Consider the following 144,179-nt stretch of genomic DNA (forward strand, 5'->3'; position numbering starts at 1 on the left):
TGAGCACCTGGAAGATGGGAATTAAAATGGCATTTGTTGAGATATGGAAAGACTGACCAATGCAAAGTGCTCCAACCACCTGCAGAACATCGCAGGTGCTCTTCTCTGGGCTGATGTGTGGGCTTGTGGGCTTTCCTTCTTTCTTTGCACATTCAGATAATTCAGTTACAGTGATTTAAACCGGATTTTGCTTCCCCTAGTCAGAAAGAAAGTACAAAAGTTTCATGTTGCTTGATGGAGGCTTTACAGAGTTGTGATTAAAAGGGAGGACGGGGGGGGGGCACCTGGGTGGCACCTGGGTGGCTCAGTGGGTTAAGCCTCTGCCTTCGGCTCAGGTCATGATCCCAGGGTTCTGGGATTGAGCCCCACATCAGGCTCTCTGCTCAGCAGGGAGCCTGCTTCCCCTCTCTCTGCCTACTTGTGATCTCTCTATCTCTCTCTCTGTCAAATAAGTAAAAAAATAAAAGGGAGGACATTCCCCGGGTTTGAATCTGATCTCCATCTCTCACTAGATGTGTGAATGCCCCAATTTACTCATCTCAGATATGGAAGATAGTAATAGCATCCTCTATTGTGAAGATTCGATGAAGAAAGAGCTCAGTAAAAGCAACTTTCAATTTATTAGCTTTTCCCTACTTGCTATTTATCCTTTAGCAGTTTTTGTGTCAGTTGGCTTCCACTAATTTGTGGATTTCTTTAGTCAAGGGCCAGGTACCTTGTTTTTTTTTTTTTTTTTCTTTTTTTAAGATTTTATTTATTTATTTGACAGAGAGCACAAGTAGGCAGAGCAGTAGAGGGAGAGGGAGAAGCAGGCTCCCTGCTGAGCAGGGCGCCTGATGGGGGACTGGATCCCAGGACCCTGGGATCATGACCCGAGTTGAAGGCAGATGCCAGATATGCACCTGGTATCTTGTCTTTTGATCCACGTCTTTCCCACACCACCCTACTGTCTGGCATGCATAAATAATAGCATAAAGTGGAAGCTCAACACATTTGAATTAAATTACTTCTTCCCTTAGGGATAAAAGGCCCAAGAATCTTAAGATCTCAGCTCTGGTATACACTGCCAGCCCCTATCCTCCGAGGCTCAGAAAGAGACCAAGCCGGCCACCAGCTCATTTTCCATCGCCAACCCACCCTTCCACTCATGCCCCTTACAATCGAAGGGGATCGTAGAGGGGGCCCCCAAAGAACCCCTGGGAGCCCGAAGATGGAGCTTGAAGCCAGAGACTAACAGTGGCAGCTCGTGGGAGGGATCTGGTAGTTCGGAAAAGGGGGCACCAAACCAAGAATGGGGGTGAGGGTGGCGGGGGGCGGGAGCTGGTTCGGGCTGGACCAGAAATGAGAAGCTGCGAGAAGGAGCCAGAAAAGGACCCCGTAGTGGGCTGGCGGGATGGGGGCTCAAAGGTCGCAGAGAGGGGTGAGCGACGAACGCCGCGGCGCGGAGGGCGAGTGCGAAGGGACCGGGCGAGCGAGGGGACACTGGGCAGCCGGCCGCGGGGGCCGCGAGCGCGGAACTGCGCGAGGGAGAGAAGTCGGAGCGCACGCCCCCTACGGCGCCCGCAGCTCCCGACCCAGGCCGCGCTGACGTGTCGCGGAGTACGCCGCGGCCTCCGGCGCCGCCCCGCCCCGCCGCGCGCCCCGCCCGCCGCGCTCCGCCCTCCGCCCCGCCCGCCGGCGCCCGCCCGGCCTCGCCACCGCCTCCGCGCCGCCGGCTCCCCCGCGGTGACCACAACATGGCTGCGGCGCCGGGGCTGCTCTTCTGGCTGCTCCTGCTCGGGCAGCCCTGGCGGGTGCCGGGCCAACCGCACGCGGACACGAGCCGGCGCTTCGCGGAGCACAAACTGTGCGCGGACGAGGAGTGCAGCAGTGAGTGGCAAGAGGGCGGCGGCGGCGGGGCCGCGCGGGGGCGGGAGCAGGGCAGCCCCACGAGCCGGCTGGGGGCGCAGGCCGGGCGGGCGCGGCGCCGGGGTGGGCGAGTGCCGGTGCCCCGCGCCGTCCCCTCGGCTCTCGGCTCCCGCGGGCCCTGGCCAGGGGGCTGCGCCTCCCACTTGTTGCCGGCGTTTCCTTTCCTCCGCTGATCTGGCGGGGTTTGGGGTGGCGGTGGCCCCCGGTTCCCCCAGGGACGGCTCGCGGCGTCCGCTCCCCGCCCGGCCCCGAGGGGAGACGGAGCAGTTGGGGTGCGCGCCGCGCGCCCTGGGCTCTCCGCGCTGCAGCGAGCGCTCTCCTGCCCCCGCCGCGGGGACCTGGGTGGGTGCAGTCGGGGCGCAGACTCGCGGAGGGCTCGGCGGGTGCTTTCCCGGCCGCAGGCTGATGGTGGGGACGGGGAGGGCGCTGGCGCTGCCCCTTCGCCCTACTCCTTCTCTCGGATTTGGGGCTCGTGCCACCTTTTGACAGGGATTGGAGTTCGGGTTTGGGACGAGCCCGGAGCCCAGGCGTGCAGGGTATTCCAAGGTCTCCGCCTCGGCTCTGCCTCAGTCCTGTCATTTCTGTGCTTGGAAGTCTCCTTGCAAACAGCCAGGCGGGGAGGGCACCTAAGGAAGGCCAGCATCTTGCTGTCGAAAGAGGCCAAGAATCTGCATCGGCCACCTGGGACCGGCAGCCTCCTCTTTGCGCAGGAAGCGGAATTGTGCCCCAGTCCTGGACTGGGGGCGGGGGATGGACTCTGGGCGGTGAGGAGGACAGAGATCTCCGGAGTCAGATGAAGAGGATTCTTAAAGAAATCATAATAAATATTTATTTATTTTCATAAACACGACCAGCCTTAGCCTGAGTCACTTGTGTTGTTGGAGTCTCTTCCCAAGTGTTTGTGGGACCGGGATCATTCTTGGGCCTCCCGGAGGGTCTTGAATAACCTTGTAACTTAGTGATCACCGCGTTCGGAAACGGTTGTTCAGAAATTGTAGACAACACGTATAGAAAAATGTTCATTCTGGAAAGGCCGTACGCCTGCGGTTTAGCTATTTATATTCAAATCGGTGCTATTCAAAATCAAATTTCATAGTTGGGAGAGTTTGAATCTCTGCAAGGCTGTGAACAGGAAGCCGGGAGGCATCGTTGTGTTAAGCCATTCCTAGAGGTAACCCGGGGCTGAAACACGTCAGCCAACACCACGAAAGCGGGGCCACTTCCACACTTCTCCCCTTCAGTTTTATCCGAGCAAACCCAGGTGATTAGCAGGCAGGGTTGGCTAAGACCAAACGTTTGCCCCTCTTCGCTTCCAAGCACCCCCCCCACTAGGATTCCTCAGAACCGGTTACCTAGGGAGTCACATCGCTGATGCTTCCCCAGTACAGAGACGGGGGTTGGAAGTGCCCTTACTTGTCGCAGAATTTGAGAAATGGCATGTGTCCAGACAGAACCAAAACACAAGGGGCAGCAGCCCCGCGTGTCACATAAAGTATCTAGTAAGGTGTGTGTGTGTGTGTGTGTGTGTGTGAGAGAGAGAGAAAGAGAGAGAGAGAGAGAAAGAGAGAGAGAGAGATCACACTGTTCTCCTGTGTTTTTCAGAAAGTTGTTCCACAGTGTGTGGTAATGTTGTCATCTAATTTATTGTTACAACTTTTTAGTGATCTCTTCTAAGTGGGAAACAAACATTGCCATTTCCAGTTGCAGTAGAATCCCCGATCTTTAAATTGTCCATCACCTTCAGTCTGGTCTTTCCCCCAGTTATATCTGAATTATGTTGCTGACAAGTGTGGATTTCAGCTTCAAAATCCACATCACTGCCCTCCTATCTATCTGTTCGTCCCTCAGATATGTATTTAAAGATGCGTTTTATTTTTATTTATTTATTTTTTAAAAAGATTTTATTTATTTATTTGACATTCAGAGATCACAAGTAGGCACAGAGAGGCAGGCAAAGAGAGAGGGAAGCAGGCTCCCTGCAGAGCAGAGAGCCTGATGCAGGGCTCAATCCCAGGACCCTGGGATCATGACCTGAGCCAAAAGCAGAGGCTTTAACCCACTCAGCCACTCAGGCACCTCTAAAGATACATTTTAATGTATTTGTGGCTCACTGGCTTTAAGAAAGTGTGTTCTTTCCATGTCACCATTTTTTGGTTTGTTTGGGGTTTTTTGCTATTTAATTGTATCTAGTATCCATTTCATCTTGTATCAGATTTGGCCAACAAAAAGAAAAAAATGCTGCTTCTACTATTTTCTAGACCAAGTGTGATTTAAGTCCTGCATTTTAAGACTGAAGGTACCTACTGCACATTTCTCAGAGTTTTGCTTGTCCAGCAACATGTGATGCCCACTTGTGATTTTGTCTATAGCCATAAATATAGAAGGTTATCTTCCTCTTGTGATGAAACCTTTGTAATGGTGGGTACAGTGAACATTACTTTCATAATAATTTGACGTCACCACTTCATGTGATTGGACTGGTAATAGGATGTGATGTCCTTTCCCATTTACTTATGCAGATACCGTAAGGGGAGAACAGCGTGATGAAGTCAACAGTGTTTACTACTGCATGGGCGTACTTACAGTCCCTTAATGACAGTGACTTTTAGTGTTAGTTCAAGTTAATTGACCCCTTGGGGGTTCCTGGGTGCTCTCCCCCACCCCCTGTTACCTCTCTGTGTAGCCATACTTAAGCCAGCCAGCATCAGCCCTTGAATTCATCCAATTGTGCCATGAATCTTTTTATGGCGGAAGAGCAGAGATTGAGGACAAGAAGGTTAGAGAGGGGACCAAGAGTTTCTTTTGACACCAGCTATGTGTGGCGGTGGACTCATTGCTTTTTGTTTATCCATAGGGAAAAACAGGGAAAGTGGCCGTCTCTCTGCTTGTAGGGGGATGATAAATAACAATAAAGCTCTAAAGATTTTAGATACTCAGAGCCTATGGATTGAGAGCGATTGATTCCAGAGAGCTCTGGAGAAACTTGGCTGTCGTTTACAGAATAGAGGACACCCTCCTATTGCCTGATAAATCAGAACGGACTGTGAAAGTTGAATCCTGATACCTGTTCTTCTCTCTTTTTTTTCCCCCCTGTCTGTGCATACAGTGTTAATGTACCGGGGGGAGGCTCTAGAAGATTTTACAGGTCCGGATTGTCGTTTCGTGAGTTTTAAAAAAGGGGACCCAGTATATGTGTACTATAAGCTGGCAGGGAGACCACCTGAAGTTTGGGCCGGAAGTGTAAGTACAAATTTGACACACTTTATCTTCTTACTTTTTATTGGCTTGTTTAGCACTGTAGAAGGAAATAACTCTTTTCCTGGGGTCTTTGATGGAGTTCAGTGGTCCTCTCTGCTGGACTGGGAAAGCAGAAGGTGGCTGTGTGTCCCCGGCAGGCGTCAGGCCTGGCCCCGAGAAGGGGCTTTGCTCTTATCCTTTAACAGAACCAAACTGCTTCTGGTTGCTGCTTCTCAGCAGTAAGTCCCAGGCCTTATTGACTGTGAATGCTGCATCCATAGGAAAGGGTGTAGGGGCGAAACCTGAAAATTCTGAACTTCGCGCTTCACGACAGAAGGGTGCATGAAGCATTAGACTTAATCCTGCAAACCTTGTGCAGAACAGTGTTTCACGTGTTCACATTTGAAGTTCACTGTATGTGTATTTTTTTCTAAGTTATTAATATTTGTGAAAGATTGGCAGTTCTGGGACCAGTTACCTAACCATCCGTACTGTTACGAGTCTGTTAAAAAATCAAGATGTCCTTTTCATTGTGTGTGTTTTGGTTCCTTGTTTTGTTCGCAACTTCTGGGTCGTCCTTTTCCTGCTCTTCGGACACCTGTTCCTGGACACCTGTTCCCCCACCTGCTGTCTTCCCAGTGGGTTTTAGGGGGCCCTGAGGGCAGACATGGAAACCGATGACTCTATCGTGCTCTGATTTTTGTAAAAAATTTTTTTTTGTTCAAGTATAATTAACTTAGAGTGTTCTGTTAGTTTCAGGTGTGCAGTAGAGGAACTCCACAATTCTGTGTGTTCCTCGGTGCTCATCACCATAACTGGACTCTTAATCCCCTTCGCCTGTTTCACTCCTTCCTCCACCCACCTCCCCTGTGGCACCCACCAGTTTGTTCTCTGTATTCGAGTGTCTGGTTTTGTCTCCTTTTTCCTTTGTTTTGTCTCTTAAATTTCACATACGAGTGAGATCATATGGCATTTATCTTTCTCTGACCGACTTATTTTTCTTAGCATTATACCCTCTAGGTCCATCCATGTGGGTGCAAATGGCAAGATTTAGTTCTTTTTTATGGCTGAGTAATAGTCCGCTCTGTGTGTGTGTGTGTGTGTACCACATCTTTATCCACTCATCAGTTGGTGGACACTTGGGTTGCTTCCGCCTTTTGGCTATTGTAAGATTTTATTTACTTATTTAGATAACGAGAGAATGCACTTGCAGGAGCAGGGCGGAGGGGGAGGGAAAGGGACAAGCAGACTCTGCTGAGAATGGAGCCCTACGGGGCACTTGATCCCATGACCCAGGGCTCAATCCCACGACCCAGAGATCATGACCTCAGCCAAAGTCAAGATCGGATGCTCAACCGACTGAGCCACCCAGGCGCGCCATTGGCTACTGTAAATAATGCTCATGCTTTTGATGTTTTTAATGAGGAGATTCCCTAGGAGGAACCTAATTGAGAGGCTGATAGTTCTTTTCCTTTCCTCTCTAAAAAGTGTGATGTGTGGACTGTTTATTTACTGAAAGTTGTAAGAGTCGTTGATGTCCTTAGGATTGTTCAAACTTTTAGGAATACCCAGTCCCCACTGTCAAAACTTTCCCTCTCAGTAAAATACCACACCACAGAAAATAGGTCTTGAGAAACCTACACAAGGAAAAATAGATTAATTTTGTTGGTGTTCCAGGTTCCTAGGGGGGACTCTTGAACGACCAACTAATGGGTCAGGTTCAGCCCTTGTCATTTGGGCAGAATCCTGATCGAATCCCTAGATACAAAGAAGGATATGTTCTATCTCCTTCAACTCAACTACATGAGATTTCTTGATAGTCTTTACTCTTGGAACGTTTTTTCTGTGTACCTAGGCTGCATGTTTTTTGTACAGTGAGGTGGTTAAGTTGGAGCATTTGGTACGTGAGCTTGACTTGCATTTTCCTGTGGCCGAGGTCACTGCTCCTGCTGCCTCCTTAGGGAAGCACTGCTCTCAGCACCCAGCCGGAGGGCTCTGTGCTGTTTGATGATCACTCTGGTGGCACCTTGTTTGCACTGCTCACGTGGCATCCCTTTTACTGCTTTGTATTACAGTTGGTTTGTGTACCGTCTTTGCTCCTATAAAGTCATAAACCCCGTAAGGGAAGGGCCCGTGTCTTACCCACCTTCCTTTTGAATATTCCCTTTCTGGGCAGAGGCACTTAATTTATATTTGTCCTGATAGTAGCCTATGCAGAATTTATTCTCTTGAACAAATGTTCTGATTCTCCCCAGTCAAATCAGCAGTTCCTTGGAGGGATGATATACGGAAACAAAATTAGAAATAAAGCTGACTTCCAGTCCTGAGGGTCCATGATTCTGAACCTCCTTTTGTCAGATCCCAAGACACAATACCCACCCCCCACAGTGTAAAAATATGGATTTTTTTCTTAAGATTTTATTATTTTTAAGAATCTCTATACCCAACATGTGACTTGAACCCACAACCCTCAGATCAAGAGTTACATGCTCTACCGACTGAGCCAGCCAGACACCACCAAAATATGGAGTTTTATATGACCTGTGGTGTCAATGGACAGAGACTACACAAAGACAAATGTATTTCCTTTATCCATGTATTTCTGATTTCTCTCCCTTTTCCAGATTTTCTTTTCTTTTTTTTTTCTTTTTCTTTCTTTCTTTTTTCTTTTTATTTGACACAGAGAGAAAGAGACAGAGTACAAGCAGAGGGAGCAGCTGGCAGAGGGAGAAGGAGACTCCCCAGTGAGCGGGAAGCCCGATTCGGGGACTCGATCCCAGGACTCTGGGATCATGACCTGAACTGAAGGCAGCCGCTTAACTGACTGAGCCACCCAGGTGCCCCCCCATATTTTCTCCTAATAAAATTTTCCTGAAAAGGAAAAAAAGTATATTTTCTCTCAGTCTCTCCTCTTATTTCATGAAACTTACGCTTTAAGAAATTAAAAATTATCTTCCCTTAGCTTTCAAAATCATTCTTGTTTCTGTTTTTTAGTTTTGTATTGGAGTCCTTTTTGGTTTTGTAGAGTTTTTGATTTTAGCTGCCAGTGTAGTAGTTTTTAATTGCCCTGTCTTATCTAATCTTCAGGACCGTATTCTAGTACAGAGACTGGCTTTCACGTATTTGCCAGGTATAACAGCAGCACTCCTAATGAGGATATTTTAGGAGTTGGTGATAAGATAGCCTTTTTCTTCTTTGGTGTGTTGGGTCAGCCTCCTTGGAAGAGATCTGCTTTCAATTTCAGATGCAGCCAGTAGAAGACAGTATATGCGTCTCAAGAAGACATACTTTATGTATTTTAGCCATTAGTGCTGTAGGTAAATAGTGTTATTTTCTCTAGAGGTTTATTTTGCATGAAACTACAGCTTGATATATACATTAGTATGAATTTTATTTTCTTCCCCCAATACTGGAAAATCTAGTTTTTGAAAAAGCTACTATAGCCCATTCTATCAATAAATATTTGCTTTTTATTATATTAATCACATATTTTTAGGAATTTTATATTCTTTTTACTTAATTTTCATGGCTGTTTACTGGTTTAAAAAAGACTTCTGAGTACCAGTTGATGAGCCAAAGCTGTGACATGTGCTGGTAAATTATTGCTAGAGGTTATTTGCAATTGTGTTTCTAACCAGCTTTCATTTTTTTTTTTTTTTAAGATTTTATTTTTAAGTGATCTCTATACCCAACATGGGGCTCAAACTCACAACCCCGAGATCAAGAGTCACTCACTCTTCTGACTGAGCCAGCCAGGTGCCCCTGATTTGCATAGTAACAAAATATACAATAACTTTCTTTTATGTAGGTCTTTTATCTACTTGAGAAATCTAACTTTATGTACTCTATGGTTAGAATTAAGTGGTATGTTGGGAGCGCCTGGGTAGCTCAGTTGTTAAGCGTCTGCCTTTGGCTCAGGTCATGATCCCAGGGTCCTGGGATCGAGTCCTGCATCCGGCTCCCTGTTCGGCGGGGAGCCTGCTTCTCCCTCTCCCACCCCCCTGCTTGTGTTCCCCCTCTTTCTGTCTCTCTCTCTCTATCAAATAAATAAATAAAATCTTAAAAAAAATAGAATTAAGTTGCATGTTGAAGGGAAACTTGAGTGGTTTTAGAAAAGTTACATCTTTAAGATAGTCCGTACTTAATTTTCATTGGAATAATAATTTGTGTAATCTTAAGGGCAACTATCTATCTCTTGTGGTTATGCCTCCCTACCTATCTGTGTATTTCCTCTCACTGCTAAGAAGTCTGCCCCTTGTATTTCTCACACAGAATATTGATTGGTGTTTTTCTTTTGCCCATTCCTTCATATAGGTGGGGCGTATTTTTGGATATTTTCCAAGGGATTTAATCCAAGTAGTCTATGAATATACTAAGGAGGAGCTACGGGTTCCAGCAGATGTAAGTTATGGACTTTTTTTTGGTTCTCAATTATAAGTTACCTTTGAAATTCATCAGTGACAGTCAGTTAATGATTTTTGAAAGTCTTTGTGTTTTGGCCAGGAAAAAAACCAAGTTCACATGTGTGTACCAAGTTTTAATTTAGAATCAGATTACCTTTAAAAATAGAAAAAAGAAGAAAGAAGAGTCTGAAAAGAATTTATAGGAGACTCTCATTATTTGCTAGCTGTCTAATATGTGTACATGTATAGATAGGGTTTTTCTTTGCTGCCTTATATGAGAAAAAAATTAAGAATTCAGGATCTTCTTATTTAGTTACTTTCATTTTTTAAAAAATGTATTTATTTATTTTAGAGAGCAAGCAAGCGTGAGCAGGGGGAGGGGCAGAGGGAGAAGGAGAGAAACTGAAGTAGACTTCACGCTGAGCGCGGAGCCTAACACAGGGCTCGATTTCATGACCCTCAGATCATGACCTGAGCCAAAATCAAGAGTCAGAGACTTAACCGACTGAGCCACCCAGACACCCCAAGAGGTAAATCTTTTTAGAAACAAAAGAAGAAGGTATCTCAATTAGGAAGCCACTCACTGAATAGCTCTTAGACATTTAAGTATAAAGACATCAGGGAAAATTGAACCCTACATTATGTACTAGGCCACAAATGCCAATTTACGTTGGTTTTCTTATTACTGAGTCTTTAGTGATTTCGGGGGTGTAGTTATGGTATAGGTTTGGAACAGGGAATTTGAGAGACTCGGAGGAGGTCTGGTCTCAGATCTGCACAGTACTGACTGCGTACCCTGCACAGAATTCACTGAGTGCACTGACCCGTGGCTCTGTGCTGGTGAGGATCCTCAGTCCTGCTAACTATTTTCTGGAGTTTTAAAATTTATAGTAATTGACACTCACTTTCATTCAAGAATCCTTGAGCAGTTCTTTGCAGGGCTGTAGAACATGGGTGCTCCTGGCCTCAGGCCATTCTTAGATGAGACGGACAGAATATGTGGTGTTAGAGCCGGTGCTGTCCTTCACGTTTCTCGATAATCTCAAGGGTCATAAAATCAGCCCAGAATGAGTCTGGCCTCATTCCTAATAAAGACACCCTGCCCCAGGATCGAGGTGTGAGACAGCCGTGCCATCGGCCCCGGTGACCTCGCTAGTTTAGGAACCTGCCTTCTTACTGTATCTCCCACTGCACGCTTCACTCAGTATTAAGAAAATAGCCTGGGTGGCTCAGTGGGTTAAGCCTCTCCCTTCGGCTCAGGTCATGATCCCAGGGTCCTGGGATCCAGCCCACATCGGGCTCTCTGCTCAGCAGGGAGCCTGCTTCCCTTCCTCTCTCTCTGCCTGCCTCTCTGCCTACTTGTGATCTCTCTGTGTCAAATAAATAAATAAAATCTTAAAAAAAAAAAGAAATGAAAATAGCTTGGAAACACAAGTGATGAAAAGAAGAAATCATCCATCCCTACTGCACTGGTCAGGGGCTCCTCAGACTTTTGTGAAAGTTAAGTTAGGAGAAGAGAATTATCTTTGTTGGCTTTCTAACTTTCCCTCTGTGTATGGCCCATTTTATGTCAATTTTGCTTATTATTGGAAGAAAGGAAGAATATAGATTTATAAATAGTTCTGAGAGCAGATCTTTTTTTTTTAATTATATTTTTTATAAACATATAATATATTTTTATCCCAGGGATACAGGTCTGTGAATCGCCAGGTTTACACACTTCACAGCACTCACCATAGCACATACCCTCCCCAATGTCCATAACCCCACGCCCCTCTCCCAAACCCTCTCCCCCCATCAACCCTCAGTTTGTTTTGTGAGATTAAGAGTCACTTATGGTTTGTCTCCCTCCCAATCCCATCTTGTTTCATTTACTCTTCTCCTACCTCCTTAACCCCCCATGTTGCATCTCCTCTCCCTCATATCAGGCTGAGAACAGATCTTAATGACACCTAGAACCCTGATTTAGAGTTAGAGTATACTCCTTCCTGAATCTTGTTTTCATGGTGTATTTGAGATAAGAATTAAGTGGGGAGCCCCCTGGACACCCTTCTTTGGGCCATTATATGTTTAGTTCCCATGCCTCTGTGTTTTAATAAGATACTTCCTAAGCTGATCAGTCTTTTCCGTATAAAGAAAATATGAGCCAAAAAAATCTGTGTAGACTTAGATCCTGACAGCAAGGAGATTCTGCCTGTCTCTAGCGGGGTAAACAGAAGTATAGCCCAGAGGGCACAGTGATAGGGAAGCTGGGTGGCCTTCCAGCTTCTTCTGCACAAACTGTTATGAGATGAATTTCCAGAACATCAGGCATAGATATTGGGAGTTGGGGGAAACCCAACAAATGACACCCTGCTTTTTCTCCACTTGTGCTCAAATTGAGAGACCCAGGAATCAGGCACATGGAGACCAAATTGTCACTATTATTTATTGATAAAGCCTTTCAGTGAACATGGCTCAGGTTGCAGAAATAGTGGGCTTTCTAACTTTGTAGTCAAGAATAAGACAGACTGCCTGGCCACAGACAGAGCTGCCTAATGGGGGGCCACCCCCAGGGGACTGTCCCTGTAAAACTGACAGTGAGTGGGGTGGTGTTGGGGGGCGGGGGGTAGGAGGATATGTGTTCCCTCCAGCGGGTCCCTAACAGAAAATAGGGATGGTGCAGGGCAAACACACCAGCCACATGAATCATGTTTCCTCTGGGGGAGGAGACAGGGAAGGGTGGTCAGGAGTAGTAATTAGGAAGGAGTCCTTCTGCATGGAAGCAGGGAACCAGGGAAAAGTGGATTCAACTTCTGTATCCCTTCACTACCCAAGAAGAGTTGTTGCCCAAGGTGGGCACAGAAGCCACTCCAGAGCCAATATGAGATTCCTTCTGTTAGCATGGGTAAGAGTTTGCTCTTATGATACTTAGTAACATGCTAACTTTTTTTTTTTCCTCTTGTAGGAGACAGATTTTGTTTGTTTTGATGGGGGAAGAGATGATTTTGATAATTACAACATAGAAGAACTTTTAGGATTTTTGGAATTATACAGTTCTGTAACTGGAGATTCTGAGAAAGGTATAGAAAAACCTCAGCATGGGGACACCCCTCCTGAAGCATTTGAGGAAAGTGACATTGAACCAGAACCAGAAGAAGTTAACTCAGAGGAGAGTGAAAGCGTCTTCTCAGAAAACGCTAAGGAACTCAAGGAAAGATCTGGGGCTCAGAAGAACCACCCCCATGTAAACAGTCAAGCAGGTCACGCTCAGGGAGACCCAACTTCATTTGAACCTTTTGAGGAGATGCTACAGGATAAACTAAAAGTGCCAGAAAGTGAAAACAACAAAACCAGCAATGGTTCTCAGGTCTCGAGTGAACAGGAGAAGATCGATGCTTATAAACTTTTAAAAAAAGAAATGACTCTGGACTTGAAAACCAAATTTGGCTCCACTGCCGATGCACTTGTATCTGATGATGAGACAACCAGACTCGTTACTTCCTTAGAAGATGATTTGGATGAGGAATTGGACACTGAGTATTACACAGTGGCCAAGGAGGAAGAGGAGAATGAAGAGAACTTTGATGAGCTGCTGTTACTGACCTTCACACATGGCGAAGAAGATGAAGATGTGAGACCTCCAGCGATGTCTGCAGTTGAGAACAATTCAGTGGATAGAGAGCAGAGTTCAGACGAAGAGGACAAGGTGGAGGCTGCTCAGCCCCCTGGCATCAAAAACTATGAGGAAAATGTAGTAACAAACTGGGAGGATATTATCCTCCCCTTCACAGACGGTGGCAGACAAACAGGTGTGGACTTAGGGAGCTCTGATTCAGAGGAGGGTGATGATGCATTTGTCCCAGGTAGCGAATTGGGGAAATCACAATCAGCCACGGATTCTATTGACCCTAAAAAAGCAGAAGATAGTCTTTTGACCGTGGATGTCCCTAAAACAAATAATGACAAAGACCCGGAAATTCACATTACAGAAAAAGGGAGGAACGTTGAGGAATCCAAGAGAGGCCTGGCACAGGCTGAGGAGGGGCTGGAGGGGCAAAAGCAGGAAGGCATGACTTCTCACAGTTCTCCTCAGAGCAGCGACCCTGGCTCTTTGCCAGCTGCTGGAAGGGGTAGAGAAGTGTTGGCATCAGCCTTTGACAACAAAGAAAATGACCTAAAAGGAGCAGCTGTTCACATTTCAAAAGGAATGCTCCGTGAAGAAAAGCCTGGAGAGCAGATTTTGGGAGGGGGCTCAGGACGTGAACCAAAACCTGAAGCTTCAGAGAGTCAAGTGAACGAGGAAAAGCCTGGACAGGCGGCTCTGGGTGTTGCACCACGGTTGGGAGGTCACCAGCGTAACACGTCCAGAGATAAGGTGGAGGAAGTACCTGTTCTAGCAGGGGGACCTCAGCTGCACACGCTGTCAGTGGAACGTCCAAGTGAGGAATTTAAAGAGGAACGGCGTCCTCAAACTCAGGATCAGCCTAGACCCTCCCCTCTGGATGAAGTCGGGTTGCCAAGAGAACTGGAAGAAGAGGGTCCCCTTGGGCGAAGAAATCTTTCCCGGCCACAAGGAAAAGAGGTGGCCGCACACAAGCAGACAGGTGAGGAGAGGAGACTCTTGGGGGACAAGGCCCAGGAGGGCTCCTCTGGTGAAGAGGTTACTCCTTACAAGCCCGAAGCGGGCTCACAGGAAGTGGAGGCAACAGGCCAGACAGAGAGCCCGCAGGGACCTGGTGTCCATACTGAGAGACCAGAGGCAGAGGGCGATGACAGCCCCGAAGAGCTCCTGGAGGATGAAAATGCTCTAAGTGCAGAACAGTCTAAAGAAAAAAGCCCTGAGATCCAGGGCGGGTGGTTAGACGTTAATCCGCCGGCCCCCCCAGGGGCTGTTGTAGGCGCCATTAATCCTGATGCAGAAAGGGAAGGAAGCAAAGAAGAAACTGGTAATATTTTGGAAATTGACAGACAAAGTGAAACTCTGGGCAGTAGGGCAGACCCAGGGGGCGGGGCGGCGGAAACAGAAAGCCCTCCTGGAGCTCAGAAAGCACAGAGGGCCTCTGAGGGCAGGGACTCTCCTGACAAGAAAAATCAGACTCTAGAGTTGGGTGAAATGTTTCAGAATCAAGGTACTGATGATTTTAAGGAAGACCGCGCTGACGAATCCACGCGGAAGCCGGGGGTAGGAGAGCTCTCGGAGGAGGACCAGGAGGACTTTGAGGGGCTCGCGGACACACAGAGCCAGGGGACCGGCGCCGAGGAGCACGAAGGTGACCGGCCACCCCGGGCGCTGGGTGCACACACCCCGGCCCGCAGCGACGACGTGGAGGACCTGCCTGTCGTCGGCAGCTTCTTTAAAGACCAGCAGTCTCTACAGAGGCTCCGGAAGTACTTTGATGTCCATGAGCTGGAAGCCATGTTCCACGAAATGGCGTCAAGGCTGAAGTCCGCGCAGCAGGAGAGCCTGCCCTATAACGTGGAAAAGGTCCTGGATAAGGTCTTCCGAGCCTCCGAGTCCCACATTCTGAGCACCGCGGAGAAAATGCTGGACGCCCGTGTGACTGAGAGCAGAGATCTGGGAATGAAGGACAATGACGTATTTGAGGAGGCGGCGGTGCTGGACGATATTCAAGACCTGATCTATTTCGTCAGGTACAAACACTCGGCGCTGGAGGAGAAGGAACCCCCGACCACAGCCCAGCGCCCGCCCGAAGGCTGGGGCGGCTCCATGGAAGGTAAAGTGCCCGCCTGTGGCCTCGTGGGGGTGCGCTTGAGAAGCGGGGGGGGGGCGGTACATGGCTGCTGGAGGGCTTGCTGCCTTATTTCTGAAGCTCTGACCAGTTTACAGTGTGCCTGAAGGTAAGGGACAATAGCCCTGTGACGTCGGCATGTCCCTTCCTGCCTTCTTCCAGGCCAGAGCGTGGGTAAGGATTTCTCACTGTTTTTCCCTTCGGACAGTTGGGACTGGTAGCATTTTCGAAAGGAGACTTGACAAGCAGAGAACGAGAAAGCTATAGACAAGAAAATGATACACCAAGTAAACCTGTTAACAAAATACATCATATAAAATTATGAAAGGTAACTTTTTTTTAACTTAGTAAAAAAACCTTTTTTTTTTTTTTAAAGTAAGCTCTATACCCAACATGAGGCTTGAACTCATGACGCTAAGGTTAGGTGTTGCATGTTCTATTGTTTGAGCCAGTCAGGCACCCCAAGTAAATTCTTTTTTTAATTGAAGTCTGGTTGAGACACAGGGTTACATTAGTTTCAAGGTGTGCAGCATAATGACTCTGCAAGTCTATGCAGTCCTCTGGGCTCACTGCAAGTGTAGCTCCCATCTGTCTCCCTACAACACTATTACCCCACCACTGACTGGATTCCCTGTGCTGTGCCTTTTATCCCTGGGCCTCTGAAAGGGCTCTTTGGAACACAGTTTCTTAAGCACAAACTAAGTGCTCTCTGACCAAGGATTAGTTGGCATAATGTTTATTTTTTATTTATTTTTAAACAGGTTTTATTTGTTTTAGAGAGAGAGTGAGCAGGGGGAGGGATAGAGGGAGAGAATCTCAAGCCGACTCCACGCTGAGCTCAGAGCCTGATGTGGGGGTTGATTTCCTAACCCTGGCGTCGTGACCTGAGCTGAACCCAAGAGTCAGATGCTTAACTGACTGAGCCACCCAGGCCCCCAGGAATAACGTTTAAATTGATACCTTGCCTGAGGTCTTCATCTAGTCCCCCCCCCCCCCCCCCGCCCCGTTTTCATCTTTTGTGGTTTTCATGTTCTTTCTTGCCTCTTTGGAGCCGTCACTTACATTAAATTCTGCTGGGCCCTAGGATTCTTGCATTCAGATTAATCAGTGACTGAACTGGGGACGCAGAGCTCTCTGATGCAGCACTCGCCAGATAGAAGCCTTTTTGTAAATAGTGATTGAATAGACCCTGATCCAGGATCCTGATATAACTTTATTCCTCGTTCCGTGCCCTGTTCTGTGTCCCCGTGCTTTCCAGACTGAGGTATTTGAATTGAGACGTATGATAGAGTACCAGGGAGACATAAAGTCACAAGAATAAATGTGTCTTCTCAGAGGACCAATGTTTCCGGAGAATTTGGGGATGGGAACATTTTTGTGTATAATCAAAGCAGATCTGTTTTGCATTAGAATGCAAGCATTCTAATGAATTTTCAGGGTAAACTATGAGGCTTTAAAGTAATTCATCTTTGCCGTGGGTTGCATTGGGCATGGCCTGAGCCTCTTGGGGAAAGAAGTGGGTTCCCTCTCTTTGACGATTAGACATGCTCTGGAAATATTTGAGAGGTACTTCAGACTGCCTTTGTATGTAATGGGCTTCTCTGTGCCAGCTCTGGGAAATAAGCATGCTCATGCATGAAGGAGTTCATGGTCTTCCTGCGCGGGGTAGATGTTCATGTTTCTGCACTTGACTGGATTCTCTTCTGTACCTTTATCTGTGTGATGATGTGTTGATTTGTCAAGGAAAGTTAGGTTATTGATGACCCTACCATAAATGTGTTTGTTTATAAAATACTTGGAAGAAGGGTTGCCTTATAAATTTTAGCTGTCTGTGAAGTGAGACTAAAGCAGCTGAAACCTTACTTCCCTGCTCATTTGTGCTCCCTGGGATACCGGGATGTGGAGGGCAGTAGTGGAGCGTGGGGGGGGGGGGGGTGGATGGTGAGGCAGAGCTGCCCAGTGGGAAAGGCAGAGTGGGGAGTGTCAGCAGGCTTTGCCAGCCCAATGCATTCTTCTTCCCTGTAGGGAGGCAGCCACACCTTGAAGATAATTTCCCACAAGATAACCCAGAAGACAGTTTCCCGCAAGATAACCCAGAAGACAATTTCCCACAAGATAACTCAGAAGACAATTTCCCACAAGATAATGCAGAGGACCTTAAAGTACAGATTCTCAAAGAGCCCAGCCAGTTGGATCAACCTGTGACTGGTGACAAGGGTGGCCCAGACGTGTCACAGGAGCCAAATACTGAGAAAGACATAGACCCAGGTAAAGCTTGCAGATTTTTCTCTATGAAGTAGAGGTATGTCATAAAGAAGAGCTTCTGTGCTCTTTTTTATTTGTTCTTTCTCCCCCCCCCTTTTTATATTTATTTATTTAAGTAATCTTTGCACCCAGTGTGGGGCTCAAACTCATGACCCCAAGATCAGGAGTCAAATGCTCTACCAACTGAGCCAGCCAGGCACCCCTGGACATTTGTTCTTAAAGGTAGGAAATCAGAAGGGAGAATAAAAGAGGCTCAATGAGTGAGTTTAAGAAATAAGAAACCCCAGAAGGGAAAGAAAAGCAGGAGTCAAGGCGGGTGGAGATCAGCAGTACGAAAAAGACCAGAGACTGTAACCAAAAACCAATGTTTGGCTGTCATTACTTATGTGAATAATTTTAATCTAAAATATTATTCTAAAAAGCCTTATGTTCTAACATAGTAGAATATAAACAGTTTTTAGCCAGACCAGAGGCATCAGAAACTCTGGGGGAAGAGACCAGCAAGCTGTGTTTCACAGGCCCTCCAGGAAATTCTGATCCCTTGAAAGTTTGAGAACCACTGTGCTGAAACTCACAAATTCCATGTTTTCTCCCCACTCCTTAGTCCCCTCCACCCCGCCCTGCCCCCAGTAGATTACACTGTGGCTTAGCTCTTTTGTTCATTTGCTGCCTAGACTCAGCAAGAACCTTTTTAAAAACAGCGGAGGGGACATTTACGCCTGGTATCTCTCCATAGGGAACAGTGCAGGACTTGGCAGTGTGTGGTGGTCCCGAGTGGCCGGTCCATATAACTGCATCACAGAGCACAGCAGTCAGTCAGTCGAGAGCAGCTCATTTCCCTTGAATTGAGGAAAATGTTTAAAACAATAATTCAGCCCCGGTAATGGTATCACGGTTTCTAATGAAGAAGAGTTGGTCGTGCTGTTTTGCGTGTCCGCTGTGGTGGCGTGATTTCATTACCGTGTTTGTGTTCTTAGAGGTTGTGGTCTCTAACTGTAGCATTTCCCTGTGATACTCTAGCCCTGGCTGGACCCTCCCCCTCTCTTCAGAGTACCAGAGAAGCCAGCGTGGGGAGGAATTCTGCAAATTCTAGAAGAAATGTCATATCAGACGTCTCCCGTGTTCCAGGGGAACATTCATGCGTCGTCCTCTCTGGTTCTAAACTTTCAGTCAGAAGGGTTTTCCTTACTGAAAATGAGTCATACACCATGAAGTCTTGTTATTCTCTTGCTCAAAAACTGTCTGGGCTAGGAAAAGTTCTGCTTGCAGAATTAAAAACAGATTTTTTGCCCTGTCCTTTAAGGTCTGTCACAAAATAATATCGACTGCCTTTATAGGCTCATCTTCGCAAATATCCCTTCTTGCGTCTCTGGCGTGGAGATGCTCGCCTGACACAGAACACTTCAGAGGTCAGGTTCCCAGATCAATAGTGAATGGAGTCTCCTGGTTGGAGGAGACGCAGGAGGCCCCTGCCCCACCCATCACTAATTGCTGCTTGAGCTTCTAGTGGTTTCCTAAGACGTGTCCCAGACTCAAGTAATTCAAACTGAAATCCCTCCCCATCACCTCTGCGGGTGAAACCCTTTCAGGCAATGCTGAAATCCTACCTCTTAGGCAGATCCCCCCCACGCTGTCAGCAGTTCCCATTAGCGTCTCTGGGCATTTGCCATATTCGCTTTTGTGGAACTGTCATTCGTCTGTTCGGTCAGCAGCCACTGAGTGCCCGCCAGGTGCCAGGCGCCGGGCTAAGCGTTGGACTGTTCCACCTGCAGGTCTGCACGCTGACACTCACTCATGGTTTGCCTGACGTCTCTAACACAGTGCTTCACCTGCACTAAATGTTTGCTAAAGGCAACTGTGTCTGTGTGGGAAAAACATAAAATAATTCCGCCTTTCTCAGTTCCCACGACTAACTGCTGCTCAGAGAGCAGTTGCCTTGCCAGGGAGGGACATGATGGAGGCGTTTGGTGTGGGGTAGATTTTGTTGGAGGTGCGCTCATTTCATAGCGGAAGGGTATGATGGCTCTAATGGGCATTCTGAATTTTGTTCTCTTTATAATTTTTATTTATTTTTATTTTATTTGAGAGCGAGAGAGTACGAGCAGGGGGGGAGGAGCAGAGGGAGAGGGAGAAGCAGACTCCTCGCTGAGCAGGGAACTGGATGCGGGGCTCAGTCTCAGGACCCTGGGATCATAACCTGAGCTGAAGGCAGACTCTTAACCGACTGAGCCACCCAGGTGCCCCTTCTTTTTATAATTCTTTAAAGAGAAAAATTATGTAAGTTATATAAGTCTTTATATAAGACATATAAAAGCTATATGTGTATATATATATATATATTTTTTTTTTAAGTAAATATTTTATTATTTTAAGTAATCTCTATCCCCAGCATGGGGTTCGAACTCATGACTCTGAGATCAAGAGTCCCATGCTCTACCTACTGAGCCAGCGAGGTGCCATTAAACCATATAAGTCTTTAAGAGAAGCCACTGACTAATATTCAGTGGGCACTCAATAGATATTTTAAATGGAGAGAAACAAGTCTTACTCTAAAGACTAAAATAAAATATTAATTTTTACCCTCAATTTTAGGGATAATTACAACAGAAAGCAGTCCTGTTGATGCTGTTGATGCAAAAAAGCAACTAGAAACAAATGCTGAAGAGCCAGCAAGTGTCACACCTTTGGAAAATGCAATTCTTTTAATATATTCATTCATATTTTATTTAACTAAGACGGTAAGTTCGACATACATAGTTTCTTTAGATTGAATGTTGATTGATTACAGTTTTTGAGTTGATCTTGAGCATGAGGTAAAGAGCTTAAAATGTCTTTATGAAAATTTGTGCCGATCCTTTATGTTCGCCTCTGAAGCAAACCACAAGTGTATAATTTGATGAGTTCTTAGCGCAGTTCCACCCTTGGAGGGGATATGCGCTGTGTCAGTGCTGGGTGTAAAACATGGCTCTTCTCCTCCAAGACCTCTTAGTCTTCCAGGGAGATAAGGACTTCCACGGGAGGCATGGTATGGGCAGAAAGTATTTACCTGGTGGTAGAGTGAGGTGTTGGATAAGTTGATTCATCATGGTGGGAGGATGGGCAGAGAAGGTCAGAAATTAGCTCAGACGTGTTTTGGCGGGAGTTGAAGGACAAATGGGAGGTTGATGTAGGCTATTGCTAAATGGAAGGGATGGGAGGAGAGATGGGGGTGGCATGCAGTCAGGACGAAGAAGTAACATGGAAGCTATTACAAAGAAAAGGCCTTTTGGGGAAGCGGAGGAAGCCTTGCTGGTGTAGATAGAGCAGTCGGGGCGGGGGGCGGGGAGGGGCGTGGTCTTTGGAGGAAAGCTGGCCAACCGTAAAGGAAGTTGTGTATCATGACAGGTAGTGTTACATTGTTTGGGATGGGGATACTTGGAAGGTTTTAAGCAGGAAAAGGATGTGGTTAGATTTGTTTCTTAGAAAGAGCCACTTATGACACAGTATCTATTCAGATTTATCTTTCTTAAAGGAGTCATGATCCAGATGAGACATTTAATCTATCTGGAAGTAGATCTAAGCTTTTTAGGACTTAGCTCCCCCTTGTGGTATTTGTTGAAATTGGACATTTTTCTTGGTAAATTGTGGGAATGAGCAAGCTTTCAGAAGTTGGAGGCCAGGTTGTCCTTGGACCTGTAGAGAAAGTAACCTCCCGCACACGAAAATATTTTTCCATTAGGTTCTGTTATTTCAAGACTTGCGTAGGAAAGAGGTTTTTTGTTTTTTGTTTTTTTCTTTTTTCTTTTCTGTTCCATAAAAATGCATGAGTTTTGAGGCAGGATGATCTTGTTTCAAATCCCCAATTCATCCTTTAGAAGCTTGGGCAAATTACTAAACTTTGTGTAGCTGTCATACATCTTCCAAATGCAGATGATGCCTACTCTAGTTGTTGGAAGAATTAAATGACTCGATGATAAAGTGTCTAGTGCCATACCTGGCATTTTGTAGGATCTCACCCTCTGTGCACTTCTCATTTGGGTGGTCAGAGGGCAGTGTAAAGACATTAAATACCTGGGGAATTCAGGAGAAAGGCCACCAGGATGGGAAAGATTTTTCAGTTTTCTCTATGGCTGTGGTGGTTTGCAACCACCCAGGTAAATGTAGGTATGACCTGTGCAGTTAGAATAATGAAATTTTCAGTGATTAAGGCAATCTCCAAATTCAGATTTGATCATCAGGATGAATCCTTGTCACTTCAGAACTTTAACAGACTCCAGATGTGGGAGGAATTCTTTATTTTCTTTGTGGCTATGCCCAGAACCCTCTTCTAGGTCTGGGTTGGGGGACACAGAGGTTATATAGGACAGGGTCTCCACTTGTGGGATGGTAGGAGAAGACACAGGAACGGTGAGGGGAAAGGGCACAATGTTACAAAGCAACATTGACCTGAAAGGTGTTGTCAAGAAGGCATTTTGATGGCCCAGTATGTACAGAGTATTGTGTTAGGAGTACAAAATTCTAAGAGGTAAAAGACATGATTCTGATTTTGAAAGGGTTTAAGAAAATGGCATTTCAGATATATATGAACATGGGGGAAAATGGAAAACATTTGAAATCGTTTCCGTGAAGTATCAAACAGTATAGATAATTATTTGGTAGGGCTGGGGAGAAATGGGGTGCTGGCTTGTTCTGGAAAACTGAACCAGGAGGCAGATGCAGGGATCCCCAGGTAATAGAGTCTTAGAGCAGGAAGGGACCTTCGAGGGCAGCGTGGTTAGCTTCACAAATTGTAGTAGTTTCCTCTCCTGCACCCTGGCAGGTGGTTACGGGATCTGGGCATCAGCAGTTCCTAGCATGAGTGTCCTAACCTTACAAGGCCACTCACTGATTGCTCTCTTGGCATGTTCATTCTCTTATTGAATCCAGATTTTCTTCCACATGACTCCTAGAATTGAATTCTTTTTCTACATAATAACCCTTTAAACATTTGAAGTTATGCTTTACTTTTTTAAAGTGTTTTGTTGTGGAAAATTTCAAACATACAAAAGCAGAGACAATTGTAAAATGAGCCCATGAGCCCATTACCCGGCTTAACAGTAATTCCTTAGTATCACCCAAGGTTGGACACATTCGAAATCCCCTCCCCTGCTTTTTAAAAATTGCTCTTATTCAAATCAGGATCTTCTTGAGGTCCAGATGTTGTAGTGGGTTGCTATATATCTTAAAATCAACTTAAAATCAGATATAAATTATAGACAGTAAAGAGTACCCATTTTAATAATACAGCTCAGTGAGTTTTAACAAATGTATTCACTCATGTAAAAACAGTCATAACCAAGACATGGAACATTTCCTTCATTCACACAAGCTTCTCATGTACCTCCCCAGTTTATCTCCCTTACCACCTGCTCCTGGCAACACTTTTTTTCACTACAGATTAGGTTTTCCTGTTGTACAATTATAATTATAAAATGGGAGTGATACCTAGGAGTAAAACTGCCCAGCCAAATGGTCAGTTTGCTTTATCTTAAAAGAAGCTGCCAGACAATTCTCAGAAGTGTCCCAATGTCTTCTTCCGCTGGCAATTTATGACCCTTCCAGTTGGTCCCATATTTGCGAACACTTGGTATTACCAGTCCTAAATTGTAGCCATTCCAGTAGGCATGTCTTTGTGGTTTTAGTCGTATTTTGTGATGATTTATGATGCTGAGCAGTTTTCAGGTGGTCATATATTTTGTGTGTTCTTCCATGAAACAGCTTTTCAAATCTTTTGCCCTTTTTAAATTTATTTATGTATTTATTTTCATTTGCCCTTTTTAAAAAAAGTTTATTTATTTAAGCAGTTTCTATACCCAATGTGGGACTTGAACTTATTACCCCAAAATCAAGAATTGTGTGCTCTTTTGACTGAGCCAGTCGGGTGCCCCTCTTTTGCCTTTTTTTTTTTTTTTTTTTAAAGCTTTTATTTATTTGAGAGAGAGAGTGAGCTTGGGGGAGGCAGAGGGAGAGGGAGAAACAGACTTCCTGGTGAGTAGGCAGCCTGACTTGGGGCTTAGTCCCGGGACCTTAAGATCACAACTGAGCCAAAGGCAGACACTTAACCAACTAAGCCACAAGGCGCCCCTTGCCCTTTCTTAAACTGGGTTCTTTTCCTTCTAAATACTAAGGTCTAAGAGTTCTTCATATATTTTGGATACAACTTCTTTGTCAGATGTGTATTATGAATAATTTCTTCTGGTTTATTTCCTGGCTATTCAGTTTTTTGACACTGTTTTTGAAGAGCAAATTTGTAATTTTTTAAAAAAGTTTCTTTTTTAAGATTTTATTTATTTATTTGACAGACACAGATCACATGTAGGCAGAGAGGCAGGTGGCGGGGGGGGCGGGGACAGACTCCATGCTGAGCAGAGAGCCCAATCTGGGGCTTGATCCCAGGACTCTGGGACCATGATCTGAGCCAAAGGCAGAGGCTTTAACCCACTGAGCCACCAGGCGCCCCGCAAATTTGTAATTTTTTTTTTTTTAAGATTTTATTTATTTATCAGAGAGAGAGAGGGAGAGCGAGCACAGGCAGACAGAATGGCAGGCAGAGGCAGAGGGAGAAGCAGGCTCCCTGCAGAGCAAGGAGCCCGATGTGGGACTCGATCCCAGGACGCTGGGATCATGACCTGAGCCGAAGGCAGCTGCTTAACCAACTGAGCCACCCAGGCGTCCCTGTAATTTTGATAGAATACCATTTTGTTAATTTTTACTTTCATGGTTAGTGCCTTTTGTTTCCTGCCCAAGGAATCATAGGCCATTCCGAAGACGCAAATATTTTCTCATGTTTTCTTCCAGAAGTTTTATAGTTAATACTTTTCATGCTTAGATCTTTGCTCCATGTTGAGTTGATTTTTGTGAATGGTGTCACATTTTATTTTTTTCCTCCTATGGATATCCAGTTGCTCCTGTAGCATTCTTTTCCCTTGAGATTACCTTGGTACCTTGAGTTGAAATCAGCTGACCATATTTGTGGGTCCCTCTGGACTCAAATCTGTTCCATTGATTTATGTTTCTATTCTAAGATAATAACACACTTTTCTGATTAGTATAGCTTTATAGTGGGTCTTAGAATCGGGTAGTCCTTTGGCAAAATTGTTTTGGCTATCTTGGTTTCTTTGCATTTCCCTAGAAATTTTAGAACCAACAGTAATTTTTATAAAAAAAACTTGGTGAGATTTTGTTACTGTGTTGAATCTATAGATGAGTTTAAGAAGAATTGATATCAACAAATATTAAGGCTTCTAATCTAAGAACTAAGTTCATCTACACAGATCTAAAGAAGGTCTGTAAGAGACCTACAGGACACTGCTGAGAAACTTCCTTAGTCTCTGTGTACTGGTTTCATGCATATTGTTTACATAAGCTTGTGTTTTTTGTGACTTCTGATGTTGTAAATGGTGTCTTTCTTACATCTCATTTATAGTTGTTTTGTGTTTATAGAAATACAGTTGGTGTTTGTATATTGACCTTGTATCTTAATACGATTAAATTTATTAGTTGTAGGATTTTTTTTTGCACATTTCATAGGCTTCTCTGGGCAGATAGATGGTCATGTCATCTGTGAATAAACACACCTTTTTAAAAAGTCAGGTTAATTGAACCATGATTACTTTTAGTAAAAGTCACTCTTACTGTATACGGTTTGATGAGTTTTCACATTATTTCTTTAGATTTTTTTGTATCCCTCCTCTCTTGCCTTTCCTTCTTGGACTCTAATTACATGTATGTTAAGACCACTATACTGTTCCATAGGTCACTGAGGCCCTGTTCTTTTGTTGATTTTCGGTCTCTTACGTCTTTGCTTCTGTTTAGATATTCCCATTACTGTCTTCACATTCATTGACCTTTTGTGAAATTTTCATTTCTGATATTTTATTTTTCAGCTCTTAAAGGTGCACTTAATTCTATTTTGTATCTTCTATCTTTTGTCAATATGGTCATGGCTTTCTTTTAATTCTTAATATACTTCAAAATAATTCTTTAAAGTTCTTTTAAGCAAATTAATTCTGTCATCTCCGTTGCAACTTCTTGGTCTATTTTTAGAGATTGGTTTATCTCCTCCTCATGGGACATATTTTCCTGCTTTTTTACATGTCTGGTGATTTGTTGCTGGATGCTAGGCGCGGTGAATGTTACACTGTTGAGTACCTGCTTTATAGTGGCTTCCTTTAAAAAGTGTTGGAGTTTGCTTTGCCTGGACTGTTGTTACCTGGGGATCAGCTTGATCCTTTCTAGTCTTGTTTTTAAGATTTGTTAGGGATGTGTACGCAGTAGTCTTTATTCGAGAGTTAGAATAGCCCTGCTCCTAAGGCGTGATTCTCCTGGAGTCTGCTGAATGCCTTGAGCGTTCAGCAGGGTCAGGTTGCTCTAACTGGCTGGAACATGATTCGCCTCCCAGGCCCTTGTTCACTCTGGGAACTCTTCAGCTTCCAGGGTCCTGGAAGCCGTGCTTTTTGCCCATCCTCAGATCTTCCATTAAACATCTTACTTTATATAGGTGCTGCCTCAGATTCAGCGAAGATGGAAGGAAACCCCCTTGCAGATTTCTAGAACTCTTTTTTTGTAGTTCTCCTCTTTCTGGTGCTTTTCCTGGCCCGGTTCCCATACCTCAGTCTCCCTGAACTCTGTTCTCCGCCTCCTTGGCGAGATTGGGGGACTCACAGGGTTTCTCCCTCCCTGTACTGAGGCCTAGAAAGTGCCTCCTGGTAGAAAGCTGGGTGATCTCCAGGCTCACCTCATCTGTTTCTCTTCCCTCAGGGGTCACAGCTGCTTGCTGCCTGTTGCTCTCTACCTGATTTTCTGATTATTTCAGTGGGAAGTTACGGATATCATTTCCTCTGTAGATTTCTCCTTTTGTTTGTTTAGTGCTGTTGGAATGTATTTACTGCGGAAATAGGCTCGTTTAGCTTCTAGGGGTTATCAGGGTCTGTATCTTGCTAACCACAGCCTCCAATAAGACTGAACAGGTTTCCCTGGTTCTTTGTATTTACTGGGAATCAGTAGTCAGATTCAGGCTCGATATGATTGGCAAAGATACTTAGTAGGAGATGTGTACTTTCAGCAGGAGGTGTCTAATGACTAGATGCTCCTCTTTTTTTTTTTTTTTTTTTAAAGATTTTATATATTTAGAAAGAGAGAAAAAGAGAAAGAATGTGCACAGAAGCGGGGGAAGGGCAGAGGGAGAAGGAGAGAGAGAATCTCGGGCAGATTCTGCACTGAGTACAGAAAACAACGCAGAGCTCGATCTCATGACCTCTAGATCACGACCTGAGCTGAAATCAAGAGTCAGATCATGACTGAGCCACCCAGGCAGCCCTCTCCTTCCATTTTTGATGTCACTAGTCATTGGTGACATTGACTAAATCTGTCAATATATTATAGGCGGCAAAATGCTGATACGCTGATCATGTTGTTCCTGCTTCATTTAAAGGGTGGGATATTTCTCCAAAAAGAAGTTTATAATCAAGTATTCTTTACACTGAAATTTGGTTTGCATAGTTCAGGCAGTATAAATATTTGGTTCTATTTAAATAGTTCCCAGAATAATGAGTTGTCTTTGTGGCTTTATAAAAAGATGCCAAAGGGATTTTTTGGTGTGTTTCTTCTAACTCTTTCTGATCATTATGATGTCATGAATTTAAAAATATTTGGGGTGTTTTAATTAGCTGTAATTCTTATTCTTCTCAGTGTTCAGTTTCTCTGAGTTTGGAACCTCTTCACCTTGGCTTCTGGGCCTTTCTGACACCACCCAGTGGTCACTGATCCCTTCCTTGCTTTCTAGTGTGGTAAGATAGTCTAAGCTCATCTACATTTCATGCCCAGATCGTGAAAAAGTCCTTTCTCCAGGGAGGCCCTGATTCCTTTTGATGGGAAATGGTATTTAAAGACCACAGTCTCGGTACTTAGATTGTTTATTGCTTTTGAGTTGGCCAACATTTCTAGGCCTTTTCAGAGGACAAAGCTAGGACAGACATAGTTTTTGTGTGTGTGAACAGTCATCTTAGTGCCGTACGGATACTCCTAAAAGAAATTCAGGATGCTAGAGGGATTTTACTTAACCTCATCTATCTTACACATGTACTTTCTTTCTCCGGTGTTGAAAATCTCAGGTTTCCATGATGTCAACACATTTATTTTTTATTGTACAATATTCAAACAACTTTAAAAATACCTATATCAACACTATATGTTCAGTAACATGTTTGTTACTGAAAATGTTTTCAGGATGTTTTGCAGTTATTTTTGTTTTTAAGGTATATCCCTCTAGTACATGCTTAAAAATGATTCCTTTCTGTTCTCCTGCCATCAGTTTGATTCACAGTTAGCAACTGTTTCATTTTTGCTTGCACTTTTTAAGGGTTACTTTAAAATATTTTTTGTTTTGCTTTGTCTTGTTTGATAAGTATCTAACATATTTACAAGATCCAATGCCAGTTTATAAAACAATTTGTGAAACTTCAGAGAAGTCTAGGCTTTGTCTCAGTTCCATTGAACCTGTTATTACCCTCCTCTGTGAGTAATTTTAAAAATTAATTTCATTATCTTATTTAAAAATAAGCAAATGATTCTTGCATTTAGCCAAGATTCTGGCTTTATCTACCTTCCTTACTGAAACAACTGAAAAGGAAAAAAAAACCTAGACAAAATAAATGAAACTGTTTTCAAGACACCGGACATCAGGTAACAAAGGAGAGTAATTTCTGAAAGATAGCGAACTAGTGCTGTGAGCCCTGCAGTTATGGCTGCATACTGCACTGGAAGAGTTCCCTGGTTGTAACATAGACGTGAAGAACCCTGAATTGAGGAGATGGAGCTGAGAGTCCAGGGAAAGCGAGGCAGCTAGAGTTCATAGGGCTGAGTACCAAGGGGAGAACGCAGCACGGAGAGCGAACTGTGGGATCTGTGAAAGGTCCCCTTTGAGTATTCATCAGCATATGAGTTTGACATTATTCAATGTCAGAGAAACCGTCCAAGTGATTAGAGGGAGTAGTTCCTGACACAAGGCCAAGAATATACCTTATAATTCCAGGAGAATTGCATAAAGTACTCAGAAGGGTGTCACCTCAGACTAAATCTGCTCATCTTGCCTAACAAACCTTAAAAGCAAGATCCAAAAGAATCAAAGTATCTGAGCAAACAGAACAATGCTCAAGAATGTTTGTTATTATTAGTCAAGGTTCTCTAGAGAAACAAAACAAATATGGGACCCCCATACGCCGATGGATAAGTAGAAGAGGTTTTTTTTTATAAGGAATTGACATACACACAATTGGAGGCTGAGAAATTCCACAGTCTGCTGTCTGTAAGCTGGAGACCCAGGAAGGCATTGGCCTAATTCAGGCTGAGTCCAAAGGGGAGCTGATGGTCTGAAGGCCTGAGAACCAGAAGTACCAAGGGTGGAAGAAAAATGATGTCCCAGCTCAAGGAATCAGGCAGGAAGGGGTGAATTCCTTTCGCAGTTTGTTCTGTTCAGGCCCTCAATGGATTGGATGTTGCCTACCTATAGCGGGAAGGGCAACCTCCTTTACAGAGGACATCGTTTCAAGTGCTAATTTCACATGGAAACACTTTCACAGACACACCCAAAAATAAGGTTTAATTTGGTTACTCCATAACTAGAGGAGTTGACACAAAATTAACCATCACATTTGTTCATAATACATGACATCCAGTCAGAGGTTACCAGGCATGCAAAGAGGCAAGAAAATATAAACATGAAGAGGAGAAAAATCAACCCTCCAAAACCAACCAAGAACTACCAGAGATGTTAGAATTAGGCAAGGGTATTAAAATAGTTATTATTACTGTATTTCGGATGTTAGGAGTTAAGTGGAGACATGAAAGATTAAAAAAAAAAAAAAAGACCCAAATCAATCTTACAGGTTGACAACTGCAGTGGCACCCTGGTTGGGATGAATGCCAGACTAGACATCGTAGATGAAAAGGTTAGTGAACTTGAAGGCATAACTATAGAAGCTATCCAAAATGAAATACATAAGGAAAAACGACTCAAGAAAAATGATGAGGTCACCTGTGAGCTGTGAGACACTTTCAAGCAGCCTAATAAATGTAACTGGAATCACTAGAGGACAGGATAGAAGAGGTGTTCAGAAAAATATTTAAAGACATAATGACTAAAAATATCTAAAATTTATGAAAACTGTAGATCATATACTCAGGAAGTTCAATGAAACCCAAACATACGAAGCATGAAGAAAACTACATTGAGGTAATAATTAAATTGCCCATAATATGTGATAAAGAGCAATCTTAAAAGCAGAGAGGAAAAAAGGCATTTTACATAGAGGGGATTAAGATAAGGCTAACATCATGATTTCTTGTCAGAAGGCAAGGGAGAATACAGTAGAATAATATCTTTTAACATACTTGAACAATATTGTTGACCTATAATATCACAGCAAAATAATTTTGTAAAACAAAGATTGAAGATTTTTTCCCAATGTACAAGAGCTGAATGAATTCACCAGCACATCTGTGCCATAAGAGATGTTAAAGGAAGACCTTTAGGCATAAAGAAAATGACAGATGAAAATAGTCAAGCCATAGAAAGGGGGTGAAGAATGCCAGGAATGGTAACTGTGTAAGTAGTTATATAAAACCATTATTTTACTATTTAAATATCTTCAAAATTCAACTTTTTGTAGCATGGGTTTAAAAATATATAAAAGTAAAAATATGACAACAATAATATGAAGGTGAGGAGAGGAAGAAATGGTAATAACTCTTATAAAGTTCTTATGCACATGAAGTAATACAAGATCATGGGAAGGTAGACTATGGTAACGAAGAGCAGAATATATATGCTTTTTGAGTGCACATGGGGCATCTACCAAGACAAGTCATATTCTGGACCGTAAAGCAAGTGTTCAAAATACAGAGAGATTCAAATCAGACAAAGTATATTCTCTGGCCATAGTAAAACTAAATTAGAAATCAGTAATGGAAAGATCTCTTGAAAGTCCCCAAATATTTGGAAACCAACTGACATACTTCTGAATAACTTATGGGCCAAAGATATCTAAAGGGAAATCAGTATTTTGAGCTGAATGAAAATGAAAACACATATCAAGTTTGTGTAGTAACAGTAAAGCACTACTTGGAAATTTATAGCACTATTTATATTAGAAAAGAAAGGTCCCAGACTAGTGACCTCCATTTCTACTATTAGAGACTAGGATAAAGAGCAGATTGATCCCCTAGAAGCAGAGGAAAAGAAATAAAGAGCATAAATTAATAAAATAGAAAACAAAAGGAAAACCAATGGAAATAAAAGCTGGTTCTTTGAGATTAATAAAATTGATTAACCTGTAGCCAGAGTGATCAGGGAAATAAAGGAGGAGACACATTACCAATGTCTGTGATCATATGGGGACATCACTACAGGTTCTACAGAAATTAAAACAATAAAAAGGGAATATTATGAAAATTTATGTCACTTAATTTGACAGTGTGGCTGAGATGAAGAAATAGCATCTAAGACACAAATTGGAAAAGCTTCCTCCACAGACAAATGACCTAAATAACCTATGGCTATTAAAGAAATTGAGTTTATTAAAAATCTTTCTACAAAGAGAACTCCAGGCCCAGATGGCTTCACTGGTGAATTCAATGAAACTTGTTAGGAAGAAAAAAACTTATATAAACTCACTCTTAGAGAATTGAAGATGGGAAGATACTTCCCAATTCAAACCAGACAGAGATATAACAAGAAAAGAAAACCCCAGACCAGTATCCGCCATGAATGTAGGCACAAAAACTCTAAAATTTTTAGCAAATCAAACCCAACAACATATAAAAAGTATAATACATAATGACCTAGCATGGTTTATCCTAAGAATGCAAGATTCATTTAGCATTAGAAAATCAGTCAGTGTAAATAACATATTAACAAATTTAAAAAATAAAATCCAAATATTCAGCTCGAGTGAAAGCATTTGAAAAAAAATCAAATGTTGATTACTGATGCTAAAAACAATAGCAGCAAACTAGGAATAGAAGGGGGCTTAAAATAGCCTCTATGAAAAACTTAACTAACATCGTACTTAGTGGTGGATAATTGTCCCCCTAAGATCAGAAATAAGGATGTCCACGCTCACCACATCTATTCAGCACTGAAGTGGGGCACAGTGAGACAATGGCCAGTGTACTAAGGCAAGAAAAAGAAAGAAAGAGCATACAGATTGGGAAGGAAGGAGTAAAACTGTCTTTATCTGCAGACATTGAACATCTATGAAAAAAATCTGGTGGAATCTACAAAAAAGCTACAGTTTAGTAAGGTTGCCCGATAAAGATTAACATCTAAAAGCATCTGTATTTCTATGTACTAGCAATGAAGAGTTGGAAATTAAAACTAAAGTCTTCTGTGTACAATAGCATCAAAATATATGAAGTACTTAAGGATATATCTGGCAATACCGTGAGACTTATAACTGAAAACTATAAAATATTGCTGATAGAAAATTGAAGACCTAAATATGGAGAGATATCCATTGTTTGAGAGTCAGAAGACTAAATATTGTTAAGCTATCATATTGTCACTATGACAAACAGTGTGTTAAATATTAAGCTCCCCATTTTGATCCCCAGAGTCAACATAATCCTGATCAAAATCTCAGGAGGATTTTTTGGTAGAAGACGACAAGCTGATTATACAATTCATATAGAAAATTCCAAGGACCTTGAACAATACAAACATGACCTGATTTCAAGACTTACGATAAAGTTATGGTAATTAGGAGAGCATGGTATCAATGTAAGATAGACAAAAAGATCACTAGAATAGAATAGACAGTTCAGAAGTAGATCCATACATACCTGGCAATGGACTTCTGACAAAGGTAGAAACAAAGTGGAGAAAGAGATGTCTGTTCAACAAACAGGACTGGAACTATTGGATATATCCCTGTGCAAAAAAATTAATTCATAGCTCAGTCATAAACATAAATGAACTCAAAATGCTTCATTGAACTGAATGTAAAACCTAAAACCATAAAACTTACAGAAAAAAGTTAAGCAAAGACTTCTTAGATTTAACACCGAAAAAAGATTCATTCATAAAAGAAAAATTTGATAATTTGGATTTCATCAAAATAAAAATTCCTGCTTTTCATAATACACTGTTAAGTGAATGAAAAGACAAGGCACAGATTAGGAGAAAATCGTTGCAAAGCGTATATATGAACAAGGACTTAATATGCAGAATGTATAAAGAACTCTTAAAGCTCATTCATAAGAAATAAACCAGTAAAGTTAACACTTCACCAAATAAGATGTGTGCATAGGAAATAAGCACATGAAAAAATGCTCAACATCATTACTTCTCAGCGAAATGCAAATTAAAATCACCATGAATTATCATACATACTTATTAGAATGACTAAAATTAAAAAGAATGATTTAAATTAAAATACCAAGTATTGGAGAAGATGTGGAGAAGCTGGAAATATACACTTCTGGTGGGGGATGTACAGTGGTTCATCACCTTGGAAAATTGATTGTTAGTTTCTTAGAAAGGTGTATGTCAGATGCTCCAACCATCCCTTTCCTAAGCATGTACCCTTGAAAAAATAAATTCTGCATCTACATCCATGTACTTGTACATCAATATTCATAGCCTCTCTATTCATAAAAGCTAAAAACTGAGAAAAATTCAAATGCCCGTCAATAGCTGAATAAATAAACAAATTGTGCTAGGTCCATCCAGTGAAATTCATTCCATTCAGCAATGAAAAGGAATAGTTACCTATTGATGAATGCGGCAACATGGGGGAATGTCTGTGCTGGTGAGGTAAGCCAGGGAAGTAGGATACATGGTGATTATAAATTTCATATATAAAACTGTAGGAAATGCAAACTATTATGATAGAGAACTTCTGTTTGGACAGGCCCAGTCCGTAAGTGGCAGGAGGTGGGATGAAGAGACATGTGGAGGTGAAGGATATGTTCAGTTGGAATGTGATGAGGTTCTCACAGGTGTATTCGTGTGTCGAAACTTATCAGATTGTGCACTTTGAATATATGCCATTTATTGTATGTGAATTTTATCTCAGAGCCATAAAAAATACTTATTTGTCTCATTACTTTCTTACGTAAAAGTAGTATTCTACATTTTTCCACCCCTCCTTTAAAAAAAAAAAAACATTCTGGAAACCATACCCTAGCAGTATATAAAATTTATTTTTTTCCAGTTTCACAGTAAACTTCAGTGTATTCAGCACCTCTTCTACTGATGGACATTTTGGTTGGTTGTAGTCTTTTGTTCTTATAAATAACGCTGGATTAACATAGTTTTGTTTATATATCTATTTAACATTTGTTGTGTCCACAGTATCTTTGAGATCTTTAGAAGTGGGATTGTTGCATTAAAAGGTAAATACACAATTTGGAGAGATGATGCTAAATTCCCATTCATAGAGGTTGTGTCGTTTTGGGGAACGATGAGCAACATGTGAGAGTACTTGTTTCCCCTACATTCTCTCACCAATAGAGTATGTTGTCAGATGTTTTAGATCTTGCCAGTATAAGTGAGAAATGGTATCTCAGTGTAGGTTTAATTTGTTTTTCTTTTATTATGAGTGAGGCAGTGCATGTTTCCGTATGTTTGTGAGCTTTTCCTATTTCTTTTCCTGAGAACTGCTGATTCTTTTATTTTGGCTCATTTTTCTATAGGTTTGGGGCTGTTTTCTTCTCTGCTTACTTCTACAGTTCTTCATACTTTAGGAATATTAACTCTTTGTCTCTAATGTTACAAATATTTTTTCTCTGGTTGTCAAACTTTTTTGACATTTCGTATTTTTTTGCATGCAGGGGCTAGGCACATTTTTTATTTTCAAGTTGTTGGCAATTCTTTTCTCTTGGATTTTGGGGCATAATTAGGAATTTTGATCACTCATAATACATGGAGAAACTCACTCATGTCTCCTGGTACTTGTTTTCATTTTTTACATTCAGGTTTCTGATCATTTGGAATTTATCCTTATGAAAAAAAATCCAATTTTAACATTTTCCATATGGCTTAGTTATACTAATGTCACTTATTAAAGTCTTCTTCCCCAGCTGACTTTTATTATATTCTAAATTTTCAGTGCAGTTGGGTGTATTTTTGGATTTTCTGTTCTGTTCATAATCCATCTGTATTCTTGGGTCAGTTCCCTACTGTTTTAATTGTGTGGCCTGTTTTCACCTCCCCTCCCCACCTCCATTGCTCTTCTTTTTGAGGATTTTCCTGATTGTTCTGAATTTTTATATTAAACTGGAAGACATACCTTTAAAGATTTACAAACATCATTGTCCCTTTTACATGTCCTCAGTTTTTTCAACTTTTATTTATTATTTTTTCTTTAAGATTTTATTTATTTATTTGACAGATCACAAGTATAGAGGCAGGCATGGGGGGGGGGAGGCTCCCCGCTGAGCAGAGCCCCATGCGGGGCTCGATCCCAGGACCCTGAGATCATGACCTGAGCCGAAGGCAGAGGCTTTAATCCACTGAGCCACCCAGGCGCCCAGTTTTTTCAACTTTTAGAACGTGCCTATGCATATTCCCCGTCCTTTTCCAAAAGTCACGTAACTATAACCTACGGGACCCTTGGGTATGGTGTGGTAATGACGTGGCTCTTTAGAAGAAGCCTTACTCCAGAGCACCAGCAGGAATGTGAGACAGCGTGAGCCTGTGGACTAGGAAGGGGAAAGCGGAGCTTCGGGGAACTGGAGATACTCGGGCAGCCAGGCCTCGCTCTGGAGAACCGGGGAGGGTGTCTTTACTCGGGGCGTGGGAGAGGCTGCTCTCCCGTCTGGGCAGTGGGACAGGTGCCTGCGGTCTCGGCACGCAGTGTCACAAGGCTAGCCTTGAGGGGCATGAGCGGGAGGTTTCGCTCCAGTCCCAGCCCCTGCTCCTCTGACACGGAGGCCCCAGCTCCTGCGGCAGGTGAGGCTTCTGTCAGCGCGCCGCCTTCCGGCGGCCGCTCCGGCGACCGTTGGTTCCGTCCGCCGTGGCCCCGCCTACCGCGGGCCGGGCCTCCGTAGGCGCCTTTACGTCATAAAAGGGGCATTGTCTGATGACGTATTTCCTGGAGGCGTACGGCAGAGAGTGCCTTCGCCTGAGGAAGGCGAAGTTCACTCCCAGTGGCCGCCTCCTCCGCCGGATCTTTTCCGGGGGAGGAAGCGGTGGGAAAGTGGCCTTCGGTGCTGTTCCGAGGGGGGAACGTGCCGTCTCTCAGCTGCCCCCTCACGATGGACTCAGTTCCTGCCACTGTGCCTTCTGTCACCGCTTCCCCCGGGGACTCGGAGCTTCTGGGACCCCTGTCGGTCCTTTACGCAGCCCTCATAGCCAAGCTACTGGAGGTGAGGCTCCCCATGACCAGGGAGGGACCCCAGCTCCGGCAGGCGGGTAGACGAGTTGTGAGCGGAGTTGGCGCGCTGACGGGTGGAGGGAGAACTGGAGTGGGTCGGGGCCGAGGCAGGCAAGACGTTGCAGTGCTGTTTGGGGAAGCCGGGGGGAGTGATTTTAAGGTTTCGTCCCCTGTTAATTTTTTACTGATTTCTTAGATTGTAGCAGGCGCTTTGTTATTTTCCGGTAGAAAGTCACGATCTCTTGGGGTCCTTTTCTAGTGACCTCTGGCATTGTTTGGGTTGGGACCAGCATGGTAGCTGTGTGCTCGTAGAAGGTGGGACAGTGTTTCATACAACTGTATTCAAGGAAGCGTTTAAAATGCAGGCACGGCGTTATGTAGAAGACGGTTACATTCAGAGCCGCGGTCTGGACCAGTTACGCGGAGCCGTCTGAGCTTACTCAGCTTTTTTTATGTAACAGTAGAATAAAGATGGAAAATCTTAGAGGAGAAGCACATTATTTGGGTTATTCGCTATCATTTTGCTTTTATTTGCCGCCATACAAATTGATTTTCTCTCTAGGGTGTTCAATATTGTGTTTTATGTGGCTTTTTAAGTTATGAGTTAACTAAGGAAAGTCTGATCCAAAGAGATTAGACGTGTCCAAGACGACATGATGTGGTAGGTCCTGTTGCAAACTGGAAGTATGTGTTCAGCGTAAATACATTTAGATTCATAATATTCAGAAATACTTGAAGCCAGACAAGAAATAAGAGGCTGCCAGTATCCCATCTCTATTGAAGCAGTGGAAGCTACTAAAGAATTTTGAGGGGGTAGTTACCTGGTGGAGGTCGGTTTAGAATTTCTGTGGATGGTTCTTTGTGACTGTTCTGTTCTAAATTCTTCATGGATTCTTGTTATTTCCAATATTTCTGTTTCAGTTAGTCGCAACATTGCCTGATGATGTTCAGCCTGGGCCTGATTTTTATGGCTTGCCATGGAAACCTGTACTTATCACCGCCTTCTTGGGAATTGGTTCATTTGCCGTCTTCTTCTGGAGAACTGTCCTTGTTGTGAGTAAATTAAACTTGCACTTTGACTCATCAAGACACCAGATATTTTATAATCGCTAGCCCTCCCTCTTGTTTCTTTTTCATTTACAAACACGAACACAAATGCTTCTGATCTCAGCTAATCTTGTGAAGTAGTTCAGTATAATCTTTGTTGGTAAAGATTTAGGTGAACAAGACAATATGTATAATTTTAATGGGAAAACTTCAATTTATAAATCTTAAATTCTAAACATTAAATGTATATGTACCTACTTGGGCACATGTATAGGTTCCTAGTAGAACTGGCAAGTCTTAGAGCCATCTTGAAAAGCAGTTAAGTAGTATGTATCAGAAGCCTTAAAGTTTTCATATCCTTTTATTATCAAGCCATGTGTAATTAATCTGTCCTAGAGAAATAACCAGTCATGCATTAAAAGTTTTATATGAGTGATCATGAAACTCTATTTTTTGAGTGAAAACTTGGTGCAAACTAAATGATCTGCAGTAGGGGAATTGTTAAATTATTGTACATCCATATAATAGGATACTAGGTAACTCTTGAAATTTATGTTATTTCAAAGATACAGGGGCCCAGAAAATGTTCACAATTTAATATTAAGTGGAAAAAGCAGAAATCAGGACTGTAAAATACAAACTGTATGTTGTATATATAATTATATAAAAATAGATGTGTACACAGAAAAAAATGCTACAAGAGAACAAAATAGTAAAATATATATCTAGGACCCTAGGTAATTTTGCAGTATTTTTCTATGTGTTATCTGTTTCACAGATTTTTTGTTTTGTTTTGTTTCACATATTTCCTAACTTGATCATTTGCTATTGGACTCATAAAATACCTTCTTATTTGGAAACACAGATTATGTAGTATCCAAAGACACACTATTAAAATTTTTATTTCTTCAGAGTCTCTTCCTGTGCAGAATTTGTCTTTTTTGCTTATCTATATATGTATGCTCGTATGTACTCAGTCTTGTGACTGTATTATGTCTTTTTGTTTCATAGTTATCTAACATAACTGGAGAAGAAATCTTGGGTGAATGAGCTTTGCAGATGAAAAGCTTTCAGTTTCAGCTGAAGCTTAACAGTTGAAGTAGCCAAAGCATTGGATGCATGTCTTTCTAAGATTCTTTTTCTGATTTCTTAGTTTGATCAGACATACCATTGTTCGTAAGCTTTCTCTCCTTGTACAAGTGATGATAAAATCACTTAAAAAGAAGGGTCATTTGCCTGGATTCCTGGGAAGAGTCCTCTGATCTCATGGGACTTTTCCTCAGATGGAAGGGGAAAGGGAACATAGAAAGGATGAGTGGAAGGGGGAAAAGGTGAAAACGTTTTTTCATTTCCCACTCTTGTTTCTCCCATCTTTTTTTTTTTTTTTTTTTAAAGATTTTATTTATTTGTCAGAGAGAGAGAGGGAGAGAGAGCAAGCACAGGCAGACAGAATGGCAGGCAGAGGCAGAGGGAGAAGCAGGCTCCCTGCTGAGCAAGGAGCCCGATGTGGGACTCGATCCCAGGATACTGGGATCATGACCTGAGCCGAAGGCAGCTGCTTAACCAACTGAGCCACCCAGGCGTCCCTTGTTTCTCCCATCTTAAAAATCCCAACACCTGTGTACATTTTCACAGGATGATGCAGCCTTTATGTCCTAACTGCTGTTTCTCAACCTCAGCAGTTGACTTTGGAACCTTGGTCCCTGCTCTCGTTTGCCTGCTTCTTCCTACCTCCTCCCGCCTACTGATGTGGGTGAAAGGAGGACTTACTGTCTCATTAACAAGGCTGTGACATTAGAAAAACAGTCCTTTCTTTCCATGTTGGAACTCTGAATGCATTTTCCAATAACAACGTTATTATACATGCTGTTGGATATTGTAATAATAATGAGATACCATGGATGATTTGTGGACTGATCTGAGTATTTCATTACCATTTATAACTTTTGAAAGTGGAAATAAATTCTGGGTTACAAAGACTTTCAATGATGTAATTTTTTAAAAAATTGAGTACTGCTTAGTTTCTTTTTTTTTAAATAAGATTTTATTTGTGAGAGAGAGAGAGTGCAAACTAGGGAAGAGGGGCAGAGGGAGCAGCAGACTCCCTACTGAGCAGGGAGCCCGACTTGGGGGCTTGATCCCAGGACCCTGAGATCATGATTTGAGCCAAAGGCAGACACAACCAACTGAGCCCCCCAGGTGTCCCCTGCTTAGATTTTGCAACCCTGTAATTCAGTGCTGTCTTTAGAGAGGATTTAGAGGTTAGTTGTCATTTCTCTTGTTGCTTGTGCCTTTTCCTCTAGCAGCCTTCTTTCCTTTTCAGGTTGATGACCACTATGTTTAGGGGTTTTGAGAAAATCCGATGACCTAGCGTAATTTTTAGATCTCTAAATTCAGCCAGTTGCTAACTTGTAATAGGACTTCACAGATGTTTTCTGGTGAGGGAGAGAGACATATCTTAGTGCAAAGATTATGCCTTTAATTTTGTTTCCTGAAAGTGTCTTTGAATGATCATTGTTTCTGGACTTCATTCTCACTATTTGGGGTTGTCAAATAAATGATTGGGGTAAAAGAAGCATTGATATATTTAATATGAAAATATCCATTTCCATTATTAAAATTAAGTGCTTAATAAGATTGGTGCTCATTTAATACATAAACATATCTTTATTTGCAAAATGATGTATTCACTTTAGTGCTTCTACCAGAAATTGTGAGGCATCCCTACCAATTACATTTGAAATGCTTTTTTAAAAAATATTTTTTTATTATTTTTTAAGATTTTATTTATTTGTTAGAGATAGCATGAGAGGTCACGAGCGGGGGATGGGGTAGTGAAAGAAGCACACTCCCTGCTGAGCAAGGAGCCTGGTGTAGTACTTGATCCCAGAATCCTGGGATCATGACCTGAGCTGAAGGCAGATGCTTAACTGACTGAGGCACTGAGGTGCCCCACATTTGAAATGCTTTTTAATCTTCTTTTATTTTTTAATTCAGTGGATTATTACAGTGAACCAAACTGTTTACTAAATTTTCATTTTGTTATGATTTGACTATTGTAGATAATATTTTCATAATATTGAAATACTGTAATATTTCTGTTATTAAAATATTTTGACATCTAATTTAATTTTATTTTTCTTCTAGGTAAAGAGTAGAGTATATCAAGGTAAATACTTAAGCTTATTCTGTTGTTTGTACTCTTCCCTCAGTACTAGTGTTTGATATGAGTTTTATGTACGCTAGAAATAGATACGGTGACTTCTGATGTCTGATTGACTTACTCACTCCTGAACATTTTACTAATCCTAGTTGCTAGCTTGGATGACAGAGTGTAGATAGTGATGCTACCAACTGAGATAGGAGGTGAAGTGGAACAAATTGTGGGAGGAGGAAGATGATTAGTTTGATTTGGGGCAGATTGGCTTTGTTGACTTACTACAGATTTATTGCATATGAACAGTGTTCCTGAGCTAATGGTTTGATCAATACAGTAAATATTTAAGTATATAATTTGAGGAATAGAGATGTAAATCAGTGTGCTTGTATTTTTTGTCTTTTTCTTTTTGCGAATGACATATATTTGAATGATCACAGTTTCTGAGAAGAAAGGTACACCATGAAGGGAAGGATATCAAGCTAAAAATACTTTATTATATTTCCTATTTTTGAAATAAATTGGAATCTCACTGAAGGAAGGGTCCTTATTATATTTTTCTTTTTTTTTATGTATTTACTTATTTTAAGATTTTATTTATTTGAGAGAGAGAGAGGTTGAGAGAATGAGCTGGGGGAAGGACAGAGGAAGAAGCAGGCTCTCTCTCTGAGCAGGAAACCTGATGGGGGTTCTGGGATCACGACCCAAGCAGAAGGCAGACACACAACTGACTGAGCCACCCAGGCGCCCCTGTTTTCCTTATTTTAGTAGTATTTTTACACCCTTATTTGCCATGAACTGCAGGTTGCTTTCTCAAAAGTGTAATAGTTATGTTAAGAAGTTCTTTTCCTCATAGTGCTAGGTAAATGTGCTGCTAATACAATGGGTTATTTAGTTTTACTTAGTTCTCATAATAATCTTATGGATTTCCTCTCCCCTTTAGTTACTGAACAGCAGATTGCTGCAAAGGTGAAGAATATCATGAAAGAAAACGCAGAACTTGTACAAAAGTTGTCAAATTACGAACAGAAGGTATAATTACTCTTTCAATATTTTCCCCTCATGATTCCAGCTTGAATTATTTCCTCCTCTGTTATGGTGCAGTTATTATGGTATTTTAAAATTTCATTATTTCCTATGAGCCATCCAGATCTGAAGTAATCATCGTATGTGTAAAGTACATCTTTCTTCTCTAAGGGGTTACCTACTCAGATAAGTTTTGATACCCCTGTGATTTATAGTTCTGAATTCTGTGTGCTTTATTTTAAATAGATTAAGGAGTCAAAGAAACATGTTCAAGAGACTAAGAAACAAAATATGATTCTGTCTGATGAAGCAATTAAATATAAGGTAAAAATCCTTTCTCTCTTTGAGATTACATTCTAAAAACAAAAAAATAGTGAGTAGTTACTATTTATTTTAATGTCTCTTTTAATAGGATACAATCAAGAAACTTGAAGAAACTAATGAAATTCTGGATGATACAGCTAAAAATCTGCGTGTTATGTTAGAATCCGAGAGGGAACAGAATGTCAAGAATCAGGACTTGGTAAGGGTTTTATTACAAATCGTTAACTGTAATTTAGCTTTCAAACTGTTTTGTAGATAGGGTGGAATGAACTCTGCATTTTCCCAGGGTGTAACCAGAGGAGGATTGGGAGACAGGGAAGTTGAACCTATATCCATCTGTCTTCATGGAATCTAAAATGCTAATACCACAAGCTGTTATTTTCATGGTCCTAGGAAATATTTTTGTCCTCAGCCCTGGATAATTTCTGTATTGCTTGGCTCTGCCATCTGAAACATGTAGCACAACTAAGAAACCGTAGCCCTGTTGAACAGTTCTAGTACTTTGTTTTGTTTTGCATGATTCCTTTTAAAAACAAGCCTTTTAGAACCGTTTAAGAACTACAGCGAAGTTTCAGAGAGTTCGCATATGTTGCACACCCAGCTGAGCTTGTGACCTGGCTGACCAGGTATTTGCCAGGTTTCTCTACTCTCAGTAGACCCATTCCCACTCTTGGTGTACTGTTCACTTCTGAAGGAAGTACCTATGCCCAGCCTGGGATGAAAAGAGTGAAGAGTATGCTCCACCTCCTTAAGGAGGCAGTACCTTGACAGATTATCTGGAATTCTTCCATAAGTGAGATTTGTCTGTCTGTCTGTCCTCAAGTCCAACCATTTTTAGTTCAGGCAAGAGAATTTTTAAGGTGACCTTGGGGATTTTTTTTTTCTCTGCCAGTTGATTTCAACTGGACTACTTGAACATTTCTTTTCCTTTCTTTTTTTTTTTTTTTCTCCCTGCTTTTTTTCACCTTTTTGTCTGGTCATCTACCTACCACGTTAGCAAGGAATGTCGTAGATGCACGCAGTTAGAGCTCCAGTTATTTTTTTTCTTACCTCTTTATAGTCTTGACTTTTCTCCCCAGCTAACACTGAATCACCTGCTTTTACCTGATATGTAGGCGATGGCTCTGGGATAGCATTTCATCTTTTTAGCACATATCCTACTGTTTATACTAAAATCCTAATACATTTTTTGTGTTCTTCTTCCATATGGCAGATATCGGAAAGCAAGAAATCTATAGAGAGGCTAAAGGATGTCATTTCAGTGAATGCCTCAGAATTTTCAGAGGTAAAGCTGCCTTTAATTCTGCAAGATGTTAATAAGGTGTCTTAGTTTTGTTGAGGAGCAAACATTTAATATGTGCTAGAATTTGCAATAAATGAAAACTATATGATGTCTAATTGGGAAAGTGTAATACCCCTCCTTTGGAATTAACTCACTAATAGGAGTGTTTTGCATTAGGTTCAGATTGCGCTTAATGAAGCCAAACTTAATGAAGAGAAGGTGAAGTCTGAATGCCACCGGATTAAAGAGGAAAATGCTAAGCTTAAGAAGAAGAAAGAACAGGTAAAGAAAAGTTAATGTCCTAGATTATGTGGATGAAGGGACCGAGTATCATTACCCCTTAAGTATCTTTTCTCAGATCTGTTTTTAAGGAAATGAAATATGTATGCAGAATTTTATTCTTAGATATGCAAAGTTTAAGCTTCCAAAATTGAGTGCATGTATATATTCTCCATCTGTTCTAGATTTTCTGTTCTTATCTATAATTTCTTATAGCTGTCAGAGTGTTTTTAGTCTTTGTCTTGTCAAATACCAACCAATTATTAACTTGAATAGCCTCAGTGGGGTGATGGATTTGCTTCTTGACCAAAGAATTATGAATTTTAACCCTTTTTTGAGCAATTACTGCTTCACTGACAAAAGGAAGGTTACATGATCTGGAGTGTGGACATGGGAGATAGTGAAATGTGTTCTGTTCCTGTGAAAGTGAATTATTTGAATGGGCTGCAGTTTTCTGCAGTAACTGGGTTGACTTCCTCGACAGCTCTCATCTCATGTGCTTACTGCACATGAGGGTAGGAGCCACTCTCCCCTCTCCCATCACGAAGGCCTCAGTCCATAGTGACAGGCCAAAGAATAGCATGGCTCCCTGCTTCCCTGTCTCATTCATATATTCCTGATGTGTCCAGTGCAAGAGCCCTAGCCTTTGGAAATTCATGTGTTTTAACTTTTCAGTTGCAGCAAGAAATCAAAGACTGGAGCAAATCACATGCTGAGCTCAGTGACCAAATCAAAGCATTTGAGAAATCTCAGAAAAATTTGGAAGTAGCTCTTACTCACAAAGATGATAATATTAATGTAAGTTTATTCTCTTGACTACATGCTTAATCCTCATGAAATCTATTTGAGAAGCTCTTTCTAATGTCCCTTTGCTTCTTTTCTAGGCTTTGACTAACTGCATTACCCAGTTGAATCTGTTAGATTGTGAATCTGAGTCTGCGGGTCAGAATAAAGGAGGAAGTGAGTTAGATGAATTAGCAAATGGAGAAGTGGGAGGTAAGTTTGGTTTCAGGGAGGTTGGACCACTTTTTGTGTTCCTGTCTTTAAGTACACTAATGCTCCTTTTGGCTGACTAACTTCCTCTTTTTTTTTTTTTTTAAACGATTTATTTATTTTAGAAAGAGCAGGGGTCAGGGGAGAGGGAATCTCAAGCAGGCTCCCCACTGAGCAAGGAGTCCAATGCAGAGCTTGATCTCAGAACCCCAAGATCATGATGTGAACTGAAATCAAGAGTCAGATGCTTAACTGACTGAGCTACCCAGGCGCCCCTAACTTCTTCTTCTTTTTTTTTTTTTTTAAGATTGATTATATATTTATTTATTTATTTATCTGTCTCAGAGAGAGGGAGCACAGGCAGCCAGATTGTCAGACAGAGGGAGAAGCAGGCTCCCTGCCAAGCAATGACCCCGATTTGGGACTCCATCCCAGGACACTGGGATCGTGACCTAAGCCGAAGGCAGCCACTTAACCGACTGAGCCACCCAGCTGTCCCCTGATTAACTTAAGCATTAAGGGTTGTAGATGCCTATCACTGGGCTTAGAAACACCTCTTTGTGCACTGGGCAGAGGTGGGTTGCAGGGCTGTGGTATAGCAGTGGGTGTGCAATGAACATAGACTCTGCTTTTCCATACCACTGAGGACTGTTTGCACTAGAGTGAGAGCAGCAGAGCTGTGACTTAGACCTGTAAGTGTGAACACTGTTCAGTAGGAGAAATTTATGTCTCATTGCTGTGGGGATGACCTTTGAATTTAGGGCTCATCATCTCTGTAGCTCTACAGTTTTAAGGCCCACAACCGATTTCAAGAGTAATGAAGTCGGGGGAGCCATAAACTAATTAAGGCCGTGAGAGTGGAGCTGAAGGGTAGCAGTGTTTACTGATGAAGGACATGTTTCTGGACATGTTTTTCAAATCGTATATTGCTTTCACAGTGGGCATTTTCAACCATGCCTGGTAGCAGATTCAAGGGGAGAATGGAAGAGGAAGTCTGTCTAAATAAGACACATGACCAGGTGGACACAGATCTGAACGAGAAGAAAGAGCTTTAGTTCACACATCCCTTCTTGTTTGAGAATGGCACAGATAACACTTAGCTGGACAAACTGGGAATTCGCTTTTTGAATTTGCAATTTTCTTAAAAGTCATGGAGCCTAATTAGTTCTCTTGGTAGATTTGTTTTTCCTTTGAATATTTGAACATAATTATAATTGTTTATTTTTGGAGAAATCAAGAAAATACAGTTAAAAAGCAAAGGAGGAAAAGGCAATTAAAGCTTTTTGTATTTTAGGTGACCAGAGTGAGAAAGTGAAAAATCAAATTAAGCAGATGATGGACATTTCTCGGGTATGAGCTTTTCTGTGGAGTACTGTAAGTGCCTGTGAATCCTCACTGTGCCTCCCTTCTAAGGATAGTTCTCTCTGTTGGAATTTTTAGACACAAACTGCAATTTCAGTAGTTGAAGAGGATCTAAAACTTCTACAAGTTAAGCTTAGAGCCTCGATGTCTACTAAATGTAACCTGGAAGGTAGGCTGCTTCTGAGAAGAACGTGCTGAGTTTCTAACTCCTTCCAGCCCCCCTGCCCCACCAGTTTGTGAGCCCTGTGCACACACCCAGCTTAACCATTTTCTCTCTCCAGACCAAATAAAGAAATTAGAAGATGACCGCCATTCACTGCAGTCAGCCAAAGCCGTCCTGGAGGATGAATGCCAAACCCTGAGGCAGAAAGTAGAGATTCTGAATGAGCTGTACCAGCAGAAGGAGACGGCGCTGCAGAAGTAAGATAACCATGCCCGGTCGTTCGCGGCCTCGCCGTGCAAGTGAATGTGTGCGTCACCGGACTGCAGGTTGTTTGACAGGGAGTGCTTTACTGGTAAAGCGGTCCTGCTGTGGCATGTGCTTTGTAAAGACCCAGTCCCTCTCGCGCCCTGCCATGTACTTTACTTTCTTTGTGGCATTTTAAGTAAGTGTGATTTGTCCTGTGTCTGTTCTATTGCTCTCTTTTTTTTTTTAAATGATTTTATTTATTTGAGAGAGAGGGAGAAAGAGCAAGCATGGGGGTGTAGGGTCAGAGGGAGAAGCAGACTCCCCACCAAATAGGGAGCTTGATGTGCGGGACTCTGTCCCGGGATTCCGGGATTGTGACCTGAGCTGAAGGCAGTCGCTTAACCAGCTGAGCCGCCCAGGCACCCCTATTCTACTACTTCTTAATACAGCCTTTGAGAATCCTGAGTGATTTGTAGGACACGATGTTTAGTAGAATAAACACTCCAAAAATTTAGTTATTTGAAGGTATCCTAAGTTTTGGAGTTTAGTCAAATGCTCAGGTTAAACGTTACATACTGTAATTGTGGTGAGGGTGTTTGGAGTTTTAAATGTAGACGTACCTGTTCCGTGTGTATATTTAGCTATTAATATCTTGAAATCTCCATCTCAAATCTGGAGTTACGTGTGTTTCTTGAAAGATAGACTTTTGGAGTTCATTTTAAGTTTTTTTCCTCCACAAAATTACCAGAATTCTCTAAAAATAGATACATGGCGGCCTCTGAGAAGGCTTATTCTGCTGAGCAAAGTTTCTCTTTTTTATTTTTTTAAATTATTCATTTATTTATTTTTTTTTAAGATTTTATTTATTTATTTGACAGAGAGAGATCACAAGCAGGCAGAGAAGCAGGCAGAGAGAGAGAGAGAGAGAGGGAAGCAGGCTCCCTGCCGAGCAGAGAGCCCAATGCGGGACTCGATCCCAGGACCCCGAGATCATGACCTGAGCCGAAGGCAGCGGCTTAACCCACTGAGCCACCCAGGCGCCCAAAGTTTCTCTTTTTTAAATGCTCAGGCTGCTATTGCCTGGTGCCATGAAACATCGAAAGCAGACCACTGATGTCTTCTCGGATTCTTTGCTCACCGTGCAGTCAGTTTAGATTTTCTAGATTTTGTTCAGGCCAGCTCTAAATACCTGGCCTTTTTTCAGAGAAATATTCCTAATATCATTACCTTTTTTTTTTTTTAAAGAGTATTTCTTTGCCACCAGAAATACTCTTAATTTCCTAAATGACGGTTGTTTTTCTTCATGATAATCATTGTGGCACTGGTTTCTTTGGTCTGTCCAGCATATCTGGTTTGTACCGTGCTCTCTATCCCCAGAGCCTGGGTTAGTTCAGGTCCACATCCTCTTTCCTGCCAGTCCCTGACGGGACCTCTCATCACCTGCCCTTTCTCATATCCCCCTTCCAGGCTCTTATTCATTCTCAGTCTCGAGTGAACTCGCTTAAAATGCAGGTCCCTGCATGGCCTCCAGTGCTTAAAATCTGTCAGGAGTGCTCCATTCTCTTCTGGATCAGTTCCTGACTCTCGCGCAGGCACACAGGACACTTCCTCAGTTGTCTGGAGCTGCTTCTCCAGGTGCATTTCCTGCAGCAACTTCTGATGCTTTCCGACCTGCAGCCATACTGAGCACAGTTCCTTATGCCACTCTGAGCCTCATTGTCACTACGTATGCTGCTTTCTCTGCAGAAAAATACCCTTTTACAGTTTCTCCACCTGGCAATCTCTGCCCATTGAAACATTTATGTTTCTTAAAATCTTTTCTGGAGTCTGTTGTGGCATAAATAGGTATGTAGCTATAGAGACTGGGTGAGTGCACATTTTTTCTATGTAACTCCTCAACACACACACACACACACACACACACACACGCACACACACACACACAGAGGTTTAAATCTATGTGTGACTGGGACACCAAGCTGGCTCACTTGGTAGAGCATGTGACTCTTGATCTCAGGGTTGTGAGTTCAGGCCACATGTTGGGTGTACAGATTACTTAAAAATAAAAAAAATAAATAAAAGTAAAATAAAATAAATCTACCTGTTATTGTTTGCTTTCTGTTTGATGGTCTGTTCTGTGTTCCTGTTTCTTCCTTCTTTCTGTCTTTTGGATTGTTGGAGTATTTTTCATAATTCTGCTTTTGTGCTCTTTAAGGCTTGGTAGTTAGAGGTTGCTCTTTCTCTCCTCCTATACTTACCCTAAAGACCATAACATGGGTCCTGAACTTGTTACAGTGTGATAGACATGAATAAGTGTGCCTCTTTCTGGGCTTTAGCTCCCATCTGAAGTAGATGCTATTCGAATGACATCGTCATTTCCTCTACACCTAAACTCCAGAGACGTTTCAGTGTCGTACTGCATTGCGGTCCGGCCGGCGTTCATTCTGCTGACACACACTTGCATAGTTCCTGTAGCTCTTCCTCCTCGCCCACGTCTGTAGTTTTTCACTGCGGGTCTCTTTCAGTCTCCTCGAAGGCCACCCTTTAGTGACAGATATGATCAGTTTATCTTGTGATAACATCTTTCTAAGGATTGTTCTGCTGGCTCTGAGATGCTCGCAGTTACTTAATTTCATTACTTTGAAAGTAACCAGTTACTTTCTGGTTTTGTAGTTCCTTTGAGGAGTCCAGTATCCATTGTCTTTTCCCTCCTCAGTGTCTCACCACTGCCCTTGGAGCCTTCAGTCATCCTTTCTGGTTCTTCAGTAGTGTTAGTGGGAGGTGTTCAGGTGTGAGGGTGTGTGTGTGCATTTTTTTGTTTCTCCGCCCTCTTCCCATCTTGTTTGTATTTATGCTGCTTGGGGTCATTGGCACCTCTTGGTTTTGGGGACCTTGCTTTGTATATTGATTCTGCTTTAATCTCTCTTCTTGTAAGATTCTATTTAAATTTTTTTTATATTTCCCCTGTGTCTCCTACATTCTTACCTGATTTGCTGCATTCTGAATGACGTTTTTTCTGACCTGTCTCATGTGCTAAAGGTCTCACTTCACTTTGTCAAGTCAGCTGCTAAAATCATTCATTGAGGGCTTTTTAATAAAAATCTATTTGTTTGAGAGCATGCACACACATGTACTCATGCACAGGGGCAGAGGGGGTGAGGGAGGGTAGAAAATCTAAAGCAGAGTCCTCTCTGAGTGAGGCACCTGATGTGGGACTCGACACTATGAGCCTGAGATCATGACCTGAGCCGAAATCAAGAGTCAGGCACTTAACCAACTGAGCCACCCAGGAGCCCCTATTGATAATTTTTTTTTTTTTTTTAAGGTCTTATTTATTTGACAGACAGAGATCACAACAGGCAGAGAAGCAGGCAGAGAGAGAGGAGAAAGCAGGCTCCCTGCGGAGCAGAGAACCCGACGCAGGACTCGATCCCAGGACCCTGGGATCATGACCTGAGCCAAAGGCAGAGGCTTTAACCCACCGAGCCACCCAGGCACCCCCTATTAATAATTCTTAATTTCAGTTACTATGGTTCAATTTTACAGATTCTGCTGAAATTTATAATTTTGACTTTTACTTCTTTGATTATATAAGCATAATTATTTTAAAGTCTATAAAGATTCAGCTATGGGTCCATCCCTCTTGGTTTTTAGATTTGATCTCAGTGTTTTGTGGAGTGCCTGGTCAGTTTTGACTGAGTGGCAGAAATTGTCTATAGTAACCGTAGAGAAAACTAGAGGTCTAGGATGATTTTATTTTCCTACGGAAAAGATTTGAGTTTATTTGTAGCATGAGATTGTTACTTTAATCCAGTCGGCAATTTATGTCATTTAAAATTGGCCTTGTCCCTTCAGAGGACACTGTGTTGCCTTGTTTGCACAACTCTTTCTAGTCCAAACCCAAAGCCTCGGATTTTGATTGGAGGTCCCCTTCATTGGCGACCTTGAACTCCATTTTTCTTTGAACCCGGATCTGGTGAAAGTTCTTCTCAATCTCCTTATGTCTCCATGGTCTTCAGTGCATAGAATGAACCTGGGAGAAAGGTGGCTTCAGATGCCAGGCTTTCTTGTAATTCTGAGATTTCTTTTTCCCCTGGAGCTTGGCCTCATATATTAACTTGTCAACTAATATATTAAGTCTCTGATGTCTTCAGGCAGAGTCTTTTTATTTTTGTCCGATGTTCTAATTGTTCTCAGTATTCTCAGACCAGCTTATTCATTACCGGGAAAAAAAATTCTGATTGATCTTTTCTTCAAGACCCCCCATTTCTCACCTTTCTTCCTAAGCCAGAGTCAGGGATTTTTCTGTTCTTATGTGTATCTTTCACATATTCAACTATGAGCTCTGTTAGTGCAGGGATAGTACTTTGCCAGTACTTTTATCTTAGCATCTCAGGAGGTAGCCATTATAGTGTAGCCATTCATAAAATACTTTGCTGAGAATTGAATGGGCAGTTATAAAAGAATACATAAACTTTTTTTTCCTTGTTAAACCTTTTAACCATATAGCTCTTCTCATTTTGCTTCTGATTCATAGAAATTTAAATTTCAAGTTAAGGGTCTTCTGAATTAGACTTGTAGCCAAAGATGTACAAGGGTAACAAAATAGCATTTTTCAACCCATAAACGTTCCCATTGCAATCGATTTATTTTAGATGGGCATCTGGAGGTTGAAGGTTAATTGGGTCAAAACCAGTTTCCAGTAGGTAAGACCCTGATTATGGAATAGCTGGGATTCTTTTTCTGTTTTATTTTGAAGATTTTTATTTATTTGACAGAAAGATAACAAGTAGGCAGAGAGGCAGGCAGAGAGAGAGGGGGAAGCAGGCTCCCTGCTGAGCAGAGAGCCCAATGTGGGGCTCGATCCCAGGACCCTGAGATCATGACCAGAGCCCAAGGCCAGAGGCTCAACCCACTGAGCCACCCAGGTGCCCCTTTTTCTGTTTTATTCACTAGACATTTATAATTCTGAGATTTTTCTTTCTTGAATCATCATGCCACTGAAATAGGTAGTAGGAGTCCCATATCTGAAGTACAGGAATGTTCTGTGGTTGGTTAACTACACGGTTTAGAAGCTAGAAGACTCTTTTAGAAGGCTCTTTCTTTCTCTGGCTATTTTATTGCAGTACCCATCTTGGATTGAGAGGCAGTCCTTCCATGGTAGAACAAGGGAAGTAATTACAGGTTTTCCTCTGGTAGAAATAAGAGAAGTAGTTACCCCTTGCTTAGGCCTGAGAAGCTTAATGGTGTGAAGTCGATCAGCCATGGCCTTACACAGTCAAGTAAAATGTCCTTTCACTGTGTTAAGCACAAGGAACTAGTTGGTGGACATAGAGTGACATTTGCTAAACTAGTTTCTAGTGTGTCAAGAATTACAAGAAGTTAAAAAACGCAGGTGCTTTGCTGACAGGCCAGAGATGGATTTTTATCTTGGAGTGGCAAGTTTGAATTCTTCCGTGACTCTGTATGTCTGTGCATTTTAGAGGGGAGGGGAGGGGAGGTGATGTTTGAGTAGAGGCATTCGGGCAGACTGCTGGGAAGACAGAAACCCGTCTGACAGCCAATTTTGTCTTAGGAAACTGAGTCAGGAAGAGTATGAGCGGCAGGAGAGAGAGCAGCGGCTGTCAGCTGCTGACGAGAAGGCGCTTCTGGCTGCGGAAGAAGTGAAAACTTACAAGTGAGTTCAGCTTCGAGCGTGGGGTCCGTGCCGGGGGCGGCTGTTGGCATCTTTTAAAACCGTGTTACATTGTGTAGAACAAAACCGCAGAGAACATACATAAGTAGTCACAGGATGTGAATAGTTCATTCCCATGAGAAAAAATGCATTTTAAGTTAACGAAGGGAACAGTGTCACGTTAACAGCCATTGCCGTATATACCCACCCAGTGCGGGCAAGACCGTCAGGGAGCTTGGTTCGTGCTGGGCGGTTCTGTGTGTTGGAGGAATTCTTTCAGGAAGCCCGCTTGCTGTAGTGTTGTATCCGGAATCATTACAGCCGTTGTGCCACAGAGCTGTAGTCACAGCTCTGGGCAAGTTTCTGTGGCCGTCATTAAAAGAAGAAAAAGCTTTGTGGAGGAAGATTGTCCTAGCAGGATTGCTCGAGAGTGTTGAAGAACAGTCCAGAAAATTACAGTGTATCAACTCAGGCTCTCCTGCCATTAAATAATAAGGAAATTAGGTCGTCTTAGTTTTGATTGTGTTACTCTCTGATTGTGACCATGTGAGTATTTCTGCGAGGGAGCGCGGGTGTCGCAGGAAGGGGCAAGTGGTGAGACGGTTTCAAATTTTCTTTAGTTGCACTTTAATTGATAAAAGCAACTGTGATTCTTAGGCGCAGAATTGAAGAGATGGAGGAGGAACTGCTGAAGACAGAGCGCTCATTCAAAACCCAGGTAATTCTCCTCCCCTGCGGCTGCGGGTTCTTCGGTGTCTGAGACAGACGCTGGCAGTGGCTGCGACGCCGAGTCCCCACATGCAGTCGTCCATGTGTTGTCTTTCAGATTGCTACTCATGAGAAGAAAGCTCATGATAACTGGGTAAGACTTTTTTTCCTTTCCTTTATTTCGTGTGTGGCGTGCCAGCACTGATTAGGATCTGTTTGTCTCCCGTAGCTCAAAGCTCGTGCTGCAGAAAGAGCTATCACTGAGGAGAAAAGGGAAGCCGCCAACTTGAGACACAAGTACGTGATGTGGAATTCCGGTTTCTCGGCGCGTTCTCGGGTTTCCAGAGGCAGTGCTGCTTGGTATCTCGTAAGGAATGGAGGTTGTCTTTTCTCTGTATTCAAGGTTACTGGAATTATCCCAGAAGATGGCAGCGCTGCAAGAAGAGCCTGTGATTGTGAAGCCGAGGCCAGGCAGGCCCAACACCCAGAACCCTCCATGGAGAGGTGGGCTGCACTTTTGGGGGCAGCGCCCAAGGCTGTGTGCGGAGTGTGTGTGCATTACATTCTGGTTCTGTGTATCTTCATTCTGATGAACTTACTAAAGGGAAGAAAGGTTGCCGCAGGGTGCTAACAGTTCACTGTCGTCTTCAGGTCCTCTAAGCCAGAATGGCTCTTTCGGTCCATCTCCTGTGAGTGGGGGGGGAGTGCTCCCCTCCACCGATGGCTGACCCGCCGGCGAGGCCTCTGTCCGCTACGCTTAATCGAAGAGAGATGCCGAGAGGTGAATTTGGTGAGCATTCACATTTTACCTTGTAGTAAACTGTTTCTAGAGGATTACTCCCCCTTTTATTTAAGATTTTTTTTAAATTTAAATTTAGTTAATTAACATATAATGTATTATTGATTTCAGAGGTAGAGTTAAGTGATTCATCAGTCTTATATAACACCCAGTGCTCGTTCCATCATGTGTCCTCCTTAATGCCCATCACCCACTTACCCATTCCCCAACCCCGCTTCCCCCCAGCAACCCTCAGTTTGTTTCCTGTCAAGAGTCTCTTATGGTTTGTCTTGAGAATTCCAATGCAAACAATGTTTTTAGAATTTGGGTCTGTCCAGTATAGGGAAGAAAATGTCTTAGTTTGTTTTGGTGTGTAGTCTGCTGCAAGATCTGCTTTAGAACAGAAAGCATTGTTACTAATATTACTGTAACATATATTAAGTATTATAAAATAAATACATAAAATGCATTTGTAAGTAAGAATATATAATTGTTACGTTTGCTTTTTACTTTTTTACTGTGAAGTAAAAATTATGGCGTTCCTCTCAGATATTATTAAAGTAGCTTCAAGACTATATAATTACTGGAGCAGACGCTCATTTCTCATTAACACACAGTGCTGTGAGTCTGTTTCCAATCAGACATGTCTGTAATACTTGTTGAGGTATGGAAGTCAGATCATACAGACTGAAAACATCAGCCTGTACAACTGCATCAGGCCTGTCACTCGAAGCACCAGCTGGTGCCATTAACATGCAGGTTTTGTTGCTGATCTTTGAATCCAACAGTTCTTATTTTAATTTTTTTTTTTAAAGATTTTATTTATTTATTTGACATTTAGAAAGAGAGAGCACAGGCAGGGGGAGCAGCAGAGGGAGAGGGAGAAGCAGACTCTAGCTGAGCAGGGAACTTGATGTGGGACTCGATTCCAGGATCATGACCTGCGCTGAAGGCAGAGGCTTAACCAACGGAGCCACCCAGGCACCCTTCTTGTTTTAATTCTTAAGCTTTGTGCCTAACTTGGGATTTCCCCTTATGTATTAGGAGAGCCATTTTTAATGTTGCTTACTAGGTAGAGTTGAACCCTGACCTGTCCACAATTGGTTTGTTTCTTCTGAAAAATCCATGCAAGGGTTCTGTTCTTTCTATCTTAAGGGTCAATGGATGGACCTCTACCTCGTCCTCGATGGTCATCTGAGGCATCTGGGAAACCCTCTGCCTCTGGTAAGGGATCTGAGTGTGTTTGGGTCTAAAACCATGGAGGAAGTGGGCAGAGGATCTCTTAGTTCTTCCTCAAAGAGTATATACGTCAGGATAAGTCCAAATCTGTTCTCTGGCCTTCGGCAGATCCAGGATCTGGTGTAGCTCCCATGATGAACAGCAGCTCGAGAGGCTCTTCCCCTACTAAGATGATGGATGAAGGCAAGGTAAGTTCCACAGTTGCTCTGAATTGTAATTAGGTATTTCAGGAAACCTTAAACTTCATTACAACACCCTCTCTTTGCGTCATCCATCTCTTGTTTGTGTGTCTGTTATAGCTGTACTATCTCATTTTTTTAAAAAGCAAACTGTTCCCCAAGACCCTGAAGGCCCTTCAGTTCCCAGCAGTACGTCTGTGGCTGAGCAGTCAGTAGTAGTAAGTACTTGGAGGTTGAGGACTGAGCTGAGCTGTTACTTGGTATATTTCTGGAAAGGATATGACGAGCATGACACTAATCTGCTTTGCTTTGAATTGCACGGCAGTATTGATCCTACTCTTGTTCTTGACTTGGAAGTGTTGCTGGATTGCTGAAATCTGACTGGTCGGGGTTTTTCCCCCATTTGGGTCAGGCTGTTAACCAGTAGGGAATATCTGTTGTAACTAAAGGCAGCAGAAAGTCATCACTGCAACTGTGTGCTGTGTGTGCTTTGGCGTCCAGTGTTCTGAGGCAGAGTAAATTAATTATATATAGCCTAATTCCCTGTTTATGTGTTTGCAAGTGTGCTGAATATCTCCAGTTGTATACTGGGCAGACCCTGCTTTGAATGACCTGAACTTACAGATTGGTAAAGGAAGAATGCTTGCCGGAAGTGAAATAATGACCCGTGAAAACCTGTCATTGCTGTTGTGTCCGTTGTCAGCAGTAGCCTTCAGGACCATGCACAGAAGTGTATTCTCTGTGAGAGCTGCGCTGGTGCTCCCAGCATGGCTCACAGTGCTTCTGTGTGCTGAAATCAGAGTGTGTGATCTGACGATTTAGAATTTCCAACCCAGTTTCCCGTGGGAAAGGTCAGTGTCTCTTACTATAAAGCACAGCGTTACTGGTGCACGAAGGTAAATAATGGTGCTGTGCTTGCCTCCTTGTATATAGAACATCGTTTCTGTTGGAAAATGCCTCCACGTTTCAGTGCAGGACTCCAGGGACACGGATCTCTTGAGGTCGTTTTATCCAACTGAGGCCCTTTGGGAGTGGACTTGAGAGCAGAGCCCCTTTTGTTAGTGAGGGAAGCGCAGGCACAAGGAGGACAGGCTTGGAGGCAGACCTGATCCTGAATTGCAACAGCTTCTTACATGCCGTGTGACCGTCAGCAAATCTTCTGATACTCTGCGCCCTCATTTAAAACAGGAAATCTTTCTGCTCAGAGGTCGAGAGATCGGAGGATGAGAGAGAATATGTGAAAGGAGATTGAAGGCACTCTGAATAGTGGCTCTAGTGACATGTGTAGAGAGTGGATCTTTGTTCTGTCCATGCTCAGTATGGAAATGATGCGCTGTTGTGGCAATGGGAAGGACATGGGGGTGAAGGTGTCGCCCTGGGAGTCGATCATGGTGTTTGTGGGAGTCACCTCTGTTAGTGTCCTTCAGCCATCCTCTTGCTTTCTCTTCCCCTTGCATATTCTAGCAGTAGTGCAACTCCAGCGAACGTTTTGGCTTTGGTGCCGTCCCGTGAACCTGCCTAAGCTGCTGGCAGGAACAGACAGGAGGGGCCAAGTTTTTTTTTTTTTTTAGATTTTTATTTATTTATTTGAGAGAGAGACAGTGAGAGAGAGCATGAGAGGTGAGAAGGTCAGAGGGAGAAGCAGACTCCCCGCAGAGCCGGGAGCCCGATGCGGAACTTGATCCCAGGACTCCAGGACCATGATGCGAGCCAAAGGCAGTTGCTCAACCAACTGAGCCACTCAGGCGCCCCTGGGCGGGGGTGTCAAGTTTTGTTGCACTGGTTCTGTTTTTTGGACAGATGCTGGACATCTGCTTCATTGGGTTTCAGCTTTTTTTTTTTTTTTTTTAAGATTTTATTTGACAGATCACAAGTAGGCAGAGAGGCAGGCAGAGGGGGAGGAGGAAGCAGGCCCCCTGCTGAGCAGAGAGCCCGATGTGGGGGGCTCAATTCCAGGACCCTGAGATCATGACCTGAGCCGAAGGCAGAGGCTTAACCCACTGAGCCACCCAGGCACCCCGGGGGTTCAGCTTTTACTGGTATTGGTGCTTGTGTCATACCAGAGTCTTTTACAACTGTAATTGCTTCTGCTCTGCAGGTGACTGTGGCTGCAAAAGGGCCCTCTCCTTTCCCAGGGGTGCCCCTTATGAGCTCCCCCATGGGAGGCCCTCTGCCACCACCCATTCGATATGGACCACCTCCTCAACTCTGTGGGCCTTTCGGACCTCGGCCAGTTCCTCCACCATTCGGTATGATGATTGAATAGTAGTAATTGACTTATAGAGTATAATTCATCTTTTCTCTCTCTTCTTGTTGAAATTTTAATAGTGGCTTTTACAGGCCTAGGTAATGAAAGTGTAAGATAAGCCAGTGCATCTTAACTTTCCCTCCAATTTTTAGGACACAGGGTGCTGCATAATCCCCCTGTACAGAGATGGGCAGTAGATCTCATGTAGACCAGAGATATTAATAGAAAGCTGGAAATATTATGTCTGCTGATGGCTAGAACTAATTCTCCCAACTCAAGAGCTTACAAAGTCCTCTAGAACGTCGATATATAGATTATGAAACGTAAAGCTTGTAATCACTGTGATGAAAGCATGAACAATGGATCATCGAGTATAGAAGAGGGACAGTTCAACTTAAACTTCCTGCCTTGGTAGTAAATGAGAGGAAGTGTTAGCTCTAGAGAAGGTTGAGTTTAATGCCTAATAAATGTTGCTGAATTTGATTAGGGGGAGCTAGAAGGCCTTTCCCCAGTAGGCGACCACCTGGATTTGGACGGCACGTTTAAGTCCATGGGGAGCTACTGCATGAATTGACACAGCGGCAGACACTGGAGTTTCCCTTTATCAAATATCTTTGTTACAGTGAAGTCCTTGTTTCGTAATCTGTCGTCTTGCTACGACAAGCTAGGGTGCTTTGAAGTGTTAAACCAAGCCCTTGTGAGAGAAAAATGGCAGAACTCTGTAATAGAGAAAACACAAGCCAGCTAGAGCCATGTTTAAATGCTGCCTGTGTGGCTTCCTGGCCGGCCAGCCACGGGCATACAACTTACCTGTCTGCCTCGTCTCTGAAGTCAGGGATGCCACCACCTGACTTCTGAAGTTGTGAGAAATTATAGACTATCATGCCCACAGTCTTCTGTGTTTACATGTGTTCATATGTATTTACAGGACTTTTTATTTTTCCAGGTCCTCCTTTACGTCCACCACTGGGCTTAAGAGAATACGCACCAGGCATTCCTCCTGGAAGACGGGACATGCCTCTTGATCCTCGAGGATTTTTACCGGGACACACACCTTTTAGACCTTTAGGCTCTCTTGGTCCAAGAGAGTACTTTATTCCTGGTCCTCGACTACCGCCCCCTACTCATGGGCCCCAGGATTATCCACCTCCACCTGCTGCAAGAGACTTACCACCTTCTGGCTCTAGAGATGAGCCCCCACCTGCCTCTCAGAGCAGTAGCCAGGACTGTTCACAGGCTTTAAAACAGAGCCCGTAACTCTGACGTCTGACATTTAGTCTGAGAAAGTGAACTGTGAACCATTTGTTAGAGTAAAGGATTTCATTGGCTTCAGAATCCAAAAGTTTATTTTAAAAGGTTTGTTTTTAGAATTAAGCTGCCCTGGCAGTATGCATTTTTGAGCCAAACAATTGAAAAATATAATTTCCCCCCTAAATAAAAACCACCTCATAAGCTAGAATCTCCTTACAACTTTGAAATGTGCAATAAGGAATACCTGTGTTTTAGTTAATATAGCGTATGTAACTGCTAAATGATTTAGAATGTCATAGAAATATGAACATTTCCTGTGGAAATGCTAGAAGAACATGTATTTCCATTTATTACCCTATTTTTAGTGTATACCAGTTGAACACAGAGCAATGGTGTTTATTAGCTTGGTTTTTTAAAATACTGGTCGCAAAGACTGTTACGCTAAAAACGTTTACTAAAAGATCACTTTGTCTCCCTTCTTTGTAGTAATAGTTCATAAAAATTTGGTTATTACAAGCGTCTGTTGCCTCATTGGACTGTTTTCTCATGAAACTGCGTACCGTTCGGAACCGCGTAAACTGGGGCTTGCAGAGCTGCCCACGGTGACTGGCAGCACGCTCCCTGTTGCTCAGTGCTCGGGAGATGCAATCTGAAGTCCCCTGGAAACACCACAACCGTATGTCTTCCTTGTCCTTTAGAGAAGTCAGCAGGCCCCTCAGTGCAGCAGTCACCCGCTTTCAGGTGACTCACTGCCTACCTGACGATGGTCTCTGAGTATGAGCTCACCGTCGTAGCAAGAGCTGTTTGACCCGAGGTTCTGTTGCAACCATCTTCACGTTAAGGGTACATTACAGAAAACTAGAAATGATACGTTGTGACCATAAAAAGGAAATTTCCTTTTCAAAAAGTACAGCCTATTTCTCCCATACCTTGCCTCTGGTTTTCAAGGAAAACGGCAAAAAAGTTCAGAAGAGTGCAATACTATGAGAAAGAATGATTTAGGACTCTAAGGTTTGTAGGCTGCCCACGGTTCTTTTTGTTGATTACTGCTACTCCAAAATTAGTATTTGAATATTGGCACTTAGATTTAAAAACCAGTAAATATGGGAATCTGGGATTACATCATATTTAAAGTATTACTATACCTATTACTACATCTTGCTTTTTAAACAATCTTTAGGATTTAGATTAAGTTATGAAAGGCTGGTAGTATTCACTACTTAGACTACACTTTCCCCTTCTCTGAAGTTCTCTGTCATGATACTATTGAAACCTAGACCATGACCCGTCACCGTTCTAATACTTAAAGGACTAACGAATGCCCTATAAAATAAAAAGAAGCAAAAGCTTCACTGTGAAACTTTTTTTTTTTTTAACACTAAACTACCAGACGATAACACTTTGAAAAGATAGGGACCACTGAAAGAAGACGACAACTCTTTAAAATTCATGAGTAGTTCTTCAGGAAGATAATTCACAGGTGTCTTCCCATTTAATTAAGAATAGAGGAGACGAGAGAGGAACACCTCCACAGTTAATAGCAGAGGTTATTTTTACCATGTAAATAAAGTAAGACTGAAACCACAAATCCAACTCCTGAGTAAGGTCAGTCTCTTCAAGACACAAAATAATGAGGTTAATATAATTGCTAACGTTAGATAGTAATGAAATAGACGACACCTGCTAGCAAAGATAAGTTGCAAAGGTAAATCAGACCTATTTTAATGCCAAAGTCAGTCCTTTTTTACCTCTACACAGTTTTGGTGTTTGTCCTGTATCTCCTGTTTCCAGGAGTCCGTAAGGTGCAGAGCAGGTCTGGTGCAGCTCCCTTGAGCTGTGGACACCACCTCTCTACGCCTCCCAGGGCCCTGTGGCCGCAGCAGAGCCCAGGCGGCCTCCCTGTCCCAGCTGCTTCACGGGGCTTCTACAGCTCCTCGTGTGTCTGGGCTTAGTTGCTAAAATCATCTCATTGATGAAGTGGCAGCGTTTTAGCCTGAGAGCATTTCTACTATGGTTCTTATCCAGTAGCTGCCTTTTTTTTTTCATTGGACAGTAAAAAATAATTTGTGGGAAGTACAGTGTTCTGTGTTTACTGCTTCCAGATGATCACTTGTCACCCCACTCAGGTCTGAATTAGAGCTACGCTAATGACACAGCATTCCATTCAAGCTTCTTTAATACTGCGGAAAGGCTCTGCAGTTCATACAAACCATACTTCTGTGAATGACAGCTGGTGCTTCTTCATATAAGTTATCCCTGACATACATGTCTTACGCTCTATGAGAAAAGAGAAAGACCAACAGATGAGTTTTGCTACATTTTAATAGTAGGTACTTTAAGGGATTATTTTTTAGGTCTCGTCAGCAACATCACACAGGAGGTACTGAGTACTCCACAGGGTACAGAGCGTTGCCAAGCACCTTAGCACATATACAGGACTTGGAGAAAATGTGGTTCTTGCCCCCTTGAGGAGCTGACAACTAAGTTTAAGGGTTGAGTGAACAACAAGGTAATTTATTAAGGCAAATTCTTCATCCCCTTGAGCTATTGTGGACTGAATCATTTTTGGAATTAATCTAATTAATACAAGAGACAAGACTTAAATTTGGTTGAGAATTCTTTCAGGCTCCAAGTTTTTAACATCTTAAACAGAACCGACAGATAACCGGAAGTAAAGACCAGCTTTCTTGAAGTGCGAGGGCTAGAACACTTCACTGTGGCTGTTTTAAAAAGCACACACTGAACTGTAGGACTCGGGTTATTACACTAGTTTAAAAACAGGCCAAGTACTGGCGCTGCGTTCCCCTCGTGCTAGAATTGGTCATTCAACATAGTGAATGTTAAACGTGTGGGTCTGTATCTAACCCACAGAGAGCCCGCCCCCAATGTTCATGTCCTGTGTGTCAGACAGCCGCCTTGGGTGTCCTCTGAAGGTTTTATTTATGGCCCATTAAGTCAAAAGTACTGTAAATAGTCAAATTATAATAAGCTAATGACCTGCATATTTCCATATGGATGAAAGTCAATATATCTACATAGGAAATAAATGGCAATCCTGTCTACCTATATAAAAACAACTAGAGTAGCTCCAGACTTTGCATACTCACCACTCTAAGAAGAGGTATGCAGGCTGTAAGGGTTCACAATCAGTTGTCAGAAAAACAGCAGTTAGCCTGCAGCATCTCGTTAGCATCTGACTCAGTTTAGCTTACATGATTTAGAAGACGTTACAAAGCCATCTAGAAGTCTGTAATTATTCTGACATGGTTCCATCATTAACCCTAGAATCACTATCAGAAAGAATAATAATGTGACGTAGAAGAAAAGCTAATCAACGGACTACAAATGCGCTCTTTCAGAAAAACAATCTGGTCATCTGGAAAAATCACAGCTACAACCTGGGAACCCTCCCATCTGGGATACTGATCTGGCCAAGGCACACGATTTCTAACCAGGAAAACTATGAGATCAGGGTGAGTTTAGGCCACCTCGGAGGAGCAGCCTATCGTTTTCCAGACTGACCTCCCTGGGCAGAATAAGCGGTCCAATTCCTCCTCTCAGAACAGTTTCATACTCTCCTACTCCCATCAGCCCAAAGTTTGACATCAACTCAAAAAACCGAAAAAGCATACTGGAGCAAAGTGAATGGATGTGTAAACTCTAGCACATTCTTATTGCTGTATTAATTTTTGAAGACGAGCAGATCCTACCCACAGCAGTGTTGTTCCAGGAAGCAGGGCAGGAACAGTGGTAAGTTAGAAAAGAGACTATGAATTGCACAAATACTATAAAGGTAAAAACATGTTTCAAAACTACAATAAGCCCGTATCCAAAGGAGTTGTCTAGGTCAGTGGAGTGCTGGGCTGTGAATCCCACGGGCTCGCTCTGGCCTGCCAGCGCCCGTGCGGCCCTCCTCCGGCCCGGTGGAGGGGGATGTGCTACGCGGAGCTGGGCTGGTTGCTACTGTGTGGGAGAATTCACAGACGTTCCGGGTGACTCATGTCAGGATCATTCCTTGTGCAAAGTCTGATGTAGATGAAGATAAAGTGGTTTCTTGGTCAGTAACTGCAATTTCTTTCTTTTAAAGTCAGTGGGTTTCTTGTATCTGCAACCACAGTAGAAAAGTCACGGTTTAACATACTGGGATAACTGGCCTGCTCTACAGTCCCACACTAAGAGAACGAGTCAGCATTACACCGGTATGAGGCCGGCGTGCGCGTCACTTACAGTTCTATTACAATTGGCCCGGCTTTAATTTCATCCATCTCCATGAAAGCAAAGCACTTGGTGCTGGTGAACCTTTTTTTCGGCTTGTAGTGTTTGAATTCAAAGAAGATAGCTGCACCTACGGAGTGAACACAAACATCAGCCCAGATGGCGTGTTTTCATTGTGCCCCTCATCTTCTCCCGTCAGTGGAAGCATCCGAGCAAGCACTCAGCACAATTTTACACGGTAACCCTTGTCAGTCTCTCTGATGAGACCACGGGAGCTGTCACCTAACACTCTCCTTCACCTGAACGCAGTGACACAACAAACACAGAGGATGCTTGCGAAGCACAAACGTTACCCACAGACGCTCGGCAAGCAGCAGAGCCCAGTAAGGGCTCGTCAGAACATCCAAGCTTAGAGCACTGCTCCTCCCTGAAACAAAAGCTCAAAAAGTCAACTTTTTTGGGGGTTTTGGAGTTCAAACATAAATCATGTGCTGGTTCACTTTTTAATTAGTACCTGTTTCCTAAGACCTTTTATAGTATTCAAAGCACGGTTTTGTTTTTCCCAGAATTATAAATGTTCTGGGAGACAAGGGGCTAACGAAGGGCCAGCCGGTTCCTATTCCATCCCTCCCCCAATGAGCAAGTGGCAATGGGAAATTTAGATGTTTTCATCACCCCAAAGCCCAACTGAGATGTTCTCCCCACAGAGAGAAGCTTAGAACAGAACAAGCTGCCTCATCACTGTGACCAAGAACAATTTCTTTTTTAAAAGATTTTATTTGAGAGAAGGAGCTCACATGTGCGTGTGAGCAGGGGGAAAGGCAAAGGGAGAGAGAGAATCTCAAGTAGATTACACGCTGAGCACGGGGCCACGCGGGGCTCAATCTCACGACCCTGAGATCAGGACCTTGGCTGAAATCAAGAGTCAGACGCTTAATCGACTGAGCCACCCAGGTGCCCCAAAGCCATTCATTTCTAAAGGCTGCACAGAAACTAGCTGGAAGGAAGGCAGGTCTCACTCTTCACTGGCTACTTATTAGTTCTGCCTGAACCCGAGTGGGGCTGGATCTTGCTTACGTTTTAAGGACAACACACACCCAGTACTTTTTAAACCAAGGACAAAACTCACAAGTGACAAGAGGTTTAACAACGTTCAGAACTGTGTGCGCTGTCGCACTGGATCCAAATGGTGCACCTCCTGTCACAGGAGGAAAGAGAGAGCAACTGCTCAAGACTGTGGGACGTGGCTGAGGGACAGACAGGCACACCTGGCCATCTACTCCCTGCTCCCACACGAGGGTTACAATTCTTAGTGACTGACAACTTTCAGTGCCCAAGGTATGACCCTCCGTATCTGCCAAAGGGCAGCTTCTCTTCTCTCTGCCACAGAAATAACAGAAGCGGCTGGTTATTAAAAACCATTACAGATTCCTCAGACAGCCGATCCCATCTCTTCGTCTCCGCAGCTATGATGCCCATCTCCTTGTCATCACGCCCATGTCTCAGGTCTGAATAAATGTGGAATAAAGTCACATTTGAAAACAATACTAAAGGTCAAACATAATGCCATCATGTTAAGGAACAAAAAAGTTTCACTATTTATCTGCATCATCAATAGATCATTTATTTCCTGAGTCCCGGGTGCGCGCAGCTTTTCCTTCGTGGTATTTATAAGAAACAACGGAACGTACAAGGAGACGAGTGTACGGAGATGAACAGAAATGCTTGTACACATCAACACAGCATCTTCATCAGCATGTATCCGTGGAAACTACGGTAATACTGCACACCGTAAAGTCAAAGCTCGAGAAAACGAACAGATTCTAAATCTGGTTCTACTTTCGGCATCTCATGAACCCTCCAGAACACGTGCACTGCGACAGAGAAGTCAGCCCACAAAACGTTCTCCCACCACCACACCTCCCCCGCCACAGCCCCTGCCCATCGCAGAAACCTCTCCCAAAGCAATGGACTTAAAACAAAAAACAACAAAAACCCAGTTTTGTTCACATTCTTATGCAGACAGCCTAATACTTCATACTGAAATTCCTTCAACATTATTTCTTAAGCCTATCCTCTCCATATTCTAATGGCGATTCTCCAGCTTTGGTGTGTATGAGAACCAGGTACAAGCCCCCCAGAGACTGCTGAGCCGAGCCAGTGGGTTTCTGAGTCAGGAGGTCTGCAGGGAGGTGGGGGCCCCGAGCACTGGCATCTAACGTGGTTCCAGGTGCTGCTGCTGCTCACACTCGTGGCCCCCACACCCACGACAGCCCCACGAGACAAGTCTTCCAGGGACGGAGCCGAGGCGGCAGCAGCACCAGATCTGAGAAGTAAAATGTCGCCTATTTTAGAGAATGTGGCAATGGCTCCAAAGGCACTTCTAGATCTCATACAAGCTTCCTGCAAAGCGTGGAAATGTCAAAAACTGCAAGACATCTCAGGTGACGGAGGGATCCTGAAGTCTTGTCCTAGAACGCAGACACTCCCGCAGCGCATGCGGCACTGGAAAGCGTTTAGTCTCAGGAACCCGCTCACTTGGAAATGTAACTTCACCTTTTTAAAAACTTCACCTTTGTTTTGTCCTTTCCCAACCCCCTGCCAACTACGTACAACTTATGGTATCTTTCTGCCCAATAAAATCAGCTGGAAAAGCAACAACTCATTCTTTCACCGATCAGAGACTAAACCGTCAGAGCCTCTGTCTCCCTCCACTCTTCGGTAAGAGGAAAACTTAGACATTCTGTTTTGTTGTCCAAGATGATGAAATTTTATAATCAAAGAACATTTTGTTATACAACTGCTATTTATTATCCAACTAGATCATACAATTCCTAATTCCCACGTTTAAAAAAACCGATACTTCAGTCACTAAACACTATGTGACACGTACTTCTGCCCACCGCGCTAGCTTGCGGGCCCACAAGCCCAAGTTGAGAACTCCGGCCGTCAGCAGCCAATGTTTACCACCACAAACCAACCTTTGGTTAATTTTTCAACATGCTTCTGGAGCTCAATGTCCACATTAAAATGAACATATGTATCTTCTTTTCTTGAAGCCACAGGAGTATCTTGCACAGGAGTTAAATCTATGCCATTCAGATCTAGAGAGGGAAAAAAAGAGCTTCAAACATACGGACTCAGAAACTGCAAACAAACCACAGAGGGTTATGTCTCCTAAAGAGGCCTGGCAAAAGCTGCGAGGAGAGTCTCAGATACAGACACCCCCTCTGGTGTGAGTAAGGACGTAGGGAGCTGCTGGTTTCTGGAGGTGTATGGAGGGAGCGGAGGACGGAGTCTGGGAGAGGCCTCAGGGCCAGGGGAGGAAGCCTTGCCAGGTACAGGTGCTAAAGAAAGCTTGAGGACAACAAAGTTTGATCCCTATTGTTAAGAAGGGAAAAGAACTTTTATCTTCCTTACACCGCTGTGCTGCTGTATGCAACAAAACTTTGGAACACGAATGATATCCACCGTGGGGCCCCTACCCCTATCTTCCAACTTCGATCAAGCGCACGGCGTGGAAAGGCCTTTCATCAAACAGGACAGAATTCTCCAGCTGTATTTCAGGGAGAGTCAGAACAGTGGCCATGAAAGCTGCCAATGAAACCTTTCTCTAAACGAGTCATTCTTTAGACATGTTCCCTAAATTGTGACTGTCCCTGCTATAAAGGAACCGGATTTACAACAACCACAGGGTACACTAGGTATGGTGTACGGTTTTAATTTCCTGGAGCCAGGAATCTTGCAATTAAATCAAGTTCAACACGGACTCAGTTAATGACTAGCGTTTATGAATTACTCAACAGACTCCTACCTGGGAGAACTTACAACAATTTAGTACGTTTGATGATTTTAGTTCAGTGTTTGCAACGGTAACAGAGCACCTAGAACATCACCCTGCAGTATGTTTTTACAGTGCATTGTACCACGTGAGATACGTAATTTTACAAATGGTCTATCACATAGTGTAGGGTATCAAGACTTTCCAGGAGACCATGGACTTGGGAAACGATAACATCAGAGGTTCAAGTATTTCAGCATTAGTGCTGTGGGTCACGGGGTCTCCATGTTAAAATTCTTCTCTGTGTCTGAATTCATTTTTCTGTTATTTGGTACTAATGAACCCAGGGGTCTGAATTTACTTCTGTGATTGGTAACTTTAGTTTCAGCCTATTTCTTTGGTTCGCCTCAAGGTGCAGATTAGCTGTAGATGAAAATTGATGGTGCAGGATTTCTGCGTAATAGTATGGCAACCTTATCCTCAGTTGCCCAGTATTTATTTTTAAAAGACCACTGAGTGCTTTACAAATAAAGTGCCATATGAAGGCTTGACGCCGACAAAAGGATCCGTCAGCGCAGATTCCGTCCTAAACCAAAGACTCAGAAAGTTACTTTCAAGGAATAAATGGTATGTCACACTGGACAGGAGAAAACAAACAAATCCTGAAGACAACCGTGCTTAGTAAGAAATGCAACGCTTCTTTCACGCCCCCAGCATTAGGCTCAGGGTATGGCTGTTCAGGGATGTGTCCTACTTCCCTGTCTCCATGGATGGTTCACTGGAGGCCCGATGCACGCGCTTGCAGCCCTGCAAGGCTCCCCTGGGCCTAAGACACCATGGCAGGAAGGAGAGGGCCCGAAGGGGAGGTATGGGGGAACAGGAGAGCGTTGGGTTTGGCAAAGAAAACCACATACCCTGAGAAGGTGGAAGGAAGCATCTGCCGTTGAAGACAGTGTGTATATCTAGTCCGCACCCTGGATCGGATTGTAAGGATATGGAAATTTACCAAAAAACCCTCAAAAGCAAATATGCATGTCAGTTATAAATAATGAAGTATTTTTAGAAACACTCTCAGAAATACTCAGTGAAGGAACAAGGATGGCTGCCCAGGGATTTTCCCTCACTGTAGGGTGAATGCAAATGAACGGTCACAGGTGCCAGGACCCAGCCCCACACCTGCCCCTGTCCCAAGTGCAAATCAACATTACACGGTTTGCCGGAAGGGAAAAGGCAGACAGAGTTATTTACCCTTTACGCTAACTGTGATATAGGGATCTATGCACTGTCCCGCATCCTTCAGACCGATTTTCTCAATTCGGATGGTGAGTGATGTCATTCCTGGCTCAGACGGCAGCCTGGGTAGTAAAGTGCCTGACAAGAGAAGAGCAAAAAGTGAGCAAATCCTGGAACAACACAGAGAAGACACAGCCTTGCCCTTAACCGACTTAGCAAGTCGCCAACATTGTTGTAGTTTCCAAAACTCCCATTCAATGTGATCCTTTTGGACAAATATTTAATGAGATACAAAATACATCTGTACTTCCTAATTCATATTCAACACTAAAGCGTAAGTTGGTCAAATCTGTTGAAGATTGAACTCACTCTGGGAAGCCCAATTACAAATTACCGCATACTTAATTATACTCATGTCATACACACATTTCACACTTACTCGTACTACATAAGATATATTTCCTATCTTTGTATGAAGTGGTAGAAAAAGACAAAGAGCTTTTTAAACTTTTCTTATATTTTCCCAAAGTTTGAGAAGCTTAATAACAGAATCAATCAATAAATCCTTTTTATTTTTAAGATTTTCTTTGAGAGAGAGAGAGAGAGAGCACAAGCAGGGGGAGCAGCAGGCAGAGGGCGGAGAGCCCGATGTGGGGCTCGATCACAGGACCCTGGGATCATGACCTGAGCCGAAGGCAGACGCTTAACCAACTGAGCCACCCAGTGCCCCAATCTTTTAATTATTAATGGAAGAAACAACTACAAAATATGTATTTAATTAAATAATTTTATAACCTAATTTCCTACCCCTTTCTGCATCCTATTCTGTCTGATCTTTTCTCTCGGAAATTAATCCTGCTGAGAATGGCATATACATTTGTATTTGAAACCTCTCTTGCATATCAACCAAATTTTTTAAAACTGAAAAATCACCCAGAAGAGCATTCCCTACCAAAAAACTGACATCAAGAAATCATATTATCTACTGAGAACAGATGTGAACCAAAGCTGACTTTAATCTAATATGCACACTGTATCTCAAACTAAAGTATCTAACACTTTTTTTTTTTTTTTTTAGATTTTATTTATTTGACAGAGAGATCACAAGTAGGCAGAGAGGCAGGCAGAGAGAGGAAGGGAAGCAGGCTCCCTGCCGAGCAGAGAGCCTCATGTGGGGCTTGATCCCAGAACCCTGGGATCACGACCCGAGTCCAGGGCAGAGGCTTAATCCACTGAGCCACCCAGGTGCCCCTAAAGTATCTAACATTTTTAAAGGACTTTGACATTTTTCATGTTTCTGTCCAACAATGTGTGACTCTACTTTTAATGATGAATTATTTGAAATACGTGAATCAACTTACTACCTTCAAAATAGAACATCTTGAATAGCTACAAACAGGTTTGAGGGGATTTTAGGGGGTGATGGAAATGTTCTCAAATTAGATCTGTCAAACTGGTTGGATGTACAACAAACACTACAGATCAAAAGTCACTGAACTGTACACTTACAATGAGTGAATTTTATGATGGAAAAATTACTATAGAAATTCAAGAGTCTTGGGGCGCCTGGGTGGCTTAGTTGGTTAAGCATCTGCTTCTGGCTCAGGTCATGATCTCAGGGTCCTGACATCCAGCCCCACATGGCATCAGGGCTCCCTGCTCAGTGGGGAGCCCATTTCTCCCTCTCCTCCCCATTTGTGGTCTCTTTCATTATCTCTGTCGCACGCTCTCTCTCAAACAAATAAATAAAATCTTTAAAGAAAAAAAATTCAAAGGTCTTAACTGGTGATATTTATTAAAGAAAACTTTTGGCTTATGAAAAGTTAGAAATTAGAAAATCAAAACGGAACACTCAAAGCAGTATTCAATACCATTTCGAAAGGATAATTATAACATTACTTTTTCACATGAAATTAGTCTTTGACATTTTGCCATATTTCAACACATTTTCAATATTCAATGGTTTTCTTAAAAATAAAAGGTCTCTTACTGCATCCACTGTGTCTTAGAAAATTTCAATTGTGAAATCTGACAAATATTTAGAAAGGCAAATAAAACAAGTGCACGGCCTAATGAAAACTGGAAAACCAGCATCTGTGTAACCATCACTTAGGTCAAAAGATAAGCATTACCCCAGGAGCTCCCCTCTCTCACCGTGCACAGTTCTTCCTAATCCCGCTCCACTATCCTGGCTTCCAAAGTGATTGCTAAAAAGCACTGTATTAATAATATTTTGCCTGCTTTTGAACTTGAGATTGATCTGACTTGTTGCCAGTAGCTGTTAACTTGTCCATCCGCAGGACTGTGGTACTGGTGCACAGCACACGGGTTTCTCAACAAGGCACAGGTGATGCGTCCATTCTTCCGCCGACAGGCATTGGGAGTTGTGTGAACCATGCTGCTCTAACATTCTCGCACACATGTTCTCGTGCATGTGTGCACACATTTGCAAAAGAGAGGGATCACCAAGTCCCATGGGGCGCCACCCTCCTGCTTACCACGTGAAGACAATCTGTGTCCAAAGTGTCCATGCGGATACCCCCCTCCAGCACTGCTCTCCCTGTGCCCCGCCCCCCAGGCCCCGCACGATGATTGGAGGGGTCAGACGCTTTTTAGCCAGTTTAGGTGCAGAGAAACGTCGGTCCAGTTTTCATGTGTATTTCTCCAATGACTGACTGAGGTTGAGCTTCTTTTCATTTTAGAATGAGCATTTGGATTTCCTCTTTTCTGAAGTATCTGTTCAATTATTTTGCACATCTTTTCTCAGAATGTTCATCTTTTTCTTCTTTGTAGAAATTCTCTAATATTTTGATACAAGCTTTCATTGGATATGTGTTTGTAATTAGATTCTCAGGTGGCTTACCTTTAAAAAGAAACTTTATATTGAAGGACAACATATTAAAAAGTATATAAATTATGTTCAAATTCTAAGTACAGCCTAATGAATTTTCTCAAAATGAACACGTCTGTGTAACACCAGTGGATCCAGGAAAGACACTGCCAGTGTACTGGGAGCCCTCCTGTGTCTCCAGCAGACCCAAGTCATTTTCTCCCCGAAGAGATAACCTTTCAGGATTTCTACCACCACAGATTAGTTTTACATGTTAAGCCCTTCTGTGTTAATGGTGTCTTCTGATTATGATAAATTCTCAATGTTAATATTCCGTATTTCTTAATCTCTAAATTCCTTTACAGTCACCACTTTCTGTGTACTATTCAAGTATCTTTCCCTACTCCAAGATCACATAGGTGTTTTCTTATCTTGCAGACTTATCATTTTTCCATTTGCATTTAATTCTATAATTAATTTTTGTCTTTGGTGTATAGTATGAGCCCAATCTCATTCTATCCAACATGGAAACCCAACTGTCCCAGCACTACTTATTTATTTTTTTTCAAAAGATCTTTTTATTTATTTGAGAGAGAGCACAAGTGGGAGGGGCACAGGGAGAGGAGAGAGAGAACCCCGTTGGGCAGGGAGCATGACACAGGGCTCAAATCAATCTCACGGCCCTGAGATGGGGGCCTGAGCCAAAACCAAGATTCAGATGCTTAATGGACTGTGCCATTAATTACCATGTATATAAAAGGCCATCATTTCTCCCATTGATCTGCAGTGCACCCTGATCACAAATCAAGCATTGCCTGTTCTGGGCTTTCCAATCTGCCTCACAGGACCATTTCCTACCCTCGCACCACTACCACAGTGTCTTAATCACTACAGTTTTCTAAGAAGTCTTGACATTTGGTAAAACAAATTCTCCCCTCTTAACATTATTTTCCAAGAGTCAACTACTTTTGGCTGTTTGCATTTCCATGTAAATTATAAAAACAGCTGTCAAGTTCTTTAAAAAAAAAATCTATTGGAATTGCAGTGAAGTTCAGATCAACTTTAGAAATAGTCACATCTTTACAAATTGCTTCTTCCAATCCATGAACTGAAATATACCTTTCCATTTATTAAACACTTCTTAATTTCTCTTGATAGTTTTATAATTTTCTTCACAAAGGTCTTAATACTTCTTTTGTTGGGATTTATTGCTAGGTACTTGATATTCTATGATACCATAATAAATGTTATATTTATCTTCTAAGCAACTGCTTGTTTATAGATAAAAAAATTTGTACTTAATTGATTCTTTCAAGGAACCATGTATGCTAAACTCTCTTATTAATCCTAATTACTCACCTGTTGATTCTTTTATATGGACTATATATATATTCATAACACCTGCAGATAAAGGGAGGAGATTTTCTTCTCCTAATGTTTATCTTTTATTTTTCTTGTCCTAGTGTACTGGCTAGCGCTTCCAGACAATGTTAATAAAAAGAGGTAATAGTAGGCACTCTCATTCTTGCCTTGCTCTTGATCTGAAAAGGAAAGCTTCAATTTTTACCAATAAGTATGATTTTGGCTCTAAGTGTCCCTAGAGAACACCTGGAGACGTGTTCTGTTCTCAGTCTGCTAGACTTTTTTTAAAAGATTATTTATTTATTACTTTAGGAGTAGGGGAGGGGCAGAGGGAGAGGATCTCCAGCAAACTCCCCACTGAGCATGGAGCTTGATGTGGGGCTCCATCTCACAACCCTGAGATCAGGACCTGAGCTGAAATCAAGAGTCAGATGCTTACCTGACTGAGCCACCCAGGTACCCCCGTCTGCTAGAATTTTTTTTTAAATTCAAGAATAGATTTAGAATTTAATTTTTTTAAATTTATATGAGAGCGAGCAAGCATGAGCAGTGGGGAGGGACAGAGGGATAGGGACACAGGGAACCCCATGTGGGGCTTGATCCCAAGACCCTGAGATCATACCCTGAGCCAAACGCAGAGGCTTAACCCACTGAGCCACCCAGGTGCCCCTAGAGTTTAATTTAAAACATTTTCTGCATCTATTGAGAGGACTGAGATTTTTCTCAATCTCTTAAGGTGACTCACCTCAATGTACTTTGTTTATTTAACAATATATTCTAAAAATCACTCATTAGTTCATGAAGATTTTCCTAATTGTGCTCTGTAGTTTTCTATGTATCATAGTTTTTAGGCTGTTTCTAGTATTTTACTATTACAAATAATACCACAATAAATAACCTGATATACGCCAGTCTTTTTTTTTGTTTGTTTGTTTTCATTTTATTGGAGGTGTATCCTTAGAATAAATTCCTAGAAGTGAGATGGATTGCTGGGCCTAAGAATAAAATGCCTAATTTTGTTGTTAGACATTGAATTCCCTTCCAAAGGGAATGTACCTGTTTGTACTCCCACCAGCACTGAACGAGCATGTTCCCCGCCGCCTCAGCAACAGCAGTTTCAGTCTGTATGTCTCTCATTATACACATCTTTTCATATGTTTAAGGGCTATGTGTACGTATTTGCCCATGTGAGTTAACTGTCCATGTCTTTTGCCCAATTTTCTAATGTGCCTGTGGCCTTTGTTGTCAGAGCTTAAAGATTTCTTATGTATTAAGGATGTTGGCTCCTTATTTGTCTTGTTCACTCTGATTATGGCTTTTTTTTTGACAGTCAAAGGGGACTGCTGGAGCATCTGGGTGGCTCACTTGCTTAAACATCTGACTTGATTTTGGCTCAGGTCACTATCTCAGCATTGTGAGATTAAGCCCCTTGTCGGACTCTGCACTGAGCAAGGAGCCTACTTAAGAGCCTCCCCCAACCCGGCAACCCCAGCATGCAAGCATGCGCTCTCAAAAAAAAAAAAAAAAAAAAAGGCGGGGGGCGGGGGGACTGCATATCTAACTTTCAAAGCCAATGGTAATTCTCCTTTTGTGAAAGATGTCTTTCCCAAGTGAATATGAAAACTGTTTCCACATTAAAGAGATAAATCACATTCTTTATTTCTAGTTTCAAAAATAAATGTGTACACATATTTAAGTCTCTATAGAGATAAATCACACTCATATAATAATTTTGAAATGGTTAAACCTATATTTGAGATTGATCATGTCATTCAATATGAAAATTTTTTAAAAATCTTGGAAAATTGTGTCTTGGGCTATTTTTAAATTCATACTGCTGTGCTTATGATTTTACTAGCTTTACTATTCAATGCTGTCAGTCAATTTTCTGGACATAAATAACAGGTTGGAAATTTATATCCTTTATTTAAATGAAATCTAACAAGCCTACCTTTATTTTTTACTTTATTTTTTATTTTTCAAGATTTTACTTATTTGAGAGAGAGATAGAGAGGATGAGTGGGATGACAGGGAGATGGGAAGAAGACTCCCCAGTGAGGGGGGCTCCATCTCAGGACCCTGAGACCAAGACCTGAGCTGAAGTCAGACACTTAACTGACTGAGTCACCCAGGCATCCCCGCCAAGCCTACCTCTAGACAAATTAAATGTCATTTTGACTTAAGCCAATTATTTAACAAATTTGTTTGCCTTATGAGTTTTTAAATTTTTGAAAAGAAGAAAGTACTTATCAAGAAAGCTAAGATTTTTTTAATCTTTTTTCTTCAAGAAAGGTTGGACAAAGTCATTTTTAATTTTAAATGGGAAAAAACCACTGAGTCATACATATCATATACAATACCACATTCTTCATTAATGGTAGTGTTTACATAACTGTATGCATTTGTCAAAACGTATAAACTACACACTAAAAATCACTCATTTTATACGTAAATATACATGTAAACGATATTTCAGTAAATCTGACTTTCAAAAAGTCACAACAAACTCACATCTGAATAAATTATATAAGAACAAAAGTGAACCCTGTCTGGAGGGCTCAGTTGCTTAAGTATCTGCCTTCGGCTCTAGCCATGATCCCAAGGTCCTGGGATCAAGCCCAGTGTTGGGCTCCCTGCTCAGCGGGGGAGCCTGCTTCTCCCTCTCCCTCTGCTTGTGCTCTATCTCTCACTATCTCTCTCGCTCTCAAATAAATAAAACCTTAAAAAAAAAAAAAGAACAAAGGTGACAAAAAGTCACAATTCTTAGAATCTTTTTGCCACCAAAATGCAGACACTACCTAGGCATCACTGAAATTTTGAATCCCTCAGGGTTGTAAGAACAAGAAATGTTGTCCTGCTTTACAATTAAATGTCAAATGTCACCTTCCTATTTCGATGATGATTTCAGTAAGTATAACTTCACAAATTACTTTTTTAAAAAAAGATTTTATTTATTTGAGAGACAGCGAGAAACAGTGAGACAGCATGAGCTGGGGGGGGATGGGTAGAGAGAGAGGGAGAGGCTGACTCCCCGCTGTGCAGGGAGCCAGAGGAGAAGCTCGATCCCAGGACCCTGGGATCATGACCTGAGCTGAAGACAGACACTTAACCGACTGGGCCACCCAGGCGCTCTACAAATTACTTAATAACACTCATATCACAAACTAAATACAGTTACTTAAACTATATGTGCTCTTTCTTAATTTTGGAAAAAAGAAATTCAGCGAACACAAGGGTCCGGTAACCTTTCTGTATCTCTGAAATGAGATATCACAATGCTGTATCAGAATACGAAAATCTATTTCATTTGGGCTTAATCCTATATAGCAAATAGATTTAGTTTATGGTACAAGTTTCCCTTCAACTCATCAACCTGAACACCACAAAGATCTTAATCTGTATCACAGTTTATATCATCTACTTTAAGGATCTTATCTGCTATCAAAGTACAGAAGTGAGCAAACCACCAAGTTAGACTGAAATTTATAGCACTGGAAGCCATGTCAATTATAATATGTGGTTCGGAAAGGGAATGACAATTATTCAGTTAGTAAAACAGCAAAGTAATTTCTCTCACCAACTCAACCAACTTGAAATTTCCTACCCATATGACAAAAGTAAGAAAAATACATCGCTCTTCATAAAGCAAAGCAGATTGGAAATAATGCCCTTGCCCCAAAGAAACACAGCCTGTAATTTCCCCAGTAGCCCCAGAGCGTAGGTCCTGCTACCCCCACTGAAGGGAAGGGACGGTCAGAACAACAGGTGTCGCGGAATGTTCAGCATGTGACCCCGATGGCGCTCGCAGCTTTAGCCACAGAACTGTGTTCCATCTTCACGGGAACCTGACAAGTTAGGCACTGCTATTATCCCATGTTATAAAAGAAACTGAGCTTCAGACTGGTTTAGGAAATCAGAACAAAGCCCTTCAGCGAGTCACTGTCAGAGCCTAGACGCCAGTCCAAGCACCTGTTGGCTCAAGTCTATGCTGTTCCTGCTCCATAATGCCTCCTCCCCGGGGAGTGTTAAAAATATCGGAATATTACTATACTTTTATTACCAAGAAAGTTATCTGGATGACACACAAATTGTGCTTAAGCTCTACTGTAAAGCTTCTAGGGTCTATTTCAAAATGCGTAATAATCTCATAGCATATTGCTCTCACACCTAAAGTGAATCAGTTTGCCAGAAATGAAAATGATGCACGTGTAAGAGTGACCCGGTGACTGGGAGAGGCAGGCGACTTATCCAGGGTGCCTGCAGAAAGGGAAGATCCTCATGGAGATCTTCTGCAAATAAAAATGACTTGCCAGGGACGCCTGGGTGGCTCAGTTGGTTAAGCAGCTGCCTTCGGCTCAGGTCATGATCCCAGCGTCCTGGGATCGAGTCCCACATCGGGCTCCTTGCTCGTCAGGGAGCCTGCTTCTCCCTCTGCCTCTGCCTGCCATTCTGTCTGCCTGTGCTCACTCTCTCTCCCTCTCTCTCTCTCTCTGACAAATAAATAAATAAAATCTTTAAAAAAAAAAAAATGACTTGCCATACGTTATTTCTTTTCCTAAAACAAGATGGGAAAAAAGAGCATTTGCTCAGTACCCACTCCCCTTGGATGCAGTCTTAATGACTACATTTGATTAATTAAAGAAGTGCTTAGAGGAGTCTACAGAAAAGGGTTACTATAGCAGGCCTGAGACTGTTATTCTCAGGTGGCAAGGCCACCACCCTAGGCTAGAGTCTGGGAACTTGGATTTCTGGCATGTCCCCACCATCCCCCAGTAAGGACGGTCACTATCGGTAAACTGTGCAAACAATATGGTTTATGCTGAGTATGCACTTTCCTTCCGGGAGTCTGGAACTCTGGCCAGTGCTAAGCAGAGGGTGCCTATGTGATCAGCCCCTAAGAATGGTGCTGGGATGGAGTTTCATTCTTTTTTTTCTTTCTGCAGATGTGATTAACTGCTGTATTCAGCATCCTCCAGAGAAACAGAAGACAGACAGACAGATATGTAGTTTCAGTCTGAGGCCTCAGAACCAGGAGAGCCCATGGTGTATGTTCCAGACAGAAGGCCAGGAGGCCTGAGACCCAGAAAAAGCTGATGTTTCAGTTCGAGTCCCACAGCAGAAGACGACCAGTAACCCAGCTCAAAGAGGGGAGGGGAGGCCTCTTTGTCCCGTCTAGGCCTTCTGCTGCCTGGACGAAGCCTGTTACGTTAGGGACGGCAATCCGCTTCATTCAGTCTTCAATTCAAATGTGAGGTCTCTGGAGACACTTTCATAGACACACCCAGAGTGACAACTGGCCAGATGTCTGGGCACCCTGGGGCCTTGTCAGGCTGACATACAAAATTAAACATCACCATGTCACCCCTTGTCTACTCAGCACGCAGAAACATCTCCTTGAGCCACACTTAAGCTCTATATAAAGGCAATAAGAAGGCCATACTTAACATGATACTACTGTCCTGTACACAACCCAAACCTCACTAGCGCCTTCCCCAGAGGAGGAGGTGATGTTTTGTGAGCAATGTTTGTGCTTCTCCTTGACATCCTGTAACCCAAGTACTAGAAGCCATCACTGGTCGTGCAGGGACTGGATGCGTGCACTCTGCCATCGACCCTAATCACAGGAGTTGTGATACAACGGACATCCAAACGGGTCCCCTCTAGTCACTGTGGAGTAGCTGTCTGCCTTCCCCAGGTGCACTCGGAATCAGCCACCTCGGCCAGCACGGTAACTCCCTTCTTCACCTGTCGATTCAGAGGCAGGAGGAGTCCAAAGTGGCCATTTGAACCTCCAGTTCGGTGTCATCACAGCTATGGGCACGGAGCCTCTAACAGCTTCCCTCAGACCCATTTTACACGTAGTACAACCTGCGTGACTCCACTGGGAGAGACTCTCAGAAGCCTGCACCTTGCGGGGCAATGGGGAGATGGGCATTAAGGAGGGCACTTGTAATGAGCACTGGGTTTTGTATGCAAATGATGAATCACAAAATCCTATCCCTGAAACTAACAATATACTCTTTGTTAACAAACTCGAATTTATATAAAATCTAAAAAAAAAAAAAAAAAAAAAAAAAAAAAAAAAAAAAGAAGCCCGCACCTGGTTTCCTCCAGACTCCGTTCACTTGCACACCTTTTCCCTTTGTTGACTTTGTTCTTGTCTTTGCCCAGTACAATAAATCATAGCTGTGAAATCATCGCTGTGAATACAACTATACACTGAGTCCGTGAGTCTTCCTAGCAGATCACTGAATTTGGGTGGCCTTGTGTACCCAACACAGACAGTAAGATGCCTTCAGACTATACATATAAAATAGCTCCAGCCAATAACATGGCAATGAAAATTTGCTTAAGATTGGCAAGTACCAAAATAAGTTCTAAACCCCCTAAGCTTGGATTAAGTTATGCCTTGTTATGCCTGTTTTGCAATCAGTGATACTCACCGGGAACTCTAGCAGGAAAGGAATCAGGAGACCCTGCTCCGGCACCACCCTCTTCTTCATCTTCTTCGAATTCCAAATTCTCCTCTTCACCAGGTGCTAAAATTCTTCTGCATGCAAAACAGAAGACAAAAGAGTAAGCTACAAAACTAACTACCCTAGAGAGGCATTATAGCTCTATTATAGATAAAGATTACATCCCAGGTAAGATGTAGACACAAAAAATGTTGACACAAAAATGTTGACCTACTGATATTAAAGATACCAATACGGATTTAAAAAATGCAGAAATATCTGAAAAATAGTTATAAAATAAGACAAAAAAATAATTTTACCTTAAGGGGACAGGCTGAACGTCAAATGGGAATTCCTTATTATACGTAAGAATATTCTTTAGGACTAGAATAAAAACAGAAAGACAGACACATAAACTCTTCCATGAATCAAAATAAAAAATTTTATTAGAAATGACTGATTTTTAGTCAAATTTACTATGCATATTAATACTTAAAAAAATTCCCACTCTCATCATCATTCAGAACCATGATGCATTTGTCCACAGAAGGTCTTAGCAAAATGAAAATATCCATAGTATATTCCAGGCACAACTACTTTGTCAGATCTCCAAGGAAAGTAAGTTCCAGAGTCTCAGAGCCCTCACAGAAAACAAACTAAGTTGTAGGTACAAGATCCTAGGTGAGACATAGGGCAGCAGAAAAAGAGATCTCCTTCCTGGAGTACCTCAATTACAAGACTGGTTCAAAGATAACCAATTTCGGTCAGGACATTTTGGTCTATGTCCTGATTTCCCCTCAACTCCATTAAACTGGCAAAACTGAACATAACTGGTTACAACTTCAACATGCCATTTACGACAGTTTATTACAGACATACATATATCTACACACATACGTAGACAAATACACAAAGAGGGATTTACCCTCAGGAGAAGTCTTCAGATAACATGGAACCCATCACCTTCTGCATCATGGTATGGTCCATGATTACATGCTGGTATGTAAACTTAAAGAGAGATGTTCTATAACTCTGCCTGGTGCTTAGAGAGCTACTATGAATATGGATACCTTACAGACTTACTAAAAGTATTAATTTATTTTATTTTTAAAAATTATTTATTTGACAAAGAGACAGTGAGAGGGGGACACAAGCAGGCGGAGAGGGGAGAAAGGAGGGAGAGGGAGAAGCAGGCTTCCCGCTAGCAGGGAGCCTGACACAGGGCTCGACCCCAGGATCCTGGGATCATGACCTGAGCCGAAGGCAGACGCTTAACGACTGAGCCACCCAGGTGCCCCTAAAAGCACGTAATTTAGAGCTTCACATGTGGGGTTTCGGGTCTTCAGCAACTCCCTGCAGTTATATGAAGGTGGAATAATGGCATTAACTGAGCAATCCGGAGAGTTCCTAAGATTTTGTACTCAACTCACTTAGCCTCATTTTGGAGCACTGTAGTTTAGAGATAAAATAGCTGTGGCATACATGTTACCATCCCAAAGTAGGAAATCCCAGAGCATGTGCAATTTCGTGGTTTATCCCAACAGGAGCTGGAGGGGCACTCTTACTGAGTCCTTCAATGAGAGAGAGGTCTGGGACTTGGGTCTAGCTTCTTGTTCATTCTTACTCCTTCTCTCCCTCCAGCTCTTATCCTCATCTTTCCCTTCTCGTTCTTCCGCTCAACAGATGTGCCCCGAGCTCCCGCACAGTTCCACTCACTGTTTTAGGTGCTAAAGATATGGCAGCGATCAAGGCAGACGGCTGTTGCTCTCATCTGTGGATCTTAAGACCGCAGTCAGGAAAAGCAGACAGTAAATAAAGCAACAGATCAACAAGGTACTGTTAGACTATGGCTGGCATCATGAAGGACAGGATCGGTGAGCGCCTAAGTGGAGCTGAGGGACTTCGGCTAAGGTGGACAGGGCAGGCCTTTCAAAATAACTGTTGGAACACTAGTGAGCCATAATCTGGAATGAGAGGAACTGTCCCTAAGTAGCACTGGGGAAGGGCTTTCCAAGTATTAAAAAACAGGCTAGAGGGAGCGCGCCCGAGTGGCTTAGTGGGTCCAGTGTCTGCCTTCAGCTCGGGTCACGACTCCAGGGTCCTGGGGTTGAGCCCCTCATCAGGCTCTCTGCTCAGCAGGAAGCCCGCTTCTTCCTCTCCATCTGCTGCTTTGCCTACTTGTGCTCTTTCTCAAATAAATAAAATTTAAAAAAACCAAAAAACAGGCAGGCCCTGGCTGGCTCAGTCAGTGGAGCATGCGACTCTTGATCTCAGGGCTGTGAGTCTGAGTCCCATGTTAAGTGGAGGGATTACTTAAAAATAACATCTTTGGGGGCACCTGGGTGGCTCAGTGGGTTAAGCCTCTGCCTTCAGCTCAGGTCATGATCCCAGGGTCCTGGGATCGAGTCCCGCATCGGGTTCTCTGCTCAGCAGGGAACCTGCTTCCCTTGCTCCCTCTGCCTGCCTTTCTGCCTACTTGTGCTCTCTGTCTGTCAAATAAATAAATAAAATTAAAAAAAAAAAAAATCTTTGTAACAACAACAAAGACTGAGGCAGGTACTAGTTTGGCTTGTTCAACGAATAAAACAGACTATATAACTCAAGTTTAATAAGCAAGAGAGAAGTCCCATAATCATGTCAGTTGTCATTATGTCATTTATATAACTACTCTGAATCTGTTTCCCCAGTTCTAAAACAGGAACACCACTTCCCCACTGTGGAAAGAAGTAAAATTAATATATATGAAATTGCATGGGAAATTTAAAGTCCCACATAAGTATAAGCTCACATTATTATACGGTAATTTATTCTCTCCACAGTTTTCCCTATTCAGCTAACTAGAATCCTACTATTTCAGGTCCAAGAAGTATTATTTTTAAAATTACAAAACATCCTTTTTTAAACCTGTGCATGATTGCTCAGTGTAAATAAACTATTAATTCAACTCAAATATCAATTAATCGCTTACACAGTATTGTGCTAGATCCTAAGAGTAGGGGAGTGGTGACAAAGAAGGCCTTGTAGCATTCACATCAGAAATGAAAGCACTGAAATGCTATTTTAATAATAAAAGGGGGAAAAAATCAAACTTTACAAGTATAAAAAAATCAATAAAAAAGTCAAACACTCTATCAGTTATTAAGAATACCTTTTGTTTCTACTGTAATACGAGAATAGGACAGTATTTCTTTTCTTAGGTACCAATGCTATCATAGGAAAGGCTTGACCTGGAACAACAGCTTGTCATTAGTTTCTATTTACAATAATAGAGCATATCAGGTATTTAATTCATATCCTTTTGGAAGAAAATAACAGGTCCTTTCTCATTTTCTTTAATTATAGGTTTCTATTCTCACCAACTATGGAATAACAGAGATTCTAACGTGCTTTTACAATAGGATTCTACTTAAAACTTACATATAGGATTTTTCCTCCACTGATCTAGTGCTGATATTTTAGGAAGATGTGGAGAAGAGAAGCAGTTTATAATTTCCCGGAAGGTATTATCATGAGCACGGAGTCCATCACGGTTTGGGGACCAAGGGGCTCACCCCGTGGCTGACATCTGATGGTGCACCTCTGTGAGGAAAAACCCAGTACTCCCTGCCCACTCTCACAGAGCATGGCCTCCCACCCTCCTGAAGGCCATACTCTAAAAATGACACACAGTCAACAACGTGTGTTCTGCTTTTGTGGCTGATTTGTTTCATTTTTCTGGTGGACAAAATGAGTAAGTGCTTCCTAGCTGAAAGGTTACTTTTTTAATCATGGGAGAAGATTCCCTGAAGACATTCAACACTGTTCAACTTAAAAATTTGCCAAGATCATACGATATGCAGCCTGGGCTCTGTGGGGAAAATTACAAAGGTTACTGACAGTCTCATTTAGGAGCAAAATGAATTTAAGTGAGCATCACACAGGGCACACTATGATAATGGACATAAAATGTGCTCCTAAAAAGGCCAGGACATAGAATTTAATTAGGGCTGGGAGAGCAGAGAAAGCTTTCAGAGAAAGGTGGGATTTCTCTGGGGCCTTTAAGGATCAGTCAGTGGAAGGAACTTCACAGAGTGGTGGTGGGGGAGGTATGTTTCAGTAAGAAGTAGTATATTACCAAGGATCAACATCAGAAAATGAAAGAAATAGTACTTTCAAATTCTTAGAGGTAGCACTAGTTTCAGAAAGGATTATCAAGAGACTTTTTTTAACCTTAAAGGAAAAGTACATTAACAGAATAAACCAAATCCCACATATTAATTTTCCTTTCCTTATAGTCTTAAAAGAGGCAGAAACTAGCTTGACTTAACCTGAAATATACTCAAATACTGATTTGTAGAAAATGTTCAATTCTGATGAAATAACTCATAAGAAGTGCCTAGCTTTGATAAATGCAAAATTACAGAGCATATCCTGAGATGTAAGATACACATTTACATTCCTTTAAAAGGCAAGAGCAAATTAAAATCACCTGAAAAGATAACTAAGTATGAAGAAGGGACAGGTCCAAATGAAAGGCACTATATAAATTCAAAATATGACAAAATAAATCCCAGTATTATCTTTCCTTTCCATTCCCATCCCTAATCTTAAAAAAACAAAAACAAGCAAACAAACAAAAAAGCAAGAAATAGAAGACGAATGCAGATTTTAGTCCAAAATGCCACTCATATGTGAGTCAGTAATCTCCCAAGAGCCTGAGCTGGAAATCCACGGTATTTAGGATTGATGTCAATACTGCACCCACAGGTAGTACAACAGAGGACAGAGGCAGGAACATGGGCTTTGGGGTGGCTTAGAACTCTGGTTAAAACCCAGTTCATGCATTTACAAGCAGTAAGACCATGAAGTTAGCAAATGGCAGCTGGTGGACTTATTTGTGTGTTTGGTTCCATTAATGGGAATGGTAACCAGTAATACCGTGAAAGATCCTATAAGGCAATAGGAGAAATCTGTAACACTCTAAAGTTTTATTTGGAAACACCAAACAACAATAACAACAAAATAGAAAACAATGACTAAATAGAAAGCCAAAATTCTAGTTATTCTTATCATTCAAAAAAATTTGAACATTATCATCTTTAAAACCATTATACAACAGATATCCTCACTGCGGCTGATCTTTTTAAAAAGCCATCAATGTGCTTTTCTTAAAATAATCTTATATATAATGAGTCACAAAAGACCATATGTGATAGGATTCCATTTATACAAAATGTCCAGAACAGGCAAAATCACAAGACGGAAAGTGGATACACGGTTTCCTAGGGCTGGGAATTGAGGAGGGGGGGGAAGCAGGTGTGTGCTAAAAACAGGGCCAGGGTTTCTTCGGGGGTGATGAAAATGTGGTGGAACACGGTGATATTCAGTACTTGTGCCTCTGCCCACTTTTTTCTTCGTAAGAACGATAAGAAAACATTCCTGTGAGAGAACATTCATGTGAACCAATAAGAAAATCTTATTCGGCACATCCTAACCACCAAAACATTTGAAGCAACTGTTTACTTCAAAAAAGCTTTCAAGAAGGGACAGGAAAATGGGGACAACAAGGAAATCTTTTGTAGAGCACCGCAAACAGCTGGACGGTAGTTTTCCAGGTCATACAGTATAAATGGGCATCAGTACCTGTAACTTTATACTCTCCAGTGAACGCTACTGCAACTGTTTACCAAAGTAATTACAGTCTTTATTAAAGTGATTAAAACAAAGGCTAAAATATATGAATGAGGTAGAACCTGGAATCAATTTTTCATATTCTATAATGGTAAACAGAGTAATAATTACTATAAATATTATAGGAATTATAAAAGCACAAAATATCACATAGGACTAGGTACGAACAGAAATGAATAAACATCTATGCTAAATAATCTTAATATCTATAACGGAGAAGTAGTTTTCTAAAGGAGTCCCACGAAACGATAAAACTTACTTGGCTCTAGCTTCTTCAGGTCCTCCAGTTTAAATTCTTCTTGAGACTGTGTGGACTGAATTTGAAATATGCATATTACATCTTTTTATTACAAAGATTTCATGATACCCTATGTCTTTTAAGTGGCAAGAACTAAATATTCAAAAAGTGCACAAAATGAAGGAATCCATTTCATGCTCTCAAAGTAGAAAATGGAAAGTCCCGGGATGCCTGGGTGGCTCAGTTGGGTAAGCATTTGCCTTTGGCACAGGTCGTGATCCCAGGGACCTGGGATTGAGCCCCACATCGGGCTCCCTGCTCAGCAGGGGACCTGCTTCTCCCTCTGCCTGCTGCTCCCCCTCTTGTGCTCTCTCTCTGACAAATAAATAAAATCTTCTTAAAAAAAAAAAAAAAAAGAAAGAAAAGAAAATGAAAAGTCCCAAACTGGTTTTTGTTTTTATATTTTAGAACATTTGAGCTAAAAATAACAAAAAATTGAAGTTATATCTTTTCTGTCTTCAGTTTATTAAATATGAACTAAATCTTTTAATAGGAGTTTAACCCATGAATTCCTATTGCTAGACATATCTTCTGAGACAATACTTTGTGTCAAAGTATTGAGACATTTTAACATTAATGTTTAAGGTTTATTAGAATAGTTCATAATGTATTTTTCTCACATTAGAAAGCAGGAAAAAAACCGTGTTTACCTGTAAAGCTGCACTTCGTAATTCCAAGCATGTTGCAATTTTGCCTATGGTTTTCTGTAGGAAAAAGAAAAAGCATAAGTACTGAATATACTGTAACTGTTAATTGTTAAAACCACGGTGTTAGTTTTTATTAGTTAGGGAGCTATAATTTTTTTCAAGTTAAATTTTACTTCTGTGTAGCATCTTGCAGATTTTAGAGAAGAGAAACAGGAAGCAAAGGGCTAGGATAAAGGAGAGAATGTGAGTCTATATTTTCTCCTGACCTAAATGTACCATGACCAATTTTAAATCAAGTTTGCTTTGATGACAGCTTTAGATTTATTTAAAGGGCAATGAAAAGGACTTCCAACATCTTCCCTCCCAAGTTTTGTCTTCTCTTTATCTCCATTAGGTCTGAAATTCATTAAAAGATTTAAAATTAAAAATATCGGAAAGCTAGCGAAATGGTATCATTTAATTTTGATATAAGACCAATCTTGACTTGTCTACTTAAATATGTAGGTAATACTCAGCAAAATCAATACTTGTGATGAATGGTGGCAAGCTTTATAGTCAGACCTGTCTTAGATGAGCTATAAGAGGAATATAAATGATAGGGTATAGTCCTTGCTTTTAACAAGCTCAAGTTCTATTATGTGACATGAGACTCTACAAAATCAATGTCATATAAAGAAGAGATACTTGATTCTTATAAGCTTTAGCGAAGTGAACCATTACATATGTTCTGAAGAAACAGTGCAAGATTCTGTGTTAGAACTCAAGCCCCAGTGACTGGGAGGATTTATAAAACGGAAGAGTTTGGAAAACTGTCACGGTTCAGTTATCCTAAGTCTCAAAGTGAAAGTAGAGGGATATAGGTTTGAAATGTGAAGAGTGACTGAGGGAGTGATAACGTGTGTGTATGTGTGTGTGTGTGTGTGTGTGTGCACGCATGTGTGCACGCGCGCATGTGTGTGTGAGAGAGAGAGAAAGCACACGCGCACATGCTGGGGACAGCAGGGGTCTTTCTGAAGGGGACCTTCCATGACTAGCTGAGGAATCTGTTATTACTTTAGCAATAAATCGCACAGAAGTTTTTGAATAGAAGAATGACGATCAGATTTGACCTTTAGGAAGACTATTAGGGCAACGATCTCCATAGGCTGGGGGAGAAAAGGGAAAAGACCACAGGCAAGAATGGCCAGGCTACTCCAGCTGTGCAGGTACCCATGAATAAGAACAAGAACATGAATGACTAGAGTGGAAGTAAAGAGGAGGAGACCCACAGAAGAAACATCTACAAGAGCAGGCAGCTGAATTAGGCCCACTGACATTTTTAAGTCCTTCCAGAAAAGGGTATTTCTTATGTTTTTATTAAGAATAAATCCAGACCATAAAAGTGAAGTATTTATGTACAATATTTGCAATGCCTTCACCACAGAAACATTCTTGGGAAAAAATGAAATGCTTTTTTCTACATGTACTGATCACTTGCAAAGGTTTAGTAAATTGGATTTCCACTTGCTTTATCAGATAAATGAGGAGCACAGAGGTGTAACAGGTACTGTCCTGGCCCCTGGTACTCAGGCGAGTGGGCACTATGCAATCATCTTATCGACAATCAACAGTTGGTATAGCCGACTCCCACCTTTCCTGAGCAACACAGGACCCTTGGCCAAGGAACAAATAACACTCCAACTATCTCCACAATCTTTAAAAATTTTCTTTTAAGCCCAATATCACCATTTAGAAAATACCCAATTTTATTATGAAATCTTACATTTAAAGATTACATTTAAATTTCGTAAGTTCAAAAGGACTCAAGATATCTCATATTTATTTTCTCTCTCAAACAGCTAATGCACAGGAACCAGCAATAGTCTTTTCTACATCAAATCTAATATCTCACTGTTGTTTAAACATACCACTCAACTCTGACAAAACTAGGTGATTTAAATATGTATAAATAAAATTTACGTTTTATTTGTATATATGTATAAAAACATAAAAATACATATAATAATAGAGTAATGGCTAACAGCTATTGAGTACTCAAGTTCTCCTAAGGGATTTATAAGCATTAATTCATGTAATCCTCATTATAACCCTGAGTTAGAGACTATCATTTTATTGATGTGAAAACTGAAGAGAGGTTAAGCAACTTGCCCTAGACATCCATGTCTTCTAGGCATATAATAGTCATATGTACAATAAAGCAATATACTTGTGTTAATATCATTTGGCCATACTTTTTAGGTTCTTTTAAAAATGCTTTTTAGGAAAGATTCTGTATTAAGTGAGATGTATCAATGAGTGGGTCTTTAGAAATATTAGTTAACTCCCTTTCTTCCATTTGGTTTAAAATCCATTTGATTTGAGGCTGTTAATATCTAAGGTAAAATGCAGTTGAACAATTACGATTCCGCTAATAACCTATTTTAAATTTAAACATTTCTGCAAGTTCAGCAGAACCAACAGCTCTTTACACAGAATCTACTGAACCATGGCAACATACCAACAGGCATTATTCATAACTACTTTAAGGGACCACACCCAACATCAGTATTAAAAAGGGAGCGAAGCACTATCATTTTCAGCTGCAGCAATGACTTTTAAAACATGCAGCATTTATTGATGTCAAAATCAAGTGCTTGCTACTGTAACCGTGTCACCTTTCTTAGAAACAGTCAGGAAAAACGATTAAGCAGCACAAGGTCACTTGTGTCCCCATATAAGTACTATTAACTAATGTACATTAAGACTAAGCACTGAAGGTAAATGAAGCTTAGTTTTAAAAGATTTAAATTATTAGCACCTCATTCAAATTAACTGCTCATGCCTAATATGGTACAGAAATGGAAAATGTCCTCGTTTTCAGAATACTGGCTATTTTGTCAATGGTAGGGAAATTAGTAAAAAGAGCAGCTAAGGAGAAGATGGCATAAAAACAGACAAAGAGCCAAGTTAATTTTGCTTAAACTTATTCAATTTACATATGGAAAAAGAAGTCTAAAAAATACACATAAAGTAGTGCAATCTCAGTCCAGACTTGATTTTTTTATTTAAACAGCCAGTCGTCTACCCTCCAGCCAGAGGGAGGCTGGGGTGGGAGGAAAAGGGGAAGGCCGGGGAGACGGTGGAAAGGGGGAGGGGGTTCCTATAAACTAGGAAACAAGCCCTTAGTGCTGGAACTCTCATTACTACAAATTTGATTCAAAACAAGGAAAAACTTTCTGAGCATCATGAGACAGGATGTTCTATTCTGCCCAGAAACTTACATGAGAAAATCTACGACACCGAAGTAGGGAATTTAATGGAATGAAAGCTTTTGGCAGCCATTCTCTGGCCACTAAACCCAGTTGTTGTAATGACAAAACTACGGAGGGTTGAAATGGAAGCTAAGTCAACGAATCGCGAGGGAGGATCAAACAAGAATCCTAAACTTTCTCACTTTCCACCAGAAATCTTTGAGAATATTATGAATAGCAAATCCACATGAAGATTTTTAAAAATCACTAATTAATAAAGTTTAGAGAGATCAGTAGTTCTGCTCTAGAGTTTAGATTTAAAATAAATACTAAGATACATATACTATTTTCTCAAAAATTAACATTTCTTTGATCTTAAATAATTTATATGGATACATATCAGTAACCTAAGACCCAACAAAGCATTTATTCATCAACTATTTTTTAAAGCTTATTGTGAGTCAGACAGTAAAAAGTCTCATAAAGAAATACTGGTTGTTTTTTCAAAAATTTTTTTGTAGTCCCACAAACTATGAATGGTTAGCATAATTCTAAGATTTGTCATTGCTGTAAAAACATTGAGAATAGCAAAAAGCATAAAAAATATAATTCAAAATAGAAAACATAAAGAACGGTTTTGCTTAGAATAATATAACGTATATTCTGCATTTTCCCCATTTTTGAGGAAAACGCAATTGAGTTTCTTCTTCTTTGGCCTTTGGCTGATGTGCCAGGTCTGGCATTCAATTAATTTTGCAGACCTAACAGTTGGTTTCAAAATCTCCTATAACATGTTCTTCAGAACATTAGACCCAATGAAGTGTTCTATAAGGGGAGGGGGGAGCCTCCAAAAGCAAACAAATTTAAGAAACACTCCATTACCAAAGTCTTTAAAAAAAAAAAAATTCAACATATACATTAGCATATTAAAAGCCCTGACAAGTCACAGACTCTCTGTTCAAATAACATCTATTCATTTTTCAGAGGCAGTGTTCCCCCAAATCATATCTGGGAAATCTTTGTTTCCTAATCATTAACTTGGAGCCTCTAACTTTTTCCTTGTGTGACATTCAAAAATAAGGTCTATGGGTCAGTATGAGTTTTTTGGCCCATTGTGAATGTTTCACCTGCATTTTAAAAGAAAATTAAATTTGTAAATGCATATAACTTGCCTTATGTTCCTAATGTAGTACAGAATGATTTGGGGGGTCCTTCTCCAAGCTCAAGGAATAGGCAGGCACAAGCTCTTTCTATAGTCACAAGCAGGAGCCACAAATGCCCCCTAGGCAGGTATTATAAATAACAAATACCTCCAAAATCAGGCCTCCAGGAAAGGAAGAGGTACAGAAAACTTCAAAGGTATAAGTCATTAGAAGATAGAGTGAAGATCATGTAGGGTTATCTAACCCCTCATTTCATACGTAAGGAAATTAGGGCCAGGGGACAGAACCCAGATTCAAGACCAAGTCGTCTGACTCCAGATCTCAGGCTTTTCCCCTAGGTCATGCTGTCTCCCAGGCCTTATGGGGTGCAAGACCCGTGGGTCTGTGTAAACTAAAAACAAAGCAGCATCAGTGGCTGCTGAGGAAGTCATAAATTAAAGAATAAAGAACATTATCGAACATCAGGTTGTTTCAGCCTTAGAAAGTTAAAGAGAATTAAGAAAAAGTTTATTTTTTCTTGTTAGTTTAATCACGGTATGACAAAGCTCATTCCTTGACAGCATTTAAAAAATTTTGCTTTGTTTCAGGTGAACTCACTTACTATTTGAGGTCACGTTGCTCAGGGTCCTAAGGTGCTGATGACAAAGCATGGAAGTAACACCAGGCGAACCGGTGATTCAAGTATTGGGGGAGGGGGGTCATGAAACTTTTAAAAAATTCCCTAAGCTTTCAGCTGTTTCCATATTCATAAGTTTGTCAGCTATTAATTTGCATACTCAAATATTTGAGATTGTTTCAAATTAATTTTGTGATGTCAGCTGATCACTTTTTTTTTTTTTAAAGATTTTATTTATTTATTTGACAGAGAGAGTGAGCACAGGCAGATAGAGTGGCAGGCAGAGGCAGAGGGAGAAGCAGGCTCCCTGCTGAGCAAGGAGCCCGATGTGGGACTCGATCCCAGGAGGCTGGGATCATGACCTGAGCCAAAGGCAGCTGCTTAACCAACTGAGCCACCCAGGCGTCCCAGCTGATCACTTTCTAATCAATTCCTAGAGTTCACATATTTTATAGAGGAGATAAAGCATATAGTCTCTGTTCCTTTCCTCGAGCAAACCAATCATTTCCTCTGTAACAATTAAACCTAAATTTCCTATATCTACTGCATACATTAACAACTGTAAAGGAAAAAAGAAAAATGCACCTGTAAATTGGAATAACATGTTTCCTAAATACAAAAAAAAAAGTATAGGTGATGTAGATACTAAGTATTTTTAAGATGCAAATATACTGACTTGTGTAAGAAATATCCTAACCCTAATCTTTGGTGTTTTTATCTGTTCAAACCCCTATACATAAGAGTCAAATGAATATAAGAAAAGGACTAAAATAAATTTTAGACTTTCTTAAAATGCACGCAGAAAACCACTCCCACCCCTTGTACAGAAAAAGGATTAATAAAAACAAATTAAGTCACTACAGTTTTCAGTGTCTTTTCTTAAGAGATGGAAAAACTGACAACAGTAATTTTTTTCATTATCTACAAGATTAAAATTTGACTTAACACTAGATACTCTGAGCCAGGAAAAAATGGGACTTGCTTCTTCCTGTTTCTTCTCACTCTTTGAAAGCAAAGCTTCTTAAAGTATCCCACTTTTTATAATCTCTAAAAGTCCAGGGCATCGACTCCAACATGTTAAAATCTTAATTCAAGGGCACCACTGAGACATTTTGCAACTTTAGGCATTTATTTTGCTGATGGATTCTTATGCCAAATTCTTGACTTGAACTATTTTTTAAAAATTATTATTTTATTATTAATTTTTTTTCAGTGATGGCTTTTGGGGGATTTTGTTTGGTTTTTTTTTTTTTTTTTTTAGCTTTGTGTTTGTTTTGAGAGGAGGAAGAAGGGTTAAGAAAATTCAGAGTTAAAAAAGTATTGAAGTTGGACAGAATTACTCACAGTCAAACTTGAGCCTCTGGAATCTACCCCTCTCCCAAAGAGTATAGACAGCCTCCACTGAAGTTTAAGTCTGAATGGCTGAGTCGAGAAATTCATCAACTTAGAAAGTCACTAACTGGTAAATCATGTGTTACCTCAGTGATCACTCTATGTTCCCCAAAGCATAATAATGTCATTTTTTTGTACTTAAGTATAAGTTTCTGTTGTTTTTGCTTAATGGCTTAAAAGACAATCTTTTTCATTTGGAATCTGATAATATGTAGAGATTATTTTATAGTACCTTCTGTTCTTCTGTGAATTCGGAATTATTGTGTTGAGCTTGGGCCTCTTTTTGTAGATGTCTTGCTAATCTGTAAGAAGAAAACAATACATTCTTCAGAACTGAAGGAAAGCAAACTATCTCAAGTGCAATAATGAAATAATTTAAATCTTGTAAAAGAGACAATGAAGTATCATAATATTTTGCTGTGCTTTCAAAGTCTAAATCTACATTATGTTTAGAATCAAACTCTATACAACAAAAATGAAAATAAGATATAGTACTTTTGGGGTGCCTGGGTGGCTCAGCCCCACATCAAGCTCCCTGCTTGGTAGGAAGCCTGTTTCTCCGTCTCACACTCCCCCTGCTTGTGTTCCCTCTCTCCCTGCCTCTTTCTCTTTGTCAAATAAATAAATAAGATCTTAAAAAAAAAAAAAAAGATATAATACTTTTTATACCATTGCACTGGGACAAATTTCAGCTCTAGGCAGTAAAAACAGAATCTTAGAGCTGGAAAGAATCTCAAGTGGCAACTAATCCAACTTTCTTCAGTATGCATGAATTTCTTCTTTAACAAGCCAATAAGCAGTTGTCCAGATTTTGCTTAGACACTTCCAGTGAGCACCGGTCATAGTACCAGCCAGAGACACTTTATCAGTCTGTCATTAATTTGCTGATAAGATTAGTCCAAATAACAGCCATGACAAAATAATAAGTCTATTAAATTATGCTTTTCAAAATATTTTTCATGAAAAATAAAGAAAATCTTCCACCAATCAGACATGAAAATCATTGTTTGTCCAATTATCATTCTTAAAAATAGCAGCTAGGCCTTGGATGAGTTTTCAAGAATGGATCTGTGTTACTAGTCCAAACTCAACAGTAAGGATCCAAAGCTCACTCTCTCTCCCTCTCTCTCTTTTTTTAAAAGATTTTATTTATTTATTTTGACAGAGAGAGAGAGAGAAAGCGAGAGCATGCATGTACAAGCAAGGGGAGGGGCAGAGGGAGAAGCAGGTTCCCCAACAGGCAAAGGAGCCCAATGCCGGGACTCCATCCCAGGACCCTGGTATCATGACCTGAGCTGAAGGCAGACACTTAACTGACTGACCCATGCAGGCATCCCCAAAGCTCTTCCTGAGACAATAAAAACTAAAAGACTGACTCTTAACAACGAAACAATAAAAGGACAAATAATTTAAAAATGGAAAAAGAATTTGAACTTTAAAAAAAAATTATTTATTTTAGAGTGAATGAGAGAGCTGGGGAGGGGCACAGAGAGAGAGAAGGGGAGAAAAAGACTCCCCTCTGAGCATACAGCCTGACTCGGTGCTCGATCTCATGACCCTGAGATCATGCCCTGAGCCAAACCAAGAGTCAGACACTTAACCAACTGAACTACACAGGTGCCCCTTGAACATTTTTCCAAAGAAGATATAAAAATGGTCAATAAGCACATGAATATCATATCATTAGTCATTAGGGAAATACAAATCAAAACCGCAATGAGATACCACCTCATACCCACTAGTACAATTTCTAAAAAGAGAGAAAAAAATAATGGTGTTGGCAAGGATATGGAAAATTTGGAACCTTCATACAGTGCTGGTAGGAATGTAAAATGATGCAGTCGCTATGGAAAACAGTTTGGCAGTTCCTCAAAAGTTAAACATAGAGTTACCATACATATAACCCAGCAATTTCAAAATTCTAGGTATAGTCCAAGAATTGAAAACATGCTCACACAAAAAAACCTGTACACGGATGCTCAAACTGGAAACACCCGTAATGTCTGTCAACTTGCAGAATGAATCAACAAAATGTAGTGCAACCACTCAACGAAATACGATTTGGCAGCAAGTGGAATGAAGATTGAAACATGCTACAACACGGATGAACCTCAAAAACATTATGCTAAATGAAAGAAGCCAGATGCAAAAAAAAAAAAAAAAAAAATCACATATGATTCCATTTACACAAAATGTCCAGAATGGATAAGTCCACAGAGACAGCAGATTTGTGGTTGCCAGGGGCTGGGTAAGGAAGGAATTGAGTGCGACTGATAGCAGGTATGGGGTTTGAGGGTGATGGAAATGTTCTGAAATGAGATGGTGGTGATGGCTTCATAACCATGCAGAGCCACAGATGGCTCTGGGAATATACTAGAGCCACCAAATGGTACAACTTTACAGTAAGAGATCTTATGTGATATTTATCTCAATTTTTAGAAATTTGTGGTGGGGGGGGAAGACCCCAAAGAATCGAGAGATTCTTTGGTGAAACATTTTTGTAACTGGCAAAAGAAGTTAAAAATCGTAATTCTCAAGCATACTATACCATTCTGGGTGGGGAATAAAACCAAGAATGCAAAGGGTAGCAAGTATTAGATTTCCTACCAAGCCCACTGCAAGACAGTTCACTGAGTTTCCAAAAAAAGTCTTAGATGAGAGTTCTATTCTATGCAATCATGTCTTCAAAGATCAGGTGTAAAGTTCATTATATTTGATGGCATCCATCCAATCCAACTCCTACCAAAAATTATTGACATTTGCCAGGAATGACTCCATTATGTTACTTAAACTGCTTCTATCCATTTATTTATTGTACCTCAAAGGTAGAACCCCCATAATATTATCCTATGATGTCATGTAGAGACCCACTCTTCGTGAATTCTACACAGAAGAAAACACAAAAACAGAACCATTATCCTTGTCCTTGCTCTGCACTCGGTTTCTAACTCTTGCTGGCCTACCACTTATATGAAGTTCTCTTTTAGGAATTATAGTCTCTATTTAATGATGTCAACTATACATCCCCAATATCGGGGAAGTTATAATGCGGCACAGTTTCTTTATTGGAATAGTTCTACATACAATATGCTAATAGTGACTGTTAAGCAGGGTCACTCCTGGAAGAAAGACGGTAGCTCTAAACTGCCCAAATGCTAATAACAGTCACCAGGCAAGGATGTTAAGTTCAAACAGAATCCTGCTTTTAAAAAGTAGGCAACAGACTGGGAGGGAATATTTGCAAATCATGTATCTGATAAAGAACCTATACCCAGAATACATAAGGAACCCTTATAAACTCAAGAGGTAAAAGAGAAACAACTCAATTAAAAAAATGGGCAAAAAATTTGAATAGACATTTCCCGAACCAGATTTACAGAGGGAAAATAAGCCTAAGAAAGGATGCTGGGCATCATCAGTCATAAGAGAAAGGCAAATTAAAAATATAGTCAAGTACATTATACACCTACTAGAACGGCTAGAAAAGACAGTGACAAATGCCATCAAGATGGAGAACAGTAACTCTGATACGCTGCTGGTAGAAATGTAAAACTGTACAGTCTGGACAATATGGCAGTTTCCTTCAAAAAGTACACATAAATTGACAGCAACCAGAAATTCCACTCTTTGGTATCTACCCAAAAAGAATGAAAATATATGTGCTCACAAAGACAAGTGAATGTTCACAACAACATTACTGATGATAGTAAAAGAGGAGAAACAACTTCAAAGTCCCTTAGCTAGGGAAAGGACACACAGATGCGGTATATCCATACAACGTAACGCTATGCAGCGGTAAAAAGGAACAAAGTACTGATACTCGTTCAACATGGATGAACCTCAAACACATCAGGCTAAATCAAAGAAGCCACATACCAAAGACCACAATTTACATAATTCAACTTACGTGAAATATCCAGAAGAGACAAGATCTTAAGAGACAGAATATAGATTAGTGGTTGCCTAGGGCTGGAGCAGGAATATGGAGTGATTGCAAATGGGCACAAAGGAGCTTTTGTGGGGTGATGGAAATGTCATAAAATTTGATTATAGTGATGGTTGTACAACTTGGTGAAGCTACTAAAAATTAACTGGACTGTACATATAAATTGGGTGAATTCCACGGTATATAAGTTATACTATTTTTAAAAACTTTTTTAAAGACCTGTGTAAAAAATTTTTCTAAATCCATAAATGATTGCACCATTTTAAGACAAAGTGAGACATGATTTTGGCCACTGAGGGAAAACGCACATTCTCTGGATATTAGAGGAGCAGCTCAAAGAACTGACACTCTACTGGGAAAGGCGAGAAACCTCTCAAATATTCTCTAGAGAAGAATCTCCTCTCACAAGGATGCCTCCTGGTCAAACAGCACTACTCTCAAGAGGGAGTTGAAAATATACTTGGAACACAAAAACAAGTGACTGAAGGAAACCCCACAACAATCCACAACAGAAATTAGTGCTTCTCAAACTACCTGTAGTGAAGGACTAGTTTCTTTCCCCAATCTGTTCCAAGCTAATACTTCTCTAAAATATAAAAACTCTTAAGAAGATGTCCAATTGCTATTAAGTTTCTAAATCTTCAATCTCAATTCCTTTACCTCACTGCAGACCAGCACCCCTCTGTAGACCCACTCTGAGTAGCACTGTTGAAGGCATTAATAAAGATGATTAAAGCAAGGATTATTCAGTCTTCAAACTCATTCAACAAGTATTGATTGAGCATCCGTGTGCCAGATTAATACCTCAGCACTGATCCTGCAAACCACCTGATTCTGAGCAACACAGTCCATGCCATTCTAATGAAGTCTGGGGTCATGTATCCCCAGGCTGCTGAAAGAGCTGGCCTGCTTCATGGAATTGTTTTTAAGTGACCAGGTATATCTTGGCTAGCGATTCTAATTCTGACGTATTTGTGTAAATCTTCCAACAGCACTTTAATATCAAGTCAATGCTCCCACCGCATACTTCCGAATCCATATTCATTCAAAAGAATACAACATATAGTATCTAAGTAAACAATTATTTAATAACAGCCTAGCTTCACTAGGACACGATGTACATAGTCAGAACAAGAGAACATCTCCAACTCTGCCCTCTCAGAGTTTACATTCAAGTGGGAAGAGAGACAATAAACCAAATGAATATGTAAAATATATTGTATTTTAGATGGTGATAAATTCTATGAAAAAAATTAAGCAGGATTGGCGGGGGGATGGTTAGGATGTGGAAGACTGAGGTAGAGGGAGTTGGGGTGGATAACAGGTTTCACTCTTTTAAATAAGGTAGCCAGAGAGGAACTCACTAAGATAATATCTGAACAAAGACCTGAAGGAGGTGACCGAGGACCTAAGCAGATAATGAGAGAATGTTCCAGAAAAAGTACAAAAGCCCTAAGGCAGAAGCATGCTCCTGGAATCAGCAAGCAGTGAGGTAGCACATACTCTTTTTCTACTCCGTAATAGCAAAACCCATTTGCTTTAAAATCCTCCTTTAGACTCTCAGGGCTTTGAAGGTGGGAATCAAATCTTATACATCTTTATATCTCCTGCTCTTGTCACTGAAAGAAAACATTGTTTAAGCGATAGTATTCTACTTACATCATGACGGTACAAACATGTTTCTTTCCTCCCCAACATCTCCACTCCCATAAATTCCCTCCGTGTTGCAAGACCATAAAGTCCCTGCTGCCCAACCAGAAATGCCAATTATCCTAGACTCTTCCTCCTTCATTCTCAACATCCAGTCACTAAATTCTGTCCATTCTTTTTAGAGTATTTAGCGGCCCCCAAATGGTCTCCTTTTCTGCAACATTTCCTCCCAGATAACTGAAATAAAAAGGACAATTTGTCTTCATTTTTTAAACATATTAATTTTAAACTCAACCTCATTTGATATGTAGCCTATGGATTTACAAAATTTTAGCCAATCGTTACTCCTCCGACACTAGCAGTTCTTATAATTTGAGAACTTCTCTGAATCATGAAGTTTAAAGGTTAGTACCGTGGCCCAACAATGGATTTGTATGTGGCTATTACTCTCATTGAGATGTTTCTAGAAATTCCAGCTGAACGGCTTGCATACTCAATTTTCCTTTGTAATTTCAATTGGACATGGTATTCTTCACTTTCCATTGTGAAGTCCGCTGCTGAGTGCCAACAGCTGCTAAGTCCCACCGCATGACAAGTGAAGGCAGCTTTACACTTCAGGGGATGTGATTCTAGTGAAGCCGCAGAATGAGTGTACACAGGTGCTCACTAGCTTCGGTAAGGATAAGACATGTTCCCTGGTAACGAGGGAAACCTCATTTGTCCAATTCACATACACCAGGCATTTAAATAAAGCATGCTAAGCACTATGTAGTACAGCAGTCAGGATTTGGGAGTTAGAAAAAAAAAAAAAATCCCAGATTTCAGCGGTAGCTTTATGACCCCCCTGTTAATTTATTTAACCTGAGCTTCAGCTTCCTCATTTTGTAAAATCAGAGTTCTCACTAAGTAGTTGCAGGAGTGCGTGAAATCAAGCGAAGATGCAAGACAGAGCTAGTACTTGTTATACTTGGCAACAGGGCCCAGAGCACGGTTGTTTTCACGGCTCTTTGAAACTACAAGTCAGTACCTTGGGGGTCTAAAACATCTGCACATTTGAATTATCTTAATGGTCAGATTAAAAACAAGAAACTATTGTACGGAAAGGAAATAGAATTTAAAGTTTCCAACACTCAAGGACATGGGGGTGGGGGGTGAGGTAGATTATACTCACAGGGTTTCATACTCAGTAACACCTCAAACAATAAGTTGCTTTTAACCAAGAAGTAATTCATGGCAACAGTTTGCAAACAATAGCATTTTAGCAGACGGTTCTTATTTTTCAGTAAAAGGTGCAAGAAATTAAGCAAGGTTTTATTTATTTATTTTTTAAGATTTTATTTCTTTATTTGACAGATCACAAGTAGGCAGAGAGGCAGGCAGAGGGGAAGGGGGAAGCAGACCCCCTGCTGAGCAGAGAGCCTGATGTGGGGCTCGATCCCAGGATCCTGAGATCATGACCTGAGCCGAAGGCAGAGGCTTAATCCACTGAGCCACCTTGATGCCCCAGCAAGGTTTTATATAGGCGTAAATCTTGTCTTTTAACTTAAAAAGCCCCCCTTAAGTGTTTTGGGGGAGTTGCCAGAAAGGCTATAAGAAATTGGACTTCGGGTCAAAGATCAAAGAAACGGGTACTCACAAAGTACCCTGCGGCTATACATTACACACAGGACAAGGAGGAGGGACCCAGAGAGGGAGTGGTGGCTCCCGTGCGCGGTCCATTAATTCAGTTCGCTCTCTTCTGTTCACATCCTGCGCGGACTCCACCCAAAGCAACCGAGCGAGGGGGTGGGTGGGACTCACACAGCCAAGCAAATAACAGTTTCAGAAACCGAAACGGAATCGAGGTGAATTGTGAAAACAGGGCTCATCCGAAAGAGGGGTGGAGAAGGGGCGCCAGAGGGGACCCTTCCCTTGGCGGGTGAGGCGCCCCTGTCCCCGCTGCTTCCTGGGGGCGCCCCCTCCCCTCAAGCGCCACCAGTTCCCTCCAGTCCTACACATGGGAGGAGGAAGGCACCACAGAGAGCAAGGCCACTCATCCCAGGAACGTGGGCGGGGAACACACAAGTATCCCTCCGAGATTCTAGAAGAGAAACTGAGCGGCAGCAACCTGAGAGAGGCGAAGGAAAGGAGGGAAGGAATCCGACTGCAGAGCGGGGGACGGGAACTACAGAGGCAGCCTGCTAGGGCGGGCGCCCCCGGAGAGGGGGGCTACCTGTTGAATGGAACTGACCCCGTGGCGGCGGAGGGAGAGAGGGGCGCGAAAGCCCAGCGAGCGGGCTGCAGTCTCCAGGGTAGCCCGTCCGGGGCCAGCGCGATCCCAGCCCCAGTGCCTTCGGGGGCCCCACCCTGGGATACGATAAGAGACACCGACAGAAGAAAGGGGGAGGCGGCCGACCGAGCCCGGCTGGCCCGCTCCCGCGGTTAGTCACTCACATCTGATACTCGTCTATCGCCTCCACCAGCTGGCCCCAAGAGTCGAAGTCGGCGCCTCTCCTAAAACTGGCGCCCCAGCGCTGCAGCAGACTCCGGGTCACCTCCGACATGGCCGGTGCCCACCCTGTCCCCTCCCGCCCCTACCCCAGCGAGGCCGGGCTCTAGCGCGCCATCCTCCCCGGGCCTGGCCCCGACATTAACAGGGCCAGGAGGAACCGCTACGGTCACCACCGCCACCCGCCGAGGAGCCGCCCAAGCCCATTTGCCGCCACAGCCAAACTTTGCGGCTCTGAAGCGGCCGCCCTGCCGAGGCTCCGCCCCTGACGCCCCGCCCCGCGTTAGGTTGAGGCCGCCCCGCTCCCGGCGAGGGCCGCCATTGCTATTGCGGCCTTCTTCCTCGACTTGGGAGTCCCGGCCGCATTCTCTCTTCCTCTCAGGAAAAGAGAGTGCAGCTCACGATTAAAGACTGGGGAAAAGTAACTAAGACAGGGCTGAAGAACGGAGCGTTCCGACGGGGCCGCAACACGCGAAGCCTCCGCCCCAAAGCAGCGCGTTCTGCCGCCTCGGTAGCTGTCATGGCGGCCCGGGCCACGTGACCCCGCCTCGACGCAGGCCTGATTGCCCGTCGCTCCGGTTCTCCTGGCACTCCGCCTCCCTCCCTTTCTCGTTTGCGGACTTGGACATTCCCTTTCTTCCCCGAGGAGGACTGCTACACAGATTTCTGACAAATCCGGTAAGTTTGTCATGAGAATGGGCGTTTCCCAGTAACACGCCTACCCCTGGCGTTATCCTGGAGTCCCAAGCGATAGGGTCCCCCCCCCCGCCCCGCCCGGCTTTTACACGCGTTTTCAGTCTTCACAGACTCCCGGATAGTGATCCAAAAAAGTCTCCTTCTAAGGCCTTGAAACTAACGAAAGAAAGAAAATGCATGTTGGCCCCGCGAGTCGGTCGTATTAACAGCTGGACTCGACCGAATACCCTTGCCGGCGTCTCCACTGGCCGCCGGGGATCTTACAAGCTAAACGGGGGTTTGTTCGGCTGCTGTGTGGCCGCCACCCCGGGTGGAAAGCATCGGCTTTCCAAGAAAATGCCTGTTCGGATGTGGGGCTGCCAGGGTTGGCGCCTGCGCAGGGTCGCCGCGCGCCGCCTCCAGCTTTGGGGCTCAGGAGGAAGAGGCTGGGCGGTAAACAGGAAGTGGGCGCTCGGAGCTCTGGGGTGGCTTGCAGGTAGGTGTCTGGGTGGCCCCGGCCTCGCGAGTGGGGGACCCCTTTCAGTAATCGGAGGCAGGGGAGGTGGCAGCTTCGATCCGACCGTTGTGCTGGTGGCTCTCAGGGCACCTTGCACCTGCGGCTGGGTGTGTCGCTTTTCTCTCTCCGAATTCCTGAAAACGGGAATGGCAGGTCTCAGAAAGAGGCAAGGTGGGGCCGGGGCGGACAGTGCAGTACTTGCCCTCTTCGTTCCCGAAGTCAGGATGTACAGAACTGCGGACGTGTTCATCCGGGAAGTGGAAATCCACCTGAAAAGGGTATTATTGGTAGAAAATTTGCTGCTCCGAAGTCAAGTGTACGGTGTGCCATTATCTCGAGAAGGCTTGACGTATGTGCACGTACAAGCAGTATTAATTTACTTATGTTATAAAATTGGTTTACATGGATGTTTAGAAGATTATATATGTTCTTAAAAGAACGTAAATGTTTTGAGCCATAAGTGAACTCAATTTTTCATTGAGTATACAGTGCATTGAGTAGTGCTCGCTTCCGCAGCACATGTACAATGCATTGAGTATGTGGTGCTCTCCCAAATCGGTTTTGTCAGGAATAGGTGAATATTTTAAAGGAGGTGCTCCAGGAGGTATTTCACGGTGCAGCCCACGGGTTTTGTATAATGCCTTTAAGTTAATTAAACCTTATCAGGTTTTCTTGACGATGATTTCCCGGAACTAGTTGCCACACTAGTTGCCCCAGGTTCCGCTGGGCCTTTCTTTATTTGCATTATCTCCTAAGGACTATTAGGCCAGTGACATGCTTTTTTTTTTTAAACCAAAAAGGGGTAGGACTTAACTTTTTTTTTTTTTTTAATGGTTGATTTATTTATTTGGGAGAGACTACGTGCAGGGGAGAGAGAGAATCCTAAGCAGGCTCCACATTCGGTGCAGAATCCAACTCAGGGCTGGATCTCAGGATCCTGAGATCATGACCTGAGTGGAAACCAAGAGTTGTACATTTAACCAGCTGAGCCACCCAGAAGCCCTTGGGACTATTTTTTAAGTTGGCATTTCACTTAGGTAGTTTTTCAAATATTTTGGGTGTATAGGATAGAAATTATTGGTCAAGTACTGTGATTTTTTTATTCATGAAAATTCTGCTTATTACTGTTTTGTGGAAAGTGTATTTATTGTAGAAACACATGCTGTAACCAATAAATTGGCATCAGCAACACCGTGTTGGAAATATAGTTAATTTAAAACCTATTTATTTAAAGTACCCTTAGCAGTCTAATTAAGAGTCATTTGTACCTGTGTATGTCTTACTTATATATATATGTGTATATATATATATGTACACACTTTAAAATGCATACATATATTCTTAGTAAATTTTTAATTGTTTTTATACTGTCTATGTTAGTAAATGTTTTATTTTTATTTTTTAAACATCTCCTTTTATATTTATAGGAAACAGCTGGAGAAAATGACACATTGGTTTCATAGGAACCCATTAAAAGCCACAGCTCCTGTCACTTTTAACTACTATGGTGTAGCCGCTGGCCCTGCTGCTTCAAAAATTTGCAGGTTAGTTTTAGTCAATCTCAGCAAGTACTGTTTGAGCCACTTTTGCATACAAGGTACTAATTTAGGTTTCCTGGGCAATACAGAAGTATGTAGCACATTGCCCTGTCCTTAGAGTCCTTATAAACTTACAAATGACTTGTGAAGAGTGAAATAATAGATTATTTAAAGTTTGGCAGCCTTCTAGACTGCAGCCCTTAATTTTAGATTAGTGAGTCCCAGAGAGACTAAAACAAACACAATAAAAGAGTTAAGCTATATATTAAAACAGTACAAGAGACTTCACAAAGCTGTATATGGATATTGTTAATTAACCGGATCATAAATTCATGGAGTTCTGAGCGGGGAGAGAGTCCGGTAAGCTGGAATAGGCTTTGCAGTGTTCATATAGGAGAAGGGACTTGAGTTAGAGTTTATGGCTCAGTTTGGGAGTTGGTGAACTGTCCTGCAGATTTTTCCTACTGCCTATTTTTATAAATAAAGTTTTATTAGAACACAGCCATGTCATATCACACCATTTATATATTGTTTCTGGCCGCCTTTGGCTGCTTTCCTCTACAACAGCAGAGCGGAGTAGTATCAGCAGAGAATTTATGAACCACAGCGCCTCATATATTTACTTTTAGCCTCTTTATGGAAAAGGTTTGCTAATACTTGATTTAGATTGTAAGAAGTGATAGAAGAAGATAATTTCTTACAGAAAAATGTTATTCTGGGGTAGTGAGTAGATCAGAACAAAAGAGATATTTCAAAGGAGGAGTCAACTGTTCAGAAATTTGCTCTGGGAAGTTGAAAAGGATTCAGTCTGTATGAAATACAGAACCTAGATGATCAAGACCTTGATGGCACCAATAATGGAAAATTGAGAGTGTTGCTACTTTCTATGGAAAGAAGGAGTGGAGCAAAAGATAGGAAAACTGACTTATTTATCTAGATCAGAAATCATCAAACTTCTGTGAAGAGCTGAGTAGTAAACATTTTAGGCTTCGAGGGGCTATATACAGCTGCCGTTGGCATATTCTTATTTGTTCATTTTTATAAAAACAAGCTGAGCCATTCAAAACAAGCTATAGGTTGTCATTTGCTAACCCCTAATCTTAAACTCACAGAGGTTGGTCCCAGCTTAATTGTTTTATCTGTAATACTGGGCAAGTCACTTAACTTCTCTGGGTCTCATTGTTCATCTATAAAATGAACAGCCTAAAACAGACATTTCTGAGGTACTTTTTTTTTCTGAAATTCTTTAATTTTAAGGTGAGTATAACTTTATACAGTTGGGTTGCAGATGATTGAGTGCCTCCCCGGAAATAACCACCAAACTATTTGAGCCTAGAATAGGCCTTAAGAATTCAGCTTTTTTTCTGGTCCAGGAATTACTCTTGCCTAGCTTCTAGTTAAAAAACTTAACAATGACAAATTCATAAGGTAGCCCATCCCATTTCTGGTAATCTGTATGTAAGTGTTGGTATGTACTTTCTTGGAATAAGCCTTCATGGAACTTGTACCAGTGAGTAAACGTTCCACCCAGACCATTTAAAATGAAGTCTGCACTTTCTTCTAAACATCACTGCTACATGATAGGCCTTGTAAGTCTTAAAATATTTGATATGTTAGTATTCTTTCATTCCACAGAGAACTTTGAGTGTGTCCTTTATCCTCAGGACCTACTAAGTTCTGGATGTACAGTCCCAAGTCTCTTGGTGCTAACAATCGAAGTGTAGTCTTTCATTAATCATTTACATGCAAGTGTCTTCAATCATTGTCCTGCAGAATAATTTCTGAGCTCTCATTAAGCAAGTTGCCTTCTGAAATTAGATGTGGAAATGGAACCCGACCAAGTTGGAGCTGATGATGTAGCTCTCAGATTGGGTGTAAAGATGTTAAGACCTCAAAAGGAAGAAAGGCAGAAAGCCAAAGACTAAACATTGTAAGGAGCTTTTAGAGATAAAAGGAGATCCTGGGAAATTTAATGTTAGTGGAATAAAGGGAGAAGAGAATTTCAAGAAGGAAATGGTGGATCTGCAACATTTATTGCTGGGAAGAAGTAAAGGAGAATGGAGACCAGGGAGCCTTTTTAAAATGCGTAGTAACCACGTGTTCTCACACGCTCTTGATGTGTTTGTTGAATTATAGGATGCAATTTAAAAATAGGGCTCCCTACTTAATAAAGTGTATTGATACAGTGTCAAGTTTTGAAATTTTAAGGAGATGCATAAGCATGTTAAATTACCATTTTTCAGATATCTTTTATTGTGAACTGCTCTGTTTAATTTACTCATTCTTAATTCCTTTCTCCCATCTTACATGCTTGTGTTTGTTTTTTTTTTTAATTAAAGCTTGCTGTATATTGTTATTACATAATTATATCCATGATTTGCCCCTTAGATGAGACTGAGTTTATTTTAGTACCACTTGTAAAACAGTTGTTACTAGAATTTCTTAACTAAGTTTGTCCTGTGTATACCTTAGTAAAACCTTCAAGGAGGTGTGTGTGTGTGTGTGTGTGTGTTATCTGAAAGCTTTATACAATGGACACTTTTAAGCCACTTTTACATAGATTCATCACAATGCAGCTTACTTAAATTTCTTGACTATTTCTGTCTCCTGTAAGTGACTTGAGATCATCCAGAGCACGACTGCTTGAACTCTTCACTGATCTGAGCTGTAATCCAGAAATGATGAAGAATGCATCAGATTCCTATTTTTCACTTTTACAAGGTTAGTTATTTATGAGAACTTAACAGCTTTGCAGAAATTCACATTTAATTCTTAGGCTTTTCAAATTTGAATAGTGTAGTCTTCTGGTCTGTATTCTTTGATCTCAGTACTTGAGTTTCAGAAATGTGAGAAATGTTAGGGTGATTTTGGTCTTTCTAACATTTTGAAAATTAAATGTGTACATACTTCATATTATGTTACCTTAGAAGAAGATGTGGTAAAGAAGGGATAGAGGGGCTAAGAGTTTTCTTTAGGTATCTGGATAAGTCATTATCTGAAAAAATTTCTGAACAGAATACTTGATATTTTTTCCTAAAACTGAAATGCTGTACCTTTTTACAGGTTTCATAAATTCATTGGATGAATCTACCCAAGAAAGCAAGTTACGATATATTCAAAATTTCAAGTGGACTGATACATTACAGGGGCAGGTTCCAAGGTAGGCAAGCCAGCAGTACGAAACAGAAGCCATTTTTGTAACTATTTAGCCAGTGTTTAACCCGTAGCCTCTGTATTTGAAGAAATAGAATTAGATCTGATCAGCATCTTCTCTTATCAGGTAATTAGTTAAAAACATTTGACCTAAACTAATACATTCTGTTAAGTAAAAATATAATTTATAATTTATTTCTCCTAGGCCAAATCTCTTTTTGAGATAATCAATACAAATATTAACTAGACTTAAACACTCTTGGCTTTATTAATAACACACAAAGAACAGTTTGGGAATTTGGAATCCTACTCTGTCTTTTAGTCTTTGCCTTCCTTCAAGGAGATCAAAATTTTGCTTTTCACCTAGTATTTTTTCTGATGGATAGTTCAGATGTCTTTGGTCAGTCTCTTTCTTACTCTTTGTCCCTGGTTCCACCCCAGCTCATACTCTTTTGAGTCATAGTCTTATTTTCTTCGTAATTTCTCTTCACTGTTTCTGCTCTTTTAAAAAATTTTGCCTCAGAACTTTCTTATCACTCACTTGAAACTAATCAGAAGAGGTCTGGTTATAACAGGAAACATCATAACGGTGCTAAATTTTTATTGGACTTTTTTTTTTTTAAACACCATTGTATTATTTAAATGACCATGACCGTGTATCCTGATGTCAATTTGCTGTAGAAAGTTGTGTAAAGTCAGAAGGGAAGGAAGTGGAGCTTGCTGAGAGACCCAGGACAGGCATTGCAGTGGAAGGGGTGTGGACTTTGGATTGCTCCATATTCAGTCTCAGGTCTCTGTGTGAACACCTGCTTCAGCTCTGGGTTGGGGTTACAGATACAGGGCTTTTATAAGAAATGAAGTAGGCAAATTTATGGTAAGTGACTCAAATAATGCCAGCTATATAAAAGATAAGTGCTAAATTCCTAGTTTCCTTCCTTCCTTGGCAATACTGTATGTAGAATTCATAAATTTGATAGGAAGGTGGGGACTATAGATTTTTCCCAGATTTTAATATTCTGGGATATTAAGGTTTTCCAAGTCCTCGTTTTATGTGTTTCTTTATGTGATCCCTTTGTACTTTAAAATTAAGGGATTTTTTCTTCAAAAAGACGTTTTTGAGAGTCAAACCTCTATCGTTATCACATCGCAAAACTTTGGCAGATTGTAAAGTGTTTTGCAGTACATACATTTGACACTTTTCCCCCCCCATGCCAAATCTTGATTCCTCGTGACAGCTTTTTTTTTAGCGAGTTTTATGAGGCAGTGAAATATTAGGTGATGAAGTCCTTAAGGAATGATATCCAATATTCTCTACAGGTAAGATTTTTAAGTTGCTTTATCTTTGATTGTTGTTTATTCAGTAAAAAGTGTGCTATGAATATATCTGTTCTGAAAATGTTTTTTCAACAATGTGTATTCTGACTACCAAGACGTGGTACAATAGAAATGGAGTGTTTGGGAGCAAGTGAGACTGAAATAAATGAAGGATAAAAAGGGAGACAGTTATTCACGAGACTTTATATAAATTAGCAAAACTGTCTTATTTAAAGGTAAACTTACAAATTAGATATGCCCACCAAATTACCAGATGTAATTCATTTGAAAGTTCTCAGTGCTGAAAAGAATGAACATGTTTTTTTTTAAGATGTTATTTATTTTTGCGTCAGAGAGGATGCAAAAGCAAGGGGAGAAGCAGGCTCCCTGCTGAGCAAGGAGCCGATATGAGTCTCAATCCCAGGACCCTGGGGTCATGACCTGAACTAAAGGCAGACACTTAACTTACTGAGCCACCAGGCATCCCAAGAATAAACTATGAAACTGTGGCCTCCAGTTTTCTTCCGTGGGTAACGCTGTTTTAAGAAGTGTGTTTAGTGCTCGCTTTGGCAGCACATCACTAAAACTGGAACAGCGTCGAGACTAGCATTGCCCCTTTGGTAGGATGACACTCAAATTTGTGAAGTATTCCATTAAAAAACACATAACTTGTGTTTTTGTGTATTGTAACATATTAAACCGGATAGTATGTAAGTTATTTTTGAACTGTGAATGTTTTACACCACCACTCCTTTTTTTTAATCTAAAAAGTTTCCCTGTCTCCATTCTTTTTATGAGGCAGCAGTCAAATAAAAAATACAGAGTGGGGGCGCCTGGGTGGCTCAGTGGCTTAAGCCTCTGCCTTCAGCTCAGGTCATGGTCTCAGGGTCCTGGGATCGAGCCCCACATCGGGCTCTCTGCTCAGCGGGGACCTGCCTCCCCCTCTTTCTCTGCCTGCTTCTCTGCCTACTTGTGATCTCTCTCTCTCTCTGTGTCAAATAAATAAATAAAAATCTTAAAAAAAAATACAGAGTGGAGGGGCGCCTGCGTGGCTCTGACAGTTAGGCATCCAGCTCTTGATTGATTTTGGCTCAGGTTGTGGTCTCAGGCTCATGAGATCCAGCCCTGCGCTAGGCTCCGTGCTTAGCAGGGAGTCTGCTTGAGATTCTCTCTCTGTCTTCCCTGCCCCCCACCCCCTGCAAATGCGTGAGCATGCACGTACCCTCTCTCTCAAATAAATAAATAAGCCTTCAAAAAATACAAAGTGGGACCATGATTCTAGTGTCTTCCCTTTGGGTAAATTTTCTGTATCTTAGTATAATGTATATAAAAGAAGGCTATTACTTCTGTCTTCTTCATCATTTGAGATAAATGAGGTAATATATAAAAAATTCTCAGGTTCTTTTCAAAACAGGAATGATTAAGAATTAGTATTACCTTATTTGCTAAATAAGTTCTTGCCATCCTCTTGGTGTCGTATCTAGTAATAGAATCTGAAGGAAACAAATAAGATGTTTGTAAGACCTTTTCCTTGTGGTACCCATACTGATTGGCTTGGCATTCAAAGTCTTCCAGTTTCACTTCAGCTTGGCTTTTTGACCTTGATTTCTTTCTACAAACCATGTGTTGCTGCATCACACTAGTTGGGTCACTCCTCTCAGAAAAAATGTTTATGCTTTTCTTGGGCTTTAACAGCCTCATTCCCTTACCTGGAGTATCCTTCTGCCTCCCTTCTGGCCATCTTTCAAGGCACAATTCAGAGACTGTCTCGACCATTAAGCTTCTCTAATCATTCTAGCCTGAAACAGTCTCTCTTCTGAATTCCATTGCTTTTAAATTGGTGTAAGAACCACCCACTCAAGAATCAACTGGGTACTTACTAAACATGTAGATTCTGGGCCTCTCCCAGACTTTTCAGATTCTTTGGAGTTGAGTCCCTGTCATTTGTATTTTTAAAGCTAGTCTGTGCACAGTAACCTTTGAGAACCCGCTATTCTCATGTTTACTATTACGGGCCATTATTTTTAGTCAGTAACACAGGACTGGTTTCTTCATTTTCCAGTTAGCAAATAGTTCTTGTATAATTTTGAGTTGGATGTACGGGGGCTTCATCTAACAAAGTCTCAGTAATTGACAGAACTTAATGACACTCATGTTTTTAATTCTAGTGCCCAGCAGGATGCTGTTTTTGAACTAATTTCCATGGGATTTAATGTAGCTTTATGGTATACCAAATATGCTTCAAGACTGGCTGGAAAAGAAAAGTAAGTCTAAAGTGAAGGGTTGTCTATGTATGTGTTATTTTTCAAATAAATGGAGATTCGTTATTAAAAAGTCTGGGCTATTGATTAAAAATACCCCTTCTGTAAAGTGAAAGATTGACTCATAGGTTTTTAAGCCTCAATTATGGAGCCCAGTGTTAAAAGGGAAAAAAAAATTAATCTTGTCATGAGGAAGGGCTTTCTAAATAAAACCCCAAACCAAGAAAAGGAAAAAAATAGAGTATTTGACTGCATAAAAGTACCGTAAGCAAAATTAAAAAACAAATGACAGATGGTCAGAAAAATTGCGATGCACATGACAAATTATTTTTGTAATGGAAAAGGAAAGGAAAAGACCAACAAATCATTTGAAAATAAGCAAGCAACTTAAACAGGCAACTCACAGAAAAAGAGATAGAAAGATGTGAAAGCTGTTTTGAAGGATTCAAGAATTGTGAAATGAAATAAGATGCAATTTTTATAATAGTGAAAATGGGCATTAGCGGTACGAAACTGGCAATTACCAACTGTGGTACATCTGATATGCGGCCATTTAAACACAAGGTGGGGGCACCTGGCTGCTCAAGTCGGTGGAGCACGCGACTCTTGATCTCGGGGTTGTGAGTTCGAGCCCCACATTGGGCGTAGAGGTTACTCAAAAATAAAATCTTAAAAAAAATAAGTAAAATAAAGTTGAATTATATGTCCTGATGTAAAATCACCTGTAATTAGATGATTAAGCACGAATGGAAGAGTGAATATTGTGTGTGTTTTTACATGTGTGCATGTATTAGGTGTAGAATATTTTACATTTGCTTAATGCACAGATTACCTGAAAGGAACAAGAAGGCTGTCTCAACGTATAGACAGGGTCTCCCTTTTTATCATTTGTAGTGTCTTCTGTTGATATTTTTCATGTGCATTTGTTTTTTTAAGTGCCAAATTAAATGTTTTTAAAAGGGAGAAAACAAGTGGTAAGAAATACAAATGACTAATTTGGTTTTATCATAATGCATTAGTTGTTGATTTTAGTACAAGAAACAAGATTCATCCTCTAACTAATGTAACCACTATCTTTAAGCATAACAGAAGATGAAGCGAAAGAAGTCCATCGAAGCCTAAAAATTGCTGCTGGGATTTTTAAACATTTAAAGGTAAAATAATAATAACAATAAAATATAAAGACATACTTTAATTCTTGAATACTTTTTCTTTCTTGGGGTGGGGGATTAGGAATTATTTCACGTTGTAAAAAGAACCTAGTATAGGCTGTTTTTCTTAGGTTGAATACTTTATTGGTGATTGCAGCCAATTACAGAATATCAGATGTCTTCATTTTAGAAAGTCATCAGTGAATTTTACAATTACAAAATTTAAGTTGTAATTCAATGGTTATTTTTGTATCCCTTCGGTAAAAATTAAAAAAAAAAAAAAAAACAACACGAAAATCTGACGGTTCTTACCATTTCCCATTGCGGTCTGTGGCAGTTGCCAGGATAAATCATGATTCTGCAGAGCTGAACTTGAGTGTATTCTCTATCTCCATGAAAAGCCGAGGGCAATCAGTTGGAACTAATTATATGAAATCTCCAGGAAAAGAAATTAGGAGAAAGACTGATGTATTTCGCAGTCAGGATTACCCACACCTTATCCTAGTTAAACTGCTAATTACTAGACACCTTCCAGAGGCCAATGATGGGTTTTCTCATGATGAAGTAAGATGCTTTTAGTGATTAAAAACCTGTGATTGAGTTAACAGAATTGTAGACCTCTTTCTACTCTATAGTTGTTAATATGAATGAGTAATTCCAGCAGTCATGCAAAAGAGAGCTTTGGTTACTGTTGCAGTTACACATTTCCAAAGATGAAAATGTAGCTTGCATATCTGTGCTATCTATTTTGACCCAAGTTTTGCAGAGGCGTATGAGAAGCTTTAAAAATTTTAGTATACAGGATCTTTTGTTCTCTAGAAGCTAAATACCGCTCCTTTTTTACACAGTTTTGGTGCCCTGAATTTATTCTGTTTAGGATTTTTTTTTCTTAAAGACCTTTTAAAAAAGATTTTATTAATTTTAATTTTATTTACTTATTTTTAAGATTTATTTATTTTAGGGGGGTGGGAAGAGGAGGGGAAAGGAGGGGTAGAGGGAGAGAGAAATCCAAGCAGACTCCATTCTGAGCCACGGAGCTTGACAGAGGGCTCGATCTCAGGACTCTGAGATCACAACCAGAGCTGGAACCAAGGGTCATGCACTTAACTGACTGCGCCTCCCAAGCACCCCAGGATCTTATTTTTACGTCATCTCTGCACTCAAGGTGGGGCTTGAACTCAAAACCGTGAGATCAAGAGGCCCTTGCTCTACTGGCCCAGCCTGCTAGGCACCCCCTGAATTTCTGATCAATCTCCAAATTGAATGTCTTCCATTTTTGTTCATCTCTAACAACTGGGTTAAAAGAAAATGTGGCTTCTTTGTTGTTTTTCTTTCTCTCTCAGGAAAGTCATATCCCAAAGCTTATTACACCTGCAGAAAAGGGGAGGGATTTAGAGGCACGACTACTAGAAGCTTATGTTGTCCAGTGTCAGGCTGAAGCTCAAGAAGGTATCCTACATATTGTAAGATTTTTTTTTTTTTTTTTTTTTTTAAGAAATTTCTAGTGGCATCTGATTCTTTCTTTCTTTTTTTTCCCCTTAAATCAGAATTAGCTTGATTTGAGTCTCACATTTGAGAAATTTATTGTGAGGAACAACTTCACCCTCAGTGTTTGCCTTCATGGATAGTTAGCAGGAAAAGGCCTTGCAGTTTAATGGCTCTTTTATTTTCATTTATTTATTTATTTTAAAGTTGGGGGGTTGTTTGTTTGTTTTCTTCCTTTAACAGAGAGACAGAGAGGGAACACAAGCAGGGAGAGTGGGAAAGGGGGAAGCAGACTTCCCACCAGGCAAGGAGCCCAGTGTGGGGCTTGAACCCAGGACCCAGGGATCATGACCTGAGCCGAAGGCAGATGCTTAATGACTGAGCCACCCAGGCGCCCCTATTGGCTCTTTTAAAAAGGATTTTGATGTCATGCCATTTCTGACAACATCAGATTAATTCTGTAACTCCTTTTTCCCTCTCTACCTTGCTCACTCTTTTTCCTCTGGCACTGCTTGGCTTGCCTTTAAATCTTCATCTTTTAGTGGCAGGAAATAAATGAAGACTCCAGTAAAACCAGTAAAGAAACTTTGTAGGCTTTTTGTTTTTCTCTTTTAAATTCGAGTGTCCTGGAAGTGTTTGTTTTAGTAGTAGTACTTTTTTGTGATTAGCTAGTAATTGGCTATTGATTTAAAGAAACAGTATCAAAATCAGCAGGCTCAGTGTTTTTGGTTTATGTTTGCATTTTCTGTCACTTAAACTTTTCATGTTAAAATTCTTAATAAACTATTAAAATTCCAAATAGATCGTTGGGCTGTCTTTTGCTATTATAATGAATTTAATGCAAGTAAACTTAATTACAATTCACTTTATTGTGCTTTGGTTACAGTAACAATTGCTCGAGCCATTGAACTGAAGCACGCTCCGGGACTGATTGCCGCACTGGCGTATGAAACTGCCAACTTCTATCAAAAAGCTGGTAAGTTTATAATTCTTTTGTTGTATTTTTAGTCTTCAGATTTTCAGATTAAACTCTTGGCTTAATAGGGAACAAGCAAAACTACAAGATTCTCAGACTGTTTGACCATTTGCAAAACTGGAATAATACCACGTTATTTTATTACGTTGTTTCAAAGAATGAGGACTGTTCAGTTAATGTGCTACGTAACTTTTAGTAACTTTTAACGTAAAGAACAGTGCAGTCCTTTTTAACAAGTTATATGTAATAATTATACAGGTGTTTTAATTTTGAAGTTTTTTTTTACCTTAACAATAATCTTACATTTGCTGTCATTAAAGAAACTGAACTCCAGAGAATTAACCAACCTGTAATTTAACGGTTACTAGGCATGAAGTTGGGACTAGAACTCTGGTTTTCTCATTAGCCCATTATTCTTTTCATTCACTTATTTAGGAAACAAGCATTTGTTTCTATGTATGGGATGATTACTATTTTAGTTGCTAGCTATACAAAGATCAGTAGAAGAGATTCACTGTCTGGGGAAGGAAGCAAACACATAGCCACATTATCACAGCATAAAATAAGATGTTATTACAGCAGCGTAATGAAAACCAAAAGGATCTAGGCATGCTGGAGGAGATTGTCTAGGGGAAGGTGGCGTTTGAGCCTGACTTTGAAACATAAATAGAAGTTCTGAGTTTGCTAAGAAGCTTTGCCATATGGAAGAGTAGAACATTCTAGTACGTCAGAGATAAGAAAGAATTCAGCACCTTCGGGACCTTTAAACAGATGTCTTAGCTGAAACACAGGGTGATAGGAGAAAAGGTTAAGAAAGTATGCATGTGTAAGCCTATCTAAGAAATTTGGTTTTTATTCAGGAGATAATTGGGACCCATTAATAGATAGGAAGCAAATCTGATTGGATTTGAATTTAAGAAAGGTCCCTCTAATTAGAAGATGAGAAATGGGCTTGCTTGGTGAAGGACTACTAGGCTGACCCCACTTACATTGAGAAGCGATTATAGTGTGTGAAGGAAGTGATGGAAGCATCGACAAAGACAGTGAAGTGGGGAGTGGAAGAGAAATGGGTTAGAGAGAAGCTGGCAGGATGTGCATGTCTGTGTTAGGCAAGATTCAGTGCTGCGGGGATGAACCAGTAAGGAGAGTGTCCGTGTCTCTGTCTTGGGTGACCACACTACACATTGCTATGTTATATAATTTTAAGAAAACAGTAAAACAGTATATAATTTGTATTTATCTTGAAGTTCTGTTGTTACCATTATCTTAAACTTGTTATATTACCATCAAAAGATGTGCCGTGGTATTTAAACAACCTTATTATGTAGTTAAAATACAGTTATGGGAAAATTAAAACAAAGTTTTTTTGGAAAATGTGTAAATGCTTGAGTTTTAGACTTGAATGGCATTCTGCTATTAGCGTCTGAACACATGATCTAAAAGTCTTCTAGTGAATCAGGGTGAAATTATATTTTGCTTTTTAAAATGTAACTTTAGATCATACTTTATCCAGTTTGGAGCCTGCGTATTCTGCTAAATGGAGAAAGTATCTTCACTTGAAAATGTGTTTCTACACAGCTTATGTAAGTATTTGTAACCTGAAAAACAATGTGAATTACTGTCTTTCCAGCCCCTTGAGTGCTAGGTCTGTTATCTTGTCAGACTCTTAATTAGCATTTTACAAATAACGGACAGCTCTCAGTAAATGGTGACGGACAGTGCAGCCATTGTGAGCTGAAGTGGGTGGAAATATAGACGATGTAGAATTGTAGAACTGGGTTATAGCAGTGGAATTACTGTCTGAGCGAAACCCACTTTTAAGCCGGAACCTTCCGCCTACTTAACGAGAATTCTCTCCTTTCATCTTGGACATTGAAGAAGGTATTTACTGATTCTAATCATAAGGCATACCATCCAGTATGTCCCCTAGATCTGTGCAGAACCATTAATAAGCCCTCTTTGAGGAGTTACTTATCAGTCTCTTAACACCCATTAAGCAAACTTACTTTTTCTTGGTTAGAATATCATGTGAGAGATAATCAAACACCTTTTTTGGATCCAGGTTGATATTTTATTTTTTATACCTTAAAAATCTGTCTTCAAGCATACAGCGTTGGACCATTTGCAGTCCTTGCCTTTGATACAGACATTTAAAGAGAGAGCAAGGCGTACTACAGGCTGATAACATTTCTCTTGAAAACTCTTTAGTCATCAACCTTAGAATCCTCCCTTCCTCTCCTTCTGCATTAGCACTGCAGTTTCCCTCCTTTATCTGCTGTGCCTGGATTGTAAAAACAGATTTCATTATTCAGAAATACTTTTTGCTCTCAGCCTGTAGTTAGAAAGTTCGTTTGGCTCAAAGCTTGACTTAATCCCACTTTTTATACTAACAGTGATTGGGGGAGGCTTATTCAAGTAAAGAAGTGTAAGGGGCTGCATTGATACTTCAACAGTGGACAGAGGCGCTCCTTCATCTGATGCGTATGGAAAACAATGATAGCAGAAGGCATCATTTGGGTGAGAATGAATAAAAATTTGTTTCTCCATCAGGCTTACTGTTACCATGGTCAGACTTTGCTGGCCGGCGATAAATGTGGTGAAGCAGTCAGGTCCCTTCAAGAAGCAGAAAAATGTACGTATCCCTGCCAGAATACTAACTCCCTTTTGAAAAACAAATTTTTTTTTTTTTTTAAGATTTTATTTTTATTTATTTGTCGGAAAGAGAGAGAGAGCGAGCGAGCACAGGCAGACAGAGTGGCAGGCAGAGGGAGAAGCAGGCTCCCCACAGAACAAGGAGCCCGATGTGAGACTCGATCCCAGGACGCTGGGATCATGACCTGAGCCCAAGGCAGCTGCTTAACCAACTGAGCCACCCAGGCGTCCCAAAAACAAATGTTTTATCCTAAAAGGAAATAACCAGTTAGAAGAGATTTTGGCTGATTTCATGAAGGAGAATGGGACCAAGTGAGGGAACTGGAGAGAGAGAGAAACAAAGTTTCAAAAGCCAAAAAATCTGTAGAAAACACTTACTCCCCCTTACACTAGTGCTGCTGTTGCTGTCAGACCAGGTCAGGTGCAGGGAAGTTCCTGTCGTGCGATTCAGAGCCTTTTTAGTATGGTCAGTAACTGATTATAATCAAATGATTTTCCCTTTCACATGCAGTTTATGCCAAGGCAGAAGCATTGTGCAAAGAATATGGAGAAACCAAAGGACCCGGCCCAACGGTCAAACCTTCAGGACACTTATTCTTCAGGAAACTTGGAAATCTTGTGAAGAACACTCTAGAGAAATGTCAGAGAGAAAATGGATTCATGTGGGTACAGCTCCGTATGATTTTCGTAATATTAATTCGGTATACACTTGTATTTATAATGTTTAAGTATTTATATTGTGTTAGTAATCACACAGTTTCTGTTAGTCTCTGCCCCCAAAGATTTTATGTCACATTGCATTTAACTTTAGCTCTGATATTCTCTTTAAATTGGTAGTAAAGTTCCCTTGTGTTGGGCCTGACTTTATTCTACTTCTGATGATATATAAAAGCAGATTCTAAAAATTAAACATCAGTTATTAACATGTAGCTCACTTACAGTGTCTTAATTCTCTCTTCACTTTGCCTCCCTGCTGTTTCTTCCCCACACGTTAGAGGTGGCTTCTCTGCTCCCTTCGCGTATTCATCTCACTCTGGTTGCAGCTGTCTGTAAAGCCGGGAAATGGGTTTTCTGTCAGTCCTGCCTAGTCCTATCAAACAGTTTTCCATTGTTAAGTCCGCATTGTTCAAACTATAGACAACCACCTGTGTGGACTGGGAGAAGCAGTTTTGTCCCCGCTTGGATCTCTTTACGTTCTTCCGCTCATGTCCTGCATTTGGTCACACTGAGCTCTTTTACTTGCTTAAACATACCTAGTATAACTTCTGTCCCTTCTTTTGGAAAGCATTCCTGAACCACCCCTGCCCCCTAACATGGGGGTTAGTTGCCCCTCTTTCGTGTTCTTACGGTGTACAGCATTTGTCACAGCTTCAGTTATGGTGCATTGTTGTTGACAAGTGTTCCTGTTTCGTCTGCTCATGCAAACTGCACGAGGCAGGAAAATCTTGTCTGTCTTGCCCATCATTACTGTCTTTCTCTCGCACAGGGCCTGGAACATAGTAGACGCTCAAGTAGTTGAATGAATGAATTGCTTTTTAAATTGCTTTTTGCAGTTACTTTCAAAAAATTCCAACCGAAGCTCCACAACTGGAACTCAAAGCAAATTACGGTCTCGTAGAGCCTGTGCCTTTCGAATTTCCTCCTACAAGTGCACACTGGACACCAGACACGCTGGCCGCATTTGATCTCACCAAAAGACCCAAGGATGACAGTGTATGAGATTGGCTTTCTTCCATCTGTTCACAGAAGTTCGAGAAGAGAGTTCAGAATTAGCATTTTAGATATATACGTTTGTCTGAACGTTAAATGAGCTACCTGCAGTGTTTGTGTAATGTGTTGTTGAACTCTCTCAGAGATAATAAGATCTCTAGGCCTTAATTACCTTCTGATTTTCTGCATAATTGAAGTTGTTTTCAAACACCTTATCTTGCCTCTCTGTAGTTTCTAAGAGCCTCCTTTAAGAACAGTGTGGGAGAAAAGGTCGGAAACAGATGGCTCGTCCATGTTTGTATTGCTATAGCAATACTGTGTTTTGGATTTTGCATGCCTCAGGGTATTTGAAGATTTGATCTAATTTCAACATTCCATGAAATCATCCAGCAGTAAAATAAGACTGCTTTTATTCATTTATATCTAAGTACATCTAGGTGTGCTAAGTCAGATAGTAGATTAAGTGGAACGTTGGAGGTTTGACTGCCAGAAGAGGAGGCACCTGAGAAAAAGGGATGGGAATTAATTTGCAGCCATAGCTCCTTCCTGAAATGTTTTTAGGTAATTTTATAATATAATTTTTAAAAATACAATTTCCTCCCAATTCTGAAACTATTATTAAAATGACTCTCTTGGGGCGCCTGGGTGGCTCAGTGGGTTAACGCCTCTGCCTTCTGCTCAGGTCATGATCCCCAGGGTCCTGGGATCGAGCCCTGCATCGGGCTCTCTGCTCAGTGGGGAGCCTGCTTCCCCCTCTCTCTCTGCCTGCCTCTCTGCCTACTTGTGATCTCTGTCAAATAAATAAATAAATAAAATCTTTTAAAAAAATAAAATAAAATGACTTTTTATCCTGCTCAGCCTCTAAAGTAATGCTGTATGAGGTAGCCTGTTACTGTCATGAGGTATTTTCAAACTTAGAAGAGTTCCGTGTGCACAGATTCATCGCTCAGTTTCTCCCTCATCAGAAAGAGGAAGAGCACCATTAGCTTGATGTTTGCCTACCCATCTAGGGTCTCATCTTCACTGAAATGTTGCTTCCTGATTACGTCTTGAATTGATACACGTAGCTTCTGGAACAGCATTGTTAATCTCAGTATTGTGTAATTTAATACAGCATCTCTTAGAAGTCTAAGGTGGAAAAGATCTAGTGTTTGCTTTTCAAGTCTTAGTTTATGTACTTACCGCTGTGTTTCTCTTTCTCCCTAGACCAAACCCAGACCAGAAGAAGTGGTGAAACCTGTGAAAGAACCAGATATCAAACCTCAGAAGGACACGGGATGCTATATCTCTTAAAGTACATTGAGAAAATGGGCACTTTGAATTTCTTTACTGGTAGCTAAGAGAAACCATGGAACTTCATATTTCTTGAAATGCTTCCTCCGAAGCCTGTAGAATGATTTAGTACATTCAGAGGGAAATCTGCCTTCAGTTTATTTGTTCTTGATTTTTAATGTAGTAGAGTTTTTTCATGCTTTGTTTCCAGACGCCTTTTTAATCAGGACAACATGTAAAAGATTTTATTATGCCTCTGAAGGGCCTATTTTGTTGTTGGTTTTTGTCTCCGAACTCTGGGTAGTAGTAAGTTTCTGGTTAATATAGGCCAAAATCATGTGGTTTCAGGTATGTTTTTCTGTCTTCACACACACAAAAAGTTTATTTTCCTTTCTCTTATTTGATGCCAGAAGAATGAGAGGAGTTGGTTTTTAACGGAGAGGTTTTCCCCCTTCACCATTATGTTGTCACACAGACTTATGCTCTGAGTCTGTTATCTTTTCTGGTAGAAAAGTTATTTACACTTGAAGATCAGAACATCTTCAACCAAATCCCTCACATATATAAGAAGCGATAATTTGTTCGAAAATCAGTGTTTATAAGTATTTTGAGACCATTTAAGAACTTACCCCAGGGGCAACTGGCTCTCTCTGGGGGGAGCATGTAACTCTTGATCTCGGGGTTCTGAATTCAGGCCCCATGTTGGACATACAAATAACTCAAGTAAATAAATCTTAGCAAAAAAAAAAAAAGTACATACTCTTATTCTGGTAGCCTTGCACTTTATTTCAATCTCAATGAACCTACAATGATTTTTACAAGTACCTTTCCTAGTAGGTTTTTTTACTTAGAGGACAGAACTTTGTGACAGCTCTTAATGAACAAAGAATGAAAATGTTTTTGCAGAAGTAAGATAATGCATGATGTAAAGAAGAAATTTGAAACCTAAATGGAGGTAGGTTGTCCTGAATTACACTGGTAACTACATTTTGGCAACAGAAGTTATGGTGAAATGCCTTTGTTACCCGACTTCAGTGTACATTGTTTCTATATGGTTTTCTAATACACATGTCTTATCCAAATTGTATTGCTTTAGGCCAGAGGCCATAACAAAAACTTAAAGAGCAAACATACAGTATGATCTTAAAAATAGCTTGTAATATTGAAGTCATTAGTTTAGCATATACACAAACCTGGGAAATAGTGGATGCATAATACTTTTAACAAAAGTCACACATCTGTAGGTTTATCTTTTGATTATTCATCTGGGGTGTTAGCTGATTTTCCTATCATAAATGACTGATTGGTTCACTTAATAGAAATAATAGTAGTGGACACCAGGAGCTTACTGTTTGCCAGGCCCTCTGCTAAACACTGATCATGGATGAACCATTGAATCCGCACTGCAGTCCTGTGACAAATAAGTAGAATCTGCGTAAAGTATTTAAATAGTAATAAACATTTCATTATGAAGACTAAATAGGGGCGCCTGGCTGACTTAGTCAGTGGAACATACGACTCGATCTCAGGGTTGTGAGTTCACGCCCCACGTTGTGTAGAGATTACTAAAAAAGAAAAAAAAAAAACTTAAGAAGAAGAAATAGATTATGCCTGTCTGAATCAGTATTGTGTTCAAATAAATGATTAAATCACAGTTTTCACTCTTGAAAATACTTAGTATCAGTGAGGGTTCTTTTTTTTAAAATATGCGGAGATGCTAATTACCCCTTGCTGTGTAACAGTTAATATTTGAAGCTGCAGAGTCCAATAAGTGGAATAATAACCAGACATTTAATTTTGTTTCGCTGTGTAGAGAAAAAAATACTTTAAGTTTCACTGTATTTTGTGTGCTACAAAGTCACTGGTTTGCGGTGTGCCATTTACTGACGGAACTTTAGTACTTGATGCCCGCTTGTTGCTCTTGGCCTGTAGGAACTTTCTCTCGGGTACTAGGGCATACTAACCTAGTTAACCAAATTTTCACATCGACATTTTTGTGAATCATACCACCATATGTGGCATGAAAACGCGTCACGTGGTCAGTGCTTCTGTAAAATGCAGAAAATACTGGTGTTCCTTTAAGTCCATAATTGGCAGCTTCGACCTGAGCAAGTAATACCGTGTTGACTTCAGCATAAGTGACGCTCTGTGACTAGAATTCCCCATTTTTATCATATTCTTTAAAATGGTGTTGGAGATTTTGGGAAGTTAACAGATGTAAAGCAGTTGCATGAAAGCTGTAGAGGGATGTAACTTTGTGTTAACTATGCGTACATCTCATTCTTAGTTAAACTGGATAATGACAGTTAACATACTCCGCTAAAAGTGTTGTTTATATAATGAATTATCTTTTTATTTATGAAAATAAAAGTAATTTTACTTACAAATTCATCGGGATTTTGTTTTTTGACAAGTATTTTTACATTTATTAAACCAGTAACCATTAATAGGACACAAAACCCCTATTTCTTCTGACAGAAACACATGCATCAGGTGCTTTACGCCACATGAGTTCATTAACTATCCAACATTCCTCGACCTATCTGGTTTCTATTTATGTTTATTGGTACTTACCACCTCTGAATCTCAAAGTAGGAATTCATTTGGCTTGTATCTACCTTCCTTGTTGCATTACCCGGTGCAGCGCGGTGGTGTGTCCTATGGTAACCTGGGCTAGAGAGCCAGTCCTTGTGGCCGAGCAGTGCTCTGCCCTAAACTCTGTGCTTTGGAAACTTGAGCTATAAATGTACTGAGACATAAAACCGCATTCGGAAATCTTTATTTTCCAGAGTGTGCTTTAGAAAATACCACATTTTTTAAATCTCTTAATATGTGTATAAAAATAAATTTTGGGGGTGCCTGGGTAGCTCAGTTAGTTAAGCATCTGCCATCCGCTCAGGTCGTGATCCCAGGGTCCTGGGTTCCTGCTCAGTGAGGAGTTTTCTTTTTCCCTCTCCCTCTGCCAGGCCCCCTCTGCCCCCCCCCCCTTGTGCGCTCTCAAAATCTTAAAAAGAAAACTTGGAATGTCATCTGGCTTAGCATAATTTTGTGTCTAAAGGCTTGATATTTGAGTAATTTGCTTAGAATTTACATTTTTATTTTTAAAGATTTTATTTATTTGAGCACAAGTCGGGGAGAGGAGCAGAGGGAGAAGGAGAAGCAGACTCTCCATTGAGCACAGCCCCACGGGGAGCTCAGAGCTTGGATCCCAGGACCTTGAGATCATGACCCCGGCAAAGGCAGGTGCTTAACCGACTGACCCACCAGGTGCCGCCTACATCTTTATCTTTAAAATGTTTTAGTAAACTGAAGGGACTAAATTAAGGGCAGCCTACTGTGAATTATAAAATAAAAACGCACTTATCCAAAAGGCCAGAGCTATCACTTAAATGCAATTCAATGTATCTAAAACCTTTGATATGCTCGAGGTAGGTGTGAGTTCATATTGTCATTCAGAGTGCTCCCTAGAGAGTGTTTGTTCACCGGTAGCTTGAGTTTTATTCTCTAAAGAAAAATTTTTTATAGTTTTGCTTATTTATGTAATCCCTACACCCGCTCAACATGGGGCTTGAACTCACCCAGCCAGGTGCCCCTTGGATTTTGTTCTCTTGAGCTTCCCAAGTAGTTTGCCTGGAGCTACTTGATCTCAGCCACCTCAGCCTCTCAGCTGGGCGGAGCGTAAGGCGGCTGGAGCTCCCTGCCTGGTCACCTCCAGAATTTCAGAGAATTCCCTACATCATCTGCCCTGACATAGAGAAGGTTGAGAAAGGCCCTAACAGCACCAGCCCGTCAGTCATGTCACTTGATCCACGGCTCAGTACTGAAAATAAAGATAGAAAAATCCTGTCAGGGAATGTTCTGTCAGCAGTTCTTAGGGGAGCAGTGGTTGACTGATCCATGTGTTCATCTTTGCTCAGTCCACAGAATCCCTCGCTCAGCCCTGTCCGCTCCCCACTCTAGGGTGAGTCACACACAACAGAGTGGGCCCTTCTCCCATGAAATGGCGGCAGGACACTGGTAGCCAATTCCACTCTGCCAAGTGGGGCTTTGGCCGTCCCAGGCCCATGGCCACCAGAGGCTCGACCTTTAGACCCCCCAGCCTGGGGAAGAGGGGAAGGTGGAAGCTGGGAGTCCCTGCCCTGGGCCCGGTATCTCCTGCGGAACTAACCACCCCGTGCACTTGAACCCGGTTCATTTGAAAACATGCCATGATGAGTGCAAAGTGAAAGAGCCCCGGGTAGTCTTAGGTTCGATGTCTTCCTGAAGTTAAATGCCAAGTCTATATTTGTTATTTTGTAGGGACAGATTACAGTGCTGCGTTTCAGTGAAGGTCTTAATGAAATGATTCATGTGTAAATGTAATGAGAAAAATATTAAACAAAAGGCAGCCATTTTAGCTTCAGAAATAAAGCCAATTACAAGTCTGTTCTCTTTTTTTTTTTCAACCTATTACATAATCCCTCCCCCCACCTGTTCAAATGATCTGAACATATGGTCCATTTATTAAATAAATACTGAGTTCCAGCCACGTCTCTGCAGGGGCGGGAGACAGAGCAGGAAGCTCACAGGTAGAGCCCCTCCCACTCTGGCCGGAGGACCGGCCGGGGGAAGGGAAGAGGGAGACCAGTGGAACACAGGGAATGTTCAGTGAGGCTAAGGGCTAAGGAGACACAACAGTGAGGTAGACTGTTGAGTGGTGGTGGCAACGGGAAGGAGCCTCCAGAGACAGAGGAGCTCAGAGCAGACCATTTGCACTAAAACCGGGAAGGAAGTGAGGGAACAAAGTCCACGGGAGGACTGACTAGTCCTGGGGACTGCGGGCGCAAGGTTCCAGCCTGGAGTCCGTGTCCAGTGTGTGGAATGGGATGAGTGAAGGGGAGAGCAGCACAAAATGAGATCAGACAAGTGTTGGGGCCCAGATCTACAGCCCCGCAGGCTCTTATAAGGACTTGGGCTTTACCCCTAGGTGCTGAGGGAACTCCCTGGAGGGTTTTAAGCCGAGAAGTGATGGGAACTGATTTAGGATTCAACAACCCTAGCTGCCTTTTGAGTATAGACTGCAGGGGGCCGGTTAGGGACGACCACAGCAATCCAGGTGAGAGATGATGGCCCAGACCAGCCTGGAGGGGTGGTGTGAGGATTCCGGAAATATCCAAGAGGATTTCTTGATGGACTTAATGGGAAGTGTGATTAAATGAGAAGGATCAAGAACGACTCCCAAGTTTCTGGTCTGTATAACTGGAAGAATAGAATTGTCATTTTCTGAAATGGAAAGACTCCTGAAGAGATAGGAGTGTGTGTCTAGGGGAGGGGTGTGCCGGAAGGAGAGTGCCCTGGAGTGTGAGCAAAGATTCAGTTTTGTCGGGGCTGAGCAGTCTATCGGACGTCCAAGAAGCCGTGTGGAGTGGACAGGAGGATCTATGAGCCTGAGATCCAAGGAAAGTCTGACCTGGAGATAGCACTGCTGGTTATAAATCTGTGTGTAGATCGTTCTTACAAGCATAGGACCAGGTAAGATCATCAGTGAATAGATAAAAACAGGAGATCAAATCACTGAGCCTAGAGGTACTCCAATACTGAAAGATTAGGGAGATTGTATGGTCTGTTAATTATATCCTTAGGCACAATTCTTGATAAACTGGATTTGGGGTTTTTAAGAAAGAAGTAGAGGTGCTCATAATGAAATGGAGGAAAAAGCATGCTGTAGGGAGTATTTGGCCTTCCGAAAGGTCACTTGCAAAACACCCATGTCTGCGTACATGTTGTGAAGTTGGTGGTGCTCCCAAGGGTTTTGTAAATAAAAATAAGTAGATTCCGGGGGCACCTTGGGGCTCAGTGGGTTAAGCGTCTGCCTTCAGCTCAGGTCATGATCCCAGGGTCCTGGGATCAAGGCCCTCATTGGTCTCCCTGCTCCTCTCCCTGCTCGAAGTCCGCCTGTCCCTCTCCCTCTGCCCCTCCCCTGGCATGTGCTCTCTCTCAAATAAATAAATACAATCTTAAAAAAATAAATAGATTCCACATTCTTCGGTAATATTGCATAGCACATCCTAAAAAGTCCATTAGGTGGCAGAAAAATATTCACTAAATCAACTGTAAGCTAAGTCTCTCACTTTCTTTTTTTTCTCTCTCTCCTTCTCTCTCCACCCTCCCTTTGAGCCTCCCTCAACTGAAAGATATAAATGCCTATTTAACTCTCAACACTATTATCAGGTAGAACCCAAGCCAGTATTTTCTTCTGAGAGCCAACAGGTATCATGAATCTGTAAAATAGGTAATACTAAGCCAGGAATATGGGTGATGGGGTACTTCCCTTGGTTTGGAAATGTATGAACTGGGAGATGGTCTTCAGAGGAGTGAAGTACAGTAAATGATAGTGGAACTGCTAGGCCTTATTCTTAAACTTTTTATATTTAAGCTTTTTAGTTGGAGCAAGGTTGGGGGGACTGCTCTGAAAGCAAAAAAACAAAAAGCCCTCTTGAAAAAAAATAACACAAGACGTCTTGGCACGAGCTCAAAGTACACCAGATTGCTGAATCTCTTTCTGCTTCCTTGGGCACAGGTCCCCAAACTTGTCTGCAAAGTGGGATCACCTGGGCAGCTTCAAACATAACCAGTTTCCACGTCCCACCCACAGAGATTGTGGTTTAAGTGGTCTAGGGTGTGTTCTGCCCTTAGAATTTCTTAAAAGACCCTTAGATGCTTCTAATCTGGGCAAGATAACCGCCGCTGGGTTTCTGTAATGCAGCGTGTCACAGAACTGACCTTCCCACAAATCAAACACATTGCACCCTGTAAGACACACACTAGAGCAAGTCCACGTCAGCAGGGTCGAGGGCTCGGCACGGCCTCAGCCGAGTTTCAGGGACTCACAAGCTCCGGAACAATTTCTAGCACAAAATTCTGTACTACTTTGCAAGCCAAACATAACGAGGAAAAGCAATAAAAGAAAATGCAGAGGGATAAAGGCAGGTGAGTTTCTTTTGACTATCGTTGTAGGATGTGTTTTATTTCTCATGGCACTAACAATTGGGTCTTAAACACCAAATTAAAATGCTTACTTTTTGCTGCTCTTTGGCATCAGAAACTAAACAGTAACAACTTTTCCTATTTCTTGCTAAGGTTCTGTTGTGACGCAGTCACTAAGTCAGGCAGGGAAAACCCTGTGCATCATTCAAGTCTCCTTAGAAGCCCCTGTGCTGGGCAGGCGTCCCATCCCCTCCCATCCCCTCACGGCAGATGACAAATTTAACCCTCGACGGGCCTTGTGCAACCCTCACCTTCGCCAAGGACATAAACTCAGCACTGTACCACTAAGATCTGGTGATCTTTTCACCTATACTGAAGGGCGTGAACAATTTTTTCTATGCTCAAGGTCTTCCAGTTGGACAAAGAATTAAATTTACAAAAGACAGATGAACAGGAGAAAAGAAAAACAAAGCTTTATTACATGCACAGAGAGACCCGATAATGAAATTGAGACCCAAAGAAATGCCCAAGGCAGGCTGATTTTGTACTTTTTAGACAGAGAGACGATAGATCTGTGAAGAATTCACAGAACAAACAAAACTTTCGTAGCTTTAATTAGTATGGACTTCTGAACAGACTCTGGGCTGGGATAGCGAATCAGTAAAAAACAACAAGGGTTGTTTCTACAGTCTTCTTGGGTCTAAATTTCCTATCTCTGGTACCCAGGGAGGGTCCCTTTCACATAGATTTGCTGCTTTCAGGCGAGGGTCTGAGTGTCCTTCTCGCACAGGCTGGCTCTTAAGTAACCTTTTTAAAACAATCAGTATGCCAAAGTGACCTATTTGGGGCAGCCTGCCCCTGGCCCTTTCAACACATAAATATATGAATATTCATATATACATAAACATACATATTTCTGGTCTCAGTTGTTGCTGATCTAATGTCAGCCACTAGTCTGTTACACCGTTGTGATTAATTGGCCTTGTGTATTGTGACCTTTAAGATTTTCAGTAATTTCCATGATCTAGGTTTGATTTCATTATTATTTGCCCCTCTTAGGATTCTTTAGGTTTCCTGTATTTGAGGATTTATGTTGCTCTTCAAATTTTGAAAATTCATAGCTGTTACCTCTTCAAATATTGTGTTCTCCGTTTTTTCTGTTCACTTCTTCTGAACTCCCAATCGGTAAGTATTGGACTTTCTCACCCATCCTTCATCTCAAAGCTTTCCCTTCATGTTGGTGGAATATATACCGCTTGATGCTCTGCTATGAGAGATTTCGTCATTGTTCAATCTACATCCAATCTATCCTATATTGACTATATATTTCATTTCTAGAATTTCTGTTCAGCTCTTCTTCAAATCAACCTGTTCCTCTGGGATATTATGTTTTGTTTCCTTTATCCCTGTGGCTATACGAAACATTCATTTTCAAGTTTTGTGTTGTCCTAGTATTTCTAACTCTTGGGTGAAGACTCTCCCCATTTCTTCATTGGCTTACCCTTCCTCAAGACGATTGGGTTCGTCCTGTGATTTGTAAGTTTTTGCAAGTGTCTCCTCAGCAAGGGTTGTTTTTAGTGGAGAGGCAGCCTACCCTGTCTTGCTGACTGTTCCCTTCAGGGCGGCTTTGTGCTTGCTTCCAACAGAGTTCTATGGGTTTCCTCGCCTTTGGTTCCTGCAGCTTCACTTTTTTTTTTTTTTTAAGATTTTATTTATTTATTTGACAGATGGAGATCACAAGTAGGCAGAGAGGCAGGCAGAGAGAGAGGAGGAAGTGAAGCTTCCCTGCCGAGCAGAGAGCCTGATGCGGGGCTCGATGCCAGGACCCTATGATCCTGACCTGAGCCGAAGGCAGAGGCTTTAACCCCCTGAGCCACCCAGGCACCCTGCAGCTTCACTTTGGTCCTCATACCACAGGAGGACTATGAACTTGGCCACAACCAGCATTTGGTACTGGCCTGGGGTTCCAGTATTTTTCAGGTGACTATTTCTACCCGTGTTGCCAGGAGATGACAAATTACTTTGCCACTTTCGTAAAGCAGTAGCAGTTCTTCTAGCCCATATTTTATAGGTAACATTGTACACTATTATCTTGGCTTTGTGCAGGGGTTTCACTTCGGCTCCTCACTCTCACAGGATCTGTGATTTGGGCTCTCCTCTCCGCACCCGTGTTAAAACTTTAGCCCCGATGCCTGTATCTATTTCTGAAACCCTCAGGAATCACATCAGCTTTCGCTCACCCTTAGGATTTTGAGTTCCTTCTTTTGCGGACACCCAGGCTTCCTTCTTTCCGGTGTCTCTCTCTTCTCTCTTCCTGCCTTAGTACAGCTTGATTTAATATTTTTATTTGTTTAATTTTGTGTATTTGGAACCAGAAAGGAGTCATTCACATCAGCTCAGTCTGCCATATTTGGTGATATAATCTTAAAATATATTAAGTACTAATTAAGACAATAGTGTGGTTACCACATTAGAATAGTGTCTAATACATACACTATTACGTGATAGGTACTTAAAAGCTAGCTTTTGCGAGACACTTGCTGTTTGCTAAAAATTTTTCTAATTCCATGGTGTATCTTTATTCATTGAATTCTCATTTTATAAGGTTGGTGCTATATTCAAACATACACTCAAACTGTACTATTCTTATTTTATAGATAAGGAAACCAAGGCACAGAGATACTAAATAATAGGGTTTTTTTTTAAAGATTTTATTTATGTATTTGAGAGAGAGAGTGAGTGAGTGAGAGGGAAAGCACAAGCCAGGGAGGAGTGGCAGAGGGAGAGGGAGAAGCAGACACCCCGCTGAGCAGGGAGCCTGATGCAAGGGTCAATCTCAGGACCTGGGGATCATGACCCAAGACAAAGACAGATGCTTAACCAACTGAGCCACCTAGGAGCCCCTCTCTTCTCATATTTCAATTGAGTTGTTTGTCTTTTACTTATTGAATTGTAATAGTTCTTTACATATTCTGGAAAGAAGTCCTTTACCAGGTATACTTGACAGTTTTTTTCTTCTTTGTGCAAAGCCTGCACTCTTAATCACTGCATATATTGCCTCTCATTATTTATTGAAATAATTAGGAAATTTCCACAGGTTAATGGACTCTTCCTACTAGTATTTGTTGGTTTTGTAATTAATAAGGGGTAAGGAACCCCTGTTGAAATTTTTGTTTGGAGACTCAAAGTTCACATTTTCACTACTAATAAAACTTTTTCCATTTTTATACAGAACTGGAGAGTCCTTGTTGGATTCAAAGAATTGATGAGATCACAGCTATGATTATATCTGGAGTCTCTAGCTTTACCACCCATTGAGAACAATCAAATACCTCTCAGCTATAGAAACACTGCCCAGGAGACCTGCCCTAAGGTGTCTGGTTTTTAATTCACTAGTTGTTTTATTTTCTTATGGAAGAAGGCAATTTCCGGGAGTCCGAATTAGAGAAGAGTGGATCTCCCAAAGGAGCTACTCCCAAAAGAATTATCCATTTCGTTGATGGAGACATCATGGAAGAGTATAGCACAGAGGAGGAGGAAGAGGAAGAAAAAGAGGGACAGAAAACAAATTCAACACATGATCGCGTAAGCTTACAGTATCAATATTGGTGAACATGTGGACTGAGTGCATGAGAGATTAAGCCAGACAAGGTTTGTAGAAAATATAGTTTTAAGCGAACTCCTTATTCCCCTTAGTTTGTTTTCTAGATCCATTTATAGTCAGCTCATAATTTTGGTAACTTTGTATTTCTCCTCTATGAGAAAGAAAATGGAATATACTAGAAAGCATTTGAAACCTCTACATGAAACACTTCGTATCACCACTCTTATTAATAATTACTCTAACTTGATTTCTCTTTCTTTTTTCAGTCTACCCTTTCATGGGGGCCCTATCTATGGTTTTGGGCAGGCCAAATAGCAAGCACCTCATTGTCTAGTAAGTACTGCCAACGGTATTTATTTGTTTTTCCTAAATACTCAAGGATGGGCTGACAGACCCTCAGAATTAGGGCTTCCAATAGTTTATTCCACTCTGGCATCCCGGAGAAGGAATGACTTGATCGGTTCTCAATCTATGCTTCAACATTTCCAAAGGCATAGAACCTCACATCTTTAGGCAGACCCTCCTATCTCTTTCCAATTCTTTTTAGTAAATTCTACCTCCTATTTGTCTTCTTCTAAAGTTATTCCCATGGATCTTAGTGGTCTTTCTTAAGACCGTATAAAACAAGCCTAGGTTCCTCCTTCACAGGACAGAGTTGCAAATATCTGAAGACAATAACCTCTCCCCATCCCCAGCTGACTCTTTTTCTGAATAAACTTCCAAGTTTTTTTTAAACTATTGTTATATGACACAGTTCCAAGTTCCCTCATCATAACCACTCTGTTATGAATAAGAACTTTATTGACCCTTCCCAGGGACACAGTGAATGGCCTAAGTGGCTATTTATAACAGATGAAATACTAAATCTTATTTTCCTTGATATTCACCAATTTTCTTTAGAGCCCAATTGGCAATACCTTATTACTTATTTCCTTCTAACTCACATATGCTTGTATGGACAACAGGGAGGAAACAACTTTAAAAACGTGAGAAAATATGAAGTATAGCTATAGCTCTGAAGAATTGATCGTCATTCGTTCATTAAACAAACATTTATTGAGTGACAGTATGTGTTTGGCACTGTGTGGGTCCCTGGGACATGAAAACAAATGACAGTCTTTGCTTTCAAAGGACTCAATGTTCAATGGATATTATAGGCCAGTAAACATGCCTATAATTATAATTTGTTGCGACCATTGCCAGGTGAAAGGAGCATCAGGACTACCGATGGGGAAACTCAGTAATGCTGACCTATGGAGGCAGTACCATCAGAGTGCTATGAAAGTATGGCTAAGTTCAGCGTGGAGACCATGAAAGTCACTGGGGGAAGGGGAGGGGAGGGAAGTGTTTAAATTACAGTAAAAAGTAGTGATGGGTGATTTAGTCAGATGGTATGAGCCTTAAAGGAGCAAGTGCATTCACACCAGGGTAGACGGTTATGGATTTGGAAGTTACTTTGGGAACCTGGGTGAGATACCAGTCTTGCCTCATGCATAACATACTGGCAGAATATATATGCCGTCTTCCAGAGAGCTCTGTGCTTTAGTTGGGGAAAGACCCTTCAAAGAGGTGAAATGTTTTGGAGGGAGAAAACCTTAGGAGATTAGGTTAGGTGAAGAAGAAAAACCCAATACAGCGATATGAAAATGTGAAGGTGAACAGGGATGGCAGTGATTTCCATGCTGGGCTTTGACTTAAGATGGCAAGGACAGGACACAAGGGGAACCAAGCTGCCTTCCAGGTTCCAAGCAAAACTGTAGTATTCAAGGGCATCTGTGTGGGGCTTCCAGGTGGTAGTGGAAGCATGGGTATGCAACCACTTAGCACCTGGTCTCCACACAGAAACTCTGGATAGAGCTGACACCCAGGTGAACCTGTAATGAGTGTTTTCAATCTAAAATTCTAGTAAGTCCTAAACAGGAAAACTTCCCAAGATTTATTCTAATATTTTAGAAACTTCTCTTATACCCATATACCATGCACGGTGGCAAGCAAAGAGATTAAAGAGCTACAGTATTTTTAAAAAGATTTTATCTATTTATTTGAAAGAGAGAAAGAGAGCATGAGAGGGGAGGTAAGACGAAGAAGCAGACTCCCCATTGAGCTGGGAGCCTGATGCGGGACTTGATCCTGGGATCCCGGGATCATGATCTGAGCAGAAGGCAGTTGCCCAACCAACTGAGCCACCCAGGCAGCCAAGAGCTACAGTATTTTTGAAAAGATAAAACACATTAAAAAAAATGTAGAGCCCCATTCCAATGTGTTCTATGAGCAACATCCCAAGAAGAGGAATCAGTCATGGGGATCAGAAAATTGTGTCACTGGGGATGGGGGGAGGTGTCAGAAATCCTACAATTTTAAAGGGAAACATTTCTAGGAGACACCTTCAGGGAACTACTATTAATACTAAACCTTTATCTCTACCTTTCATAAGCAAAGCATCTACTGTGATTGCTTAGCACCAACGTTGGCCCTGGGTAGTAAGTATTTTGAAAAATTTCTCCTGACACACCCATCTGGGAAGGATAGTTTAGACGTAATCCCATGGGAAGACAGAAGATTTAACAAGTCCTTCTGAGCCCTAGAACTTCTTGAGAATCCAGAGCAATTAAAATCTCTCATCAGCCTTCCAGTTAAGTGTAGTAACAGATCTCCTCCAGGCAAGTTTAAACTCTTACCCCTCGACTGACTCTAAGTTTTAGTTATTAATTCAACTTACCCAAGTGCTTGTTCTTTCTTTTAGCATGTGAATTCCTTGGTGAAAGATTTGCTACCTTCTTTGGTCTTAATCAACCCAAATATCAGTATGTGTTGAATGAGTACTATAAGACACAAAATAAGGTATGTGACCTCCTGATGGGGGAAGATTGGTTGCTTCCACTTCATATAAATTACTCTCCCACCTGGAAATTATGTACAATTTCGCTCCATGATACTTTGTAGCTGCCTTTCTTGTGTGAAGTTCCAATGTCATGAGATGGGTTGTAGAAGTTGGCTGAACGTGAAGCCTAAGAGTCATTAAATAAAGAAGCTTTGTATGGGGGTGTCTCTGCAAGAGGGGCAGTTCAGAGGTATTTGGTTTGCAGTTAAATTTTCCATTTTCTCTCCATACCAGGAAAGTGACAAGGAAAGTGAAGGAAATGGATCAAAGGCCCAGCCAGCCAAGGTTCCTAATGAAAAGTGTCACCTGGAGGCTGGGGGCAAAGAGTATGGGACCAGATGACAGGACATTGTCCAGGGTGTTCCTCAGCAGAGCGTCTCATCCAGGGAAGGCGTGGCCGCAGATTTCAGCTCATAATGGGCCCCGGGGCTGTAGTTCCTCTGAATGTCTGTTCCACCGCCATTGATGATCATGGCAACACAGGTTGTGCTTCTGAGCCAGGTCTGATTTTAATCTCCTTGTGATTTATTCTCTAGCATCCATGATTATTAAGTAGTAATGAGAATTATGGATGCTTTCTCAATTTTATAAGCCTCCCAAGTCAACCCCCTTCCCCTGCCCAGCCGTAATGGAAATCTTGCTGGTCATCTCTCATTACTGATGTTTGCCCAGAAATGCAAATGCCTTAAGGAACTTGGATCTGGACTAAAACTCTTCATCATAATGCCCAAAGAAACTTTGGGCCTTATGAAGTCTAAGTAAGTCCACTTTCAGGGTTTGATCTAAGGTGTGTGCTTCCCAGAAGCCACTCTGGCTTCATTGGCACTTGCTTTACAAGAAGCTAACATTGTTAGTAACTTCGTTACGATATATCAAAGTCTTTGAGAACTGGGTGCATTTCCCCACACACACAATTAAAAACAATAATCTAAGCTCTAGAAAAAGTATTTGAAAAATACTCTTTTAAAATTTGTCAGCAAAATTTCAAAACCTGGAAAGATCAAACCTGGAAGTCATAGCTCGATATCACAGGTTGTGCTATGATATAATAGAAAGACATAGGACTTGCTGTAAGAAGATGGGAGGTCAAGTCTCCACTCTACCATTTACTAGTCATGTGATTTTAGGAGTCCAGACTTCTGAGCGCTTGTCACCTTTTTTGTAAAATAGAGGTGGCATATATTTATTCCTCAAGGGTTACTGTTAAGCAAAAATGAGATAATAAAAGTGAAAACACTTTTAAAACTGTTAATATTCAACAGTAATGCTTAATTAATGGCTGTTATAGACTGTTACCTTGAAAGTCCCTAAAGAACCATGGCTTCTGGAATTCATGCCCTGATACTGTCCCAGCTACCTTGATGCTGGGCTTGGCCCTGTGACTTGTTTTGGCCAATGAGACAGTAGCAAATGTGACGCAAGTGGAGGCCTGATGAGTACTTGTGAATGGGAGCCTGTCTTCTTAGAAACTCCATTTCGTAAAGAAGCTTGGGCTAGACTTCTCACTAATGAAAGGCCACGTGGAAATAGATTTCCAAGGATGAAAGACTGTCTTGCATATTCCAGTCCCAGCCAAGCTCCTCACCAAATGGAGCCACAAAAATGACCTTCTGTTATCCCTCGTGGAGTAGATGAACCCCATGGCTGAGTCCAGTCAACCTGCAGAATCACGAGATATAATAAATCATTACTCTTTTAAGTGTTGGAGGGGTTTATTATGCAGCATATGTAACTGAAGGAATAGCTCTAGGAGAACGGGAAATTGGAATCGATTCGATAGGAAACCGAGAAGGTGGCCTTGGGAATAAGGTGTTGTTGTTTGGATATATGAGAATAAGACAGGTTTTGCTGCCTAATTGGACAATTCTAAAGCTCAGTCACTTGAAACAACAAAAGCTTATTTCTTTCTCATGAGAAGTCTACTGTCAGTTCAGGTGGCTTCCCAGAGCGTTGGCTCAGTGTACATGCATCTTTGATCTTACGGTTCTCCATACTGTGATGTGCTCAGGGCTGCTGAAGCAGAGACGGAATGGACAATCAACGTCCCCGCTGAGAATGAATCGCGTCATCTCTGATTATATTTCCTCTACCAAAGCAAGTCACATGGCCATAATCAGCTTTAAGGGATATGAGTCTCCTAGGATGGCTGAGAAGGGGAAACACTTTCTCCTAGTGGTAGTATGGGATAAATGATGGGCTCAGGAGTTATGATATTGATTTAATCTCAGCTCTGCTGTCCTTTTGTAACTCAATGGCCCTGGGCGAGTGACTCAACTTCACAACGTTCCTATGTGTAAACCAGATTTGATACAGGCAGCAAGTTCAATTTGAACTAGTTTATGCAACAAAAAAGAATTTTTTGGAAGGATATTGAGGTATCTCATGGACCCCAAGAGCAGATAAACTTCAGTAGGTCTAGAACAAATTCAGTAAACATATACATAAGCAATACTCTCTTCATTTCTCATCTTTCTTACAGGAGGAAGAAAGATCACTCCATACCTCTTTTATTTTGTAATCTTTATTTTTTACTGGGATATAACTGACCTATAATATTATATTAGTTTAAGGTATACAACCTAATGATTAATATTGGTATCTATTATGAAATGATCACTACAGTTAGTCTAGTTAACATCCACCACATAGTTACACATTTTTTTCTTGTGATGAGAGCTTTAAAGATCTACTCTTAGTGACTTTCAAATATACAGTATATTCATCACGCTGTATGATTACATCATCTTGACTTACTTATATTTGTAACTGTAATTTGTACATTTTGACCACCTTCACCCACCCATCATGCCCCATCTCTGGCAACCACTAATTTGTTCAGTGTATCTGTGAGTTTGGATTTTTGTTATTTGTTTTTGTTGGTTGGTTGGTTTTTAGATTTCATATATAAGTATGATTAAGTGGTATTTATCTTTCTTCATCTGACTCATTTCATTTAGCATAATAATGCCTTCACGGACCATCCATGTTGTGGCAAATAACAAGATTTCCTCCTTTTTCAAGGCTACATAATATTCCACTTGGTGTGTATGTGTGTGTACCACATGTATCCCTTCATGCACTGATGGTTCCTTAGGCTGCTTCTGTGTTTTGGCTGTTGCAAATAGTGCTGCAGTAAACATGGTGCATATATCTTTTTGAGTTAGTGTTTTCCTTTTCTTTGGATAAATGCCCATAAATGGAATTGCTGAATCATGTGGTGGTTCTACTTTTAATTTCTTGAGAAATCTCCATCCTGTTTTCCATAGTAGCTGCACCAATATATTTTGCCACCAGGAATGCACAAATGTTTCCTTTTCTCCACATCTGCACCAACACTTTCTTTTTCCTTTTCTTCTTTTTTTTAAAGATTTTATTTATTTATTTGACTGAGAGAGAGAGAGAGATCACAAGTAGGCAGAGAGGCAGCCAGAGAGAGGGGAGGAAGCACGGTCCCTGCTGAGCAGAAAGCCCAAAGTGGGGCTCAATCCCAGGACCCTGAGATCATGATCTGAGCTGAAGGCAGAGGCTTAACCCCCTGAGCCACCCAGGTGCCCCAACATTTGCTTTTGCTTGTCTTTTTGATATGAGCCACTCTAACAAGAATGAGGTAATATCTCATTGTGGTTTCAATTTGCATTTCCTTGATGATTAGTGAATGTTAAGCAGCTTTTCATATAACTGTTGGCCATTTGTATATCTTCTTTGGAAAAATATGTATTCAGATGCTCTTCCCATGTTTTTCTTGTTTGTTTTGTTTTGTTTTTTAATTTTAATTTTTTAAATTTCTTTTCAATGTTCCAGAATTCATTGTCTTCCCATGTTTTTAATCAGATTCTTTTTTCTTTTTTCTTTTTTTTGTTGCTATTGAGTTGTATGAATTCTTTATATGTCTTGGGCATTAACCCTTATAAGATAGATGATTTGAAAATATTTTCTCCCATTTGTCTTTTCATTTTGTTGGCAGTTTTCTTTGCTAAGTAGAAGCTTTTTAGTTTGATGTGGTCCCACTTGTTTACTTTTGCTTTTGTTCTTTTTGCTTTTGGTGTCAAATCGATAGCCTTTTATAACTCACCTGTTCAAGTCTGCCTCTTAGTCCCAATTCCAGACATACAGGACTTAGAATCTGATTAGCCCTTTTTGCTCAGGTGACCATCCATCATGTGATCAACTGTGACCAGGGAAGGGGGGTCCTGTAGCAGCAACATGAACAGAGGACTGAGCAAGAATCTCAGGAGAAGAGGGTTAAAGTGAACGAGGCAGACACACTCCATGACCATTCTAAGGATAAATGTGATGGGGCGCCTGGGTGGCTCAGTGGGTTAAGCCTCTGCCTTTGACTCAGGTCATGATCTCGGGGTCCTGGGATCGAGTCCCGCATCGGGCTCTCTACTCAGCAGGGAGCCTGCTTCCCCCCTCTTTCTCTGCCTGCCTCTCTGCCTACTTGTGACTTCTCTATGTCAAATAAATAAATAAAATCTTTTATGTGAAAATTGAGGAAAAACACATTAGGTACTTAAACCATAATATCATTTATAATTATTAATACTGATAAATGTGAGTTCAAGGAGTCTGAATGGTTTATCTCCACTAAGGGGTCAGTCTTAGCTCTTTATCTGACAGGCCCTGCTAGTCCAATTTCAAGATAAAGTAAACCTGAGCTTCTGATATGCAGAAGAAGTGGCTAACCCTACCAGGTAAGTACTGGTTATTTGTACCTCAGGTGTCAGGGTACTAAAACCCAGTCCCTGCTTTATTTGTGAAGTTGCCTCAAAACAGACCCCATGATGGACTCTTTTGAACTCTTCAACTTTCCCTAAAAAGTAATGGTGCCCTAGAAGATATCCGCTTAGTGCTGATTTTAGAGAGCTAGGCAAACCCAAGTGTAATATTTGTAGGACTGAATTTTATCTAGCAAATAGTATACTCTCAATCTATTTTTCTTTTCTTCTGAAAGAATGGAGATCGCCTTCCCTTAGGGTCAGTGACCACGTCAAATCAAGCAAATCTTGAGCTAAAAATCCTAAGGAAAGCAAATAGGAACCAATGCCCAGATCTTACCAGGCTGTGGCTGCAAGATAAGCTCACATTTCCCTTAATATTAACTCATTCTTTTAATATTAATTGGGCATCTTCCCCGGACCAGTTACTGTTTTAGGGCTATCAATCAAAGAGACAAAAATCTCTGCACTCCCCTTGGCCTTAAACTCCAGACAGCTGAGTTCTCAGGCCTCCCAGGACTGTGTGGTCAGCCTCTCAAAGGGTCCCAATAAATCTTCACCTTCTGGTACTCACATCCCTTGTAGCCTTTCCCACACTGAACCAGGGACATCTATGTGACCAACAGAATATGTCAGAAGTAATGGTGTGACACTTCTGAGATAACTGTAAGAGAGACTGGCTTCTGTTTTGGTCTCTTTCTTAAACCATTTACTCTGGGGAGAGCCCGCTGCTATACTGCGAGTACCTCTGTGCAGCCTGTGGACAGGTCCATCTGGTAAAGAGCCGAAGTCTTGAGCAAACGGCTAGCGAGGAACAGAGGAGTTCTGAAGGCCCAGTGTCTCCCAAGAGCCAACCACAGCATCCCCACTTCTCCGAATGCGGTCCTGGAGGCTACAGGTCACATCATGGCTGGTATATCCCCTTGCTCAGAGAGCTGCCAGGACCCACATGCACAGCTCCCCCTCCTGCACCAGGACTCCAGCAGCACAGGCCTTCGAGCCGCCATGGCTCCCAGGTGTCTCTGATAGAAGGTAACCCTAACCCCAGCCCTGAAAAGATGTTCAAGTCTCCCCCCAACCCAACCAGATCTGCCTTTAAGAACAAAAGTCACCATTGGATAGGTTAAGGCTTGGAGTTATTCAGATGACTTGGGTCCCTCAAGAGCCTGAGCCATTGATTCTCCTGCTTAGAGGAGACAAACACTGATTCAGATCTCCAGCAACCACTACCCAGCAGGCACACATAGAGCACAGACCCCTTCAGCAGACCCTGGGCAGCTTGGCCCTTCAAGCCTCTGAGGCTATGGCCGCTCCAACCACCTGCATATTGTCCCGGGATATTCCCACAACAGGATATAGACCTGAGGCTATAAAGGTGTGAAAGTCAATTCCCTTTTAAAACTGCTGTTGATGGGGACCCAAGGTTATCCATAAGCAAGGGCTCCCAGGTATCTCGTTCAAAGACAACGCAGTCCCTCCAAATAAGGCTTTGGGATTCTCTCCACATCTGGCTTCAGAGGGAACAGTAGCCTTTGTGTAGTGCAAGCTTCGACACTGGCAGATGCACACTTTCCCCCAAGAGTTCACAACTGTGACTCTGCTCTCCTGAACTGGGTCCTGGTCCAGTACCAGGGCACGGGATGGCCCTTACAACCCCCTGCCCCCGAGCCGTGCAGGAGCTTCAAGCACAAATCTCTGTCTTGCACCAGGCCCCAAGGAGCAGGGGCCTCTCCAGCCACCAGTGCTCCCAGCTGTCTTGAGGATACCCCAACCAGTCATCGTGGCCCCACCCTGGCAAGGCAGTCCAGTGTCCTCCAGCTCTGCTGTCAGCGGAAATGGGCACACTCGTGGAAGATAAGGCTTGGAATTAGGTAGATGCCAGGTACCCCAAATAACCTGATCCTTGGCCTGGCCTCTCCCTACATCTGCACTGTTCCAGGTCCCTGGTTACCCTGACCTGCCAATCTGCAGTCTGCACTTTATCTGCCGACCTTGGGCTGATTGGGCATCTCCAAGCCCAGGGAGCTCGGAGAGGCCCCCCAACCACCTGAATGACTTCAGGGTGGAGGGAGCCCGAGATGGGAAAATATTTTCCTCCCATCTTCTCTCCTTCCCACCCTCCTTCCCTCCCTCCCTGCATCCTTCCTTCCTTCCTTCCTTAAGATTGTATTTATTTACTTTGCTAGGGAGTGCAAGCGCCCACAGAGAAAGAGATTCTCAAGCAGAATCCACGCTGAGTGTGGAGCCCAAGCTGGGGCTCGATCCCAGGACCCTGAGATCACCACCTGAGCTGAAATTGAGAGTCCAACGCTCAACCAATGGAACCCCCCACGGCCCTATTGGAAAGATATTTCTGAGGTGGCAGATTTACTATGGGGACAGTCAGCCCCCATTTGGATTGGCTGCCCAGTGGGTTCCCAGGGTTCTCCAGCAATCCAGGCCCCCGGGTGCCTCTAACTGGAGGGTGTCCCAACCATCTCTTTTGCCTCACCTGGCAGGGCTGTCCTGACTCCTCCAGCTCTTCCCTCCAGAGGAATATGCACACTTGCATGGGTAAGCCCGGGGAATCAGGCTGATGACTTGCACCCCCAGCATCCCTGTCCGGTGACCCTGTTTGCCCAGACATGTGCCCTGTTCCGGGTCGCCTGCTATCAGGACTTCTCGCTTGGCACATACACACTGAGCACTTCTTCAGCCCCTGGCGGTGAAACTAGGGCCCTCCAGGCCTGTGGAGCTTCTGTTGGTCCCCAAATACCAGCATAGCCTCCAGGGCAGAAGCAACCCTTCCTCTCACCCCCGTAAAAAATCCTTCTGAACTGGTTCCTTTAAACTGGTGACAGTGCCTGTTTGGACTGGCTGCCTGACGGGGTCCTGGACTTACCAGCAACCCAGGCTCCCAGGTGCTTCTTAGTGAAGGGAGGCAGCGCCAGGCCCAGACCTGGCAAGGCAGTCGGGACTCCTGCAGCTTTCCCGCCAGGGGGAATATGCACACCTGTGTAGCTTAGAACTTGGAATCAGGAAGGTGCCTTCTATCCTGACAGCCGGCTGCTACGACTCGCCGCTCCAGGAACTTGCCTCCTTCCAAGTCACCTGCTCCCCTGAGGTGCGAGGAGGGCCATCACAGTACCTGCCCTGAGGGTCTACTGAGGGCCCCTGGCCTGGACCACCTGCACAGCCTCCTCCCAAGTGGGAAAGCTTTCTGAGAGGCACCTTAAAACCCGCGACAGTCAGTCCACTTTGGACGGCTTGCCTGATGGGGTCCAGGGCTTCTCCAGCAATCACAGCTCCCAGGTCTCTCTCTCTCTCTTTCCTTAAAGATCTTTACTTAATTGACAGAGAGTAACGGAGTGAGAGAACATGAGCGGAGGAAGGGGCAGAGAGAGGGAGAAACAGATGCCCCACTGAGCAGGTAGCCCCACATGGGACTCTATCTGGGGACTCCAGGATCAACAGGGCCTGAGCTGAAGGCAGGCACCTCACTGACTGAGCCCCCCAGGAACCCCCCACCAGGCGTCTCTTATCGGAGCATTTCCTCGTGTAGCACAGGCCAGTGCTGGCAAGGCAGTGCCGTATCCTCCAGCTCTGGCTTCAGGGCAATACGGGCATCTGGGGCCTGGATTGGGAAGAAGCCTTGGACCTCAGCAGCCCACCTCCCATGACCAGGCTTCTGGCAGTTCCCTGTAACGGGTCCCTGGGTCCCCTGAGCTGCGCGCCACATGCATGAGCTAAAGGCACCTGTCAGCCGGCACTGTGTCCCTGCGAAGACTCTGGCTCTCGTTGATGAGAACAGAGTGGTGAAACAGCAAAAAGTAAAAACAGGGTATAGGGGCCGTTGGGTGGCTCAGTCGGTTAAGCAGGTGACTCTTCATTTCCACTCCAGGTGTGATCTGGGAGTTGGGGGGGGAGGGGGACGGAGTAGGGGAGGGTTGCTGGATCAAGCCAGCATTAGGCTCTATGCTCCACGGGGAGTCTGCTTGGGATTATCTCCCCTGCCCTGCTCTCGCTCAAATAATAAACCTTTAAAAACAAAAAACAAAACAAAAACAAAACAAAATTTTCAAAAGCAAAACAAAACAAAATCTTTAAAAACAAAACAAATCTTTAAAAACAAAAAATGAATCATTAAAAACAAAAAAATCTTTAAAAACAAAACAAAACAAAACAAAACAAATAAAACTTTAAAAACAAAACCAACCCTGAACATGCTCGTTTTATTATTTTGGGGTGGCTGCGTTATCTTAGGTTCATTCATTCATTTAGTCAACAAATATTTATATTCGCATATTTAAACATATTTAAATTTTATTTAAATGAAAAAAATTTTTTTAGGAGTTTAAGGTTCACAGAAAAATTGAAGAGAAGGTACAGAGATTTCCTGCATACCTCCTGTCCCTCCACCTGGGCAGCCTCCCCCATTATCACCAACCCCCACCAGAGTGAAATTTTTGTTACAATTAATGTACCTACTTCGACACATCATTATTCAAAGTCCACAGTTTATGTAAAGACTCACTTTTGTTTTACATTCTGTGGGTCTGGATAAATTTATAAGGACTGTACCCACCATTACAGTATCATACAGAATAATTTTATTGCCCTAGAAATCCTCTGTGCTCCTCCTCTTCATGCCTTTTGCCTCATTAACCCCCAACGACCACTGATCTTTTTACAGTTTCCAGTTTTATCTTTTCTTGAAAGTCATGTAGTTAGAATCATACAGTAAGAAGATTTTCAGATTAACTTCTTTCATTCACTAATATGCACTTAAGTTTCCTTCACGCATTGTCATGGCTTGATAGATCATTTATTTTTAGTGCCGAATAATATTCCATTGTCTACATTATTTATTATATATTTATCATTCACTTCCTGAGGGCATTTTAATTGCTTTCGAGTTTTGGACTCTATTCAGGACTCCAAAGGTCACAACTCTTGTAAAGGATCATCTTTATATAACAACACCGTCATTCCATGGGCACACTGAGACCATAATAAATGCTCATTAAATTAAAATATAATAACTACAGATTTTGCTTATGAGCAAGCCTTTTGTCCATTCAATACCTGAATTCCTTTGGCTAAAACTCAAGGTAGATTTTCTTATACCAAATTCTTCTTTAAGAAACAGGTTCCCCCAGTTATAGATATTCACATTTTGTATAGTTTCTCCTAAATATATGACTCCTAAATATGGATTAAAGTTTTTTTTTTAGAGTATGTTTTTATCTACCCCATTAGATCAGAAGACTCCAAGGACTGTGATTTGGATGTTCTCTATTTTTAAGCATCTTTGAAGAGCTTTAAAGCAGTAAACTTACCTGTACGCAGAGCATTTATTTAATGAATTTATCCTCGGTTGATTCTGAAATTAGTGATTTCCTCACGGCCGGTATCTTTTCACCGGTATAGACTGTGTTTGACAAACAACCAGAGGTTTCAATACTACTGGAACAGCCGAGAAATGTAGGAAAATGACCTTCTAAATTGTTGATAAACTTGTATTCCTGAAACAGAAATGTCTGATTTTAAAAGTGTTTGAAAACACTATGAATCCTCTTTGGTAGAAATCCCATGACACAATTATTGGTTAATCATGTTAAGTGGCGCTGTGTGATGCTTGCATAACAACAGGCTACGTATTTAATTGTGGCTGGCTTCATTCTCATACTCTGTGTTTTCTCAATTGAAATGCACCCTGCACAGCAGGAAACTGACCCCAAACACCTTCCCTCAACTTCAAAATGTGCTTCTTTACGTATTTTATAAATGGGAATATCTTTTCTATCTAAAAACCATAAGCTCATTGAAAAATTAAAATGTTACAGAACTATATAAAGTGGAGAATAAAATCAAATTCTTGGTTAAAATCCACAAGTATGTGGTTTATAAAAATGGGATTGTAATGTTACATTGTTTCTGTTTAACAATACATTATGAATCTCTTTCTTTGTCCCATTAATTCTTTGACTAGGCAATGGATGTACATGGTAGAAATTTTAGAAGGTATAGGAAGTTTTAAGGAAGAGACCTGCTTCTCCTCTCTGAAGACAACCACTGTTACTAATTTTTTGAGTAATGACAATTCATACCTAACTTTATGTGTTTTTTTTTTTTGTTCTTTCACAAATTTTAACATACTCTAAACACGGTTCCTTTGCTTTGTCCCTTACTTTCTTCGAGTTCCCAGGTGAGGGGGTTGTACAACGCTAGGACTAATGTGGCCAACTTCCCAGAGAAGCTCAACTTGGGACTTAAAACTGGGTGATTGGGGCACCTGGGTGGCTCAGTTGGTTAAGGGACTGCCTTCAGCTCGGGTCATGATCCCGGAGTCCTGGGATCAAGTCCCACATGGGACTCCCTGCTCCAGGGAGAGTCTGCTCCCTCTGACCTTCTCCCCTCTCATGCTCTCTCTCACTGTCTCTCTCTCAAATAAATAAATAAAATTTAAAAAAAATAAAAAAAACTAAAACTGGGTGATTCATTAAAGCTTTGATGTTCACTTGCGTCAGCTCAATAATTGCTCATAACTAAACACACCCCTATCACCAAAACTCAGATCAAGAAAAAAATATTGTCATTACCCCACGTCCTTCCTTACCACCTACCTAAATAAATTATTACTTTGATGGTTGGCAACTGATGACTTTTTCTAATACCATTATTCCTTCTATATTTATACATAAGCTTTCTGTTGTAAGGGGAAAATGGTATTTTTATTTATGTAATTTTTTAATTAAAAATTTTAACAGTTTTATTTATTTGAGAGAGAGAGAGAGCAAGCACAAGTGGGACAGAGGGGCAGAGGAAGAGGGAGAAACAGACTACGTGCTGAGCAGGGAGCCTGACATGGGGCTCCATCGCAGGACCCTGGCATCTGAAGAGCTGAAGGTGGACATTTAAGGGACTGAGTCATTCAGGAGCCCTGTAAATGGTATTATTTTAAAATTTTTTTTTTTTTTTTTTTGTCAGAGAGAGTGAGCACAGGCAGACAGAGTGGCAGGCAGAGGCAGAGGGAGAAGCAGGCTCCCCGCTGAGCAAGGAGCCCCATGTGGGACTCGATCCCAGAACGCTGGGATCATGACCCGAGCCGAAGGCAGTCGCCCAACCAACTGAGCCACCCAGGCGTCCCTAAATGGTATTTTTAATATGTATTCTTTATTGCCTAGTGACAATATAAAAATATAGTACAATTTTTTTGAGTAACTTAAATTTTTGACCATAAATTCAGCAACCTTGCTAACATCACACATTATTTCTGTAGTTTGAATATTTCCTTGGGTTTTCTATGGATACAGTCACATTACCTGAGAATAGGAGTAATTTTTCTCCTTCCCTTCAAATATTTATGTGTTCCATTTCTTTTTATTGCCTTATTGAACTCACTAGAATCTTAAGTGCAATGTTGAATTGAAATGGGTTAGCGGACATTCTTGCGTTGTAGGCAACCACTAGTAATGAGTTTAGTTGGTTGATTTCTAATTTATTTTACCTTATATATATCAGAAACTTACTAAGATGAAATTTTTGAACATATGACTAATGAACTATGATTAATCCATTTGAATTGTACTGTTTATCAGTAGGAGCTGTTTAATTTTTGCGATACATTAAAAATATTTTTTAAAGATTTAAAAAATCAAGAATTTATTTATTTATTTGAGAGAGAGAGCGAGAGCATGAGCAGTGGGAGAAGTGGATGGAGAAGGAGGCAGACTTCCTCGCTGAGCAGGGAGCCCAATGCCGGGCTGGATCCCAGGACCCCGAGATCATGACCTGAGCTGAAGGCAGACACTTAACTGACTGAGCCACCCGGGTGCCCCGCTTTACATTTTTATATGATTTCAATATGGTAAAAGCTGCTCCATTTTTGTTTTTGTTTTCTTTTGCTTAATACATTATGGACGATTATTTTTTTTTTATTTCTTTTCAGTGTACCAGAATTCATTGTTTATGCACCACATCCAGTGTTCCATGCAATACATGCCCTCATAATACCCACCACCAGGCTCACTCAACCTCCCACCCCCTGCTCCTTCAAAACCCTCAGATTGTTTTTCAGAGTCCATTGTCTCTCATATGGACGATTATTTTAATCTTAATATTTTGGTCCACTTTGTTTTATTTATTTTATTTTATCTTATTTTATTTTATTTTTTTAGGTATGATCATAGGTTATCTTTTTTTTTTTTTCAAATTTTTATTTTAATTCTTGTTAGTTAACACACAGTGCAATATTGGTTTTGGGAGTAGAATTCAGTAATCCATCACTTACATACAACACCCAGTGCTCAACACAACATGTGCCCTCCTTAATACCCATCACCCATCTAACCCCTTCCCCACCCACCTCCGTCCATCAACTCTCAGTTGTTCTCTGTTGTTGAGAGTCTCTTACAGTTTGTTTCCCTCTTTCTCACTTTTTTCCCTCTTCCCCTTT

The 144,179-nt window shown here is 41.6% G+C and overlaps 4 protein-coding genes across 6 annotated transcripts; 3 read left to right on the forward strand and 1 right to left on the reverse strand.

Moving 5' to 3' along the window:
• Positions 1-1,735: 1,735 nt before the first annotated feature.
• Positions 1,736-58,412, forward strand: LOC111150993 (MIA family member 3, ER export factor). The gene is given in 30 exon segments (XM_022508674.1): positions 1,736-1,869; positions 5,015-5,148; positions 9,460-9,546; positions 12,496-15,283; positions 17,405-17,548; positions 20,138-20,283; positions 36,859-36,990; positions 40,132-40,153; positions 41,085-41,173; positions 41,414-41,491; positions 41,580-41,690; positions 42,705-42,776; positions 42,951-43,055; positions 43,728-43,850; positions 43,937-44,048; positions 45,340-45,395; positions 45,486-45,576; positions 45,689-45,827; positions 51,392-51,493; positions 52,148-52,208; positions 52,317-52,352; positions 52,428-52,495; positions 52,602-52,702; positions 52,850-52,893; positions 52,895-52,988; positions 54,132-54,200; positions 54,324-54,403; positions 54,541-54,612; positions 56,493-56,643; positions 57,589-58,412. Coding segments are annotated over 30 exon segments (5,751 nt in total). The 5' UTR covers position 1,736; the 3' UTR covers positions 57,900-58,412.
• A 1,785-nt stretch (positions 58,413-60,197) lies between these two features.
• On the reverse strand, positions 60,198-99,081 carry LOC111151040 (axin interactor, dorsalization associated). Its single transcript, XM_022508758.1, has 10 exons — positions 98,815-99,081; positions 91,018-91,087; positions 84,388-84,441; positions 83,699-83,753; positions 78,090-78,153; positions 77,758-77,864; positions 67,138-67,260; positions 65,090-65,212; positions 62,121-62,238; positions 60,198-61,998 (listed from the first exon to the last, which is right to left on the reverse strand). Exons 1-10 carry the CDS (start codon positions 98,922-98,924, stop codon positions 61,902-61,904), a joined length of 921 nt encoding a protein of 306 aa, XP_022364466.1. The 5' UTR covers positions 98,925-99,081; the 3' UTR covers positions 60,198-61,901.
• Positions 99,082-99,193: 112 nt separating this feature from the next.
• On the forward strand, positions 99,194-118,281 carry LOC111151099 (BRO1 domain and CAAX motif containing). 3 transcript variants are annotated; one of them, XM_022508871.1, is made up of 13 exons: positions 99,196-99,547; positions 101,489-101,605; positions 104,214-104,320; positions 104,663-104,759; positions 108,235-108,330; positions 109,409-109,481; positions 110,822-110,927; positions 111,850-111,939; positions 113,437-113,522; positions 114,490-114,571; positions 115,103-115,253; positions 116,145-116,304; positions 117,508-118,281. In XM_022508871.1, exons 2-13 carry the CDS (start codon positions 101,505-101,507, stop codon positions 117,592-117,594), a joined length of 1,236 nt encoding a protein of 411 aa, XP_022364579.1. In that variant the 5' UTR covers positions 99,196-99,547; positions 101,489-101,504; the 3' UTR covers positions 117,595-118,281. The 3 variants fall into 3 exon arrangements, with proteins under 3 accessions (XP_022364581.1, XP_022364579.1, XP_022364580.1); XM_022508872.1 differs by lacking the exon at positions 99,196-99,547 and adding an exon at positions 100,366-100,410; XM_022508873.1 differs by lacking the exon at positions 116,145-116,304 and having other exon boundaries at positions 99,194-99,547.
• Positions 118,282-127,950: 9,669 nt separating this feature from the next.
• LOC111150937 (family with sequence similarity 177 member B) lies at positions 127,951-131,366 on the forward strand. The gene is made up of 4 exons (XM_022508632.1): positions 127,951-128,124; positions 128,410-128,476; positions 130,887-130,984; positions 131,259-131,366. The coding sequence occupies exons 1-4, from the start codon at positions 127,951-127,953 to the stop codon at positions 131,364-131,366; spliced, it is 447 nt and encodes a 148-aa protein (XP_022364340.1).
• Positions 131,367-144,179: the final 12,813 nt, after the last annotated feature.

Source organism: Enhydra lutris, unplaced genomic scaffold (genome assembly GCF_002288905.1).
Source record: "Enhydra lutris kenyoni isolate GAN:26980312 unplaced genomic scaffold, ASM228890v2 scaffoldscaffold25, whole genome shotgun sequence".
Lineage (NCBI taxonomy): Eukaryota > Metazoa > Chordata > Mammalia > Carnivora > Mustelidae > Enhydra > Enhydra lutris.

Bases quoted from the DNA above. Each gene is read 5' to 3' on its own strand.
- LOC111151040 (XM_022508758.1), bottom strand. From the start codon at position 98,924: ATGTCGGAGGTGACCCGGAGTCTGCTGCAGCGCTGGGGCGCCAGTTTT. The intron at 91,088-98,814 runs GTGAGTGACTAA...TTCTTCTTACAG, and splicing joins GCGATAGACGAGTATCAGAT to ATTAGCAAGACATCTACAAA. The intron at 61,999-62,120 runs GTAAGTGACGCG...CTGTGGTTGCAG, and splicing joins GGGCCAATTGTAATAGAACT to ATACAAGAAACCCACTGACT.
- LOC111151099 (XM_022508871.1), top strand. From the start codon at position 101,505: ATGACACATTGGTTTCATAGGAACCCATTAAAAGCCACAGCTCCTGTC. The intron at 110,928-111,849 runs GTATCCTACATA...CTTTGGTTACAG, and splicing joins TCAGGCTGAAGCTCAAGAAG to TAACAATTGCTCGAGCCATT. The intron at 115,254-116,144 runs GTGGGTACAGCT...TGCTTTTTGCAG, and splicing joins CAGAGAGAAAATGGATTCAT to TTACTTTCAAAAAATTCCAA.
- LOC111150937 (XM_022508632.1), top strand. From the start codon at position 127,951: ATGGAAGAAGGCAATTTCCGGGAGTCCGAATTAGAGAAGAGTGGATCT. The intron at 128,477-130,886 runs GTAAGTACTGCC...TCTTTCTTTTAG, and splicing joins AGCAAGCACCTCATTGTCTA to CATGTGAATTCCTTGGTGAA. The intron at 130,985-131,258 runs GTATGTGACCTC...TCTCCATACCAG, and splicing joins ACTATAAGACACAAAATAAG to GAAAGTGACAAGGAAAGTGA.